The 144,179-nt window shown below is 43.1% G+C and overlaps 1 protein-coding gene, 1 non-coding gene and 1 pseudogene across 7 annotated transcripts; 2 read left to right on the top strand and 1 right to left on the bottom strand.

The window, feature by feature from the left end:
• Positions 1-2,757: 2,757 nt before the first annotated feature.
• OPTN (optineurin) lies at positions 2,758-54,212 on the bottom strand. Of its 6 annotated transcripts, XM_047754591.1 has the most exons (15): positions 54,003-54,198; positions 50,976-51,170; positions 45,314-45,490; positions 43,941-44,143; positions 38,653-38,835; positions 36,839-36,912; positions 32,728-32,862; positions 24,237-24,339; positions 22,402-22,517; positions 20,622-20,771; positions 20,160-20,253; positions 18,350-18,508; positions 11,640-11,770; positions 9,703-9,785; positions 2,758-2,942 (listed from the first exon to the last, which is right to left on the bottom strand). In XM_047754591.1, exons 3-15 carry the CDS (start codon positions 45,477-45,479, stop codon positions 2,815-2,817), a joined length of 1,725 nt encoding a protein of 574 aa, XP_047610547.1. In that variant the 5' UTR covers positions 45,480-45,490; positions 50,976-51,170; positions 54,003-54,198; the 3' UTR covers positions 2,758-2,814. The 6 variants fall into 6 exon arrangements, with proteins under 6 accessions (XP_047610547.1, XP_047610546.1, XP_047610549.1 ...); XM_047754590.1 differs by lacking the exon at positions 50,976-51,170 and having other exon boundaries at positions 54,003-54,212; XM_047754593.1 differs by lacking the exon at positions 50,976-51,170 and having other exon boundaries at positions 9,703-9,782; positions 54,003-54,199.
• On the top strand, positions 44,322-44,393 carry TRNAE-UUC (transfer RNA glutamic acid (anticodon UUC)). Its single transcript has one exon. It is a non-coding gene; the product is annotated as a tRNA-Glu (tRNA).
• Positions 52,829-105,347, top strand: LOC125112478 (striated muscle-specific serine/threonine-protein kinase-like; annotated as a pseudogene).
• The last annotated feature ends 38,832 nt before the right edge of the window (positions 105,348-144,179 follow it).

The raw sequence follows: 144,179 nt of genomic DNA on the forward strand, positions 1-144,179 counted from the left end.
AAAGTATTAGCTTTGAAATTTTCATTTACTTGTTCACATTCCTTCACAGTTCCCATCTTTCTGTGGCTCCCATTTAGCCAGACAAGAATACTGCACAGTGGGCCCTGGAAGAGAGGCCAAAATTCCAATGAAGTGTATAGTTAGCCAGTAACATGGAAAACTTTTGAAGACTGAATTCACTGCATGAGACTTGCACAGACTATACATGTTGTTTACCAAACTGTTTGATTCCCCAAAATCATTGGCCTTCATTTAAATTGACCATATGGACTTGCCTTCATCTGCAGTCCTTCTAATCACCAAGGATCACAGGCATAATAAGCACATTCACACTATTATTTCATGCCAGGATCAGCTTAGTATTTTTATGTGAGCAAAGTTCATGAATATTCCCAATAACTTTCATGTGGAACCATTTGGTTTGCTTTTCTTTTTTTTTTTCTTTTTGCCTTTTCTAGGGCCACTTCCCTCGGCATATGGAGGTTCCCAGGCTAGGGGTTGAATTCAAGCTGTAGTCACTGGCCTATGCTAGAGCCACAGCAACGTGGGATCCGAGCCGCGTCTGCAACCTACACCACAGCTCACCACAACGCTGGATCCTTGACCCACTGAGCAAGGCCAGGGATCGAGCCCGCAACCTCATGGTTCCTAATTGGATTCATTAACCACTGAGCCACGACAGGAACTTCTGCTTTTCTATTTAGAACAGCATAGAAATCTATCTTATCCAATATAAAAATCATAAGGAAAATAACTTAAACTAGAAACTATAGTAAGAAATTAAAAGTAAAATTTTCATAGTTATTTTAGAAATGTCTTTGACAAACATTCTCCCTATGGTGAGGTGGGGGGAATCTAAATTACTGCTGAATTTGTGCAGTGTGTTCTCTTGGCATAAAGCTATAATTAACTTTTCTTTGTAGGGCTGCACCTGTGGCATATGGAGGTTCCCAAGCTAGGGGTCCAATCAGAGCTTCAGCTGCTGGCCTATGCCACAGCTCATGACAACGCCGGATCCTTAACCCACTGAGAAGGCCTGGGATTGAAACTGGAACCTCATGGTTATTCAGGTTTATTACCGCTGAGCCACAATGAGAACTCGTATAATTAACTGTTTTGATTCCTATTTTAAAATACATTTATACAGACACACAAGTCAAGTTTGTCTAGGAGAGATTCTTATGACAAAACCAACGGTTTAAAATTTTTCTCTTAAATACTTTAGGATATAGATAAATAAGGACATTGCTAACTCTTATGGCTGGTCCAATATTAGCTAATCTTGGTAAACTCTGGGTTTACAAAATATGGAAAATCCCTTTCTACCTCCTTAGAACAGTTTCTAATTCAAACAACATTTACTGGTCTCTAGTGAAGGGATTTGCTCATATTCGTGGAATTAACAAAACAGTTCAAAATGAGTATTAAGCTTCTATGAAGCTGAATATCAGAAATACATCCTTTGAAATTAGCCAATCATAAAAAAACAATTTGAAAGATTCATAAGCAAAATTTTATTTTGCAACAACTATTTTTGTGATTATGAATATAGAGCCTCATCCAGGAAGAAAATTATTAATTTTCTACCTACTATATAGTAGATATATACTGCAGCATAACAAAAGAAAAAAGAGAGTTTTACACTGTGGATGGTTGCATGAAATCCCAATGAACCTCTTGTATCCACTTCCTGTAGGCTGGTATCTTTTTCATTTGTCCTGATGATCAGGTAAAAGCTCACAGGGCTCATCTGAAAGGAGCCACATCATAGCTTTGGTGCTGTGGCTGAAATAACAGCTCTAAGATATACACATATATACAACCCCAGAAAGATGTGTCTTAAATGAGCAAAGAAAAACAACGATATATATTTCAAATAGTTCAGAGACTGTTTTCTTTTTTCTTTTTTTTTAGGGTCATACCTGTGGCATATGAAAGTTCCTAGACGAGCGGTCAAATCAGAGCTGCAGTTGCCAACTTATGCCACAGCCAGCCATAGCAATGCAGGATCCAAGCCGAATCTGATCTACAGCACAGCTTGCAGGAATGCTGGATCCTTAACCCACTGAGCGAGGCCAAGGATTGAACCCACATCTTGATGAATACTGTTTGGGTTCTTTTTCTTTTTCTTTTTTTTTTTTTTGCTTTGTAGGGCCGCACCCGCGGCACATGGAGATTCCCAGGCTAGAGGTCGAATCAGAGCTGTAGCTGCTGACCTATGCCACAGCCATAGCAATGCCAGATCCTAGCCAAATCTTCAACCTATACCACAGCTCATGGCAACGCCAGATCCTTAAGCCACTAAGCAAGGCCTGGGATTGAACCTGTGTCCTCATGGATGCTATTCAGATTCATTTCCACTAAGCCATGTGGGAACTCCCTGGTTGGGTTCTTAACCCTATGAGCCACATTGGGAACTCCCAGAGACTCATTTCTTGATTAAATCTGTGACCACTTCATTTTTCCTGCTTCCTTGAAGGTTCTTCATCAGTGAGGCTTCTTCAATCTTATTACCATGTTTACTCTGTGATGTAACATGCTCATTACCTGCATGCACAGTTCAGTACTCCCATCAACTAAATATTTTTTTAACGTGAACCTATTATCAGAAGAGTGATATGTTTAGGATTCTGTTTTGTGAGTTTATGGAAATTCACCCCAAAATGTCCTATTTAGAACATAATGATTTTCTTTCTCCTACAATAAATACAATGAGCCAAGTATTTGAGTAAAACAAATAACACAAAAGTCCAAGTCTTGGGGGGAAAAAATCTGACATTTACCAACAGTTTGGGGGAAGTAAAACGTCAGCACTTAAATGATGCAGTCTGTAACGTGAATCAGTAGTGTATCTATGTCAGGCAGAACTTCTCCACATTTGGGGCAAGAATGAATTGGAATATTCTGTTGTTGCTGTTGCAGCCAGTTTCTATCCTCAGCTCCTGGGAATAAGCATTAAATGAAATGTTAAGCTTGTTTTTTACATGTTGTAAGCAGTTTTTCCATAACAGACGGTTAATTTTAACATTTTGTAATCAATACCTCCTGGGAAATGAATACAGGTTTTTCAACATACGGAAAAAAAAAAAATCTCCAAAAGTAGTACCTGCTCTCCTATCATATTAGGAGTTAGGCTCTATTCCAGATTCTGGCTACATGAAAATATGTAGTTTCAGTTCTAGGAATAGGTCTATACATTTTTTTTTAACTTTAGTTTTTTTACATTATAGTTGATTTACAATGTTCTGTCAATTTCTTCTGTACAGCAAAATAACACACACACACACACACTCTCTTTTTCTCATTATCTTCCATCGTGTTCTATCACAAGAGACTGGCTATACTTCCCTGTGCACAATCTTGTTGCTTATCCATTCTAAATAGTTTGCATCTACCAACCCCCAACTCCCAGTCCATCCCACTCCCTTCCCCTCCCCCTCAGCAACCTTAAGTCTGTTCCCTGTCTGGAAGTCTGTTTCTATTACATTTCTAATAAACGCTAGAATGTGAGAGAGGAGAGATGAGGAAGCAAAGTAAGGAGAAGGAGACCCCGTGGAGGAGACAGTGAGCAGGGCACAGAGAGGGACCCTCAAGAGCAGAACAATTACAGTCATCCAGCAGATGCATCTGAGCATCTGGAAGGTGGGAGAGAAGAATACAGACATGGTGGAGACATCAGGCAAGAAAAGTGACAGTGGCAGGGCATGAGGGAAGCACATGGCCAGGGCAGGCTCAAGGTGATTTTGTGGGAGGGCTGAGAGTGGAGCCGGGCTCGGACTGTTCTGTGTAGACAAGCCCCCTGGAAGAGACCAATTCCAGGTGAAAGGAGTCTTACAAATAAGTACCAGTTATCCAGGCAAAGTAAGTGAGGAGAAAGACTTGAAGGAGTCCTCTCATTTCCCCCAACTCTGGAGTTGGACTAAAGTTCAAGTTTAAATTAAAGACTGCTTGAAATAAGCCATGACTCAGCAGGTCCCACGTGTGCAACAAGTGCTCAATGCTGGAAATGACTTCCTGCTCCCAGAACACCTCCTTTTGTAAAATTTATTATTTTTTGTGTGTGTTTGTGTGTGTGTGTGTCTTTTTTAGGGCTGCACCTGCGGCATATGGAAATTCCCAGGCTAGCTATTGAATTGGAGCTGTAGCTGTCAGCCTACACTACAGCCACAGCAACACAGGATCCAAGTTGAGTCTGCAACCCACACCACAGCTCTTGACATCACCTGGTCCTTAACCCACTGAGCAGGGCCAGGGATCAAACCCAGGTCCTCATGGATACTAGCTGGGTTCATTACCTCTGAGCCACAGCAGTAACTCCCAGAACATCTCCTTGATCTGATCTTTTTTCACGAGTGCAAACCATTTTAGTATCTCCATTCAGGTCTCTAGACTTTTATTCAGCCCCCTAAGGTGTTTTTGCAGATGATGGTGGAGGTAACTTTTAACATGGTTCTTTGCTTCTGAGACTATTATTTGAATCAAATAACATGTAATATTCAATAATACGTGATATTCAATTACAGATAGTTTGTGTCCAGCAAACGTTAGAAGCACCCTTGAATAGAAATATTGATCACGGGAGTTCCCATCATGGCTCAGCGGAAACGAGTCTGCTAGTATCCATGAGGACGCAGGTTCAAACCCTGGCCTCACTCAGTGAGTTAAGGATCCGGTGTTGCTGTGAGCTGTGGCATAGTCTGAAGACTCAGCTTGGATCTGGTGTTGCTGTGGCTGTGGCACAGGCCAGCGGCTACAGCTCCAATTTGACCCCTAGCCTGGGAACCTCCATATGCCATGAGTGTAGCCCTAAAAAAACAAAAAACAAAAAAAAAAGAAAAGAAGTGCTGATCACAAGGCATGATTTCTGAATCAGGAAGCTTTCTACTTGTCTCATTATTTTAGATCAGGAGTCAGAAAACTTTTTCTATAAATATTTTCAGCTTTATAGGTCATAAGTTTCTCTTACCATATTCAACTCTGTCATTGTAGCATGAAAGTATTTAGGCAATATGTTAACAAGAGGGCAGGACTATGTTGCAATAAAATTTTACTTATACAAACAACTGACAGGCCACATTTGGCCTTGGGCTGCAGTGTGCCAAACCCTGTTCTGGATGACAACCAGCCACTTATCAGGGACTGTTAAATCTTCCCTTTAAACGTTATTGCATCCATCTGTGCCTTTCTTTTTATCCTGGTCTAGGTTTCAAGATGCAGACTTGGGTTGTCGTATCAGTCACCTGATGGATTCTATTTCCTAGCTCTTCACTCTAAAATGCACTTAGTCATTTTTCATTATTAACACATCACACTCATTTCTGCCACAGCTCTTTTACTCTCTATTCTCATGCTGTACTGGCTTCAAGCTCAAGCGCAAAGTCACATCTTTTCAAGGTCTTTCTCAATGGTCCCTAGCCCTTAGGGGTCATCCTTTCTTCTTATCTCTTATTTCTCTTCATTATTTGTTATCTTGTATTGTGAATGCATCTTTTTATGTGCACGTCCTGTCTCTCCAGCTAGATGACAGGCCTTCAGGGATCTGCCCATGCCTCATCCCCTGTTCCTTCATGCTCAGCCAAGTGCCCCAGACTTGTACACACTTGAATGGCTGCAGACAGCAGATGACAACCCATGATGAAATACACTGAGAGGGGCTGTTGTTTAAGGCAGCTTTCTTGGGAAACAAAAAAAATCTTAAGACAGTCTCTCTGTTCGGAATATTTTTTTAAAATAAGACAAAAGAGCTTATTAGGATAATTATGAATACATTTTCTCTTTGTGGCATTTTATTTCTCTTAATGATTTTTATTTTTTCCATTATAGTTGGTTTACAGTGTTAATTTATAGATTGTAAATATATAAGTCAGAGTGTTTGACCAGTTCTTTTTTTTTTTTTTTTTAAGCGTAAATAGATATTTGCCTTATGAGGAAGGAAAATCATCCCCTAGGAAATCCAGGTGCAAGAGACTGTCCTTTTATTTTTATTTATTTCATTTTTTGTCTTTTTGCCATTTCTTGGGCTGCTCCCTCGGCATATGGAGGTTCCCAGGCTAGGGGTCCAATTGGAGCTGTAGCTGCCAGCCTACGCCAGAGCCACAGCAACGCAGGATCCGAGCCGTGTCTGCAACCTACACCACAGCTCACAGCAACACCAGATCCTTAACCCACTGAGCAAGGGCAGGGATCGAACCCGCAACCTCATGGTTCCTAGTCGGATTCGTTAACCACTGCGCCATGACGGGAACTCCAAGACTGTCCTTTTTAAACCAAGATAAACTTGGAGGCACTTCTAGATGTGAGGTATATGGATATTTGTAGGACAGTTAAGTTCAGGTTAGAGAACATGCCTGGTGGTACACAAGTGGGTAGACACAGCTTTCAGAGAACACGGCTTTACCTGCTGATGCTAAAAAATGCCTGAGGCTAATATTTATGTCTGTTCCCGAGCTACTTCTCCATAAGCCCTGTGAAAACCATGTATATTTTCACATTACTAAAGCATGAGTCTTGGAGTTCCCGTCGTGGCGCAGTGGTGAATGAATCCGACTAGGAACCATGAGGTTGCGGGTTCGGTCCCTGCCCTTGCTCAGTGGGTTAAGGATCCGGCATTGCCGTGAGCTGTGGTGTAGGTTGCAGACGCGGCTCGGATCCCACGTTGCTGTGGCTCTGGCGTAGGCTGGCAGCTACAGCTCCGATTCAACCCCTAGCCTGGGAACCTCCATATGCCTCGGCAGTGGCCCAAAGAAATAGCAAAAAGACATTAAAAAAAAAAAAAAAAGCATGAGTCTTTAATTTAGCCTAAAATATAAATCAATATTTATAAATGTTCAATATGTGAGGAAATTTAAGAATTGTGCCACTACTTCTAGATATAAACCACATAAGCAAAATACCCCAACTTGGCTTATATTTGTAAGGTGAACAGCCTACAACAGTTCCTGGAACACTAGTTATTTATATAATAGTATATATTTTTTTAGACATGTGGTATTGCTTTTAAGATTTAAAGTTTTTGTTTGTTTGTTTTTGTCTTTTTGCCTTTTCTAGGGCCGCTCCCGAAGCACGTGAAGGTTCCCAGGCTAGGGGTCTAATCGGAGCTACAGCTGCCGGGCTACACCACAGCCACAGCAACACCAGATCCGAGATGTGTCTGTGACCTACACCACAGCTCATGGCAATACCGGATCCTTAACCCACTTAGTGAGGCCAGGGATCAAACCTACAACCTTATGGATTCATTTCCAATGCTCCACAATGGGAACTCCTTTGTTTTATTATTATTATCACTTGTTTCTTGTGCTAGTACTTTCTTCTTGCTTTTTGCTGTTATTAATATCTTCTTGCTGTTTCTTGACTTCTAGGGCCATATCACTTGTTTCTTGTGCTAGTTCTTTCTTCTGTGAAAGCCTCTTGCAACTTGCAGTTCAGTATTCTTAAGCTTCTCATTTTCAAGCTCAGTTTTCAGCTCTTTAATCTGTTCTGAATAATACTGTTCACTTGTTGCAATGGCAGCTAATTTTATCTCCACACCATGTACTTTTTTCTCTCTGGTTTGGAGAAGTCCAGTTAGTTCTTGTTCTGCTTGTTTTAGCTCTTCAGCAGTCTTCTCAAATTGTTTTTTCTTATCTAAAAGCTTTTGGTTTTCTGCCTGTGGGTTTTTGAGGGTCTCCTGGGGATGCAGGGGTTCGCTGTGGCTCACTGCAGAGGCACTGGAGACAGAGGGCCCAGGAAGTAATCATTGGCATGAGGTCCCCTAGAAGTCACCATTTTGGACCTGGCTCTTCCACCCGCCATGTGTATTTTTAACCAGAATTACTACTGCTAATATTTATTTAACCTAATTTTTCCTGTAAAAGAACTCTGGCAGGGGCACTGGGGGAAATTGGAGGTAGAAGGATAATCAGAGAATTTCCCCAAGATTTAACAGTTAACTATACACGCTAATATTGCTTCCTTGCTACTGATAACACTGAGATGTAGTTCCATTTCAGTAGTCATTTGGTATGTGGAAGGGTCTTGGGCTGATCTAATATTTAAAAAAAGTTAAAGAACAAGTTTTATGTGAAATTTGCATGACATCATAAACCCTGATCCTTTTTTTGTTTGTTTCTTTTGCTTTTTTTTAGGGCCGCACCTGTAGCACATGGAACTTCCCAGACTAAGGGTCTAATCAGAGCTACAGCTCCTGGCCTATGCCACAGCCACAGCAATGCCAGATCCGAGCTTCGTCTGTGACCTACACCATAGCTTATGGCAATGCCCAATCCTTAACCCACTGAGTAAGGCCAGGGATCGAATCTACAACCTGCAACCTCATACTATGCTGAGCCACAACAGGAACTCCAAACCCTGATTCTTTTTAGTGGCAGTGCTATTAACTTTTCATCTAGCCATGTCAGTTTTTGAGCCTTTGAATTGGTTGTTTTGTTTTGTTTTGTTTTTTGGCATATCTAGACTCAAGGATAATACTTGCCTTTCCAGTGATATAATTTACTATAAATGACAAGACATTATTACTAGAGTTTTAAAATCACGTAATAAACACAGCACCATACTCTGCATAAATATCATGATCAGTTTCACTCAGGGAATTAAAATCTGGATCTAGTACATAATCTATTACATGCCTTGTAGTATCGTGTAGTGGTAAAGACTCAGATAACCTTGGGTTCCATGTCAAGTTCTGCCTCTAACAAGCCTTGTGATCCTGGGTTATTTAACTGTGTCTTCCAGAAGATGATGATAATATGTACCTCATGGGACTTTGTGAGGATCATATGAAACAATGTGTACGAAGTGATCACAGCAGCAGCACATAGCATCTTAATAAATGGTAACATTACTATGTGTATAACACCAGGTAGCAGGTGAGGGTATGAGCTTATTTAATAGAGTACTTAAATGCATTTTTTTTTTTTTAAGAGCCGCACCTGCGGTATATGGAGGTTCCCAGGCTAGGGGTCAAATCGGAGCTACAGCTGCCGGCCTACACCACAGCCACAGCAACATGGGATTCCAGCTGTGTTTGTGACCTACACCACAGCTCATGGCAACATCAGATCCTTAACCCACTGAGCAAGGCCAGGGATTGAACCTGCATTTTCATGGACGCCAGTCAGGTTTGTTTCCACTGAGCCACAACATGAACCCCCTTAAATGGATATTTAGAACACATAAATAATAATAAAATAGCAGTAAGTACTGAAACAGGAATAAAGTGCTTTGAAAATTCAGGAGAGAGAGGTCATATTCTGTTGGATTAGTGGGAAAAGTATTTGAAATGGGTTTTAAAGACGGGGGAAGGGATCACTAAAATTGACTATAGTAAGAGAGAGATGAATGAGGGAAGGGCCTCCACGTGAAGGATACCACATAAACAAGTACATGTAGCTTTTAAGCTTATGACAAGTTCAAGGAATGCAGTGATTCCATTGGCTAATATCTATAGGGGAAGAGAATGAAAAAGGCTCAAAAGTTTGGCTATGCCAGGACTTAATTGCCTTTGGGAAGAGTCTGGTCTCGATTCAGTAGGGAGTGGATGGAGTTTGGGGTACAGTGGGAAGAAGACTGATAGGTGCTATATTTTTGGTAGCTTGATTTGAAATCTGTCATGTAGAATGTAGTGGAATTTACTTCAAGCATCTTCTTCACAGGATAGCTAATCCCTGGAACCCTGACAACCTAGAATCACAGGTGACTCACCTCTTTGAACAAGAAAAGCCTGCTGGTCAGCATCACTTGCTCTTGCCCCATGACGGCTCTGCATTTCCATCAAGGATTGCCTGCTGGGATTATGAAAAACACTGTAAGTGAAACTATGAAATATGATACAATTAAGCAGACATTCAAAAGAAGTTTGAGGGGAAGAAAGCTAAACTACAAATCCAAGGTTCATAAAAACCAGAACTTAAGAGTAATTTGAGGAGTTCCTGTCATGGCTCAGTGGTTAACAAAACTGACTAGCATCCATGAGGATGCAGGTCGATCCCTGACCTCACTCAGTGGGTTAAGGATCCGGCGTTGCTATGAGCTGTGGTGTTGGTAGCAGACGAGGCTTGGATCCTGTGTTGCTGTGGCTGTGGCAGAGACCAACAGCTATAGCTCTGATTTGACCCCTAGCCTGGGAACCTCCATGTGCCATGGGTGCAGCCCTAAAAAGCCAAAAAAAAAAAAAAAAAAGAGTAACTTGAGGATGGAGTTCTCTAATGGCACAGTGGGTTAAGGATCCAGCATTTTCACTGCAGGGGCTTATGTCACTGCTGTGGTGCTGGTTCGATGCCTGGCCCAGGAGTTTCCACATGCCATGGCCCACTGAAAAAAAGAGTAATTTGAGTTTTAAATATTACTGGCACTAGGACACAATGTAGTAAAAGTAAATAATTAAGATTTTTAAAAATCAGGAAATAGTCAATTGATAGAAGAGATAAGAAAAAAGTCACATGCTTCTAAAACAAGACATAGAGTAAAGAAAATTAATTAAATGTGTATTGATATACACTCAGAGCTCAATATCAGTTGTGTAAAGCAAGTTGCAAAATAACACCTGTTGTGACTATTTTGTAACCTACACACATTGCTTTAAGAAATTAGCATTGCCAGAGTTCCAGTGGTTAACAAATCTGACTAGGAACCATGAGGTTGTGGGTGCAATCCCTGGCCTTGCTCAGTGGGTTGAGGATCCGGCATTGCCGTGAGCTGTGGTGTGGGTCACAGACTCGGCTCGGATCCTGCGTTGCTGTGGTTCTGGTGTAGGCTGGTGGCTACAGCTCCATTTCAGCCCTTAGCCTGGGAACCTCCATATGCCATGGGTGCAGCCCCAAAAAGTGGAGTCCACTGCTGGCCTAGAGGTTAAGAATTTGGCATTGTCATCGGTTCAGTCCCTGGCCCAGGAACTTCCATATGCCTCAAGCATGGCAAAAATAAAATAAAATAAAATAAATATATATAACAAATAAACATTGGTAACTGTCCATTCTAGATGGGTACATATTGGTATGTGTTATTGTATTCTCTATATTTTTCTATTTCTATTCCTCTGTATTTCACATTTTTCTCAAAATGAAAGTTTTTAAGAGAAGAAGTAATTTTAATAGTTTTTTTTTGGAGTTCCCATCGTGGCTCAGTGGAAATGAACCTAACATCCATGAGGATGCAGGTTTGCTCCCTGGCCTCGCTCAGTGGGTTAAGGATCTGACATTGCCATGAGCTGTGGTGTAGGTCACAGATCTAGCATTGCTGTGGCTACAGCGCCAATTCGACCCCTAGCCTGGGAACTTCCATATGCTGTGAGTATGGCCTTAAAAAACAAACAAACAAACAAAAAACAAAAAAACCCCACAGTTATTAAGACAAATTATTTAAAGTGTTATGAATATTTCGTCCATGATAATGGTGGGATATGGCTTCAGAACACATAATGTCATGTTTTTGCAATTTACCTAAAAGCAAGGATTTCAAATCGGTTCCCACAAGATACTGTCAAGCCTTGTAGAGCAAACTAAGCATTAGGAATGAGCGCATTTGGCATTGTCAGGCAAAACGTGCTCAGAGCCATTCTTAAAATTCAAATCAGGAAATGCTGAGGGCCGCCTCTCCCACAGCCGGGGTAATATGTGTTCTTAGTCTTCCCCTCATCGTACCTGGCTCCGTCTTCAAAAGCATTGTCGTCTTTCAGCAAAACTGCCAGCTGCAATGCCAGTTGCTCCTTTTCTTCATGAATCTTCTCTCTTGCTGCTCTTTCAGCATGAAAGTCGGAACAGTATACCTCCATCTGTTAGAGGGAAGAGGAGACAGAAGTTACTACCTAGACGAATGTGGATTCTCTACCGTTCAGCTGTTGACAAGGTGAAGAGGTACTGCTATATCCTGTGATATGTCTTGCAGACAACAGGTAAGTGTTCCTGCTAGAAACCAGTATAATGACCATGACTTTCCACCTTCCTTCAAACAAAAGACACAAGTTACATTTGTGTGTGTGCTTTAAACAATCAGAGCCTAGCAACTACACTGACATAGGTGGTTTAAATACTCTATGTACCGTTAATTCAATAAAACTCTCTGGTCTCCTTTTAAAAAATAATTATTCAGGAGTTCCCGTCGTGGCGCAGTGGTTAACAAATCCGACTAGGAACCATGAGGTTGCGGGTTCGGTCCCTGCCCTTGCTCAGTGGGTTAAGGATCCGGCGTTGCCATGAGCTGTGGTGTAGGTCGCAGACGCGGCTCAGATCCCACGTTGCTGTGGCTCTGGCGTAGGCCGGTGGCTACAGCTCCGATTCGACCCCTGGCCTGGGAACCTCCATATGCCGCGGGAGCGGCCCAAGAAATAGCAACAACAACAACAACAAAGACAAAAGACAATAAATAAATAAATAAATAAATAAATAAATAAATAAATAAATAAAAATAATTATTCAGCATTAGCTTAATATAGTAAATAATTTATTTGCCCCGTCAGGTATATTTATGAAGGGTGGCTTTAAGCTAAATTTAAAATAACAACAAATAAAATAAGTAGATGCTATTTCTTGAATTCCAAACATGTTTGGGGTCCTATGTTGAGTGCCCTTACTGACCATTTTATTTCTCCTTATCAAAAATCCTGAGAAAGCAGAACAGTGATGCTCATTTTACATTTATACGTTTAATAGCTGTTAACCTTGGGGAAATTAGTTAAGTGCTCAAACCAGCATCTGAATCCAGAGTGAAGCCTATAAACCACAAACCCTGCCACATACCATGCTACTTCCCACAGTAGTAGCCAGCCTCCAAGACGGCCCCTGGGATCCTTACCTCTTGGTAATCATACCCACAATGAATGGGCCAACCTATGCAACTACTAGGATATTACAGAACTAATGGTGTGTGGCTTCTGAAACTAGGTCATAAATGAAACTGGCTTCTGCCTTGTTCTCTCCTGGATCACTTGATCTGGGGGAAGCTAGCTGCTGTGTCATGGGGGTATTCAAGCAGCCCTATGGAGAGGCGCACATGGTCAGGAACTGAGGCCCCCACTCGTAGCATGTGAGTGAGTCATCTTGGCTACAGATCTTACAGTCCTTTTTTTTTTTTTTTTTTGTCTTTTTAGGGCTGCACCCACAGCACGTGAAAGTTCTGAGGTTAGGGGTCCAATTGGAGCTGTAGCTGCTGGCCTATGCCACAGCCACAGCAATGGGGGATCCAAGCCACGCCTCTGACCTACACTACAGCTCATCCTGCAATGCCAGATCCTTAACCCACTACACTAGTGAAGCCAAGGATCGAACCTGCCTCCTCATGGTCACTAGCCAGATTCATTTCCATTGAGCCATGACAGGAACTCCTATACTTTTAGTGAGAGAAATTTGATTATGCATTTTTGGAAGACAACTTGGTTAATAGTTATTTAGCTTAAAAACAGGCATACCAATGACCCAACCATTCCATTTCTGTATCTTACTAGAGAGTCCACAAGTGCACAAAGACATACATACAAGAATGTTCAGGAGTTCCTGTCGTGGCGCAGTGGTTAACGAATCCGACTAGGAACCATGAGGTTGCGGGTTCGATCCCTGCCCTTGCTTAGTGGGTTAAGGATCCGGCATTGCCATGAGCTGTGGTGTAGGTTGCAGACATGGCTCGGATCCCTCGTTGCTGTGGCTCTGGCGTAGGCCGGTGGCTACAGATCCGATTTAACCCCTAGCCTGGGAAACTCCATATCCCGAAGGAGCATCCCAAGAAAATGGCAAAAAGACCCAAAAAAAATATGTATATATATTGGTACAACTACATGTCCATTAATAGAGGACTGGTTTAATCTATCATGGTAATGCAGACTTTGGAACACCATAGAGCTGTTTTAAAAAAAAGTACAACAGAGCTTCTTGCCTGCCCACTTGCATCTCTCACAAGCGTCCTATCTTTTTTTTTTTTTTTTGTCTTTTTAGGGCCACACCCAGAGCATATGGACGTTCCCAGGCTAGGGGTAAAATCGGAGCTATAGCTCTGGCCTATGCCACAGCCACAGCAATGCCAGATCCAAGCTGCATCTGCAACCTACATTACAGCTCACGGCAACGCTAGACCCTTCATCCACTGAGCAAGGCCAGGGATTGAACCTACGTCCTCATGGATAGTAGTTGGGTTCATTAACCACTGAGCCATGATGGAACTCCAAGCATCCTATCTTAATAAATCTATTTCCTGCCTGTCAAAAAAATTTTTAAAAATTTTTTTAGTAAAAGTAAAAAAGTACATATAGCTGTGAGTAATAACATGGAGAGATGTCCAATATATATCACGAGTGAAAAAGTAGTACAGAGGGTGTAACATCCCATTTTTAATTAGGCAAGCAAACAAAACAAAAGCAAACAAAAAAGGTTTTCCTTCAATTTTGGTAACTTTACATCTCAGGCAGTATGTACTCTCACTAATAAATTCTCCTCTAAGGACCTCACCAACCAGTAGGAAGAGTGGGCGAAAATGGTCACAACCAGCCAACTGTACATAAATTCTTCCAGAGAACAGTAAAAGAAGAAATGTGCCCAAACTTATTTTTCTGAGACAAGTAAAACCCTGATATCAAACCCAGCAAGGACATGAATAGAAGGAAAATTCTAGGCCAAACTTACTCAAGAATATAGATACAAAAATCCTAAACAAAATATGAACAAATCAAAATCCAAGAATAAACACAGAGGAAAATTCAAGAAATGCGGAGTTTGAGTTCTCATCGTGACTCAGGGGCTAATGAACCCAACTAGTAGCCAGGAGGCCGGGGGTTCAACCCCTGGCCTTGCTCAGTGGATTAAGGATCTGGCATTGCCATGAGCTGTGGTGTAGATCACAGATGCGGCTCAGATCCCACGTTGCTGCAGCTGTGGCAGAGGCCGGCAGTTATAGCTCTAATTCAACCCCTAGCCCGGGAACATCCATACAGCTGCAAGAGCGGCCCTAAAAAGACCAAAAAAAAATGCAGAGTTTGTTTAATATTTTAAAACTCAGGAGTTCCCTTATAGCTCAGTGGGTTAAGGATCTGGCATTGTCACTGCTGTGGCTCTTGTTGCAGTTATGGCATGGGTTTGATCCCTGGCCAGGGAACTTCTGCATGCATGGGTGTGGCCAAAAAAATGTTTTAAATTGTGACTTATCACATTAACAAATTAAAGGAAAAAGGCACATAATTATCTGATTATATCATTATATGAAGAAAAAAGATTTCCTAAATAAAATTCAACATTCGCTCAAAATAAACTTTTTTGGCAAAAAAGAGAAAGGAATCTCCTTAATCTGATAAGTGATACTTCTAAAAATCCTATAGCAAACACCATACACTTACAGAGAAATGTTGAAAATACTGCTTTTGTGACTGGGAGCAAGTCAAGGCTGCCTGCATTCTCTGTTTTTACACAGCATTGCACTGGTGTCCCAGACAGTGCAATAAGGCAAGAAAAAGAAATTAAAAAGTAGAATAAACTAGAAGGGAAAAAAATAAAACTGTCATTATTCAAATGATACAATTATTAATATACCAAGTCCAAAAGAATATTCAGAAATATTATTACAATTAAAATGTGAGTTGAGGAAGTTTACTCCATAAAAAATCAGTATATAAAAATTAATTGTAGGAGTTCCTGTTATGACTCAGTGGTTAAGGAACCCAACTAGTATCCAACGATTCCTGGCCTCTCTCAGTGGGTTAAGGATCCAGCGTTGCCATGACCTGTGGTATAGGTCGCAGACACAGCTCCAATCCTGCATTGCTGTGGCTGTGGTGCAGGCCAGCAGCTACAGCTCCGATTAGACCCCTACCCTGGAAATCTCCATATGCCACAGGTGTGGCCCTAAAAAGCCAAAAAAAAAAAATCAATTGTATTTCTACATAGCAACAACCATTAGAAAATGAAGTTTTTTTTTAATTTTGTAAACTATTTTATTTTTCTTTATTTAGCAATATAGCATGTATTAAAATAAACATCTTTCCTTCTGGTCTGCATAAATATTGATATCATAATGTTTCAGAATTGCTTAATATTATTAATGCTATGTTGACTTTAATACTGGGTTATATGAATACCATATTTTATTCAAGTAATTCTCCATTAGTAGACATATTTTTCTACTCTAAAAGTCTTCATTAATATCTTATACTTCCATCTTTGTACTATTTGTACTATTATTTCCTTGGGCTAAATTTTTTGAGGTAGACTTGGGTAAAAGACCATGTATATATTTAAGAATATTAATACATGCTGCTGAACTGCCCATAAGAAAGGTGACACCATTAAAACATTAAGACCAAAAAAGGAAGGTGATGCCACATTGCCAGTCCTGTTCATTATTGTCCACTATCTCCAAGTTCATCTCACCCACCTCCATAGAAAATGAAGTTTTTAAAAAGATTCTGTTTATAATAGTATCTTAAAAATAGAGAATATCTAGGAATAATCAAGTAAATAAGATCTTAACTAAGAAGACTAAAATATCACTGAGAAGATTTAAAGAAGATATGTTATGTTCATGGACTGCAAGAGTCAATGATGTAAAGTTACTAATTATGTCCAAATTGATTTATATAGTATTTAATATAATTATAATTAAAACCCCAGTGGATTTTTTTTTCTATGTGGAAAATATCAAGCTGATTCTGAAATCTATAAGAAAAGGAAAAAGGAAAACCCAAGGTCCTCTTGAAGACTCTCAGTGAGGTAGGAAGACATGCTCTATGCCATATCAAAGCCTTTGATTCTTTATAAGACAGTATGGTACCAGAACAAGGATATATAAATACCCAGTGGAACAGTATGGAATCCAGAAATAAACCCGTGGGCACAATATGTGACAAAGTGGGCAGTGCAGAGTCCCTAAGAAAAGATGGCCTTTTAAATAAATGGTGCCAAATAAGTAGGATATCCTTATAGAAAAAAATATGAATCTTTACCCTTACCTCACTCCATATAGAAAAGCAAATTCCAGGTGGTTTACAGATCTTAATGTAAAAGATAAAACAATAAAACTTTCAGAAGACAACATAAAAGAATATGGTCCTGGTCTTGACATAGTGAAATTTTAAAAACAGAACACAAAAATACTATAATCAAAAATGAAAAGACTGATAAACTGGACTACATTAAAATTGGGAATGTTGGGAGTTCCCGTCGTGGCTCAGTGGGTTACGAACCCGATTAGTATCCATGAGGATGTGGGTTCGATCCCTGGCTTCGCTCAGTGGGTTAAGGATCCAGTGTTGCCATGAGCTGCAGCATAGGTCACAGATGCAGCTCCGACCTGGTGCTGCTGTGACTGTGGCGTAGGCCAGCAGCTGCAGCTCTGATTTGACTCCTAGCCTGGGAACTTCCATATGCCACAAGTGAGGCCCTTGAAAAAAAAAAAAGGACAGAGAATTTTTGTTCTTCAAAAGATACCTTCATGGAGTTCCCACTGTGGTGCAATGGGTTAAGAACCCCTCTGTGATGACTTGGGTCACTGCAAAGGCGACACCCCCAGCCTGGCACAGTAGGTTAGAGGATCCAGTGTTACTGCAGCTCTGGCTTGGATTCAATCCCTGGTCCAGGAACATCCATATGCCATGGGGCAGCCATAACATTTAAAAAAAAAAAAGACACTTTTATGAGAGTGGACAGACAAATCATAGAGCGAAGAGATCTGCAAAATGTTTAACTGGCAAGGGCTTATATCTGGAGTATATAAAGAAATCTGATAAAATCAAGAAAGATCCAGCAAAACAGAAGAAAACTGGGCAAAAAAACTGACCAGGCACTGCACAAAGGAGATACTCAGAGGGCCAGTAAACATCTGAAGAAGTACTCAATCTCATTAGTCATCAGGGAAATGCAAATTAAATGAGACACCATTATAAACCCACTAAAATGCTTAAAAATAAAAGTAAAAATACTGATAGCACAAGTATGGGTAAGGAGGTAGAACAACAGGACTCTGTTGATGGGAGTGAAAACTGGTACAACCACTTTGGAAACCTCTTTGGCATCATCTATAAAAACTGAGTAATCTGCTTACACTGGGCACAAGCAGTTCCACCCCTAGGTGTGTATCCAACAGAAATGGATGCACAGGTGAGCAAAGAGATGTGCACAAGAATGTCAGAGCAACATTAATCACAAACCCCAAACTGGAAATAATCCAGCTCTCTATCAACTGTAGAATGGATGAATTCAGCGAGTAATGCACTTCAAAATTTGGTACTTTCCACATGTGATATACTTCCATAAGAAAGTTTAAAAATATATACTGGTGAAAATAATATAAAATCAAAACATATACTTTAAATACTTTCCCGTTAGAGAATATAATCAGGGTTGGCCTCCCTCAGCCCATGTTTGGGATCGCAGCTTACCTGAGCCCTGAGAACAGCCATGGTTTCCAGGTCCTTCTCTTGCTTGGCAATGGTCTGCTTCATCTCATCCATTTGGAGCTGCTTGGAAGCCAGGGCCTTCTCTGCCATTTCCAGCTTTCCATTCAGTTCCTGCAGCACCACCTTATCCACTTTTTCAGACTGAAAAAGACAAGCTTATTCTAGAAGTAGTTTTGAAATAATTCAACCTATTTGAATAAAATTAGATGAAGGTGTATTTTTCTTTTTAATGACTGGCTCTAAACTGTTTTATTAATCAGCAGTGATAACTTATTCAGGCACTTGCATGCACTTAACTTACAGCTTGCACATAATAACTTCCTTATTTAAAACAATGATTAATAAAAAGAAAAACGGGGATTTCCTGTTGTGGCTCAGTGGGTTAAGAACCCAACTAGTATCTGTGAGGATGCGGGTTCGATCCCTGGCCTCACTGAGTGGGTTAAGGATCCCGTGATTCTGCGGCTATGATACAGGCCAGTAGCTGCAGCTCCAATTTGACCCCTAGCCTGGGAATGTCCATATGCCACAGCTGCAGCCCTGAAAAGCAAAATAAAAAAAATTTTTTTGAAAAGAAGAAAGAAAGAGAATAGGAGTTCCCACTGTGGTGTGGTGGGTTAAGAATCCAGCTGCAGTAGCTCGAGTTGCTGGGAGGTGCAAGTTCAGTCTCTGGCCTGGGAACTTCCGTATGCTGTAGGTGCAGCCATGAAAGAAAGGAAGAAAGGAAGAAAGGAAGAAAGGAAGAGAGGAAGAGAGGAAGGAAGGAAGGAAGGAAGGAAGGAAGGAAGGAAGGAAGAAAGAACCCCACTAAAATAAGGAAGATAATAACAAACTCCTATCTCAGTGGGGTTGCAACTTGCTGATACTCTCCTATTCTTCCACTCACATTACTCTTACTTTATGGTGTCAGTGGAATGTTTAAGTTAAAAATGTACTCATAGGGAACTATATCCAATCTCTTGTGATAGAAGATGATGGAAGATAATATGAGACAAAGAATGTGTATATATATATGTATGACTGGGTCACTTTGCTGTACAGCAGAAATTGGCATGACATTGTAAATCAACTATACTTAATCAAATTTTTAAAAAAATAAAATAGGAATTTACTAAGTCCTAGAGAAGAACAATATTCTAGTAAAAATGAATGAAAACAAAAAGTATATTGCTAAGAATATAAACCCCCAAACCCCTTCTAAATTCAAAGCTTCCATAGTCTTTATTCCAACTTTACTAAGGTAAAATTGACAAATAAAACTGTAAAATATTTAAAGCGTACACCATGATGAGTAGATTCTATACTGTGAAGGAATGCCACCATTGGCTTAATTAACACATTTACCACCTCACATATCCATCCATGGTGTTTAAATTATCACACCATGTTGGGCATTATGACTAATTTTAAGTTGTAGCCCATTAAGTCCAGGGTCTCAATTTCGCTGACAGCAGGCAAGCTAGCCCTGTGATAGCTCCAGGCAGTCTCACTGTACATTAAGCCTGGAGGAGCCCACGCTCAGCTCTCCAACAAACCCACCCACCATTAGGAATGCTAAAAGTTTATTCCCTGTTCATAAGACATGAACACTGTCTTTATACACAAAGCACACTCTACATGGAACATCAGGAGTTGTAAACACTTAGGCACCAGAAATCAAATATAAGTGGAAAAACAACCTTTGAAACCAGACTTAGGTAAGGATTAACACGACTACTTTATATATTTTCATAAAGTGGTAAACAGTTCTGTTCACTACTAAGCTATGAAAGTAATTTTGTTTTCCACGTACCTCTCTTCTTTTCAGTTCCTCAATTGTTTTCAGTGCATTATTGTATTCTTGAAGAAGCCTGTTGTGGGTCAACTGTAGAGTAGTTAATTTGGACCTATTTAAAAAGAAATTGTAAAATGCAATCAGGGAAAATACCATAGAAACTTAATTTTGCCTCCCTTCTTCTGAACACTCAAGTAGCAAAATCTTCTCTCCCATCTTTTTCATCCCACCACCCCCTAGCCTGTTCTTTCTCTCAAAGAAAACAATTTTTTCCCTTAAAAAATCAAGATAGATTACAAATAATTCTCATAATTGTTTTAATACAATTTAAGTTTTATCTCCTCGGAAGGTCTTCTGGTAGTCCTTCAAATAAATAAAAGAGAAATTATTTAAATTTATTCTCACATCCTGATTCCAGTCTGCAGAAAAGAACCAGTCTTTCTTCTTTTAGCAAGTAGCCATTGATCATAGCATACTCACTTTTCGTCTTCTGTTTTGGCTTGCTCCATTTTGATTTCTGATCTCATGCTTTCCACTTGGAGCTCCAATTTTTTGTTATTATAAAGAAGCTCTTGCTTTTCATTCAGCTCTGATGGGGTTGCAGAATTTTTCCTTTCAAGTGCCTGACATCTAAGAAAAAGTTTCATGAGGACAAACAATGTTCTTTCATTTCTCAGTGGCTTTTAACCAAACCCCCAGATATGCAGCAAATACAAAGAATTTTAGGATTACATTTTCAAAAAAATAACAGTACAAAATTAAGTATTTTATCCCCCATGCTTCTTTACTAGAATTAGTAAGTAGTACTTCTGAACCTTCATGTCTGAATATAAAAAAATACAGATTTTGTAAAAAAATTTTACGTATTTCTGAATGTTTATGCCTAACATAAATAAACAAGTACAGATCTTAAAATCACACAAGCTACTGCCTACTTGGAGCAACTGTTTCAACAAGTCATACAAATATATTTTTGTTATTTGGACAAAGACCAAAATAGTAATCAGCTAGAGGTGCTTCTCATATGGTGAGCCATGTATATCTTTAATATTTTTAAAAGTTATAGGCTATTGGAGTTCCCGTCATGGCGCAGTGGTTAACGAATCCGACTAGGAACCATGAGGTTGCGGGTTCGGCCCCTGCCCTTGCTCAGTGGGTTAAGGATCTGGCGTTGCCGTGAGCTGTGGTGTAGGTCGCAGATGCGGCTCAGATCCCTCGATGCTGTGGCTCTGGTGTAGGCTGGCAGCTACAGCTCTGATTAGACCCCTACCCTGGGAACCTCCATATGCCACAGGAGCGGCCCTGGAAAAGGCAAAAAGACACACACGCACACAAAAAAAGTTATAGGCTCTGTTAAGCACAAAAAATACAATCGATCTCTGACAAAGATTCAGCAGGGGAGAAGGAAGTACTTTACGTCCTCTTAAAGGTCAGAGAGAGAATTTCAACATTATAAGAGCAAATATGAACCAATGATAGCTATCTGTAAGTCATTAATGCAAAGCATGTTAAACATTAGCTTACCGAATACATTACAAAATCAGAATTATGACACACAGTTTACAGATGATAGAACTGAGGCTTAGGTTAAAAAACTTGCCCAAGGCAATGCTACAAATAAGGGGCAAATCCATATCTCAACCTAAGTCTATTTACCCAAAGTCCTCAGCCATCAGCTGCTGTGCTGTACCAGATTGCCATAATAACACAAAGCCTTGGTCAGTGTAACTCCACAGAAGCATGCACTTGTATGTGGTACCAAAAATATCTGCCAGCTGATCCAAAGGACAACATCAACTTAGCTTTCCTAAATTTGGGGTAACTTCTAATGTCAAGAGAAACAAGCAAATGCAAATTTTTCACAATTTATATATTATCCTTCATAACTGATTGAAAATCAATTTTTTTTTTCCAAAATAAATCTCACTCAAGTTCTTCTTGTTCTTTGTAGCTTCGTTTTATGTTTGTTCACATCAATGCTGTTGGCTCACGCAAGTCACAGGAAGTCTGGCTCGCTGCTTTTTACAGGTCCTCATACATGTTTAACAAATGCCCCCCCTCCACAGCAGAATTGGAGTCCCCGGGCCCATTTCCCCCCATTACTGTAAGAATTTCATGTTTCTATATTAACCTGAACATTAGTGTCTTCTGAATTCATATTTTAATTAGGTCTCTTTTTCTTTTACTTAGAAACACAGTAACACAACTATGTTTTTGTGTGTGAACATACTTTGAAAAACTGTACATCTCTTATGCTTACTTTTCTTGAAGTCTCTTCTTCATGAGCTCAGCTTCACTGAGTTTCGTGTGAGCCTCCTGAAGCTCCTTAAACAGGGTTGTCACCTGAAGGTTTAACATTTCCACTTCACTTCCAACCTGTCATGCAAGAAATTGCAAACACCCATTCATCAGAGGCTAACTGAACCTCTTTGTGAGAACCCCTGTGTGTCCAGTTAAGACTGAATGGGGAATTGATTGCACTTTTGATAATTAATGCCCCAATATCTTGTGTGAAAAGAAACTCTTTGGATACAACTCTGTTTCCTCATAGCGCATAACTGATCAACTTGCATGCACTTGTAATAATGACTTTATCATAACTGAAATGAATAATCCTGATCATGGTTCAGAGGTACATAGATCACAGTGACGTCCAAGCACAACCTAACTTACCCAGCGGGCAATTCAGGCCTGTATTCCCTGGCTGACTATGTTTCTAGTTTACTCTGCTGTTTTCACTGTGCTGCCCTTTTCCTGGCAGCTCTAAAATATTTGTCAATAAGTTTTACGGTGCCATGGAAGCCTCAGTACTTTTCTAAAATTAGTTGTTGATTCGTTTTAGTCAGGAAGGTACTATTACTAATGGGCGCTCTCTTCATCTCAGTTTTTAAAATGTTCTCCATTCTCTTGAAAGTAGGGGACTTGGCCCAGAGCACGGCATACAGTAGGCATCTGCTGTATATTTGTTGAATAAATTAGCTAAAGGGGGTGTTTTATATAAATGCCTTTCTCATGGGTTTCTGTGGGTCTTACAACTTTCTGGTTTCATCAGCTTTCCCAGAGCTGAGGAGGTGTATTTGCAGGCTACAAGGCGTGTCTCTGAGTTGCTACAGAACAGACATGTATGTAAACATGAACCTTTTATCATTGAAACTATTTTTTTTTTGTCTTTTTCTAGGGCTGTACCTGCAGCATATGGAGGGTCCCAGGCTAGGGGTCTAATCGGAGCTGGAGCCACCAGCCTACGCCAGAGCCACAGCAGCATGGAATCTGAGCCGTGTCTGCGACCTACACCACAGCTCACGGCAACACCGGATCCTTAACCCGCTGAGCAAGGCCAGGGATGGAACCTGCAACCTCATGGTTCCTAGTTGGATTCATTAACCATTGCACCATGACGGGAACTCCTCATTCAAACTATTTTATTCAAACCAGTGGTGGGATAGAACTAAGATCTTTCAATTCTACCTTAAGTTTCTGGGTCATATCCTCAAAAATGATCTCATTACAAATTGTCCATTACAAATTGGACAAAATTCCTTTCTCAATTAGTGTTCACTTAGGAATTCTGGAGTGGAGATCCATCAAGAAGAGATCGAGGCATGATTTCCTAGAATCAATCACTAGGACAGGAACACTTCTTTTTTTTTTTTTTTTGTCTTTTTAGGGCTGCATCCACGGCACATGGAGGTTCCCAGGCTAGGGGTCTAATCGGAGCTGTAGCCACCGGCCTACGCCAGAGCCACAGCAATGTGGGATCTGAGCCGCGTCTACAACCTACAGTACAGCTCAGGGCAACACCGGATCCTTAACCTACTGAGCAAGGCCAGGGATCGAAGCCGCAACCTCATGGTTCCTAGTCGGATTCATTAACCACTGAGCCATGACAGGAACTCCAGGAACACTTCTCACTACAATTTACAATGAGTGAAATTTGGATCAGGACAAGGAAAACTGAGAGAAGTAGAAAATATTCAATGTGAAAATTGTTTCCCTGTTTCTAAAGCCAATAACACATCACAAGACTGCTTCAGCACCAGACTACTCTCCTGTCCAATGCAGGTGTGATAACAGTCTGAGACTCTTAGTACCCACAGTTTCTGGGCTTTTCTCCTCTTCTTTCTCTTGTTCTTTGTGCTCTTCTGTCTGGGTCTCAGTCTCAGAATGATCCTTGGCTTTCTTTTCAAAATCTAAAATTCTGAAAAATTATAGAATATAGAAAAGTTACTCTCTCTTTGGCGTCCAGAAGAATAACAACTGTGGAAGCAGTAAAAAGGACATTGTTCAATATCTGGATAAAGGATCAACGTTTTCAAAAGCTCTTCACAGTTACTGTATTAGTTCTGGTTTCACTTTCAACCTGAAACTGGCTAGAACTGACTTAAGGTATGACTGCACGCAGAGGTAGAAGATAGGTATAATTTATCTTGAACACCAAAAAACACTGCCTCTTTTCATGTCACTATGATGCAGAGAAATAGTGTTTAAATTGGTGTTTTATGTGTGTACACATGTGCATGCGTGTGTGCTACATGAGAGCGGGTGTCCCTTTTTAAGGATTCAACAGACAAATGGGTCTAAAGACCAAGTCTTTTCCTAATTTTATGAGTTTGTGAAAACAAACAAAGATAGCAGCATTCTTACAATGAATCATAATCATATGAAAGCCATCCTAATACAAATTAAATAAAAAGAAGCCTGGTTTAAAGATGGTAGATCAGGAGATCCCTATGGCCTAGTGGTTAAGGATCCAGCATTGCTATTGCTGTAGTACAAGTTCGACCCTGGCCCAGGGACTTCCACATGCCACAGGCAGAGCCAAAAAAAAAAAAAAAAGAGAGAGAGAGAAATATGGTAGATTAATTATATGCATGTAATTTTTCTCTCACCCCAAATGCCACTAAAATGACTTTAAAAAGCCATATACCTGCAAGAACAAAGAGAACGGGGGAGGAAATAATAGGAAGAACATTTGGGAAGTATAGGTGTAAGTGGGAACCGACTTGGCAGCCCAAGAAGCCTAGATCAGACCCAACATCAGGGAGAGCCAAGTTCAAACCCAGTTCACAGTGTGGGACCTCAAAGGCTCAGGAATAAATGACAAGAGGTACCTTTGGGGACAGAGTTGGGACCTATTTAGGAAGGACTACAAGATCATAAAGGGTGTCTGGACAGAGACATTAATCAGAGTTCAGGGGTTAGGTTTCCTACTAAAAAGAAGGGAACTTACACACAGAATACTGAGACCCTCCTATTCGTCTCAAGAATGCTGGCAACTAGAAAAGTATCCTTCAGACAGGAGACTGAAAGAGTATCCTCTGGAGAATTTGATCAGGATAATGAAAGATTTAAAGTTTCTGGAATAGGGCTTTCCCAAGGAATCCTTCTGGCCAGATCGCCTACACATGCACATGGCACTTCTATCAGGCTCTAACCCTCAACTGTTGCTTTTGTTTTTGTTTTTGTTTTTTGGCCGCTCCCTTGGCCTATGGAAGTTCCCAGGACAGGGAGAGAATCTGAGCCACAGCTGCAACGATGCCAGATCCTTAACCCACTGAGCTGGACCAGGGATCAAACCTGTGCTTCAGCAGTGATCTAAGCCACTGCAGAGACAACACCAGATCTATAATCCACTGCACCACAGCGAGAACTCCTAACCCCCCACTTTTAAATATGATCAAATAGACAAGATTACCAGACATTTCAGGAAAACCCTAAAATGAAACAGATAAAAGTAAATCAGAAAAAAAAAAAAAAACTTACTGAAATTAGAATATGCCAAGGCAAAAAAATTTCAAAAAAACTATCATTAGGAGTTCCCGTCCTGGCTCAGTGGTTAACGAATCCGACTAGGAAACATGAGGTTGCGGGTTCGATCCCTGGCCTTGCTCAGTGGGTTAAGGATCTGGCATTGCTGTGAGCTGCAGTGTAGGTTGCAGACGCGGTTCAGATGCCAAATTGCTGTGGCTCTGGCGTAGGCTTGGCAGCTACAGCTCCAATTAGACCCCTAGCCTGGGAACCTCCATGTGCCACGGGTGTGGCCCTAGAAAAGGCAAAAAGACAAACAAACAAACAAAAAACTATCATTAATATCCTTAGAGATGGAAGGAAACATTTTACCACCATAATAAAATGGAATCAAACTTTTTTTCTCTCTTTTGTCTTTTTGGATCCTTAACCCTCTAAACGAGGCCAGGGATCAAACCCACAACCTCATGGTTCCTAGTCGGATTCGTTTCCGCTGTGCCACAACAGGAACTCTGAATCAAACATTTTCGAATGGCACCTCCCCACCCCCCCAAAAAAGACGATGAAGTTGATTAAATGTGTCAGGAAGCAGAAGAGTGCAAGAGTGAAAGCGGGGAGGTTGGAGAGAAAAAGAGGGAAGTGAGAGAGAGAAGAATGGAAAACAAGTTAAGATAATTAGAGGACTGGTCCAGGAGGTCCAATTCAAAATAACAGTAGTGCTAGAATGAGAGCATAGAAAACTGAGGATAAGAGTTATCTTTAAATTAATTCAAGATCATTTTCAAGAACTGAAGAACATGAGTTTTCAGAATAAAAGAGGCCAAGAGTGTCCTAAACAAACGGGATGAAAACAAGCTAATACCAAAGCACATGTGAAATTTAAGAAATCTTGGGACAGGAGTTCACATTGTGGCTCAGCAGTAACAAACCCAACCAGTATCCATGAGGATGTGGGTTCAATCCCTGGCCTCGCTCAGTGGGTTAAAGGATCTGGTGCTGCCATGAGCTGTGGTGTAGGTCCCAGACTTGGCTCAGATCCCATATTGCTGTGACTGTGGTAGGCTGGCAGCTGTAGCTCCAATTCGACCCCAAGCCTGGGAACCTCTATATGCTATGGATGCAACCCTATTAAAAAAACAGAAAAAGAAAAAGAAATCTTGGGACAAAACAAACTTTGGGGGAGAGGAAAAACAAAAAGTTTTATTCCAAAGATTAAGAATGCTTTCAAGATCTGGAGGGAAAATTATATCCAATAGAGAATCTTATAGCTAGCAAACTATCCATTAAGTATTAAGGCAGCAAGAGAGATTTTCAGATATACACATCCCAGAAAATATTCCCCCCATATATTCTTTCTTAGAAGGTTACATTTAAAGAGACATTTAAAGATATTTAGAAAGTAAGAAAGGCACTGGATCCAGGAAACAGGTGATCCAGCAGAGAAGAGCTGAAGGAATTCCACAGGATGATGCTAAGGGGAGATCCCAAGATGACAGTAATACATACAGGAGGACCTAGACAGCAACCAGGCTGACTCCAGGAGAAAAGTCTTCAAACTACTAGACTACTACTATGTTTGGATATAACTGAGAAATGTCTTCACTGGGGAGGAGGGTGGGGAAACTAAGCCAATTTCTAAAAGGTAATCATGCATAGAAGTAAGGAAAAAAAAAGCTGTATAAAGAAGGAAAGGTGGGGAGGTCCTGCCATGGCTCATCGGTAAGGAACCCAACTAGTATCCATGAGGATTCGGGTTTGATCCCTGGCCTCACTCAGTGGGTTAAGGATCTGGTGTTGCCAAGAGCTGTGGTATAGATTGCAGATGTGACTTGGATCTGGTGTTGCTGTGGCTGGTGTGTAGGCCTCCAGCTGCAGCTCCGATTTGACCCCTAGCCTGGGAACTTCCATGTGCCACAGGTTTGGACTTAAAAAGAAAAAAAATAGCAATAATAAATAAAAATAAATAAAATAAAAAAGAACTTAGTGATAATAAAAAAAATAAAACAGCATCTGTACCTGTTGCAAATTGCCTAACCTATTTGGTACACAGGCATAGTTTCTAGCTAAGCAAATAAATGGGTTAAGAGCTAACTGGTGCAGGGTTGAGGATAAGCCCTATTGCACCACTCACATGTGACACGAGCTTCTGACATACATTTGAACTGCAACTTAGTTTCTTAGGGCAAATTTCCATGGTGGGCTAACTTTCCTCTCAGTCATCCTGGGTCACACTCCCTACACAATTTCCCTCTCCTTCCTGGCTATCAGTTTAAGTTTGTTCAGAAGACGCAAATTAAATATGAATCCTGACAAATGGTGAAAAGACAAGTCTACTGTTCCCTCTCCCCACAAATGACCTAAAGGTTTTAAGAGTAAATTTCAGACTATTACCCCTATTTCTCATGACTAATGAAAATGGCTGAAGATGAACACTTATGTATTTCAGAAAGACACCCTAGGTCTTGGGAGTGTGTTTTCCTCGTAGCCTACATAGGCAATCAAGCCAGGTTGTTCAGGTGAATTTATTTCCTGGTTTCAGTCTACCTTAGCCAGGAGGTTGTCCTGATATCCACAGAGAGCAAATTAGTCTTTCCACTGGCTCACTGACTTGCCAGGTGTTAAATATTTCAGAAGGCTGGCTCACAAGGTAGAAATTTCATGCTACTAAGAAAGGGACCCTCCACAGGGCCCTCAAGGTGAGAGAGGGAAACACCCATCTCAAAGGCAGGCGTGACTTCCCAGCTGCAATCTGAAAAGCTACCTCCAGACAGAGAGCTATCATTATTTTGAAAGCAGGAATAATATACTAGATCGTATGAAAGATCAAGATGTATATAATCAGCAAATTCCTAAGTTTACACTTTTATTATTAAAGCTACTCATGTTGTCTAAGAAAGGATGACTTACTGGCTAAACTCGACTTCTTAGAATGGTGTACAGAACTCAGGAGGGTAAATGTGTCAATGGAACAGAAACATGCTCATTACTCATGACTATAAAAGGTCTTTTTCAAAACATAACATTTTCTCCTTAAAAATTGGCTGTAATAATTAAGGTGTAAAAATAATGCTTTTATTTATTTTTCTGTGCATTATTACTGTGTTTTGGGGCAGGACAAAGACCTTACTCCATTAGAACACATGGTACTAGGAGTTCCCTTCATGACTCAGCGGTAAGAAACCCAACTAGTATCTATGAGGATGTGGGTTCAATCCCTGGCCTCACTCAGCGGGTTAAGGATCCGGTGTTGCCGTGAGCTGTGGTGTAGGTCGCAGACGCGGCTCGGATCTGGCATTGCTGTGGCTCTGGCATAGGCCAGCAGCAACAACTCGAATAAGACCTCTAGCCTGGGAACCTCCATATGCCATGGGTGTGGCCCTAAAAAGACAAAAAAGAAAAAGGAAAAAAAAAAGAAAATCCTAAGGAAGCCACTAAAAAAGATTATTGGCAGTAATACAGCAAGGCTGCAAGCTGTAAGATCAATATACAAAATCAGCTGTACTTCTCTGCACTAGCAAAGAATAATGCAGAAATGAAATAAAGGAGTTCCTGCTGTGGGACAGCAGGTTAAGGATCTGGTGTCATCTCTGTGGCAGCATGTGTTCAATCCTCAGCCCAGCACAGTGGGTTAAGGATCCAGCATTGCTGCAGTTGTGGCTTAAGTTGCAGCTGCGGCTCAGGTTTGATCCCTGGCCCAGGAACTTCTGTAAGCTGTGGATGCAACCAAAAGGGGAAAAAAGAGACAGAGAGAGAGGAAAAAAAAAATGAAATTAAGAAAACAAGTTCATGTATTATAGCGCCAAAAAGACCAGAATACAGAGGAATGACTTTGGGGGGAAAAAAGTGCAAGACTTGTATGCTGAAAATTTCAGCACATCATTGAAAGAAATGAAAGATGACTTAAGTAAATGGAAAGACACCCATGTTCATGGATCAGAAGACTTAATATTGTAAAGATGGAAATGCTCCCCAAATCGATCCCCCATAAAAATATCCCATCTGGCTTCTTCTCCAAAATTAACAACCTTATCCTGAGAATTATATAGACAAACAAGGGACCCAGAATAGCCCAAACAATTTTAAAAGAAGAACAACATTGGAGGACTCAGGTTCCCCAATTTCAAAATTTACTATAAAACTAAAGTAATTTAAGACAGGGTAGTATTGGCATATGGACAAACCTAAGATCAACTGAATAAAACTGAGCATTTAGGAATTAATCATTACATTTATGATCAACTGATTTACACCAAAGGTCTCAAGACAGTTCAGTAAGGAATCATCTTCAACAGATGATCCCTGGCCCAGGCACTTCCATATGCCGTGGGTACCGCCAAAAGCACAACTAGGTATTGACATGCAGAAGAGTGAAGCTGACCCTTACCTAACGCTCTGCTTGAAAGTGAACTCAAACTGGATCACAGACTAAATGTAAGAGCTAAAACTATAAAACTCTTAGGCACAAACACAGGGGTGAATCTATGTGACCTTGGGTTAGGCAACAGTTTCTTAGATACAACACCAAAAGCACAAGTGACAAACAAAACAAAACAAAAAAATAAAGATAAATTGTACTAGATTAAAATTTAAAAAAAAAAATGTGCTACAAATGAAACCATCAAAGAACTGAAAAGAAAATCCACAGGATGGGAGAAAATATTTGCAAATCATATACCTCATAAAGGACTGGTATCCAGAATACTAATGAATTTTTATCATTGGATAATTAAAAGACAATCCAATAACCTGAAAAGGAATGGATATATGCATATGTATAAATGATTTACTTTGCTGCATGCCTGCAATTAACACACCTTTGTTAAGTCAACTATATTCCAATAAAATTTTTATTTTTTTTCTTTTTCTTCTTTTTTTATTTTTTTGTCTTTTTAGGGCCACCCCCACAGCATATGGAAGTTCTCAGGCTAGGGGTTGAATCAGAGCTACAGCTGCCAGCCTATACCACAGCCATAGCAAATCGGGATCCAAGCCATGTCTGTGACGTACACCACAGCTCATGGAAATGCTTGGCCAGGGATCAAACACACATCCTTTTGGATACTAGTTGTGTTCATTACTGCTGAGCTATGATGGGAATTCCTCCAATAAAAATTTTAAAAGCCATTATAAAAAAACCAAATGAAATAAAAGAGTACTGATTCTTAAAAAAAAAAAAAAAAAAGGACAATCCAGAGTTCCCGTTGTGGATCATGGGGTTAAGAACCCAACATAGTGTTCGTGAGAATGCGGGTTTGATCCCTGGCCTTGCTCACTGGGTTAAGGATCCAGCATTGCTGCAAGCCGCGGCATAGGTCAAAGATGGGGCTTGGATCCGGCATTGCTGTGGCTGTGGCACAGGCCTCAGCTGCAGCTCCAATTCAACCCCTAGTCTGGTAACTTCCATATGCCACAGATGTGGCCCTAAAAAGAAAAAATAAAGAAAAATTTAAAAAGACAATCCAATTTTTTAAATGGGCAAAGAAGACATACAAATGGCCAACATAAAAAGATGCTCAACATTTTTAGTCACTGGGGAAATGAAATCAAAATCACAATGAGATACCACCTTACAGCCAAGAAGATGGCCCATAATCAAAAAGACTGACAATAACAAGTATTGGTGGAGTTCCCATCGTTGTGCAGCAGAAACAAATCCGACCAGGAACCATGAGGATGCGGGTTCGATCCCTGGCCTCGCTCATCGGATCAAGTATCCAGCATTGCCGTAATCTGTGGTGTAGGTTGCACAACTGGCTCAGATCTGGCACTGCTGTGGCTATGGAATAGGCCGGCAGCTGTAGCTCCAATTGGACCCCTAGCCTGAGAACCTCCATATGCCATAGGTGCGGCCCTAAAAAGAACAACAACAAAAAAAACAGAGTGTTGGTAAGGATGTGCAGAAAGTGCAAGCCTTACACATTTTTGGTAAGAATGTAAAATGGTGCAGCCACTGTGGAAAACAGCGTGCTAGTTCCTCAAAATATTAAACAGAGAGTTACCATGTAACCTAGCCGTTCAACTCCTAGGCATATACCCAGAGAATTAAAAAATATGTCCACACGGAAAAACGTGCATGAATATCCAGAGCAAACACTATTTGTAACAGGCAAAAAGTGGGAATAACCCAAAAGTTCATCAAGTGACGGACAGATACACAAAATATTGTCTATTCACATCATAGAATATTATTTGGCAACAAAAAGGAAGAACTGACACAAGCCATGTCATGGATGAACTGTAAAAACATTATGCTAGATAAAATAAGCCAATCACAAAAGACCACATGTTGCATGATTCCGTTTATATAAACTCTCCAGAAATGATAAGTCTATGTAGAAGAAAGCAGATTACTAGGAGGAATGGGGAATGAGTGCTAATGGGTATTGGGTTTCTTATTTGGGGGAAAAATATTCTAAATTATAATGTGGTGAAGGCTATAGTTTGTGAATATTCTTTAAAAATTAGAATGTATAGGGGAGTTCCCATCATGGCTCAGCGGTTAACAAACCTGACTGGCATCCATAAGGGCGCAGGTTCAATCCCTGGCCTTGCTCAGTGGGTTAAGGATCTGGCGTTGCCAAGAGCTGTGGTGTAGGTCGCAGATGTGGCTCGGATCCTGAGTTGCCATGGCCCTGGCATAGGCTGTTGGCTACAGCTCTGACTGGACCCCTAGCTTGGGAACCTCCATATGGCGAGGGTGTGGCCCTAAAAAAAGAGAAAGACCAAAAAAAATTAGAGTATATACTTAAAATAGATGAATTGCATGGTATCTTAATTATATCTCAGTAAAGCTGTTAAAAAAGCAGTGTATGTATATTTCAGGTTGCCTCTTTCATACCTTTCTTTGGCTTCCTTGAGGGCGATTTCAAGTCTCTCCACCTTCTGGTTTCCTTCCCTTAGACACAGCAGGAGCTGTCTCACAGTTAATTCCTCAAATTCCAAATAATTCCTGGTACCTTCTGCAGATTTGCTCCTAGAGCAAAACAGCATAAAGGTTAAGATGCCGTTTCAGGAATTCCCATTGTGGCTCAGTGATAACTAACCCGACTAGTATCCACGGGATTCGGGTTTGATCCCTGGCCTCGCTCAGTGGGTTAAGTATCTGGCGTTGCCATGAGCTATGGTTAAGTATCTGGCGTTGCCATGAGCTGTGGTGTAGGTTGCAGACAGGCTTGAATCCTGTGTTGCTGTGGCTATGGCTGGCAGCTGCAGCTCCTATTTGACCCCCAGCCTGGGAACCTCCATATGCTCCATGTGCAGCCCTGAAAAAAGCAAAGAAAAAAACAATGCTTTTTCATAAGAAAACAAAAATCCCAGAGTCTAAGAATATAACTGGAATCAGCTTAAAGGAACTGATTTCCAAGCCTTCCTGCTATGGCACAGAGGGTTATAAATCTGATATTGTCTCTGCAGTGGCTGAGGTCACTCCCTGGCCTGGTGCAGTGGGTTAAGGATTTGGCATTGCCGCAGCTGTGGCAAAGGTCAAAACTCTGTCTCAGATTCAATCCCTGGCCCAGGAATTCCTTATGCCTGGAAAATATGGGTGGCCAACGAAGAAGGTAATAATAACAATAAGTATCTCATTCTATTCACTGTTCCACCCCCTACCCCAATACATTAAAAAATAAAAATAAAAAAGATCTGGAGTTCCTGTCGTGGCGCAGTGGTTAACGAATCCGACTAAGAACCATGAGGTTGCGGGTTTGGTCCCTGCCCTTGCTCAGTGGGTTAAAGGATCTGGCGTTGCCGTGAGCTGTGGTGTAGGTTGCAGACGCAGCTCGGATCCCACGTTGCTGTGGCTCTGGCGTAGGCTGGTGGCTACAGCTCCGATTGGACCCCTAGCCTGGGAACCTCCATATGCCACAGGAACGGCCCAAGAAATGGCAAAAAGACAAAAAAAAAAAAAAAAAAGAATGACTGAATGTAAAAATAAAATACATGCATTAAAAAAAAAAAAAAAGATCTGCTTTCCAGAACATTCTCTAGTTAATTCTCATTTACAGACCAAGCTCAGCTGGCCTAATGACCACCAGGGCCTCCCTCCTCTGTGCTTTCCAGGAAAGGAGTGGGGACTGATGGGTAGGTTCACCTTATGCTGCACGTGTTCACTTTCTCCAAATAGTCACCGTGTTCACAGCCCCAGACCACAGGACCCAGGGAAACAGCTGTGCAGAGGTAGCCCTTGGTTTTGGTGACTGGTTTTCCTAGAGGACTAATCTCCAGGGACCATAGTCACACAAAGAGCACAAGCATGGGTGCTCCTGTGGTGACGTGCAGGCCACCAGCCTTTCTCCAACTTGACAGAAGTCATGACATTCTCAAGTCAGGAGAAGAAAATCATTTTTGTTTTGGTTTTAAACAATAGAGCAGCAAAATATCTTCACTGTTGGTACGTCAAATATTTTTCTCATTTTCAAAATTGGACTAAATCGAGAAACAGTTCAGTGACAAACGAAGAGAACCGTGACCACCACTGCACTAAGGAAACATTCTGGATAATTTCGCTGATGCTAATGGCAGCTATGCCCTCTGTAATCCACTTGTCTAAGAGCCAGGATTCAATCCCAGTTTCCAATTCCAAGGCTGAAACTCCAAACCTAGAAATTGCAGCTGTAGCTCTGATTCAACCCCTAGCCTGGGAACTTCCATATGCCTCAGATGCAGCCCTGAAAAGCAAAAAATAAAAAATTAATTAAAAAAAAAAATAGCTGGGTGGGAGTTCCCACTGTGGCACAGTGGGTTAAAAATCCAGTGCAGGAGTTCCCGTCATGGTGCAGTGGTTAACGAATCCGACTAGGAACCATGAGGTTGCAGGTTCGATCCCTGGCCTTGCTCAGTGAGTTAACAATCTGGCATTGCCGTGAGTGAGCTGTGGTGTAGGTCGCAGATGCGGCTTGGATACCGCATTGCTGTGGCTCTGGCGTAGGCTTGTGGCTACAGCTCCGATTAGACCCCTAGCCTGGGAACCTTCATGTGCCGAGGGAGCGGGCCCAAGAAATGGCAAAAAGAAAAAAAAAAAAATTCCAATGCAGCAGCTTGAGTTGCTGTGGAGGTACAGTTTGATTCCTTGGGCTTTCCTGGGCTGGTGCAGTGGGTTAAAGGATCCAGCGTTGCTGCAGCTGCAGCATAGGTCGAAGCTGTGGCTCAGATTTAATCCCTGGTCAAATGCCACAGGTGCGGACATTAAAAAAAAAAAAAAAAAAAGCTGTGTGGCTTAAAAGAGGAAGTGGTCTTTCTAGAGCTATAAATGAAAAGGAAGTGGCTTGGACATTTCAAACAGGGCTTTCTTCCTTCCCACCACTTCCAAGAAAGTCTTCTGATATTAAAAAAGCAATATAGGAGTTCCCTTCATGGGGCAGTGGTTAATGAATCTGACTAGGAACCATGAGGTTGCTGGTTTGATCCCTGGCCTTGCTCAGTGGGTTAAAGATCTGGCTTCACCGTGAGCTGTGGTGTAGGTTGCAGACACAGCTCAGATCCCGCATTGCTGTGGCTTTGGCGTAGGCCAGTGGCTACAGCTCTGATTAGACCCCTAGCCTGGGAACCTCCATATTCTGTGGGAGCGGCCCTAGAAAAGGCAAAAGCTAAAAAAAAAAAAAGCAATACAGGAAGAGGAGGGGATGCTGAGGAATTTCTAACTAAAAAAGGAAGTAACTTTCATTCCTGCTAACTGCGCTGTTTGATGAAAGAATATTATCTAGTCCTTATTTCCTTCCTTATACAAGGGCTTATGAGCATAACTGAAAAAAATAATGCATTTTTGTTTTATGAGTATATTTATCAAGTTACAGAAGAAAGGATATTAAAAACCTCTAAAGGGAGTTCCTGTTGTGGCGAACTGGAAACCAGTATGACTAGTATCCATAAGGATGAGGGTTCGATTCCTGGCCTCACTCAGTGGGTTAAGTATCCAGCATTGCTGTGAGCTGTGGTGTAGGTCACAGATGCGGCTGGATCCCAGATTGTTGTGGCCGTGGCTGTACCTGTGGCCAGAGCTGTAGCCCTGACTGGACTCCTAGCCTGGGAATGTCCATATGCCACAATTGTGGCCCTAAAAAGCAAAAAAAGCAAAAAAAAAAAAAAAAATCCTCTGAGAGAAGAGATCCTTAGGGAAATTTTCAGATAGATATCTCTTGTACATAGATTCATACTCATAATCTGCTTACAGAAGATAAGCTAACAGCCCATTATGGGTCAGAGCTACCTTCGAGAGTCTCAGGTGCTCAGTTACCCCTGTCATTTCTTCCTCGAGGTCCCCTGACCATTTAGGATGTCTGCTTCCTAATATCTACTCAGCACAAGTCTATTTGAGATTCCCCAGGTAAGATATCTGGGCACTTTCAAAAAACAGCCACCATCACTCAGAGTAACACTTGTCACTGTTGTGGAAGATCATCCAGCATTAGTCACCTTGGCTTGTACTTGGGAATGAACAGGAAAGAGAAAATGGAAACATCCCTCTTATCAGCTGGGCAGCCTGGTCTGGGTCAGACAGCAATGGTAAACAAATTAGGAAATATGGTTTTTTTAATAGAGAACAAGTTTGTTTTCACTTCCCATCGGATGGGGATGAGACACCCCTAAATAGAGTGGTGAGGGCTTAGTAAGCCTACAAAGCCACCGAACATTGTTTTTATTCTCTGCCAGTTTTGGCTGCAATGTTAAATAGCATTCAAATCAAACGTTCTTAATTTTCTAAATTTACTTTTTTGGTGGCACATGCGGAAGTTCCCAGCCAGGGATCAAACCCATGCCACAGCAATGACAATGCCAGATCCTTAACCCACTGAGCCTCCAGAGAACTCTCAAACTTGACCTTCTTGAAAGGTCCTGATATAAATTAGTAAGCGGCCTTTTAAGCCCACCATGTTTGACCTCCCAGGGGCGAGCTGAAAGTGACAAGAGTGCCCAACGGGTCTGCCTGACAGCCCTAGTCTGTCTTTACATACGTGTCAATGGAATCAGTTCTTATGGGCCCAGGACTTGTCTTGATTTCCTTCATTGCTGCATCTGCTTCTCCCTCCTGAGAAAGTAGAAATGAAAGAAATATAACGTAGTACATCTGCAAGACAAATTCTTTACCAAAAGAGAAAAAGACAAAAGATCAAGAATTTGGATGACATACAACCCCAGGAACCTATCAAACACTGCAATGTGAGATGTTTTAAATTTGGTCACTGAAATGGAGTGGAAATTTACCCTCCCCTCAGCCTGCAAGCTCTGTCAGGATTATAAATATCCAGGCGAAGACAAGGTCAGGCTCCTCTCATTCAGCACACTCAACCTGACCCCACACACAGAAAAGCTTATCTCCTTCTCTCTCTCCTTGGCAGCTCCCTTCTTCCCCGAGTTAAGGTCATATAGAACTTGTGACAATTCCCTGTATCTTTCCCATAGAGTCTTTTAAAATGCAAAATGTGGAGTTCGCATTGTGACTCAGCAGTAACGAACCCAACTAGTATCCATGAGCATTCAGGTTCCATCCCTGGCCTCACTCAGTGGGTTAAGGATCTGGCGTTGCCGTGAGCTGCAGTGTAGGTCAGTGACACAGCTTGGATCTGGCATTGCTATGACTGTGGTGTAGGCCGGCAGCTGCAGCTCCGATTGGAGCCCTAGCCTGGGAACTTCCATATGCTGTGGGTATGGCCCTAAAAAGCAAAATATTAAATAAATAAATAGATATATAAATAAAAAAATAAATAAAATGTAAAATGCTAGAACTTGCTGAAGAAATGTTGGAAAAAAAAGGCTGTTTTCTATGGTCAAGGCTCATAAAGCACAAGGCTGGCTACTATGAGAAATTCATATGCATCTTGGGCCACTTAAGGAACAGGAAGACTAAGACCACTTAAATGATTTGAAAGACACTTCAATTCCAAAGAGCTAGCAGAAAGATCTTCCCCAAAGACACAAAGATGGTTCTAGACAGTTTTGTGTGTGCACACTGTTCCTAAATCTTGGGCAGTGTTTTCCTGTTCACAGAAGTAAGGCAAGAAAAACATGTTTAGGAGTTCCCGTTGTGGCTCAGTGCTTAATGAATCTGACTAGCATCCACGAGGACGCAGGTTCCATCCCTGGCCTTGCTCAGTGGGTTAAGGATCCGGTGTTACCATGAGCTGTGGTATAGGTCATAGACACAGCTGTGGCTGTTGTGTAGGCCAGCAGCTACAGCTCTGATTCAACCCCTAACCTGGGAACCTCCATATGCTGTGGGTGCAGCCCTAAAAAGCAAAAAAAGAAAGAAGGAAAAACATGTTTACACTGAAATAACCATCACTCATCATTGTGGGAGAATATTAAGTTAACCATGTACCCTGAAGAAAGAAACCTCATTTGGAAACTTCTGATATGTCCTTGGGCTTCCTGAATTTTATCAGTTATCTGCAGAAGGTCAAACAAAGCTCTTTGATCAATATTGTGTTTTCATCATCTTTGGTCATTTGCAGAAAAAGTACTCTGACACAGAGTACTTTCTGATTAGTATTTTACTTCTCGATTTCAGCCACTGTTAATCTAAAATTTATGAGGGGCATGGGTGGAGGGCTATTAAGAGCCATTTTCCAACTCTATTCTTCTTTAGTGCAACAAAGGAATGAGGAAGTAAAGGCAAACGCTAATATTTCAGATGCATTCAGTAGTTAGGCTTTTTGAAAGATGCTCCTCACCCCACCCCGGTGTTTAAAGGAAATGGTACTATTTGCAGCAGTTGTCCAGGTGAGGTTTTGTAACTTGCCTAAAACAAAACCAAACCCAGTGCACTTACAGCCATCCTGATTTCAACAAAGGAGTCTTCAGAGGGGCCACCTGAGTTCAGCTTGAGCTGCAATTCAGACACGATGCCCAGCAGATCCGCCTTTTCAGCTTGAAGGCGTGCCACCTGGGTCTTCAGCTGTTCTACTTCCTGTTCTGCTTCCGCCTTGGGGACCCTGGGGTCCCCAGTGAGGTCCTGGAAAGGATGAGGAGCAATAACAGAAAATTAAAATAGTCTCATGACAAGAAAGGCTTCCTTAGCATGCTGAAATAACCTGATAGCATGAAAACAACCAGCCAGACTCTGGCAATGGTAGACTTGTACATCATGCCCTCTTATCCTCCCTACAAATGCATATCTAGCCCCACCCTTCCCATATTTTTCATGTCTACTTAGAAGCCAAAGCACCGAGGGCATGATGGTATAGTAATGGCAAAACATAATGAAAGGTCCAGAATTCTCCCAGGTATGTCGTCTGGTTACTACAGTACTCTATGCTGGTGTTTTGTTTTTGTTTGGGGATTTTTTTTTTTTTTTTTGCCATATCTGCAGCATATTATGTTGGTGTTTTAAGGTGCTAAAAATAAGTCTAGTGAGCAATAAGAAAACTGAAAATTCAGAGGCTGGCACCAAGGGCGGAAAAATTAAATTTTCGCCAATATTAACATCAATAAGAAACATTAATATTTCCCGAATGTTGAGTACATGTTGTGTTCATCCTGTTGCAGTTATTACATATGACACAGTCATAAGAGAAAGAGGCTGTTAAAGTGCGGTGTTTGTACTTGGGAGAAGGGAGCCCAGATTCTCGTCCACACTGTGCTAATCACTGCATGTGTCACCTTGAGCACAGTTACTTGATGCCTTCGCTTCAGTTTTTTTGGGTCAGAAAGAAAGACATGGTACCACATGGTCTCTGTGGTCTGTTCCAGCTGTGACCTTCTCAGCCTCTCTGATATTTTCCATCATTGCTCTTATGCAAACAGTGCCACCAGAAATATACACACTTGAGATTATTAGAGGATTGTAACGCATTAGAAAATACACATGTGCGTGCATGCACACAAAACTCTCTGTGACAGATTTCCTAAGGAATGATAAACAGGCCCAAAAGCTTATAGTATAACCAAAAAATTATCAGAAAGGCATGTGCACAGACCATAAGCAGCTAATCCATGAAGTTCTGAAAAGAGAGGGCTCTGAATTCCTTCGTGGCTCAACAGAAATGAATCTGACTAGTATCCATGAGGATGCAGGTTCAATCCTTGCCCTCAGTGGGTTAAGGATCCAGCGCTGCCATGAGCTGTGGTGAAGATCGCAGACAATGCTCAGATCCAGAGTTGCTGTGGCTGTGGAGTAGACCAGAGGCTACAGCTCCAATTCTGCCCCTAGCCTGGGAACCTCCATATGCTGCAAGTGAGGCCCTAAAAAGCAGAAAGAAAGAAAGAAAGAAAGAAAGAAAGAAAGAAAGAAAGGAAGGAAGGAAGGAAGGAAGGAAGGAAGGAAGGAAGGAAGGAAGGAAGGAAGGAAGGAAGGAAGGAAGGAAAGGGAAAAGAAGGGAAGGGAAGGGAAGGAAAAAAGAAAAGAGAGGGCTAGGTGATAACTTGCAGCATGGAAGTGCCCCTTGCACCGGTGGAATCATTCTCCATCTTCATCTGGACCATTCCCTAGCTAGGAAACTCCCACAGATTTTAGAAAAAAACAAAACAAAACAAAACAAAAAAAACCCGCTGTGAAATAGAAGACTTAGGTCTGCAAGGAAAGGTTCAAAGCCTGTGCAGTCTTTCCTGATAATGACTCAGACCAGAGGTCCCATCGTGGCTCAACAGAAACAAATCTGACTAGTATCCATGAGAATACAGGTTCAAGCCCTGGACTCGCTCCATGGGTTAAAGATCCAGCGTTGCCATGAGCTATGGTGTAGGTCACAGAACGGCTTGGATCTGGCACTGCTGTGGCTGTGGCAGGCTGGCAGCTACAGCTCCAATTTGATGCATAGCATGGGAACCTCCATATATGTGGGTGCAGCCCTAAAAAAAAAAAATAAGATAATCATTCAGACCAAAGAAATGTATATTTAAAGGCATGAAAACATAAAAGGAAAGATACTGCCTAGTTTGGAACCAGGAAGCGAGCAGGTAAGGGCAGACTATGCCCTGTTGGGAATCTTCACATCCACCCTCTTGACCTTCCTGGGGACATCATGTAGAACAGATTTTTTTTTTTGTCTTTTTGCCATTTCTTGGGCTGCTCCTGCGGCATATGGAGGTTCCCAGGCTAGGGATCTAATCTGAGCTGTAGCTGCCAGCCTACACCAGAGCCACAGCAACGCAGGCCACATCTGTGACCTACACCACAGCTCACAGCAACACGGGATCATTAACCCACCAAGCAAGGGCAGGGATTGAACCCACAACCTCATGGTTCCTAGTTGGATTCGTTAACCACTGCGCCACGATGGGAACTCCATAGAACAGATTTTTAAAAGCCACTTGGCATAAAGGAAGGAAATAGAGTTTTAAACAGGGATATAAGGCCAGGGCTCTAGAATCTCATATATCAGATTGATTTACTTTTTCACAATTGTGAGGATCTCTTAATTATTCCTGGGAAATTATGGAGCGACTTATTTGCCTATAAAGCACTTTGTGATGTGACACCTGAAATTTCTCTTCATTTCGCTGTTAAGGCTCCATCCATTGTCTTCCTAGACTGAACTCCCAGGATTTATATTCTGGGATCTCAAGCCCACCTCCGTTATTTGTTACGTCTTTCATCACTTTTGAGCATTTAGCATTGATTGACCTTCACGAAACAACCATTTCTCTGTCTTTTTGAGTGCTGTACTGACCTGGAAATGTGCCATTTTATAATCCCCAAACAAAAGTCTAGATAGTGACCTTTGCCTAGCAATCTGTAGTTAAAAGTTTAAAAAGTACTCTTTAGAGATCATTACGATAATAACTCAGTGAAATCGGACAGAACCTGTAATGCCTCACACTCACCCTGGGGATTAGAGGCAGGTCTCCAAAGGAAATTGCCTGCTCCCCGCCCTTGCATGGCACAGAACATAAGGGCCCCGCATGAGTGATGAAAATGTGAGGCCTGGAGAGCTATGGTAAATCAGGAAAATGTAGGCCTAAATTAAAAAAAAAAAAAACCTCAAGCAGTCTATGAAACAAAAATTAAAGGGGCAGGGAGGCAAGTGGCTGGCCTGGGTGGTACAGTCTGGAGGAGAAAGCTGATGACCAAGGGGTTTTAAGAGTCCTACATGTCTCTTTATCCCAAGGACTCATTTTTAGCCATGCTTGCAGCTTGCTTCAACTGATCCTCTGTCTTGAAAGAAGCTGTCCAGAGCTCCAGCTTCTGATCCCAACCTCTTTCGATACTAGGAGCTTTTCAGAAAACATACAGGCAGACTATTTCACACAAGCTGCTTCTGGAAGCTTCCTTTTTGGCTTCAATATGATAGGCCCCAGCAGGCTGAAGCCAATTGTCAACCCACATCCCAAAAGCCAAGGGAGGAAAACAAAGTGAGATATTTTCTTCCAGAGAGTAGAAAATTACTCATATATCCTAGGTGACCATTTCTTCAGAGTGGTCTACCTAAAAAATATTTAGATAATAAGAGGTTTTCCCCAAAGAAGTGACTTAATGCTCTGTAAGACAAATTGAAGCATCAAAACTGATAAATCTTATCAACAATCAAATATTTCCAGTACAAATACAAATATATTAAAGCTGCATGTTTAATATGCAGGAGTTATTGTCCTATGAGCAGAAGTTGATGACTAAGATCATTGAAATAAACTACGATTTTTTTTTTTTTTTTTTGGCTGAGCCTGTGGCATGTGGAAGTTCCTAGGCCAGGGATCAAACCTGTGCCATAGTGGAGACCAAAGACCAAGCCGCTGCAGTGACAACACCAGATCCTTGACCTGCTGTGCCACAAGAGAACTCCTAAACAATGATATTTTTCTAAACAACTTTTCGTTCTTTATAGATTATTCCATATCATCCTCTTTTCATTATTTTCTTTCCATTTTATTTCTTTGTATTCTTTACCCATTTAAGAAATTAGACATCAACAAAGTTCAAGGCAAAGGATCAAGAAAAATCACTGATGGGGGTAGGTACAAATTAGGAATATGGGGTTAACGAACTACTGTACATAAAATAGGTAAGCAACAAGGATTTACTGTTTAGCACAGGGAACTATACTCAATATCTTATAATAACCTATAATGGAAAGTAATCTGAAAAAAACAAATACATGTATAAAAATATGAAACTACACCTGAAACTAACACAATATTACAAATCATCTGAAAAAAGAAAAATCACTGATACCTAAGAATCAATCCAGTGCTCTCTAAAGTTGTTAAGTTCTAGGTTTGGAAGACAATGAACCATACCTGTTCATCTAAAATAACCCAGGAGTTCCTGTTGTGGCTCAGCAGTTAACGAACCTGACTAGTATCCATGATGATGCAGGTCTGATCTCTGGCCTCGCTCAGTGGGTTAAGGATCACAGATGTAGCTCACAGATGTGGCTCAGATCTGGTGTTGCTGTGGCTGTGATATAAGTCGGTGGCTATAGCTCCGATTGGACCTCTAGCCTGGGAACCTCCATATGCCATGGGAGCATCCATAAAAATAAATAAATAAATTAAATAAAAATAAAAATGAAATAATACCCAGTGAGCCTCTTAGCATATGAGCAAAGGCTTCAAATGTGTTCTGATTTGCCTTTTCGCTAACATTTTTGATACCCTTCTCAGATGTGGGCACATTTCTCAGGTTCTTTGGGTCAGTGGAAATGTGGCACTCCATAGCCTTATGTCACAATGTGACTTTTGTCAGGCCATTTTTCAAAAGGAAATGTAAAACATTAAGTGAGGAATCTATTTTAGACTGAAAGGACAAGATCAATAAGTGAAATTCTGAGTAATAGCTTTTTTAAATGTAATTCTATATCAAACACACAAAATAACTAACACTTGGACCATTCAAAGCAGAGGTCCTTCCATACCATCTATAATGAATACAAAATAATGAATTATAACCATGACACCCTTTTGACTATAATGAATACAGTCAAGCTTTACACATTTCTTTCCTTCACCAGAGATTATACATGACCCTTAAGACTGCAGCCAATCATCAAGATCTCTTCTTTCAAGATAATGCAAAGTGCACGTGTAGCCTGAACTGTGAAAGGTTTTGATCTAGAAGTTTAGACAATGAGATCCCACTACAAATATCAACAGCATAAAATCACAACTGAGCAGTCTGCTCACCTCAAATGACCTTTCAGTTTTCCCTTTTAGTTTTCCAAGTTCTTGCTTCAGTTTTTCATTTTCAAGACTCAGAGCTGTTAGGCGCTCTTTGGCTTCTTTGCTCTGGGTCTCAAAAAAAAGGCGTTCTTCCTTCTGCTTCTCTGTCCAGGCTGAAAGCTCCTCAAATCGCCCTTTCATAGCTTGATTATTTAGCTTCATGGCTTCTGCATAGGGTTCAGAGGGACAGTGTCATACACCAGGGAGCTAGGCTTGGTATCATGAATAGAACCTCCCCAAAGAAACCACCTCACCACATAGCTCTGAATCTCAAGATGCCAGGCTTGGCTTGGGCCCCAGCATCAGCTGGAAAGACTGTGTAGCAAGGTAAGTGCTTTCTGGAGTTCCCTGGTGGTCTAGTGGTTAAGATTTGGTACTTTCACTGCTGTATCCTGGGTTCAATCCCCAGTCTGGGAACTAAAATCCCATGTCAAGCCACAACATGCAGCGACCAAAATTTAAAAAATTTTTTTAATTTGAATTTTAGCTTTTTTAAATTCATATATGTTCCCAGTATTTCATGGGACACACACTAAAAATTTTTTTAAGATTTTTATTTTTTCTATTATAGTTGATTTACAATGTTCTGTCAATATATATATATATATAGACACACACACACATTCTTTTTCTCATATTATCCTCCATCATGTCCTATCACAAGTGACTAGATGTAGTTTCCTGTGCTATATAGCAGCAAAACAAAAAAATTTCTAAGTGTGTTCTGTTTCCAGAAAGGACTGGCAGGTCTAATGTCATTTCTAGCCCTCAAAAGTCTCAAGAAAATAAAAATGATTTTACTGGATTTATTGTATCAAAATGCCTATTAATAACTAGATAGACTGAGGTCTCTCCCTCCTGGATTCAAACACTGGTCCTGACAAAAGCCATGGCTGGAGATATTAGAATGATTTCTCGTAAGGTACTATTTAGAACTAACTGTAATAATAGCAGCCTTTTTTACTTTTTCTGCTTTTTTTTTTTCCTGCACCTAAGGCATGTGGAAGTTCTCAGACCATGGATCAAAACCATGCCACAGCAGCGACCCAGCCACTTCAGTGACAGTGCTGGATACTTACTTAACCCATTGCACCACATGGGAACTCCTCCTTTGTCCTTTCAAATGGGCTAAATGTCATTATGCCATTCCCCAGAGATACATAAAGTACTTTTTATTCTTCTCTGTATCTAATAGTAAACAACGGGAACTTACTAAAAGCTAATTCTATGCTCGCTCTTCTCCCAGGAAACCAGGTGCAGAGAAAGGGATTCATCTACAAGGGATGGCGTTCCCAAAGGCCCAGGTGAAGGGAGACACAAGGCCAGGTGTTACTCACCTTTCAGCTGATGGTTCTCGATTAGAAGCTCTCTCATCTGCTGCAGCAGTTCATGTGGGGTGAACGTGTCAAGGTTTGGGTGAGCCAGAGTGGGGGGTCCATTTCCTGTGGTTTCGGTGGGGCTGTCCCCCTTCTCAGTCAGGCAGCTAAGTGGTTGGTGGGACATGGCAGCAGTTCCTACAAAAAAGTCATGAACTGAAAATATAACCATCCATCTCTGCACAGGGTGCCCACGAGTCCCACAAACCCCTGTGCAAGTGCTAGTAAGTATTCTAGAAGGTGCCAACTTTCTCTCCCATTATATTTTGAACAATCTTGATTCTTCCTTTGAAACAAAAAAGGAATATCCTAGCTTCAGTCTGTAGGTGTATGTCTCTGTAGAAGGGTGAGGAGGTAGGAGATGGAGGAGGAGGAGGCGGGCATGACATCCTGATGATTAAGAATCCTAAAGTGAGACGTGGGCAAAAGTATCATTACACTGATTTTCCCAGGAAAATCTTTAAGCTCAAATCTCCACATTTTGGGTGAACTGCCTGGTTGGTGAATTACATCTCAATAATTAACTGTTAAAAAATGTTCATATTTTATTTTTTGTATTTTTGGCTACGAGGAAAGGGAGACCTGACATATTTTGGATGCTTACTATGTGCTCAGTCACGGCACCAGAATGTCCATTTCTAATCCTCACGAAAACTCAACCAGACAGCTATTTTCCGGGTGATGGAGCTGAACTGAGAGGTTTTATAGCTCATCCAAGGTTACTTAATAAAGCCTGCAACCGAGCATTAAGGATGGTTCTAAACTCAGCCCTGTCATACAATCAAGGTGCCACAGGATACTTAAGCTCCTATGTTCAATACTTGTGCAAAGCTCTCTACAATGTCTAAGAAAGTCATGCTTAGTTGTTGCACATTTGGAGAATATTTAAAGCATACCACTTTATGTTGTAGAGGGGTCTGGAATATGAGGAAAGAGAAGTGCTCTCTGGTGTCTCACTGTATCCTAACATCTGTGAGTGTTCTCCAGATGAACATGGAAGGCTGGTCCATTTAACTCACTCACAGTTCAGATTCCACTTCATCCCATCCATCCTGTACTGCCAGAAATCTTTAAAAAATAACCAAAGCTGCCAGAAGGATTTTCCTTCCTACTTCTTAGCAATAACAGTCACTAAATTGCTTGTAAAGTAGTTATGACTGGAGTTCCCACTGTGGCTCAGGAGGTTAAGAACCTGACTAGTATCCATGAGGATGTGGGTTTGATCCCTGCCCTCTATCAGTAGGTTAAGGATCCATCGTTGCCACAAGCTGCAGTGTACATTGCAATGTAGCTTGGATTCTGTGTTTCTGTGGCTGCAGCTGTGGTTGTGGCCAACAGCTGCAGCTGTGGTTGTGGCCAACAGCTGCAGCTCTGATTTGACCCCTGGCCTGGGAACTTCTATAAGCCACAGGTGCAGCCCTAAAAAAGAAAAAAAAAAAGTTACTACTAACTAAGATTTTCACTACATTCAAAGAACCTCATCCCTATAAGAAGTTCCCACATACACCAATGGAATCTGCCACTGTCAACAGGAAGGCAGAGTACAGATGACTGTTTCTCTGAAAGACTACAAAGGAAGCCTCAGTTACGGTTTTTGTTGTAAAATGCTTGTGCCTGGATTTTTTTTTTTTTTTTTCTTTTTAGGGCCACACCTATAGCATATGGAAGTTCCCAGGCTAGGGGTCAAATCAGAGCTACAGCTGCTGGCCTACACTACAGCCACAACAATTTGGGATCTGAGTCGAATCTGCAACCCACATCATAGCTCAGGCAATGCCGGATGCTTAACCCAATGAGCAAGGCCAGGGATCGAACCCGCATCCTCATGGATACTAGTCAGGTTTGTTACCGCTGAGCCACAACAAGAATTCCTTAAATTTTTATTTAAGTGTAGCTGATTTAGAATGTTCCTTCAATTTCCGCTGCACAGCAAAGTGACCCAGCCATATAGATATACACACATTCTTTTTTTCATACTGTCTTCCATCATGTTCCCAAAAGACTGTACACGGTTCCCTGTGCTATATGCCAGAACCCCAAAACCTACCCATTCTGAATGCAACAGTGCCCAACCACCAACCCCAAACTCCCCGTGCATCCCCTTCTCTCCCCCCTCTCCCCTGGCAAACCTAAGTCTGCTCTCCCTGTCATGATCTGTTTCCATTTGATAGATAGGATCATTTATGCCATATTTTAGATTCCACATATAAGTGACATCTTATGGTATTTGTCTTTCTCTTTCTGACTTACTTCACTTAGTATGAGAATCTCTAGTTCCATGTTGCTGCAAATGAGGTACCACCTCACACCAGTCAGAATGGCTATCAATAACAAGTCAACAAATAACAAATGCTGGAGAGGGTGTGGAGAAAAGGGAGCCCTCCTTCACTGTTAGTGGGAATGTAAATTGATACAACCGCTATGGAAAAGAGTATGGAGGTTTCGCAGAAAACTCAACATAAAACGACCATGTGATCCAGCAGTCCCACTCCTGGGCATATATCTGGACAAAACTTTCATTCAAAAAGATACATGCACCCCTGGAGTTCCCACTGTGGCTCAGCGGTAACGAATCTGACTGGCATCCATGAGGATGCAGGTTTGATCCCTGGCCCCGCTCAATGGGTTAAGGATCCAGCATTGCCATGAGGTGTGGTGTAGGCTGGCAGCTGTAGCTCTGATTCGACTCCTGGCCTGAGAACTCCATATGTTGTGGGTGCAGCCCCAAAAAGAAAAAAAAAAATACATGTATCCCTCTGTTCACTGCAGCACTATTCACAATAGCCAAGACATGGAAACAATCTAAATGCTCATCGATGACTGGATTAAGAAGATGTAGTATTGGAGTTCCCGTTGTGGCTCAATGGTTAATGAATCCGACTAGGAACCATGAGGTTGGGGGTTCAGTCCTTGGCCTCGCTCAGTCAGTTAAGGATCTGGTGTTGCCGTGAGCTGTGGTGTAGGTTGCAGACCCAGCTCGGATCCCGCATTGCTGTGGCTCTGGCGTAGGCCGGCAGCTACAGCTCCGATTAGACCCCCCTAGCCTGGGAACCTCCATGTACCTCGGGAGTGGCCCAAGAAAAGGCAAAAAGACAAAAAAAAAGACGATGTAATACATATGTACACTGGAATACTGCTCAGTCATAAAAAAGAACAAAATAATGGCCAGAATATCAATGCACCAAACCGGTGGAGAGCAGTGCTTCTTGCCCACTCCTGCAGGGACACTCCTAGGGCTCTCGAGGTCTCCTGCAACTGAGGGCCTGGCAGCCTACTTTTGGTCTGAAGAAACCTGTAAGAAATCAGAGACAGTGCTACTACTGAGAGGACAGCCGGCGCCGGCACTGCGGCCTGTGTGCTTTCTCCTCTATAGCAGCTGGCACATGAAAAGCATTCTCATGGAATTTTTAGCCAGGATGGCAATTTTATGAAGTGAAAACATGGATAAAGCACTGTGAGCCTTTTGAAGGCATCTGTGTTTTACATATCCTAATTCACTTAGAATTCTGAAGTGTGCTATCTCTTAGCATTGGATGACTAGAATAGACTGCTTTTGTTTTCCCCATTAAAATAATTTAGATAAAGCCAGTTTCTGGCTTTCCATAAAACTCATTTTTACACAGTAGGATGTGGCAGCTAACATTTCATAAAAATGGCTTTTCACTAAATAACAGCGTTCCTATCAATTTTAGGGCCCCACCTATACATATGGAGGTTCCCAGGCCAGGAGTCGAAATGGATCTGTAGCCACCAGCCTATGCCGCAGCCTCAGCAACGCCAGATCAGAGCCGCATCTGTGACCTACACCACAGCTCATGGCAATGCCAGATCCTTAAACCACTGAGTGAGGCCAGGGATTGAACCCTCATGGATACTAGATGGGTTTGTTACCTTTGAGCCACTATGGGAACTCTTCATTTACTTGTCAACATTAAATTTCCTTAGGTATTCAAGGATTAGACTATAGCTTGCAAAAGTACATAGAAACATTTAAGAGATTTTTCTTTTTAAAGTGCATCCAAGCAGGTATCAAGAGATGTGTTTGGTTTCATTTTTATGATAGGCACACAAGGGTTCTCCTTAACTTTTTTTCCAAGAGAGAGAGGAAGTGGGGGGGGGGAGAGAGGGGCAGAAGAGGAGGGGAGAGGAAGGGTGAGTGGACAGAGGGAAGAGGGAGGGGAGAGAAGAGAATGTCCCTTCAGGTATCTTTCCTCCTTTTTACAGGTGCTCAGATTTTATAAGGACATGAGAAAAAGAAAAAAAAAAAAAAAAGCAGGGTTATGCTAAAGGAAACAATAAAAAAATAAACTGGGTGCCACTAACCAGATGTGTGACCTTGAGAACTCACCTGACCTCTTGTGATGATTTACTGCCTAGTCTAGCAAACGATGATCATTATGGTTGCTTTCAGCTCAGAAGTCTGGTGAAAAATATTCCTAACCTTCTACCAAGATCAGAGCCCAAACCCCGCTGTTCAGGACACAGCCCAGCACCCACATGGCCACGCCTACCTCCCTCACTAACAGATAACGCCTGTCCCAATTACAGTGAACTCTTTGTTATGCGGCACCGTTAGGAAAAATTATTTGGTAATTCACATGTCATAGTAAATAGAAAGTCAGCACAACTTAACTTGCCAGACATAAGCACGTAAATCCTTATTACCAAAATTTTACTAAAAGCAATTGAATTCATTTTTGTTGGTTCAAGGTACATTTTTTGATTTTTGAATATTTAAGGGCCATCAGTACACACTATCAGAGTACAGGGCGTATGTGAGATGTCTACTGGTAGAATGCCAGTTAGAGAAAGCTGAGTTCTCTAAATTTTTAGCATCACCTTGAGCTACTTCCAGTTGAGAAAATGCAGAGATGCATCATAAATCCTTGCACACCTTCATTCAAAAGTCATGGAAACTGGAACTAAGCCATTTACTCCAAGGTTCTATCTAATAAGAGAATTTCTCAAAGTTCCCTGCAGCAGTTTGCGTCATTGTTGTGGTGCAGGTTCAGTCCCTGGCCCACGAACTTCCATATGCCCTGGATGCAGTCAAAAAACAAAAAAAATAATTTATCATAAAAATCCAACCAATCTGGATCTGAAATATCATTCTAAGCAAAGGTGTTTTTTAACTACAGAAGGGTGAATTAATTGAGCACAGGATTTATCAAGATTTCACCAATGAGAAAGAATGGGCACCACCTGGAAAGTAGAAGGTCAAAAGCAAGATCTCCTAGGATTTATTCCTGGATGTGCTATTTGAATTCCTGATTACCATCCTTAATTCCAGAGGACAAATAATTATAGCAGTGACGTGACTTCGTAGGCATGAGCTTAGATCTCATTCCTGAGTTGGCCTTAAAAAAGATCCACCCCAACTTCTTATTCGATGCAAGAATATCTTGTCTGCTGTCCATGGCAGATGGTCATATAGACCAGGCTTGAATGATTTCAGTGACAAAACATGGGCAATGACCTTAGCAGGCAACTGCTCATTCTATTCCAGGATGGCTCTCACCACCAGAGAGCCATTTTGTATCAAACAGAAATCTGCCTTGTACTGACTCCCACCCACTGGACACTGGACCAGCAAGAATAAAACAGAATAAACTCAGGCCCTTACCCTGGTGTGGCAGATTCTCCGAATTTGCTGATTAAGTATTCACAGGCTCAACTCCCACATGGATAAATTAGTTTTAAACAGTGAAAATCTATTTCTTGATCAGAGACGATAGCTGGCTATTGGCAAATTCTGGTTTGGGTTTTCAAGGGGATTGAGTAACATTCCAAGACAGCATCAACTAAACTCATCACCATCCTGGAAAAAAAACCAAAGTACATATCCTACTAAGGGGGTAAAAGAAGCCTTACCTTTTATTCCAGAAATGCTAGTTTGACTTTGTAACTGCTAACAGACAGGACATGGAAATAGATTTATTTCCATTGTCGCCCAAGGCAGGAACCTTGTAGTTATGCTGGACCCGTCCTACTCCTCTTCCCCCAAGTCTAATGGGTCGCCGAGTCCTGTCACTTCCACCTCCCCTCAATCCCTGCCAGCTTAGGTCAGGCCCTTCTTGTTCTGTCTGGACTATAGCAATGCTGCCTTCCCTCCAGAGTACAGGATTTTGTGCCCATTTTGCCCACTGCAGTGTCCCTCTCACCTAGACCATGACCTGACTTACATGAGGGTTCAACAAATAATTGCTGAATGAATTTTCATAGCTACCTTCATGATCTGACTCCTCTTTCCTTTGCAGCCCCTCTCCCTCCATGGTTTCCTTCCTAACACAGGGGCATCTCCCCCACTTAAAACCCTGCACATACAGAGAGCTCCAGCTTCCACGCAAGACAAACGTGGCCTTTCAGAGTCTGGCCCCCACTTATCCTCCAGTATCATTGTCTGTCACCAAGCCCTTCATACCTGAGGCCCATTAAAGAGCTCACAGTTCCCCGCCTTCTTTTGCTTTTCTCCCCTTCCCTGAGGCGCCTGGGCCTGCTTTTATCCTGGCAAACACCCAATGGACAGTTCACTGGCCAGCTCAAATCGATGTTCTGTGTTAAATGACCTATTCGTGTCTCTGAGCACCCAGTTGCACTCTGTGCATTCCACCTCCTTGGTCCTGTTCTGCAATGTACCTGTCTGTCTTCCTGGCAAACCTAAGTCAAGGCCTCTATTTTATCCTTCCTAGAGACTGGCACACTGAGAGCAGGCCCTTGGTAAATGTCTGTTAAAATGAAATGAAAACATAGTGTAGTAAGGTATTTTAAAGTCTTACTCTTGTAAAACACTTTCTGCTCTGTAGGTAACAAATCTGACATGCTAGTATTAGGAGTTTTTCTATAGTTCAATGGCACAGCTTTCCAGATCTTTTTTTTTTTTTAATGATTTTTATTTTTTTCCATTATAGCTGGTTTGCAGTGTTCCAGATTCTTGAACTCAATTTTTAACTTATTTTGAAAATCTGTACTTTTTTTTTTTTTTTTGTCTTCTTAGGGCCACACCCAAGACATACGGAAGTTCCCAGGCTAGGGGTCAAATCAGAGCTGTAGTCGCAGCCACAGCAATGTGGGATCTGAGCTGCATCTGAGACCTACACCACAGCTCACGGCAATGCTGGATCCTAGACCCACTGAGGAAGGCCAGGGATGGAACCTGCACCTTCATGGATACTAGACAGATTCGTTTCTACCGAGCCATGACAGGAACTCCCTGTACTATTTTAAAAATACTGCTACGAAGGTATCTGGATGTCATTTCATAACACGTGTTCCATTACTCAACCCACGTATACATGCCAAAATGAAAACGCAAACTTTTAACATAATTTTTTCTTTCTGAATGAAATATCTTTTATTTTCAAAACAGAGTTTAATTTCTTCCTTTGCATTTGGATTTATTGCACTACAGGGTCCAAAGAACTTATCAAACTGTCCAAGTCTATAAAATTCAGAAAAAGTGGGGTTTGGAGAATACCCATGTTCCCCTACCACCTAAGGTGAGGATTCCATGGGAAGGTAAAACAGTTCCTTTCAAGAATAAAGTCTGGTTTTGGTTTTTTTGGGAGGGTTTAGTTGGATTCGATAGCATAATATGTAACTTGAGGTCATTTACAAAAAAATAAAAAATATATAGATACTACTTTTATAATGCACACAATACATAAAGAACAACTAAAACTGGTCCAACAGAAAAACTGACCAGTCACCTAGAAGACTCTAAGCACCCTCCCCTCTCTACAGGCTACATTTAAACTCCACTTGTCCAGTCCAGTCCATTACTGGGCAGTCCCTGGACCTCTCCAGCCCACTCCAAGCTGTGCGTGGCCGGGTTGGGTGGAGGAGTGGCCAAGGCACCCAGCTTTTCTCTCCCTCCCGCAAAGAGCTAGGGGAGGAGGCTTTTGATGTTGTAAGTTTCGGTTTTCCATTTCATCTTAAACAATTCTGTAGCATAGGTTTCCATACAACAGTTTTCCTGGTGAAGCAAACAGGCTAGATGGAACCTGAGTTTCATTTTCTCCTAGTGATGTTTACTGCCTCCTGCTTGCACAACAGAAACAATTCCTTTGGGGTTTTCAGCCTCATCAAATATTCATACTCTCTATGTATGTATCTAGACATATATAGATATACACAAACACAGACATCCTCTCCTAGACACAACGGTTTATGAAGATTCCTTTCAGGTGTTCAGTACTCCCACCACTTTAGAAAGCGGCCCCCACCTTAGTGTCCTGGGCCATCTCAAAAAGCTAGAGAGCAGTTAAAGTCTTCCAAAGGTGTGTCCTTAACCCCTTCCCTTATAATAACGAACTGGCCGTATAATCATTCCCAACCTAGGGGAGGATGTCACCCTTAAACCACCTTCCTGACTCACAGAGGAAGTCACCTGCGACCAGCTAAGCGGGTAAAAGAGGGGGAAGGGAGCTTTGGGATGGACGGCCCCGCTGCCCTTTCGCACCAGGCCAGGATTCGCCGGGGCCCGGAAACCTTCCTAGCGTAGCCGCCTCACCGCAGGGGACGCCCCACCCTTCGCCACCCGCACTTCTACCGGCTCCTGGTGTCAGAGACAGGGGCTGCGGAAACAGCTCCAGCGCGAAGAGGGAGCCACTCGTCTCGCCGAGCCCCTGCTCACCCCTCTGCTCCCGCTCACCCGGCGCTCGGGATCCAACCTCCCTCGGGATCACTGCTTCCTCGGCATCTTGCCGGCTGGGAAAGGGCTCCGGACCCGGATGCAAACGCTGACCAGGGCACCGGCCGGGGGCGGTGGCGGGGGCTCGGAAGCCTGGGGCTGACGTGCGCCCTCGCGACCCCGCCCAGCGGTGCTCAGCTGACAGTCCCGCTGGCCTCCCCACCTCCGCGGGGGAATTTCCTGGGCCCCGCCTCCCTCAGGCCCCGCCCCAACTCCCCGCCCCCTCGCCAGGCCGCGCCCCTCCTCAGGTCTCTCTCCCAAACGCCCCGCCCCTCATAGGCCCCAGCCGATCGCACCACCCCTTCTCTCCCCTGAGCCAGCCTACAACTCTAGGCCCTGACCTGGTTAATGCCCGATTGGCCAAGGTGAATAAGCGTTGGTGGTATGATTAGCGTAGCTCCCTCCCAAGGTGTCAGTGTGACGACCGTGACATTCTTCCTTGATTAAAATAAATTACTAATTAAATGAAGTGTAAGGAGTCGGTCTTCGCTGCGGGGGGGTCCCTATATAAGTCCAGAGCCATTGGGGGCTGTGCCCCACGGAAAGAGAGGGACGATGGTCTCAGGCATCCTTGGGTCAAGGCCTAGATCTCTGTTAAAGGCCTTACATCTAGATATAGTTAACCTTGCACGCATGGCTTTCCACCGGGTTTTGTCCTTAAAATAGACTTTTAATTAAAAACACAAAGCCTCCAAGCGGTTTCTCAGATGCTGTCTCTCGGGCCTAAGTCCTAACTTCACCCAAATAAAACTTAACTCTAAAAAAATAAATAAATATAAATAAGCAAATAAAAACAGGAAGCCTGCAGGATGCTTCTCGGATTCTTGTTCCCGGGGAACAAGCCATCAGCTGACAACTGGATGCTCCAGGTGCTCAAGGCAGGTGAGATTGCTGGATTGACCTGGATTTTATCTGGAATGGACTAGACAGAGTGAAAAGAAAGAAAACAAGGGAGTTCCCCCATGTGGCTCAGCAATAACTCCGACTAGTATGCATGAGGATGCGGGTTGGATCTCTGGCCTTGCTCAGTGGGTTAAGGATCTGGCGTTGCCATGAGTTATGAAGTAGGTCCCAGATGCCGCTGGGATCCCGCGTTGCTGTGGCGTAATCAGGCAGTTACAGCTCTGCCCCTAGGCTGGGAACTTCCATATGCCGCGGGTGCGGCCTTGAAAAAAAAAAGAAAAAAGGGAGGGAGGGAAAGAAAGGAAGAAAACCAGACCAGGAAGGGAGAACCGCCTTAGTCTGCATTCTAAGCACCGCGAGAACGTAAAGGGATAAGCAAGGAAGCAGACGCAGGACACACAAGGCATCTGATCGCGAGGTCAAGGTCTCTGCCAAGCCAGTGTGGCAAGCTCTTCTGGTAACAAGCTCCTCGTGCAAGATAAGAAAACAGAAATTAGGGTGGGATCCTAGGAGGTGGGAGAGACGGTCTGGGAGCAGTTTTCTGCAGAAGACCAAGAAGGACAACACAGGAGGGAAGAGCTTGGTTTACAAATGAAGGGGCTGACACAGCCCCCATCAGCTGGATACCAAGCATGTAATTGAGCAAACAAGCTTCTCGCTAGTTAGATGGAAAAACGGATGGGGGAAGGGAAAGAAAAGAAATCCTCCTCCAAACGGGAAAAGGCGGACGCGCCCTCTCCTGGTCTCCTGAAGGATTGACTCCTCTCTTGAGACCTCCTGCTCCAGGCCAGCTCTTCGTGCCTGGCCCTCCACACCCCCCTGAAGTTAACCCCCTACGCAGAGCTGGGAGGGCTAAAAGTCAGTACCTGCCCCAGACCCAATTCCTGAACGTTCCTCCTGCGATTGTTAGGGGTGCCTGGGGTAAGTTGACGCTACAGGCTCGCCTCGGCTATTTTAAACCGCATTAAGGAGAGATAAAATGAGTACTACAGAAGCTCTAAGCAGGGAAGGAATGGGGTGAGGAGGGGAGGGCATACGCAGCCGCTGGCTGTGCGGTGAAAAGGTCTAGGGTGGGGTAGTTTCCGAAAGTGTGTCGAGGTGGTTTTCTCCTGACCCACTTGCTCCTGAAAGCTTGAGCCTTCTCACCACTTCTTAACTATGTGACCTTGGACGTTACCTATCTTGCGGTGCCTCATTCTCTTTATCTGTAAAGTGGAGTCTATTACGGTCCAAAATTCCAAGAGCCTGCGAATCTAAAGCCTTTCTTAGTTCATTTGGTGGCAAAACCTGACCCAAACCGATGTAAAGTAAGTTGTATACAGTGTTAATTTCCATCACTTGTGATTATTTGTTTCCCTGAAGGCACCTTAATTAGTTTGTACGAAATCTGTTTCATACAAACTAACATATACTTTCCCTTTTGGGGAAGTGTATAAATTACATGCACCTTAATATCTTCCTAAAATCCAAAAAATTCTGCGTTCTGAAACAGCTTGCTCCGAAGACTTTAAATAAAGGATTTGGATATACAGAGCTTACTTCTTAATGTCATTGTGAGGATTAAGGGATAACACATGGAAGCACTCAGAACAATGCCCGATACATCAGGTTAGTTGCTATTCTTACAGCAAGTGTTAAAGCCAGCTCCGCTTCTTAGCTTAAAGAGTTGGGGTGGGGAGGAGGGTGGTGCCCCGTCCTCTCTGATGCTTCCATGACTAGATAGAATCTCAGCGCAGCTAAGAACACTGAAATTATAACATGCTTCCCCGCTGTTCACTGATGTGGTTTTGCGGTAGGTGAATGCAAAGCAGTGTGGGAGGCTATTTAGTGAGATGCTCATTGGTTTCATGCTTTCGGTGCCCCCTCTTGACATACCCCCTTTATTTGGAGAAATGGCTGATCCCCTTGTGTTTCCTATCGCAAGTATATTTTGCAGGATTCTTGAAAGGCCAACCTTTCTTGTCTTTTGAGAAGGCTCATTCTCAGTAAATACATCATCTACCGCAGGTGTCCTGGCGGGAGAGGGCTGAGAGCCCAGGTGGGGTGAGAGATTTTCATAGCAGTTAGGAGGAAGGGTGCTTCCCCTCCCCCATCCACAAGTGGAAGAGGGATGGAAGCTGGTGTTCTCTCCAGCATCAAAGACTCAAGCCTCAGCCCCTGATGCTCTAGGAGTAACTCAGATATATGATGCATCTATTAGACCTTGGGAGCTTGGTCTCACAGCTTCGGGAGATTCTGGAATCCAGGCTTGTCATTAGCAATAACTAGAGCTGGAGTTCCCATCGTGGCACAGTGGTTAATGAATCCGACTAGGAACCATGAGATTGTGGGTTTGATCCCTGCCCTTGCTCAGTGGGTTAAGGATCCGGCGTTGCCGTGAGCTGTGGTGTAGGTCGCAGACACGGCTGGGATCACGTGTTGCTGTGGCTCTGGCGTAGGCCGGCAGCTCCGGCTCCGTTTCAACCCCTAGCCTGGGAACCTCCATATGCCGCAGGAGCGGCCCAAGAAACAGCAAAAAGACAAAAAAAAAAAAAAGAAAGAAAGAAATAACAGAGCAACATGCCTTCTCCTTAGAAGAACCTTTATGGTGGATGATGAGGGTTTCAGCATCAATGGGCTGATCAAGTTAAGGAGCTGAAGAAAAATGGCTCTAACTCCAGTGGACACTAAAAGCCCTCCTGGAATTTTCTCTGACCCCAGAGAAGGAGAGCCTCTATTCAAGGCCTCATTAATGCCCAAGAGTAGATTTCCTTTACTCCTTCCGGGCAAGGGCTGAGTGGAGAAAAAGTAAAGATACATAACATTTTTATGTACATCTGAGCTAACAGACAAATATTCATGCTTCCTTCGGGGCGAGGGCTGGGTGGAAAGTAAAGATGCATAACATTTTTATGCACATTTGAGCTAGTAAAAAATATTCACACTTGGGACGCCAGATGCAAAAACTGTCTATACTATTGTTGCCGAAACTCGGCCTCAGTGCACTGGTGTTGAATAGAATAGAAATGCATGGGCAGAGTTTGGGGCAAAGAAGAAAAAAAATAGCTTTATTGTTTTGCCAGGCAAAGGAGGCCACAACAGGCTAATGCCCTAAAGACTGTGCACTCCCTGGGAGAGATTAGGAAGTGGTTTTATAGTTTAGGAGTAGAAAATAGGGCACTCCCTGGGAGAGATTAGGAAGTGGTTTTATAGTTTAGGAGTAGAAAATAGGACCGCAGATAAGGATCAGGGTAGATGCAAGCTTTCATTCTCCTTCATAGTTGGTGTTTCGTGGCCTCAGGACCGGTTCTGGTCGTCCTCCTCTCCAGTTTCCATTTTTTTGGGGGGGGGTTAGTTCTGTAGAAGAACTCAAAGATTTTGTTACGTGTATTCCTTGAAGAGGAACCGAGACCCTGCCCCAAGGCTGCGCTGATGTTTCCTGATTGCTCCTCCCTGGACTCTGCATCCCCTCCCTTCCCTGATTAGCAACTGTTTGAATCTGCCTTTGGAGCCCAGGGGAGGTCATGGAGGCTGAAGCATATTCCCTAAAAACAAGAAATGGGGGACATAGAAAGGCTTGTGTGCAGGAGCCCGACAGGGTCCTTCTTGGTTTCACTATGATCTACCTATACTATGATTCCATGTATGTGAAATGTCCAGAAAGGAAAACATAGACAGGAAGCAGACTTGTGGTTGCCTGGGGCAGGGAGTGACTTTGAGAATGAGCTTGAAGGAGTTGATGAAAATAGTCTACAACTGGATGGTAATGAAGGTTGCACAACTCTATCAGCGTAATTACAATTATTGAATTTACCCTTACAATGGATGAATTTTACGGCAAGTAAATTATATCTCAATACAGCTGCAAAAACAGAGCCAAAAATAATACACCAGAAATAAATAATCATGCTGTTTGGTAAAAGAGTACGTCCCTTTTTCTCAGAGTTCCCGTCATGGCTCGGCGGAAACAATTCTGACTAGCAACCATGAGGACACAGGTTTGCTCCCTGGCCTCGCTCAGTGGATTAAGGATCCAGTGTTGCTGTGGCATAACTGCCAGCCGTAGCTCTGATTTCACCCTTATCCTGGGAACCTTCATATGCTGTGATGCAGCCCTAAAAAGACAAAAGCAAAAGAAAAACAAACAAACAAAAAAAACAAGAGTATGCCCCTTTTTCTGTTGGGCCAGGGTGGAGTGGCCGTGTCAGTCATCATATACTCTGTAGCTGAGCTGGGATCGTGCTTCATTTGAGCTTTAGTGAGATTCAGTTCCCCATTGGCTCCAAATATTCTGAGGATGGGTTTTCCTCAAAAAGTTCAACAGAATTACCATACAAACTAGCAATTCCACTCCTGGGTATACATCCCAAAGAATTGGATATAGGGACTCAGACAAGTGCATGTAAATGCCTTGAATAGATCAGTTCCCCCTTACTGGGATCTGGCATTGCAGCATCTGCCTAGATGAGGAGTCTGGCTTCCATCACAGAGAGGGTCTGGGATCAGGGGCTCATCTGCCACCAATTAGCAGCAGCCTCAGACAAGTATCTGAAGTCTCAGGAAATATGGCTCTGCTTTGTGAAAAGCCAGAGGACAGTGTGCATGCATGCGTGCATGCCTGCATGTGTGTGTTCTGCACGTCTTTCCTCTCCTTTGTCCTTCAGTTCTAAATGTTGAAACGGTAAACTCCTTGGGAAGAAGTTGGATGTTTATCTTTTAGGACATCCTCAGTCTTCTGTGGATATTGAATAAGATGATAATAGGAGTTCCTATGGTGGCACAGTGGATTAAGAATCCGACTGCAATGGTTCATGTTGCTGGTTCAATAACCATCTGGCATAGTGGGTTTAAGGAACCAACGTTGCTGCAGTTTGAATTCAAGTCCTGACCTAGGAATTTCCATTTGATGTTGGTGCAGCCATTAAGAAAAAGAAAAGAAAAAAAAAACCAAAGTTTTTTTTAAAAAAAGGTAATACTACTTATTGGAGTTCCCTCGCAGCTCAGTGGGTCAAGGAACTGGCATTACTGCTGTGGGTCAGGTTGCTGCTGTGGCTCAGATTTGATCCCTGGCCTGGGAACTTCCACATGCCTAGATCATGCCAAAAATTGTAAGAATAAGAATACTTTTTTTGGTTTGCTTTTGCCTTTAAGGGCTGCACCTGCGGCATATGGCGGTTTTCAGGCTAGGGTTCAAGTTGGAGCTATAGCTGCTGGCCTACTCCACAGCCACAACAACACAGGATCCGAGCCATGTCTACAACCTACACCACAGCTCACGGCAATGCCAGATCCTTAACCCACTGAGCAAGGTCAGGGATCAAACCTTGTGTCCTCATGTATGCTAGTCAGATTTGTTAACTCCTGAGCCACGATGGGAACTCCAAGAATACTTATTATTTCTTCCCATTGTGTAAACCCAGAAGCTGTCATTGTCCCTGCCACTTTTCCATTAAGTCAAAGCAGAGCGTGGAGGTACACTAAATTCTTGCTTCTTTGTTTTGCTATAAAACTTTTAAGAGTTCCTGGAGCAAAATTTTCTGCTAAAATATTAATTAGCCAGAGCCAGTGACTGGTGAAAATAATCAGTATAAGACATAACAGTTCTGGAGTTCCTGTAGTAGCTCAGTGGATAACAAACCCGACTAGCATCCATGAGGATTTGGGTTCGATCCCTGGCCTCTCTCAGTGGGTTAAGGATCCAGCGTTGATGAGATCAGTAGTGTAGGTCTCAGGCACAGCTCAGATCCTGCATTGCTGTTGGCTACGGTGTAGTGCAGGCCAGCAGCTACAGCTCCGATTTAACCCCTAGCCTAGAAACCTCCATATGCCACAGGTACGGCCCTAAAAAGAAAAAAAAAAAAAAGACACCACAATTCTTTGTCATGGTCTGAAAAGCACTGCCATTCTCTTCTTTGTGTGCCTGAGCAGTGAGAAATGGCCTTGGTGTCTCATTTTCTACATAGTTTCTTGCTTTTGATTAAATAATTCATCTGTCAGTGTTGAAAGGCATGATTTATCTTTTTCCCATCTCCCTTATCTTTTTTCTCAGAAGAAGTGCATATCCCTATGCACAGGCCTGGGTGCCAGCCTATATATTTTATATATATATTACATATATAGTTTTATTTTGACTTAGTTTGAAATATATGTATATAATACATGTTGTATATCTAGAGAGAGAGAGGTTGATTTATCATGAGGAATTGGCTGGTATGATTACGGAGGCTGAAAAGTTCCAAGATCTGCAGTTGGCCCGCCAGAGATGCAGGCTGGGGTGTGATGATGAGCTCGTGATGTGGTGCCAGTCCAAAAGCTGGCAGACTTGAGACTCATGAAGTCAATATTTCAGTTTAAACCTGAAGGCAGAGAAAAAAAACAAAAACCTGATATCCCAGCTCAAGACGGTCAAACAAACAGAATTCTCTCTTATTTGGGGGAAGAGTCATCCTCTAGTTCTAGTCATGCCTTCAACTGTTTGGATGAGGCCCACCTACACTAGGGAGGGCAGTTTACTTTATTCAGCCTTAGCAATTTCAATTTTAAACTGATCCAAAACCTCCTTTATAGAAATACCTAGAATAACAGTTTTCCAAAGGTCTGGATCCCCCATGGCCCATTCAAGTTGACACACAAAACGAGCCATTGCTTTTCTAAAGAGGCTGACTTAAAGCTTGGCTTGTTAAATTATCATAAATGATTTTGCAATTTGAAAGGTCACAGTTCCCCTGTTTTCATGAGAAAATATATTAATATATGGGCTTCAAATAGACTATTATAAACCTGGATACAAAGCCTTAGCTGGATTACCCATGACCTTTTGTCCCATAAAACCTCAGTATTTCCATTACCAGACTCAATAACCCTTTTCTGGTTTTGTGGACAGAGTTCCCCTTCCCCTTGTCACACACCAATAGACAGTTATTAGATTTACAGACATAATGCCCTGAAGAGCACTAATACAGCTTTCTTTCTCTGGGGAAGGTCTCCTCTGATCTTCACAATTGGAGGGCAGGCGCACACTTCTTTCTTTTCTAAGGTTCATGGTTCAATTCTCCAGCTGATACAGCTTTAAATTTTGCAACCCTTTACTCTCCTGTTAATCCTGACCTCGTCTATGTCTCCTTCTGGTTCCACTGGGAAGTAAGGGAGAAAGAGAGTTAGGAATGGAATACCCAGGAGTTATTCCAGGGTGGAATTCACGTAAAGCAATTCTCACCAAGTTAATTTGATCCAACCCCAGGGATCTGGAAAAAGTCCCAGCCAAAATACATTTCTGCACCATTGGATATTCACGGAATATTACGGTAATGGTGGCCAAGTTTTGAAGAACTGGCTATGGAAGCTCCAAGAGGAAGATTATTTGTGAACTTGGAAGTGCTCGGGAAGGATCTCCCCAATGCACTGATTTCGGAGCTCTCCCATAAATTTATAACTTTCCCATTCACTGGGTCTAATGTAATTCTGGGAAACTGCTCCATTCTGTTTATTGTAGAAACAGAAGAGTCTCCAAGTATCTTTTTTTTTAAAACGATTTTCTGTCTATTTCGGCTCCCAGCCTTGTGAATTTTTTTATTCACCTTCAGGGCAAAAGGTGAATTTTCTGGCTTGGTTGGTTCAAGCATACTTTCTTTGTACATTCATGAACCATCACCCCAGTGACTATCCTCTGCCTCCCCTGCTCTTCTCTCTCACCCTCCAATTTCACTCCATCACCCTCTGTTTGTCCCATTAACCTTTCCCACTGGAAGGCTATATGACACAGCAGTGACACTTTGGTGTGTTTGCAATGTAAGATGTTACTTTTCCAGAGCCTTTTGTGTTTAAGATGATTTCGAATGCAGTAATAACCTTGTCAGGAGTTCCCAAAGTGGATCAGCAGAAACGAACCTGACTAGGATCCATGAGGACTCGATCCCTGGCCTCTCTCAGTGGTTAAGGATCTGCCATTGCCGTGAGCTGTAGTGTACGTAGAAGACGTGGCTTGGATCCCACTCTGATTCGACCCCTGGCCTGGGAACCTCCATATGCCACGAATGTGACCCTAAAAAGCTAAAAAATAAATGAAAATAAAAACCTTGTCCTTCAGGGATCCATCAGCAGGGAGGGATTTTTTTTTTCTCTTTCTTTTTTTTTTTTTGGTCTTTTGTCTCTCTTTTTTTTGTTGTTGTTGTTGTTGTTGTTGTTGCTATTTCTTGGGCCGTTCCCGCGGCACATGGAGGTTCCCAGGCTAGGGGTTGAATCGGAGCTGTAGCCACTGGCCTACGCCAGAGCCACAGCAACTCGGGATCCGAGCTGCGTCTGCAACCTACACCACAGCTCACGGCAACGCCGGATCATTAACCCACTGAGCAAGGGCAGGGACTGAACCCGCCACCTCATGGTTCCTAGTCGGATTCGTTAACCACTGCGCCACTACGGGAACTCCTTTTTTTTTTTTTTTTTAAGGTTGGCCCTTCCTGTTAGATGTTAGATTGAAATCAGACATGTAGGGGACCTCCAACTCAGCTTCAAAAGAAGCCATATATTTGACTGTTCTAAAAAGGAGATGCATTCGGGAGCTTTTATACAGATGGAGTGGACAGAATTTCAGGATGATTAGCTGTGACAGGTGAGAAGAGAGTTGTTGAATATAATTAAGAATTTCTTGAAAAAAAAGGACTTCCCTGGTGGTGCAATGGGTTAAGGATCCCGCATTGTCACTGCAGGGGAGCAGGTTTCTGCTGTGGTGCATGTTGGATCCCTGGCCCAGGCACTTCCACATGTCATGGGCATGGCCAAAAAAAAAAAAAAAAAAAAGAATTTCTGCTTGGGTGACTGGACAGATGGTAGGCCCATAAGGTGAGATGAGAAGCACAGGATGGGCAGCAGCTTTGGTGGGAAGATCATTCATCCTGTCTGAGGAACTGGTGTAGCTGTTGGACAGATGAGTGAAATACCTGTGGGATAGGGGTGTGATGTCCACAACCATTTGGAAAAATGGGTCTGAACCTCAGGAGAGAGATTAAGCTTGGAAATACGGCCTTAGGAGTCAGCCTCAGAGATCTCATCCACAAAGACTCAATTCTGGAGAGTTCCTCCATTTAAAAGGTGTTCTAAGGAAACAGAAAGTTGAAGAGGAGAGCAAAGGGAAGAGCCAGAGGGGAAAATGGGGAACTGCTCTATGTCCCAGAAGTGAGGGGAGGAAAAATAAAGAGAAGGAGCCATTGAAACTGTCATAAGGGCAAGAGCAGAAAAGTAGATATGAGATTTGGAGACTTGGATCAATCAATTCCCATCAACTCCAAAAGAATAAAACAGTAACACTAAGATGTTTGTGATTTTTATGTGATTAAATATGTCCAAAGAGTTTCCATTGAGGCTCAGTGGGTTACGACTCTGACTGGTATCCATGAGGATTCGGATTCAATCCCTGGCCTCGCTCAGCGGGTTAAAAATCTGGCATTGCCATGAGCTGCGGTGTAGGTCGCAGACACAACTCAGATCTGATGTTGTTGTGGCTGTGGTGTAGGCCAGCAACTGCAGCTCCAATTTGACACCTAGCCTGGGGACATTCTTATGCTGCAGGTGGGTCCTAGAAAGCAAAAAAAAAAAAAAAGTCCAAAAGTAGGTATTCAATAATATACTCATTATGTGAAAATGACTTTCTAATGAGTTGGCCATTAGTTGGACTTTCTAATGTGTTACAAGACACAGTTCTATGTGATCAGCTATGTATTTCTTGTACCTGAAGCAGACCCTGGAGAATCTAAGGAGCAAATTTCTTCTAAATCTAATTCTACATACAGTTCAATATTCAGTTACTAAAAAATGCCTTTCCTCCTTCCCATTTTGTCTCCTTGATGCTGTTTAAAGCCTCATTGCCTTCTTTAACCTAATTTTCTGGAGATGAGGGCCGGCAGGTGAGAGGCGACCTGTCTGAATCATTGCATTCACTTGGTGGCTTCAGTTATTTGTAATTTATCATTTCTGGGAGCTCTGTGGCATAGTTTTCATTCCTGATTCCTTTTTGAGATCTTTCAATATCAAAGATCTATTTCTCAGTGCGATTCCTCCTACCTGGAGGTTTGTGCTAATTACAACTGATGCTGACTTTGCTGGCTTCTAGGGAATGTCATCTTATTATGTCCCTTTCTTTGTATTTATAAACACTGGTTTGCTCAGTTTCATTTATTTGAAGATATATATCTCTCCTAAGGAACTGGAATCTATCTTTGGAGCACATGTACATCCTTTGTATACTCCTCAACACTATTGCTTTCTTTTTTTTGGGAGGTGGGGGGGCATGCCCACAGCATGTGGAAGTTCCAGGGCCAAGGATCAAACCCATGCCACATCAGCAACCTAAGCCACTGCAATGTCAATACCTCACCACAAGGGAACTCCTCAGCGTGATTTCTCAATTGTTGAATATTTTTATAATCAAGAACCCATTTTAAAAAGCTAATAAAAAAAAATTTTTTTTGGTCTTTTTAGGGCCACACCTGCGGCATATATGGAGGATCCCAGGCTAGGGGTCAAATCAGAGTTGTAGCTGCTGACCTATACCACAGCAACGTGGAATCCAAGCTGGACCTATGACCACAGCTCATGACAATGCCAGATTCTTAACCCACTGACCTAGGCCAGGGGCCAAACCTGAGTCCTCATGGATACTAGTCAGGTTTGTTAACCACTGAGCTATGGGAAAAGTTGTGTTGCTGGCTCAAGGCAGAGCCCTGCTTTGATTGGAATCTACTAGTTGTTGAGTGATCAGGGCACTTTGCCTAGAAGTCCAAGGGCTCAGGGTGGGGTGGGGAGGGCTGCGGGGAGGGAGGATATTGGCACAGAAATCTTTCTCTTTGTTGTTCAGCCAGGGTCTTTGAGGGGGCTGAGAACATAGCCCTCTTCCTTTCAGCCTGGCTTGTGAACAAATTGAGAAACAAGACAAAAGAGAAAGGCAGACGGAAGATGAACATTTTCCTTTAAGGCTGATGAAGGCTGGGCTGGAGGGTGTGGCTTATCCCCGGGGAAACTAACATGGAGCGCTAGGATTTTACATACTATCCATCCAGGCAGGGCCCCTGCCTCCCTGGAGCCCTGAACCCTTGGACAAGCCAAGTGGAAGTCCTGCTCTCAGGGACAGCTCACGCCCAAGAGGAACGTGGTGGGGAATGCCCGTGCCAAGTCGATCCCTCCCAAATGTACCAGTCACACGAGTCACCCCACCACCCCAGGATGTGGTAAATGAATGGGCAGAGATGTAGGAGGGTGGTCCCAGGACGCTCTTCCCAAGGAAACACCATGAAGAGGGGAGACATTCCCCTTGAAAAGTATTAGCATGACTAGACCAAGGTCAGTGGCTGGGAAGGGATTCTGGGGATCCCTGGGTGGGGAGAGCTTGCCAGGCACAGCAGGTAACTAACTATACCCTGTCTGCTCCTGTCCCAGGCAACTCAGCACCATGGGATCCTTGAGCTGATGGCCTGTGTGTCTGTGTGTGTATATGTGTGTCTGTCTCTCTGTATGTTTGTGTGTGCATGTCTGTATGTGTCTGTGTGTGTCCATGTGTGCCTATAATTATTTCATGTATTTCCTCTGTAAAATGACTATACAGCATCTCTTAGTAGAAAGTCTTAATACTTCCCCCTCTTCTTAACGCTCCATGACTTTTTTTTTTTTTTTTGTCTTTTTGCTATTTCTTGGGCCGCTCCCGCGGCACATGGAGGTTCCCAGGCTAGGGGGGTCTAATCGGAGCTGTAGCCACCGGCCTACGCCAGAGCCACAGCAACGCGGGATCCGAGCCGCGTCTGTAACCTACACCACAGCTCACGGCAACGCCGGATCCTTAACCCACTGAGCAAGGGCAGGGACCGAACCCACAACCTCATGGTTCCTAGTCGGATTTGTTAACCACTGCGCCACGACGGGAACTCCATATAGAAGATATTCTTATTTTCATTTGCTCTAATAGTTGTTTTTCACATAAGACTCTAGTTAAATATTTTATATTTATGGCAATAAGATGGGTGTTTAGTTCTCAAAATAGACTGCTATAGCATTATTTGTTTCTTGACTGGCTGACTTGCATGTTTTTGTCTCTGAAGGGTCGTGGGCTCTCTAGATGCACACATTTATCTATATGACCCTTTTGTCCTGCCTTCTGGCTGCTGAAACTCTGATTTGAACCATGTTTTACAAGGAACTAATCTGAATGCTTATGTTCAAAATAAATATTGGTTGCCATTGGCAATTTCCAGCTTCTCTTTAGAATGTCAGTCCCTTCTAACTTGGCTTTCAGCACAGTCAGCTTATCGACTTATATTTTCTTTTTGTGTTCTCCCTTTAGCACCTGGTCATTTTTATTTTTTTTTAGTATTTTATTTTGTTTATTTTTTTATAATTTATTTTTTTCCCACTGTACAGCAAGGGGATCAAGTTACTCTTACATGTATACATCTTTTTTTTCCCCCACCCTTTGTTCTGTTGCAATATGAGTATCTAGACAGTTCTCAATGCTACTCAGCAGGATCTCCTTGTAAATCTATTCCAAGTTGTGTCTGATAAGCCCAAGCTCCTGATCCCTCCCACTCCCTCCCCCTCCCATCAGGCAGCCACAAGTCTATTTTCCAAGTCCATGATTTTCTTTTCTGTGGAGATGTTCATTTGTGCTAGATATTAGATTCCAGTTATAAGTGATATCATCTGGTATTTGTCTTTGTCTTTCTGGCTCATTTCACTTAGTATGAGATTCTCTAGTTCCATCCATGTTGCTGCAAATGGCATTATGTCATTCTTTTTTATGGCTGAGTAGTATTCCATTGTGTATATATACCATATCTTTTGAATCCAATCATCTGTTGATGGACATTTGGGTTGTTTCCATGTCCTGGCTATTGTGAATAGAGCTGCAATGAACATGTGGGTGCACGTGTCTCTTTTAAGTAGAGTTTTCTCCGGATAGATGCCCAAGAGTGGGATTGCGGGGTCATATGGAAGTTCTATGTATAGATTTCTAAGGTATCTCCAAACTGTTCTCCATGGTGGCTGTACCAGTTTACATTCCCACCAACAGTGTAGGAGGGTTCCCTTTTCTCCGCAGCCCCTCCAGCACTTGTTCTTTGTGGATTTATTAATGATGGCCATTCTGACTGGTGTAAGGTGGTATCTCATGGTAGTTTTGATTTGCATTTCTCTTATAATCAGCGATGTTGAGCATTTTTTCATGTGTTTGTTGGCCATCTGTATATCTTCTTTGGAGAAATATCTATTCAGGTCTTTTGCCCATTTTTCCATTGGTTGATTGGCTTTTTTGCTGTTGGGTTGTATAAGTTGCTTATATATTCTGGAGATTAAGCCCTTGTCCTTTGCATCATTTGACACTATTTTCTCCCATTCTGTAAGTTGTCTTTTTGTTTTCTTTTGGGTTTGCTGTGCAAAAGCTTTTCAGTTTGATTAGGTCCCATGGGTTTATTTTTGCTCTAATTTCGATTGCTTTGGGAGACTGACCTGAGAAAATATTCATGATGTTGATGTCAGAGAGTGTTTTGCCTATGTTCTCTTCTAGAAGTTTGATGGTGTCCTGTCTTATATTTAAGTCTTTCAGCCACTTGGAGTTTATTTTTGTGCATGGTGTGAGGGTGTGTTCTAATTTCATTGCTTTGCATGCAGCTGTCCAGGTTTCCCAGCACCTGGTCATTTTGACATGCAGGTTACAGTTCCAAGGCCAGATGTAAAAGGTCAAACAGAAATCTTGAAATGGTATTTAAATAAAATAAAGTTGGATCAGTGTAAGTCTCATTCTATGTTACAGACATTATCTTCATAAAGTGGTAATACATCCATTCTGTTTGTGGTCCTTACTCAATATGTCTTAAAAGATAGATTCCTTTAAATGTCTATTTTTCTCTCCATTTGTCTTTAAAGTCCATTCCTTAATTAGTGTGTATCCAGAGATTCTCTCATTTTGAGGCTTGACTTGAAAGAACGTTTTCTTTTGGTGTTGAGATGGATAATACTTGATGAATCTATGTATAAGTGTTTCTTCAGATGAATATAAAATATAAAAGAATACAAAAAACACCTGTGTATTGTGAGCACAGTACCTGATGATGTAATCGCTTTGAGGCCAAAAGAGGGAAAGCAACCTATAAAAACACATGGAAATATCAGGCCCCGCTTGAAGAATAAAAGTGGCCGTTAAAGGAGTTCCCATCATGGCTCAGCGGTTAAGGAATCTGACTAGCATCCTGAGAAACTGCTCGGAGGAGCCGGGGTGGGGGTGGGGGAGCCTATATATATATAGGAGGGTTTTTTTGTTTTGTTTTGTTTTGTTTTGTTTTGTCTTTTTGCTGTTTCTTGGGCCGCTCCCTCGGCATATGGAAGTTCCCAGGCTAGGGGTGGAATCGGAGCTGCAGCCACTGGCCTACGCCAGAGCCACAGCAACATGGGATCCGAGCCACGTCTGCAACCTACACCACAGCTCTCGGCAACGCTGGGTCCTTAACCCACTGAGCAAGGGCAGGGACCGAACACGCAAAATCATGGTTCCTAGTGGGATTCGTTAACCACTGGGCCACGACGGGAACTCCTGTACAGGAGTTTTTTACAACGAAGTTTAGGTAGGAGGTGTTGTAGAATTTCCAGAAATCGCCACATTGGACACTCGAGGAAGATGGAGAACAGCTTCATGACGCTGGCAGGTCCACGGGGAATCGCTTCCCAATCATGGACCCTGAACAAAAAGGGGGAGATGCCTTTATAGTGCTTACTTAACGTATCTAACATGCTGCATTAATCTTTAGTTACATGCAGGATACAAAAAGATGTATAGCTGTACAGAATGCCTTATATTGTTACTTTAATGATTAACCTCTAGCACATTGTAGCTATTTTTGAATTTCTTTAGAACAATGGGGACCTGGAGTTTCTCAAGTCCTAAAGACTGTTTTTCTCAATGCCCTCGTATGAGTCACCTTAAGTTCACCAAGATGGACGGTGGCAGCAAAATGGCTTCGCTCTTGTCAAGCTCCCTATTCCCTTTTCCACACCCCTACATAGGAAAAAAAGAAGCCTGAGCTCAAGCCTGAAATCATTCTGTTGACATGCATCTCAGCTATCAGGGCCAGTATCCTGTGTTTTCACAGCCTGAGTTTCCTGGGGCTCGCAGTTAGAAGTGGCTGCAGTCTGATGGCTGCTAGATGGCAGGTATTCTTTGTTTCCTTCCTGAGTTCCCTCAGGGCTCACCTGCTCACTCTTGGAGGTGGCAACATTTGCATATGACTGTGTGACATCCTTTGTTTTATCAACTCAACTACAGCCTGGGCTGTAGTCTACTTGAGATGCTGTCTCCTAAACCTAAGTCCTAAACCTAACTCTCAACTTTTAGGTTGTGCTTTTTTTTTTTTTTTTTTTTGTCAACAGCAACTAAGTGCAACTTGAGGGCTCAGAGACAGCAGTCTCCCTGAGAGACCAAATTTTGATTAGCTCAAGGAGCAGAAGAAATGCTTTAGAGTAGTTTATTTATTTATTTTTATTTTTTTTGTCTTTTTGCCTTTTCTAGGGCCGCTTCCCACAGCATATGGAGGTTCCCAGGCTAGGGGTCTAATCGGAGCTGTAGCCGCTGGCCTACACCAGAACCACAGCAACGCAGGATCTGAGCCATGTCTGCAAACTACACCACAGCTCACGGCAACACTGGATCCTTAACCCACTTAGCAAGGCCAGGGATTGAACCCGCAACCTCATGGTTCCTAGACAGATTCGCTAATCACTGAGCCACGACGGGAACTCCTAGAGTAGTTTAAGATTCGGACACATACAGCCACAGTGTTTGGTCCACAGTAAGCAACAAATGTAATTTGGCAGTGCTTGCTCTAAGAGGGCTTGCCGAGAATGGAAAACAATTTTTATGTTTCTTTCTCTCTTCCTTCCTCCCTTTCTTCCTTCCTTCCTTTCTTCTCCTCCTCCCTCCTCCCCCCTTTCTCCCCCTCCTCGCCCTCATTCCCACCTCTTCCTTCTCCTTTTTTAAAAATTTATGGCTGCATCTACAGCATGTGGAAGTTCCCAGGCCAGGGACTGAATCTGAGCTGCATCTTTAGAAACAATTAACGCAGTTTGGAGATAAGGGCAACTGCTGAGTTTAGAAATAAAGATAGAACTGTGGGGAGTTCCCATTGTGGCACAGCAGAAATGAATCCAACTAGGAACCATGAAGTTTCAGATTCCATCCCTGGCCTTGCTCAGTGGGTTAAGGATCTAGCGTTGCCATGAGCCCTGGCATAGATCTGTAGATGTGGCTCGGATCCCATGTTGCTGTGGCGTAGGCTGGCAGCTGCAGCTCTGATTGGACACCAAGCCTGGGAACTTCCATATGCCGCGGCCCATGGCCCTAAGAAGAAAAAAAAAAAAAAGAACTGTGGAGTTTGGGTCTCTTCAGATTCACTCATTGACTTGTGAAAAGCTGTTTAAAATTTACATCTGAATTATTTCTCAGGTGTAGGGTGTTCAGAATCTGGAAGTAGTAATTATGTAAATCATGAAATCATGTGGCTGTAGGAAAATCAGAGCAACCTGGTTTTGGCTTTTCAAATCTTTTATTGTCTTTCCTAGGACCACCATTAAAAAATAAGCAGAGAGAGACGACCAAGAAAAGCTTATTAGAGTACGCTGAATTTCCTAGTTAACCTCTGCAAAGATAAAAATCATTTCTATGAATTTGACTCTAAATGAACTACATAGAAAATGTAGGAGTTCCTGCTGTGGTGCAGGCTCTCGAATTGTTGCAGCTGCGCCTCTAAAACTCAGAGAGTAATCAAGGCAATTGATAGCGATGGTTCTAAGGATGCCACTGTGGGAACAGGATTTAAGCTGGAAAGCGGAATGAGCAGGCATGGTGGAACAGCCGGGTCCAGGAAGAGGGATGGGCCGCTGCGACCAGCGCTGACTTTCTAGAGGGGGGGCCAAGATCCCTAAACACCCCACCAAGTCTGGCCAAGAATCAAGCACCTTGCGTCTCTAGAGGCATCTTGGCCGCCCGCCTACGCCCCTCCCACCGTCCCGCCCCGCCCCGCCCCTTCGGCCGCGGTCCGGCTGCGGACGGCGGTTCCTGCGCCCCTTTTGAAGCACAGCGGGAGGAGGCCGGCTGGGTGAGCCTGGCTGTCGGGAGAGAAACACGCAAGCCCAGCGCCGGGAGTTGCGCTTTCCCGGAGGCACCTTGGGCCAGGCGCTCGGGGTTCCCCGAGGCCCGCACTCTGCCGGCGAGCCCCGGGCCTCCCCGCGTGGGCACAGACTTGCGCGCCCCGGCTGCACTGCGTCCCGCCGCCCAGCGCCACCCTAGCCGCTCGCTTGCTGAGCCTGCTGCTGCTCTGCCTTGGCCCTCCCGGCCCGCGCCCGCCGCGGCTTCCAGCTGCCCTGAGTGGAGACTGCTGAGCGAGGGCCGCCTCACGGAGCTGGCCCAGGTCATCCTGACGAGGTACTGGCGCTGCACCAAGAGGGGCACGGCCTTCACAGCTACCTGCTCGGGCAGAAGGGGGCCAGCGACGCGGGCCTCTCCTGCGCCGCCGAGATCCAGATGCCCAGCGACCAGGCTTGGGCGTCATGCTCCAGGTGCCCGGGGTTCCAGGCTCAACCTCAGCGGCCTGGGTTATTTCTCCTGCCACTACCACCGTGGTCCAGGATTACTCCTATCTCTTCTTCCTCAGGTGAGTCCGCTACTTCATGCCCATACCACCCCCCTATTGGCGTGACCAGGCTGGTCATCTTTATCCAGAGCAGGATCAGGAGCTCCTGCGGATACCCGGCCGTGAACTGTTAGAATATGCCTTGGGCTCCTTCCTTTACTTAGTATTCTTTGCTACATCTCCTGAAGTCGCTACAAAGTTCTGGCTATCTCTGGCTGAGAGTGTTGGTCAAACAGGGATGGACAGAAGAGTACTTCAGGCAAAAGCTCAAGGTTGTTTCCAACAACAAATAGCGGAGCTATTCCAAATAGCGAAGGTTTATGGGGGGGGAGGGGGGCTGGCTGCTGGGGGCAAGACCCTGGTCACCTGATCACAGTGCTTTGAGGAGAATAAAGATAAATCAGGCAGGAGGCCCTGAGTTCCATGAAAGTTGGTCTGTGCCCCAGATGAAATGCTTGTGGATGCGAATTCAGGCAATAGGTTAGACTGAAGTTTAAAATAAAGAATAGGAGGTGCAACCCTAATATAGGTGGAATTGTATATTTTCAACTGGATTCAGTGGGAAGTTTGGGATGGATGGTGGTCAAAACAAAACGAAAACATTTTGAAATCAGAATGTTGTTGGAATTCTGGCTCTTGTTCTTCCTGTGAGTTTGAGCAAGTTACCTTTTTAAGAAGCTGAATAGGAGTTCCCGTCGTGGCGCGGTGGTTAACGAATCCAACTAGGAACCATGAGGTTGTGGGTTCGGTCCCTGCCCTTGGTCAGTGGGTTAACGATTCGGCGTTGCCGTGAGCTGTGGTGTAGGTTGCAGACGTGGCTCGGATCCCGTGTTGCTGTGTCTCTGGTGTAGGCCAGTGGCTGCAGCTCCGATTCGACCCCTGGCCTGGGAACCTCCATATGCCCTGGGAGCGGCCCAAGAAATAGCAAAAAAAAAAAAAGAATCTGAATAGCCTCACCTTTGTAATGTGAAAAAAACAAGGTTGGTTGAGAGTAATTCATGCAGAACACCTGGTGCAGGTTAGCTGCTGAAGGCACTGTCACTCTCTTTTCACCTGTTTCAATGTCAGGATGGACCACGTGAAATGCAGCTCAGCTGCCCTCTTGTTTCACTCTCTTTAGTTCATATCACCTGCGTGCAGACCTCAGGGCCAGGCTTTTCCAATAGCAAAGATATATGGAGAAAGGGCCTTTGGGGGTCGTAGGGTCTGGGCTGGTAAGACCCTGGGACACGGGCTTTGAAGACTATGGAGGTGATTTAGGTCAGAGGCCCTCTTTGATTGGAGACTCCTGGCCTCTCATGCAGATCCATGAAAGTTGGCCTGTGGCCATGATGAAATGCCAGGGGATAAGAATCCTGGGAAAGGATTCAACTGAAGTTTGAAATAAAAAGCAGCAGGTGGAACCCTAAACACAATGGTTGTCTCCAGTCGAAGGGGGAGATTGATACAGATAAAGGAACCTCAGAATGGAATCTCACCTGTCAAGATAGTGAATGAATGAATCCACAGTTGTGATGAGTGATTAAGTCCAGTTGCCCTAGTCCATAAAGTAGCATTGAGGATATTTGGAATGACCATGACCTTGGTCTGCAGACCTGCTTTTAGTTCTTGAGATATTATGTCACTGAGAAAGAAAGTAGTAATTTCCACAGTGGGCTGTCGTAAGCTCATGGCAACATGTTTTCCTTACTGAACCCAGAATACCTAAGTTTTGAATACGTGGCGTGCTGCAGTTTTGAATACGTGGCGTGCTGCGTGTTGGCTTGGGTAGTTTAGATTAAGCTGAATTCTTTTTTTTTTTTTTGTCTTTTTGTCTTTTTGCTATTTCTTGGGCCGCTCCTGTGGCATATGGAGATTCCCAGGCTAGGGATCTAATCGGAGCTGTAGCCCCCGGCCTATGCCAGAGCCACAGCAGCTCGGGATCCGAGCCGCGTCTGCAACCTACACCACAGCTCATGGCAATGCCGGATCGTTAACCCACTGACCAAGGGCAGGGATCGAACCCGCAACCTCATGGTTCCTAGTCGGATTCGTTAACCACTGCGCCATGAAGGGAACTCCAGATTAAGCTGAATTTTAAAAAAATTGCTGAGAAGTACAGTTTGTAAATAAAGTCATTAAGGAGTGAGGCAGTACCCTCTTGATGAAGAAAAACTTAACTCGGATTTTTCATGCTTCTATTTAGAGAAAATACTGGGAACCCAGATATAAAACTACTCAATAATAAAACTTTATTTTCCAAAGAAAAAAGAGCCAGTTGACTGAAACAGAATTTTGTTGTATGTAATTTAAAAATATGTAAGAGAAAATGCCAGGAATAAGCAAAGGGCACTTCTCAATGTGTCTGTTTAGAAATGGTCTTCTGAGTTCCCATCATGGCTCAGCGGTAACAAACCATACTAGTATCTGTGAGAATGCAGGTTCAATCCCTGGCCTTGCTCAGAGGGTTAAGGATCTGGCGTTGTCGTGAGCTGTGGTGTAGGTCCCAGATGTAGGCTTGGATCTTGTGTTGCTGTGGCTGTGGTGTAGGCTGGCAGCTGTAGCTCCTATTCAACCCCTAGCCCGGGAGCTTTCATATGCCGCAAACGCAGCCCTAAAAAGCAAAAAAATAAAAAATTTTAAAAAGGGATATAAATGAATGATTTATGAATAGAAATAAGACTCACAGACACAGGAAACAAACTTATGGTTACCAAAAGGGAAATGGGAGGGATAAATTAGGAGTTTGGGTTAACACATACACACTACTATATATAAAATAAACAACAAGGGCCTACTATATAGCACAAGGGACTATATCCAGTATCTTATAACCTAAAATGGAAAAGAAGATGAAAAAGAATATATATGTATATATACATACACACTTGGCTATATACCTGAATCTTTCTTTGCTGTACACCTGAAACTGACACAACATTGTAAATGAATGACAATAACATCTTTTTAATTAAAAAGTGAAGTGCTATTGTCATCCTCTTTTTATTGATTATAATACTAAAGCTTAGAGAATTTAAGAAATGCGTTTCCTGGAATTGCTGTTGTAGTGCAGCGGAAATGAATCCAACTAGTATTCTTGAGGATGTTGGTTCAATCCCTGGCCTCGCTCTGTGGGTTGGGGATCCAGTGTTGCCATGAGCTGTGGTGTAGGTCACAGATGTGGCTCAATATGGTGTTGCTGTGGCATAGGCCAGTGGCTACTGTTCTGATTAGACCCCTAACCTGGGAACTTTGATATGCCGCAAATGCAGCCATTAAAAGCAAAAAAAAAAAAAATTATCTCTGAAGGTAGGATGTAGTAACAGTTTAAGGGCATGTATTTTTATTTTATTGTTTTGCTTCTTAGGGCCATATTTGCAGCATATGGAGGTTCCCAGGCTAGGGGTTGAATTGGAGCTATAGCTGCTGGCCTGTGCCAGAGCCACAGCAACGCAGGATCTGAGCCACATCTGCAACCTACACCACAGCTCATGGCAATGCCAGATCCTTAACCCACTGAGGAAGGCCAGGGATTGAACCCACAACCTCATGGTTCCTAGTCGGATTCATTTCTGCTGCACCATGGCAGGAAGTCCTAAGGGCATGTATTTGTGGACAAATTGGACTTTCAGTGTCTCCCTCAAAAGCAAAACAAACAAAATTGTTTTCTGTCCAACAGACAATAAGTAGTAATGGTAGGACTTGAACCTGGGTGAGTAGAAGTGGCCATCCTTTCACCAAGAAACAAGGAATACTCTGTAAGAAGGTAGGCCGCTTGGAAGATACACAAATAGACAAACACGGACAGATGCACATACTCACCTGTGACCCAATTCATCTTTTGGAAAACCTTAAGGATAGACTCAAGCAGTATGAGGCAGAGAAACAGTTAGAGATAATAAGAGCCAAGGGAGACAGTGTAGTGTAATTGGCAACACTGGCATAGTCTTTTACTGACTTTTGTTTCAAGATGGTACCCCCATGGGTGTCCAGTCAACAGCTCTGCTTTTATCCTCTTTCTCATTAGGATGGATGAAATTTATAACCTCTTGCCTCATGGAGTTAATTTCCAAGGTGCCATCTTCTGAGACACTCAAGAGAACAGAAGAAGGTTTTCTAGCTCGTTCCAGTTTTCAAATCATTCCCAAGGGCAGCAACTGGTGACTTTTTCCAGTGACTGGGAGATCCAAGAAGAAAATAGGTAAGACTTGGCTATACCCTGAGCCACAGCAAATAATAGAATAGGTACATCTTGTGTGAATTTTGTGACCAAGAACATCAAGTGCACTCTGCTGGAAGCCCAGACCTAAGAGTATTCCCTGCCTGCCTTCCAGCAGTTAACAAACACTGCTCATAAACTTTGGATTCCTGAGGCTTTAGGGTTCCTCACAAAGTGGGGAACAAGATGCAATGAAGGTTGGCATGCTGTGCCTCAGTTTCCTCTTCTCTAAAGTGGAAGCAATAGTAGCATCTACACCATAGGACTGATGCAATAGGATTTAACTGTGTCGGAAGTGTAAATGTGTAAAGCCCTCAGCATAGCGCTTGACAGAGCAAGAGTCAATAGGTGTGAGTTATCTTGACTGCTGTCATTACTAGGACTGCTACTACTGTTACTGATAGCATAGGGCTCTAAGGAATTTTCTAAGAGGAAAGAAAAAGTCCTCAAGGAAATAAAATGGAAAAAATGGTCATTGCTAACACTTCCATGATTCTTATCTACAGTTGTTAATATGTAGGTACTGGAAACCAAGCTAGTTGTAGAACATAGGCATCAAGATAATTTGGGCCATGAATGTATAAGAGAGATCTTTTAATCTGGGGCAGATGTCACAGTTACAGGGACATTTTAAAGACTGTCACTTTTACCAAGGCAGATGCATTGCCACAACTGAGCTAGGATGACTGTGGGACCAGTTCAGGTGAAGCAGTGGCCCACTGCATCCTGTCCCTCATCTGAGATGTTTTTAGGGCCTTGTGCCAGACTGCTGGAGAGAGTTCTGATGTGGGGATGTGGGTGTCTTCAGGGACAAGGACTTTTTTATGGATTAATGAACTATATTAGGAGCTTCCTTCTTTCCATTCATGTATGATGGCTTTGAGGGAGGTGTCTTTCTTTGGTCTGGTAGGTTGGCCTAGGGTAGCAGCCTTGTTCTTGCAAACCTCCTCATCTACCCGGGGCTCCCTGACACCAGGAGGCCATTAGCGTGTTCTTTGCAGAGAAACTGTTGCAGGATGTGCAGGAAAATCATTGATGCTGACTTCCCAGACATTACCAAGGGTTCCTTCTTTAGGCCCACCCTACCAACAGATATGGATGCATCTAACTCCTTCTCCATTGTTTGCCAGAACAATCTGAGTGCTTGTCCTTTGTGAGGTTCCCAGGCCAAGGGTCGATTTAGGGCTGTAGTTGCTGGCCTACACCACAGCCACAGCAACACGGGATCTGAGCTGCATCTGTGACCTACACCACAGCTCATAGCAATACTGGATCCTTAACCCACTGAGCAAAGCTAGGGATCAAACCTTCACCCTCATGGATATTAGTTGGGTTCATTAACTGCTGAGCCACAACGGGAACTCCTGCTCCCAACATGGTCCTAAGCACCTGTTTGGTTTTTCTTGTTTTCCACTCTTAATCTGTACTGGCACCCATTCCGTATTGAACTGGACCTACCAAGTGTAAGCCTGAGTATCCCTGGCCTAGGTCAGACCTTAGCATGTTCCAAATAAAATCTGTTTAGCATTGGTCCTTTGGGTCTCCATTTTGTAGGGGTTTGTGTGTATTACTAAATCCTTGGTAGCAACAGACTTGTATCAAGAGATCAGATGTGGGAGTTCCCGTCGTGGCGCAGTGGTTAACGAATCCGACTAGGAACCATGAGGTGGCGGGTTCGGTCCCTGCCCTTGCTCAGTGGGTTAACGATCTGGCAGTGCTGTGAGCTGTGGTGTAGGTTGCAGACGCGGCTCGGATCCTGCGTTGCTATGGCTCTGGCGTAGGCCGGTGGCTACAGCTCTGATGCAACCCCTAGCCTGGGAACCTCCATATGCCACGGGAGCGGCCCAAGAAATAGCAACAACAACAAAAAAAAAGACAAAAGACAAAAAAAAAAAGAGAGATCAGATGTGGTTCCAAAAATACCTTTGGCTTAGCCCCCAAACCCTTGAGCAATATAACTGCTTAGCCCTCTGGTCACATAATGAAGCTATTAACATTTCCCTGCAATTAGGTTTTCCATTGTTAAAAAAAATGGAAAAATAGGACCATGGAGAGTTGTTTCCTTTTCTTCTTTTTTTTTTGTCTTTTTGCCATCTCTAGGGCCACTCCCAAGGCATATGGATGTTCCCAGGCTAGGGGTCTAATAGGAGCTGTAGCTACCAGCCTATACCAGAGGCACAGCAACCATGGATCCGAGCTGTGGCTGCAACCTACACCACAGCTCACAGCAATCCCAGATCGTTAACCCACTGAGCAAGGCCAGGGATCAAACCTGCAACCTCATGGTTCCTAGTTGGATTCGTTAACCACTGCGCCATGACAAGAACTCACGAGAATTGTTTCAACGTGAAGGCAGCAGTTCTGTTTCTGGTGGTCAGATGTTGATCTGGAGGAGAATTCTTTTTCCCTTTCATCACCCTGGTCAAGACTTGGAGAAACACAGCACACCCACCTATTGTTATCTAAGAGTCAAAAGCTTTAGGGAGGAAAATTCATTCTTCCAGATTGCTGAGCTGCTGCATAGCTGCGTCTAGGTGTTGGTGCTGATGGACTTTGCACTTGTCAACACCTTGGTTCCTTCCATTTTTAATCCCTGACCACTTTGGAAGGTAGCATATCAGGATAATATGAGAAAAAGAATGTGTGTATGTATGTGTATATACATATATATATAGCTGGGTCACTTTGCTATACAGGAGAAATTGACAGAATATTGTAAATCAACTATAATTTTTTTTTAAAAAAAATGGTAGCATATCAGAGATAAGTTAAATTTGCTAGTTAGAGGATTTAAGTTTAAACTAAAACTAAATTGGCTTTTTGGTAAATTTTAGAGTTCTATTTTTGATGCTTCTTGAAGATATCAGAGTGAGGGAAACAGTTACTGACAATTACTTTTTTTTTTAAAAGAAGGCTTAAAATTCTCTGCCTTTTCTGTATAAAGGTGAGCATCCTATTTTCTCTCCTACCAGGGATAAATGCATCAGGTTACATCAAAAGCAGCCTGTTTTTCCTATGGTGGTGGGTGCTCAGTCTTAGGAGAGATCAGAGGAGCTGTTACAGGTCAACATTTTTTTAAATTTTATTTTATTCAAGTGTTGTTGATTTACAATGTTGTGTTAATTTCCCCTTTACAGCAAAGTGATTCAGTTATATATTTATTTTTCATCTTCTTTTCCACTATGGTTTATCACAGGATATTGAATATAGTTCCCTGTGCTAGACAGCAGGACCTTGTTGTTTATCCACCTTATATATACTAGTTGCATCTGCTAATCACAGAGTCCCATTCCATCCCTCTCCCAACTCCCTTCCCCTTGGCCATCACAAATCTGTTCTCTATATTTGTGAGTCTGTTTCATAGGTAAGTTCATTTGTGTGATAGATTCCACATGTAAGTGATATCACATGGTATTTGTCTTTGACTTAACTTCATTTAGTATAATAATCTTCAGGTCCATCCATGTTGTTGGACATGGCATCATTTCATTCTTATGGCTGCGTAGTATTTCATTATGTATATCCCACATATTCTTTATGTATTCATCTGTGGATGGACATTAAGGTTTTTCCATGTCTTGGCTATTGTGAATAGTGCTGCTGTGAACATAGAGGTATATAAGAAGTTATGTGTTTGTCTCAGTGTGCCCAGGAGTGGGATTTCTGGATCACATGGCAACTGTATCTTTAGTCTTTTAAGGAACCTCCATACTGCTTTCCATAGTTGCTCCTCCAATTACATTCTCTTTTCTCCACACCCTCTCCAACATTTATTTGTAGAAATTTCTTTTATTTTCTATTTGGCTGTGTCCATGGCATGGGAAAGTTTCCAGGCCAGGAATCAAACTGGGTCACAGCAGTAACCTGAGCCACAACAGTGAAAATTCTGAGTCCTTAACCACTAGGCTACCAGGGAACTCCTACCGATAGACTTTTTGATGATGGTCATTCTGACTGGAGTGAGGTGATACCTGATTTTCATTTTGATTTGCATTTCTCTAATACTTAAGCACTGTTCATATGACTGTTGATCTGTATTTCTTCTTTGAAGAAATGTCTATTTAGGTCTTCTGCCCACTTTTCGATTGGGTTGTTTGGTTTTTTTGGTATTGAATTGTATGAGCTGTTTTTATATCTTGGAAATTAATCCCTTGTTGGTTCCATCATTTGCAAATATTTTCTCCCAGTCCAGAGGTTGTCTTTTCATTTGCTTTAGGGTTGCCTTTACTGTGCAAAAACTTATAAATTTAATTAGGTCCCACATTTTTATTTTTGCTTTTATTTCTATTACCTTTGGAGACTGACCTAAGAAAACATTGGTACAATTTATGTCAGAGACTGTTTTGCTTATGTTTGCAGGGTGCTTTGTATTTCACTTCACTTCTCGTCTACTCATCACAAAAAATTTCAGTGGCCAGACCAAACACAGAAACTTCTTTCTCATTCTGGCTTTTCCCTTATTGCACCCTGCAGACAGCCTTACCCCTGCCACTTTGATTTCTTAGTTTGCTTTTGTATAGCATTTTTTATTTGACAAAGATCTTTCATATACATATTCATGCATGATGTGATCCCCAATTCTGTCAGACTGGCATCAGTATTTTCCTTTTATATATAATGAAACAGCCACAAGAGGTAATGGCCACCAGCTTAGGATAAAGTGGTGCTCGATTGCCTTGATGAGATCAGTCTTGAGACATGGTCTTTGGACCAGTGGAGAGGGGGTGAGGGTGTCACTGTGTGATCAGTGGCATTTGATGGACAGTGATGGAGAGGGTCCATGGCAGAGAGGGGCAGAGTGGGCTGCATGCCCCATTGGTCTAACTAGTACGTGGGTATCCTCTATCAGTGCCAGGACTGGGCTTCCCAGGGGAAACAACAGAGCCATCGAAGAGGGCCTTCATCTCACCTTGTGCTCATAGCTCTGTGTGTGTGTGTGTTAGTCCTTCGTCAGAGTCCTTTGCAGCTTGTGCACCGAAATTTTAGTGACCTTATGAAGAGGCCAAGGCAGGATGAGTATTTTTTCTTTTTCTTTTTTTCTTCCTTTCTTTTTTTTTTTTTTTTTTGCTTTTTAGAGTGGCGTATGTGGCATATGGAGGTTCCCAGGCTAGGGGTCAAATCGGAGCTGTAGCTGCTGCTGGCCTACACCACAGCCTCAGCAACGCCAGATCCGAACTGCATCTGTGACCTACACCACAGCTCCCCAACCCGATGAGCGAAGCCAGGGCTCCAACCCACATCCTCATGCATCCTAGTTGGATTTGTTTCTGCTGAGCTATGAGGTAAACTCCTAGTTGAGTATTTTTTCTAACATGACGGGCGCAGAGGTAATACCCAGAGCTGGGCAGGGCTTCTGTTTAGGCAACATTCTCCTGTTGCACTTCTGAGCAGGAGTCTGATGGGCCCAGGTAGCCTGGATCCTCACTGTATTGGTTGGAGAAACAGAACTAAGAGGATAAATCTAGAAAAACAGAAAAACTTCTCATGAGGGATTGGCTCACACAGCCTGCAAGCTGGTGGTCCAGGAAAGAGAGTGGGGTAGTTCCGGTCCAAGGCCAAAGGCCTAGAACTAGGGGCCCCGTGGTGCAAGTCCCTGTCTGAGTCCAAAGGCCCAAGAACCACAAAGCTGCTGTCTGGGGGCAGGAGAAGATGCTGTCCCGCTCAGGCAGCGAGAATTTGCCCTTCCCCCACCTCGTTGTTCTCCTCAGGCCCTCAAGGGATTGGCTGATGCCCTCCCCCACTGGGGAGGGTGATCTTCTACCAGTGCTGATCTTGTCCAGAAATGTCCTCAAAGTCACACCCGGAAATGCTCTCTGGGCATCCCTCAGCCTGCCTGGTCAAGTTAAAATATAAAATGAGGAGTTCCCGTCGTGACTCAGTGGTTAACGAATCCGACTAGGAACCATGCATGAGGTTGCGGGTTCGGTCCCTGCCCTTGCTCAGTGGGTTAAGGATCCGGCGTTGCCATGAGCTGTGGTGTAGGTCGCAGACGCGGCTGGGATCCCGGTTGCTGTGCCTCTGGCGTAGGCCGGTGGCTACAGCTCCGATTGGACCCCTAGCCTGGGAACCTCCATATGCCGAGGGTGCGGCCCTAGAAACGGCAAAAAAACGAAAACACGAGAAAAAATTAAAAATGTAAATATATATATATAAAATGAACATCACACACTCCTGCAGTTGAGGTCAACCAGGTGCCTACAAAGCTGGTCTTGCTTCCTTTGGGGCATGTGTCACAGAGGCTCCTTTACCAACTGCCCTGTGATACAGACCTGTCTGTCCCTTCACTTTTTTTTCTTTTTACAGTGGCACCTTCGGCATACAGCCGTTCCCAGGCTAGGGATTGAATCAGAGCTGCAGCTGACACCTATACCACAGCCATGGCAACATTGGATCCAAGCCACATCTGTGACATGTACTGCATTTTGGGGCAACTTGAAGTGAAAAAAGAATTAGTTACTTATGACTTGTCAGCATTCATCTCCTAAGCCCAAGGGGCCCTGTGAAGTTTTCCTCCATTTTAGTTACTTTTTTTTTTTTTGTCTTTTGTCCTTTTAGTCCCACACTTACGGCATATGGAGGTTCCCAGGCTAGGGGTCTAATCAGAGCTATGGCCGCTGGCCTACACCACAGCCACAGCCAAGCCAGATGCGAGCCATATCTGTGACCTACCTACACTTCAGCTCACGGCAACACCAGATCCTTAACCCACTGAGCAAGGCCAGGGATTGAACCCACCACCTCATGGTTCCTAAGCAGATTCATTTCTGCTGCACCACGACAGGAACTGCCATTTTGGTTACCTTTTAGAGCATGTAGTTTGAGATTGATAGAACCTATAGGTCTAGTTAATGTTTCTGAAGTACAGGTTGAATTTCACTTGAAATTGAAACCTCTGTGCTCCTTATGATTCTAATAGAGTCAGTGAGCTTCTTCTGGGGGTCAGATTGGCTTATAATAGATTAAGCGAATTCCTTTGGCAATGAGAAGCAATGTCTTTTAAGTGTTTTGGGAAAAAAGTGTACATTAGAGAATTCACTCTTAAACGTCTATATTATTGGTATTTATTTATGTGCTGGTAATCATCTTTAGAAGAGACTTTGTTTAACATTAAAAAAGAGCTCTTTTTGTCATTCATTTGCATAAATGACATAGTTTTTGTTAAGAAATAAATGGCTTGGGGAGTTCCCATCGTGGCGCAGTGGTTAACGAATCCGACTAGGAACCATGAGGTTGCGGGTTCGGTCCCTGCCCTTGCTCAGTGGGTTAAGGATCCGGCGTTGCTGTGAGCTGTGGTGTAGGTTGCAGACGCAGCTTGGATCCTGAGTGGCTGTGGCCTAGGCCGGCAGCTGTAGCTCCGATTCAACCCCTAGCCTGGGAACCTCCATATGCTGTGGGAGCAGGCCTTAGAAAAGGCAAAAAAAAAAAAAAAACACAATGGCTTATCAATGGGGTCCTACTGCACAGCACAGGGAACTATGTCCAGTCTCTTGGGGGTAAAACATGATAGAAGATGGTATGAGAAAAAGAATATGTATATATATATATATATATGTATGGGTCACAATGCTGTACAGCAGAAATTGACATAACACTGTGAATCAATTATAATAAAAAGATTTTTAAAAATAGAAAAGATAGAGATTATATTTAAAGACTATTGATTTTAGGAGTTCCTGTCGTGGTGCAGCGGAAACAGATCCGACTAGGAACCATGAGGTTGCAGGTTCGATCCTGGCCTTGCTCAGTGAGTTAAGGATCTGGCATTGCCATAAGCTGTGGTAGGTCACAGACATGGCTCAGATCTGGCATTGCTGTGGCATAGGCTGGCGGCAACAGCTCTGATTAGACCCCTAGAATGGGAACCTCCATATGCTGCGGGTGCCACCCTAAAAAGACAGAAAAGACAAAAACAAAAAAAATACTGTTTTATTAAAAATATTAGTGAACTGCAAATGCTTAAAATTAAAACTTTACATGCTAGAGAAAATTAGTCAGGAAATTCAATATGCCTAAGAAAATTTTCAGAAAAAAAATCAGTGGCTTTAAAAAAAAATAAATAAGATGTTGCCTGGTGATGCAGCAGCTTAAGGATCCAGCATTGCTCTGGTTCACTTGCTAGCCTAGGAACTTCCATATGCCACAGATGCAGCCAAAAAAAAAGGAAGAAAGGATGATGATTATCGCATAAGAGACTCAGGACATAAAACAACCAAATGCAACATAAGGACCTAATTTGGATCATGATTTGAACAAACTGTACACTCAAAAGAAAAACATCTGGGAAGCAGTTGTACTGGGTATTAGCTAATATAAAGGAATTATTATTTTAAGTGTCATAGGGACATGGTGATTTTTTTAAAAGTTCTTAGTTGCTATAGAATCTTACAAAAGTGTTTATAGGTTAGATGATATGATATCTGGGGTTTCCTTTTTTTTTTTTTTTTTTTAGGGCCACACCCATGGCATATGGAAGTTCCCAAGATAGAGGTCAAATCAGAGCTGCAACTGCCAGCCACAGCCACAGCCACGTGGGATCCAAGGCATCTGTGACCTACACCACAGCTCATAGCAACACTGGATCCCTGACCCACTCAGGGAGGTCAGGGATCCAACCCGTGTCCTCATGGCTACTAGTCGGATTTGTTTCTGCTGCGCCACAATGGAAACTTCCTGGGATTTATTTATTTATTTTTTAATTTTAATGTTAATTTTTTTCTAGGGCCGCTCCCTCGGCATATGGAGGTTCCCAGGCTAGGGGTCTAATCGGAGCTATAGATGCCTGCCTACAATACATATCACGGCAATGCCGGATCCTTAACCCACTGAATGAGGCCAGGGATTGAACCCGCAACCTCATGGTTCCTAGTCAGATTCGTTAACCACTGAGCCACAATGGGAACTCCCCTAGGATTTAAATAAATACATTATTTAAAAAAAATAGTTGGGGAAGGGCCACTGGGTAGATAGAACAAGACGGGCAGAATGCTGGGAATTGTTGAAAGTGGGTGGTGATGGGCATGTGCAAGTTTACTGTGCCCACCTCTAATGTGTGTTTGGAAATTTCAATAACAACAAGTTTATTTTAAAAAGATAATGGAGTTCCGGTCATGGCTCAGCAGCAACAAACTTGACTCGTATCCATGAGGATGCAGGTTTGATTCCTGGCCTCACTCAGTGGGTTAAGGATCCAGTGTTGCTGTGAGTTGTGGTGTAGGCTGGCAGCTACAGTTCCAGGTGGACCTCTAGCCTGGGAATTTCCATGTGCTGCATGCGGGTGTGGCCCTAAAAAGACCAAAAAAAAAATTATACATAAAATACCTTACATCAGTGATAGGAAGATCAGGAGGTTGGAGTGTCTGTGTTTGCTGCTAATACTGAAAGCTCCGTAAATCTTTAAATACTTGGTTTTCAAGAGATGGATATTGCTTGCGGGCAGTCACTATATGTTATCTTTCTAATGCCCACCAGTGCTAAATAAATGTTTCCATAGTACTTCCTGCACTTTTTGTTTTTAGGGGTAAAAGTATTTATGATTATAATGTCTTCATGGTGAATTGACCCTTGATGAAATGTCCTCTGTTATCTCAAGTAATATGTTCCATGTGCTGAAGTCTACTTTGCCTGATATCCATAGCCACATTAGCTTTCTTATGCTGCATGTTTCCATCATATATCTTCTCCATCCTTCTTACTTTCCAACTAGTTGTATCTGTGAATTTACAGTCCATTTCTTATAAATAGCATGTAATTGGGTCTTGCTTTTGTATCTAGTTTGATCTCTGTCCTTTTAGTTGGTGTTTAGTCCATTCATATTTAATGGTTGTTTGAATGTACCATCTTGCTATTTATCATTTTCTATTTGTCTTACCTGTTATTTGATCTTTGTTTCTACCTTAATAGAAAAACGGGATGCAGTGCAAAGAAAGTAAGCCCTCACCATGTAGGGCTTGCAGAATTTCAGGAGGCATCATTCATATTACAGTCTTTGTAAAGAGTGTTCCTGGGTCACAATTCTACTCCATCATGAATGAGGCACCTTAGAGCAGGACACTATGTCTACCCTGCCATCCTTTTGCTGGAGCTCGTTCTAAGTCCACCATTGACTGCCATCCTTAGGTTCCATTTAGCCACAGTTCTTGGCCTACATGAGAAATATATTAATGGCTTTAAGTACATGGCATTAGCATCTTATCCAGTGGAGCTTAGGGTTATCTCAGTTTCTTAGACTCAGAATTCGATGGTCACTACCAGTTACACAGCCCAGTGTATGAAGTAGAGACTAGTCTATTATCACCAAATAACAGCCTGTGGTCACACTGGGACTGTTTCCCAGTCCATACATGCATTGATGTTCTCGTATTGGGTTCTGCTCCTGACTATTCACCTGTTTCCACCCTAATCAGTGTGATAGACCTCACCCAGAACTGGGACACTGTCCAGTACTCCAGAGGCATCACTAGGTGTCCTGTTGTCCTTCTCTACTTCTACCCAGCCACTCTCTCGGGCACAGCGTCTCAGACACCCTACGGCACTTGCATATTCTCCTTCTTCAGCCTTGTAAGGCCTCCTCAGGCCTATCCCGCCCTAGTGAACCGACCTTATGGGAGTTCCAGCTCTTTCCCTCCCTCCTCCTCCTTGCCTCATACATAAGGTTTGGGCTTTAACCGTCCTACTCACACCACCCCTTAAGCACAGTGCTCAGATCTGGACACCACATTAGGATGGATGGATGGATTAGAGACTTTTCTTGAGATGTGGAGTTCAGAGCATGAGGGATCTTGAAAAATGTATTGTGAGAAATGGTCCAGGGAGCTGGCAGCGTTTACCCTGGGATGGCGAGGACTTTAAAAGGTATGATTCTGTGTAGTACAAACCTTTGGCATGCATACTACCTTGGAGAATATGAAATGGCTTTATTCTGTGCAACTCCACAAGCAAGGGTTGAAACCATTTATGTGTATAAATGGTTTATACATAAGGTACATAGGTATATTTACCTTTGGGATAGGTAGCTGTGCCAGAAAAAAGAAGTGAGGTGGGAGTTCCCATCATGGCTCAGTGGTTAACAAATCCGACTAGGAACCATAAGGTTGCAGGTTCCATCCTTGGCCTTACTCAGTGGGTTAAGGACCTGGTGTTGCCGTGAGCTGTGGTGTAGGTCGCAGACACGGCTCGGACCCTGCGTTGCTGTGGCTCTGGTATAAGCCAGCGGCTACAGCTCCGATTCGACCCCCAGCCTGGGCACCTCCATATGCCACAGGAGCGGCCCTAGAAAAGGCAAAAAGACAACAAAAAAGAAAAAAAAAGTGAGCTGGATGCCAGGAGTGATCGGACTGTCTTCCCCATAGGCCCTCCAGCCACGTGTCAGAGCACTGGCTGATAGGCTACATGTGGAACCTTGAAATACGTGATTCAACAGGTTTGAATTTTGAAATTATTAATTTTTTTTCAGTCTTTTTTCCATGGTGTGAAAAATATTTTGAGGTTTTGGTGGGGTTTTTTTGGCTGGAAATTATTCTTGATTAACAGGGGACCACCAAGGCAATCAAAGAGGCGAAAGGAGATCTGGATAATTTTTTGACCAGGATCAGTCCCTTGTTATTGAAGATAAGCCAAAGAGGCAAAGAGGACGCCCCGGTTTGGTAACCTTAAACAGCCCGCCCACTGGTGGGATTTCTCGGCACCTTGAGGCATCTCTGCAAGCCTTGCTGCTTATTCCCCCTTCTGGAATCTCCTTCCCACTGCCAGGCTTCCTGATGGAGACCCACTGCTCTGACCTATGTTTGTTTCTCCCCAGTTGGGCCCTCCCAGGATCCTGCCTCTCAAACCCACCTTCACCCCTGAACAGTATGAGTGGTGCCCTCTACTTCAGCACAGAGAAGCATTTAGAACTTCTGGCTTACTGCATCCTCTCCACCTGTGCTCCGTGTTACCCAAGGGCTGCTCACCACTGTCACATTGGGTTCCCACTTTGCAGACCTGTAAGTCTCCCTTGAAAATCTCTGGCTCCTCCCTCTATTCTCTCCCATTCTTCTCCATGGACCCTCAAACTCTGGAGACCCATGTTGGGTGAGTGAGTCTCACACATACACACATATACACACAGAGAATGTGATGGAGAGTTGCAGCCTGGATCCCCTAGTTTGAAAACCTGTGTCCCCACAATGGCAGTGGAAGGAATTGGGGCATTATAAAGACACATGGAGCGGCACAGTGGGTTAAGAGCAGGAAAATGGATGTTACCCTAGGGCCCCTATGGAGGTCACACCTGGCCGTCCCACTTAGCCTGTTCTCAGGATCATTAGGATTTAGATATTCTTAGGTTGAGTGAAACAGGACAGGTTGGCTTCCATAGCAACATAGTTACAAATGCTGTATTTGCAACGAATTTTCACTTCAGAAGGCATTCTAGGGTTTCTACCTCAACCTGCAGGCATAAGATTTCCGAAATCATAGCAGAAGAACCTTCAAGCTAGTTTCTGCTCTAAAGTCTTTGCAAAGTCACACTGTATAGCGAGGTAGTTTAAACACAGAATCAGAAATGCTCTTTGACTTCTATAAAGCCTTTTGGGAAGGGCTCTGACAACCTGGAAAGAGCTTCAGCTGGTAATGTGCATAGCCTAAGCTAATAACTCCAGATGCCTCACATAGTAATTAAGATGACAGTTCTGTAGTATCTGAAACCAGTCCCCTTCAAGGTACAAAACTGAGCCCAGGAGTGGAGTTCCCGTCGTGGATCAGTGGTTAACGAATCCGACTAAGAACCACGAGGTTGCAGGTTCAATCCCTGGCCTCGCTCAGTGGGTTAAGGACCCGGCATTGCCATGAGCTGTGGTATAGGTCGCAGACACGGCTCGGATCCCGAGTTGCTGTGGCGTAGGCCGGCGGCTACAGCTCCGATTACACCCCTAGCCTGGGAACCTCCATATGCCGCAGAAGCGGCCCAAGAAATGGCAAAAGACAAAAAAAAAAAACAAAAAAAAACTGAGCCCATATAAATGAATCACAGACCAGACCTACTGTGTCATAAATCTATCAAAGAGAGGAAATTCTACTTTCTCTTGGTCTCCTTGAAAAGTGCAGCCATTCTCTGGGGTTGTGCTCATTGCTGAGTTCAGGGTCCTTATCGATACTTGCAGAGATCGCTATGGCAGAGGTGTTATCCACAGACTGTGTGCTTAGAGTAGTGTCATCCACTTGTAAAGCTTAATAGACTAATGCTTACTGAGTAGCCAACAAGTTCCAGGCACGGAGCGAGGGTGCTAAGCGATGGAGACCAGCGGGCAGACGCAGATGTTGCCTTCAAAGGGCTTGTCATCAAGCAGAGAGGTGAAGACAAGTTTGTGCATGACCATGATGTATCCCTAAGGTGAACCCATGTGTGTCTTATACTAAGATATAGTGGGTTTTAATTCTTGCCTCTGTAAGATAAATGCAAAAAGGGAGGTTCTGAGCACCGGGGGAGGCCAAAGAGTTTGGATTACATGTAATCGAGGGCCCAGGGAAAGGCTTTGTGAAGGTGGCATCAGAGACTGGCCTTGGAGAAGGGGCCATTTAATCAGCTAAAGGTCAGGGGGCAGGGGAGGAACATGCCAGGTGGAGAAGCATCAGGAATAAAACTCTGAAGTGATAGTTGGTGCATGTTTAGGAAACAGTGAGACTAGTCAGGGTGCCTATAATTTAGCGCTTGTGAAAGAGAAATGATGTCAAATCAGGAAGGTAAATGAGGACCACCTCCAGGTGCGCTCTGGTTGCCTTCGAATACAGTTGTCCTGGCATGTATTTCCCAAGTCAGGGAACAAACAGATTGCTTTTTCTGCTAGGAGATTAGAGTTGCAGATGGGCCCATGGGGTGTCTGTAAAAGCTCATTCCTATCTAGTTTTTAAAAAAATTTTTTTTAATTAAAGTATTGGTTTTTTTTGTTTTGTTTTGTTTTGTTTTTTTGTCTTTTGTTGTTGTTGTTGTTGCTATTTCTTGGGCCGCTCCGCGGCATATGGAGGTTCCCAGGCTAGGGGTCGAATTGGAGCTGTAGCCACCGGCCTACGCCAGAGCCACAGCAACTTGGGATCCGAGCCACGTCTGCAACCTACACCACAGCTCACGGCAACGCTGGATCGTTAACCCACTGAGCGAGGGCAGGGACCGAACCCGCAACCTCATGGTTCCTAGTTGGATTCGTTAACCACTGCGCCACGACGGGAACTCCCTAATTAAAGTATTGTTGATTTAGTGTTGTCAATTTCTGCTACACCAGCATAGTGACCTGGTCATACATATGTGCACATTCTTTTTGTCACATTATCTTCCATCATGGCCTATCCCAAGAGATTGGATAGAGTTCCCTGTGCTGTACATCAGGACCTCATTGCTTATCCATTCTAAACATAATAGTTTGCCCAGTCTAGTTTTGTCTGCTGGGTTTCTTTCCTGTGTTTGAGGCTTTCAAAGCCTCCAGATGATCTCTTTCCCCCAGTGATTTTTAGAAATAAGTGGTTTATTCTTCCAGTCTATCAAGGGACTGTCTTTCTTGTCTTACAAAGAGGAAAAGGAAGGAAAATATGTCCTATGTTTGTATACCCAGCATTTGCCATGTGTCAGAATCAGAGTATGTTTTCTGAGCCCAGAGGCTCCGGGCTCCCTTTCTGGGCTGCAAATTGGCATTGGGGCCGTCATCTCTTTCTTCATATTTCACACTATGAGATGTGACATCTAAGTGGCCTTTTTTCTGCCAGACTCAGCCAAGGGAAGAGGTTAGAAACAGAAGCTCCTTGCGGTTCAGATGGTGAGAGCCAGCCTTTCACTTTCCAGCACTTGCTGGGATAACATGAACGTCCTGGGGTTCCACTTGGTCATGGTATAGGATATTTTTTATATGTTGTTGGATTCAGTTGACTAAAATTTTGTTGAGAATTTTTGCATCTATATTCATCAAAGATATTGGCCTGTAATTTCCTTCTTTGGTAGTATCTTTATCTGGTTTTGGTATCAGGGTGATAGTGGCTTCATGGAATATCTTTGGGATTATTCCTTCTTCAGCCTTTTGGAAGAGTTTAAGAAGGATGAGTCTAAGATCTTGAAATGTTTGGTGGAAATTGCCTATGAAGCCATCTGGTCCTAGACGTTTGTTTGTAGGGGTGTTTTTTATTATATATTCAATTTTATTTCTGGTGATCAGTCTGTTCACCGATCTGTTTCTTCTTGATTCCGTTTTGGTGGGTTTTGTGTCTCTAGAAGGTTGTATATTTCTTCTGGGTTGTCAAATTTGTTGGCATATAATTGTTCATATTATTCTCTCTCCCAACCTTTTTTTTGGTATTTCTGCAGCATCTGTTGAGATTTCTCCTTTTTTATTTCTTATTTTGCCTATTTGGGTTCTTCCTTTTTCTGGGTGAGTCTGGCCAGAGAAGCCTCAATTTTGTTTACCCTTTCAAAGAACCAGCTTTTGATTTTACTGATTTTTTTTTTTTTTTCCTTTTCTAGAGCCACTCCCGAGGCATATGGAGGTTCCCAGGCTAGGGGTCTAATCAGAGCTGTAGGCACCAGCCTACGCCAGAGCCACAGCAATGCGGGATCCAAGCCATGTCTGCAACCTACACCACAGCTCACGGCAACACCAGATACTGAACCCGTAACTTAATGGTTCGTAGTCGGATTCATTAACTACTGTGCCATGACGGGAATTCCCCTGATTTTTTTTTTTTTTCTATTGTTTTTGAATCTCTATTGATTTCCTCTGGGATCTTTATGATTTCCTTTCTTCTGCTGACTTTAGGGTTTTTCTTTCTTTCTTTTTTTTTTTAGGGCAGCTCCTGCAGCATGTGGAAGTGACTAGGCTAGGGGTCTAATTGCGGCTGCGGCTGCTGGCCTACAGCCACAGCAGTGTGGGATCTGAGCTGCGTCTGCCACCTATACCACAGCTCATGGCAATACTGGATCCTTAACTCAATGAGCAAGGCCAGGGATTGAACCCATGACCTCATGGATACTAGTCAGGTTCATTACTGCTGAGCCACGACAGGATCCCCCTGGTTTTGTTTGTTCTTTTTCTAATTCTTTTAGGTAATGGTAGGTTACGTTGTTGATTTGAGATTTTTCTTCCTTTTTGAGGAAGACCAGTATCACTATGAACTTCCCTTTAAGAAATGCTTTTGTGGCATCCCTTTTGTGGTTGTTTTCATTATCATTTGTCTTGAGGTATTCTTTAATTTATGTTTTGATTTCCTTGTTGACCCATTGGTTTTTTAGTAGCATGTTGTTTAGTGTCCACGTAGCCAGTTTTTTCTCATTTCTTCTCCTGTGGTTGATTTCTAGTTTCCTGCTATTATGGTTGGAGAAAATGCTTGAAATATTTTCAACACTCTTAAATTTGTTGAGTTTGGAGTTCCCGTCGTGGCACAACAGAAACGAATCCTACTAGGAACAATGAGGTTTGTTCCATCCCTGGCCTCGCTCAGTGGGTGTAGGTCACAGATGCGGCTCAGATCCTGAGTTGCTCTGGCTGTGGTATAGGCTGTCAGCTGTAGCTCTGATTAGACCTCTAGCCTGGGAACCTCCATATGCCGCGGGTGCAGCCCTGAAAAGACAAAAGACAAAAAAAAAATTTGTTGAGGATAGTTTTGTGCCCCAGTATGTAGTCAATCTTTGAGAATGTTCCATGTGCACTTGAAAAGAATGTATATTCTGATTTTTTTTTTTGGATGTAATGTCCTAAATATATCAATAAGTCTAACTGTTGTATTGCGTCATTTAGGGTCTCTGTTGCCTTATTGATTTTCTCTCTAGAGAATCTGTCCAATGATGTGAGTGGGATGTTAAAATCTCCTACTCTTATTGTATTCCCATCAATTTCTCCTTTCATGTCTGTTAGTGTTGTATGTATTTGGGTGCTCTTACATCAAGGGCATATATATTGATGAGTATAATAACCTCTTCTTAAACTGATCCTTTTATCATTACATAGTGTCTTTTTTTTTTTTTTTTTTGGTCTTTCTGCCATTTCTTGGGCTGTTCCCTCGGCATATGGAGGTTCCCAGGCTAGGGGTCGAATCAGAGCTGTAGCTGCCGGCCACAGCCACAGCCACAGCAATGTGGGATCCAAGCTGTGTCTGCAACCTACACCACAGCTCATGGCAATGCCAGATCCTTAACCCACTGAGCAAGGCCAGGGATCGAACCCACAACCTCATGGTTCCTAGTCAGATTCATTAACCACTGTGCCACGACGGGAACTCCAGTAGTGTCCTTCTTTATGGCCTTTGTTTTAAAGCCTTTTTGTCTGATATGAGTATTGAAACTCTTACCTTCTTGTCTTTTCCATTCACATGAAATATCTTTTTTCATCCCTTTTTTTTTTGGTCTCTTTTTAGGGCAACACCTGTGGCATATGGAATTTCCCAGCTAGGGGTCCTACATCAAGCCACAGCAATGCAGGATCTGAGCTGCGTCTGTGACCTACACCACTTCTCATGGCAATGCCAGATCCTTAACCCACTGAGTGAGGCCTGGATTCAAACCGGCATCCCTCATGGATGCTAGTCAGGTTAACCACTGAACCATGATAGGAACTCCTCCATCCCCTAACTTTCAATTTATATGTATCCTTTGCCCTGAGGTGAATCTCTTGTAGGCAGCATATTGTAGGATCTTATTTTTATATTCAGTCTGCCACTCTATGTCTTTTGATTGGAGCACTCAGTCCATTGACATTTAAGGTAATTATTGATAAATATGTATTTATTGCCATTTTAAACCTTGTTTTCCAGTTGACTCTGTGCTTCTCCTTTGTTCCTTTCTTTTTTGGAGGGGGGGGGGGTAGCTGGATGATTTCCTTTTATTTTAGGCTTGTGTCCTCTTCTTTTTAGTTTTTGTGAATGTATTGTTTGGTTTTGATTTGTGGTTGCCCTGTTTTTCAAATACGTTAACCCCTTCCTATATCTGCTTACCTTATCCTGACAGTTATATAGGCTCAAAATCATTGTTAAAAAAAAAAAAGTCTAAATTTTCTTAATTTCTTTCCCCACATTTTATGATTTTGATGGCTTTTTTTTTTTACGTCTTCATGTTTATTCTTTGGCTGTTCCTTGTGTTTATCATTGCTTTTACAAATATGGTTTTCTTCCCCTTTTAGATCTGGATACTGGTTTATTTAAGAGATTACTTGCCAGTTGTGGAGTTCCCGTCGTGGCGCAGTGGTTAACGAATCCGACTAAGAACCATGGGGTTGCGGGTTCGGTCCCCGCCCTTGCTCAGTGGGTTGACGATCCGGCGTTGCCGTGAGCTGTGGTGTAGGTTGCAGACGAGGCTCGGATCCTGCATTGCTGTGGCTCTGGCGTAGGCCGGTGGCTACAGCTCCGATTCAACCCCTAGCCTGGGAACCTCCATATGCCGCGGGAGCGGCACAAGAAATAGCAACAACAACAACAACAACAAAAAAAAAAAGACAAAAGACAAAAAAAAAAGAGATTACTTGCCAGTTGTGATTTCCTCATTCTATTTCTTATTTCTTTTTTTTTTATTTAGAGGAGATCTTTCAGTATTTCTTTTAGAATGGGTTTTGTATTGCTATATTCTTTTAGTTTTTGTTTGTTGGAGAAATTCTTTATTTCTCCTTCTATTTTAAATGATATTCTTGCTGGCTAGAGTATTCTAGACTGCAAATTTTAGTTTTTAGAACTTTGAATATATCTTGCTATTCTCTTCTGGCCTGTAGTGTTTCTGTAGAGAAATCAGCTGATAGTCTTACGGCGGTTCCCTTATAATTAGTGTTTTTGTTTTTCTCTTGCTGCCTTAGTTCCCTTCCTACTGTGTACTTTTTTCCCCCTAATGACTCTTAAATGCTGAATTTCCATGTATTTAATTCTTGGCCATCTTTTTCTTCCAGGTGTGAGGAAGAATCCTTTCCTTACTAACTTTTGCCATTTTTTTAATTGGTTAAATTATCTTTATCACGTCTCACATTCAAGTTCTTGGGAAAAAAAATTACACTCATTGCTCTACCCCTTATCTTTCAATTCAGGAGACCTAAAAATGACAACTCCCATTCCTACTACTTTCACTGAAACTGTTTCCACTAAGGTCTCTAATGATCTAAACGCCAAAGTCAATGGACCACTTATCCATTATCTTCATTGTAATGAGTCACTGTGCTATTTATCACAATTTACCACTTCATTCTTCTTGCAACTTTTCCCATTCCTTACTTCCTTCTTGTTAAGGCTATAGGTCCCTTCCTACTCTGTACTTTTTTTCCCCTAATGACTCTTAAATGCTGAATTTCCACGTATTTAATTCTTGGCCATCTTTTTCTTCCAGATGTGAGGTTTTTGTTTTTGTTTTTTTTTTTTTGAATACACCTCCCTGCTGACTTTCTTTATGCTCCAACCTTAACTATCACTGTGGATTCCCAATTTTCTCTTTCCAATATAGACCACATTTTAGACCACATATATGGCTGTTAATAGTTATCTCTTTTCACAGAATCTCACACTCTGTTATACTCAACACATCATCCTCTCTTACACATCTTGTGAATCTTGGGGAGTTCCATCAATGATTGCCTCTTCCTCACACCCCATGTACTGGTCATGAAGTCTTCTCAATACAGTTTAACTTTATCTTGAGAACTTTTGAGTTCTGCTGCTCCATCCTTATGACAGTTGTCCCAGGTCTTATTCTAGAGGGTACCTTATCTTGATCGTTGCAACAATGAAGCTTTGTTTTTTCAATTACAGTTTTAGGTACTTTATGAAAACTATTGAAACTGAGTATGTTTTCATCTATCTAGAATATATTTCTCTATTCCCTTTGTCCATAAACTCATACTCATCCTTCAAGACAGATGTCAAAAACCAAATCAAATCTGTTTTATTGCTTATAATATGATACCCTTCTTTGTGAACCAATAACCTCTAATCCATGCATACTTTGTCAATTAGAACACTGACTCTGAACTATTTCTCCAATGAGTTGAGAGTTTCTTGAAAAAAAGTTTTAAATTTTTATTTTTCCTGCACATACTTTGCACATACTTAGCATACTGTATGTGTCCAATAAGTGTAAAGAAGATGTACATGAGTCAAAAGGTAGTAATAGACTTTGCAAATTCTCAACTTTACTCAAAAATTAATTTTTATGTCACAGTCTTCTTGAAAATTCAAAGATGGTCATGGCTGAGTTATGACTGACTATACGTATGTTGGTCTATAAGAACCAGACAGGGAGTTAAAGTATTTGACTTAAGAATTTTATGATCTTTAGCCTCAGTTCCTTTTTCCCGTATACAAAAAATATTAATTTTAAAACCATTTGCTATGATGAAGTAATTTATGCAAAATATTAGCATTGTTTCTATCACATAGTATGTATTCAATACATTTTTACTCCCTTTTATAATTTCTTTTCCCAACACAGTACCCTGATTGCAAGCTCTTGTTCCTTGGTTTTGTTTTATTTTATCTTTTTGTCTTTTTGTCTTTCCTATGGCTGCACTTGTGGCACATGGAGGTTCCCAGGCTAGGGGTCTAATCGAAGCTGTAGCCACTGGCCTACAGCAGAGCCACAGCAACTTGGGATCCGAGCCATGTCTGCAACCTACACCACAGCTCACGGCAATGCCAGATCCTTAATCCACTGAGCAAGGCCAGGTATTGAATCCGCAACCTCCTGGTTCCTAGTCGGATTTGTTAACCACTGAGCCATGATGGGAACTCCTAATTTTTTTTTTAAGAGAAATATATAAATTTCATGAGAATTACCCTTTATTAAAAATACCATTAGTAAATTGAAATAACCTCTAGGAACCCTTTATCATAATATCTATTGTCAGAGAGGCTTTATTACCTATGGCTAGAATCACAGAACCCACTGTTAGGATTTGTATTGTAATTTCCTTTTGAATATATATGAGACCCATAGTAGCTTATAAACCAAGAGTAGAAAATTGATTATATTCTCATTAGAATAATAGCTGTGTGTGTGCATGTGCATGCGTGTGCTCTGTATATAAAAAATTGGGAGGTCACGAAGGACAATAATATGGTGAAAGAGTGGCCAATAAGGATATCATTGCTCTCCAACAGAAGCAAATGCAGTGTCTTTGGTGACAGAAATAATGAAAAAGGGCTGGAGCCAAAGTTTAAGGTGACAGAAAATTGGATAGGATTTATTGCATGAGGGAATGTGATATAAAAAGTTCACTTCTGGAATATATTGTTAAATCTTTTTTGATGTTATTCCATATGTAGTTTATTAAATGTTTACTTAATTGATTCCATATTTTATAAATAAATCTGCAGGACCCCTCATTTATTTGGGGGAGGGTTATGCTAACCTATTATGAATAATTGTTAAGAAATTTTCCAAAAAAAAATAAGTTCCCATCGTGGCGCAGTGGAAACAAATCCAACTAGGAACCATGAGGTTGCGGGTTCAATCCCTGGCCTTGCACAGTGGATTAAGGATCTGGCATTGCTGTGAGCTGTGGTGTAGGTCGAAGAAGCGGCTCAGATCCTATATTGTTGTGGTTTAGGCTGGCAGCTGTAGCTCTGATTAGACTCCGAGCCTGGGAACCTCCATATGCCACAGGTGTGGCCCTAAAAAGACAAAAAGATCAAAAAAGAAAGAAAGAAAGAAAGAAAAGCTGTGTGATAAGATTTGTCTTCTAATTTATTAAGTCCTGTTTTGTGACCCAAAATAATATCTGTCCTGGAGAATGTTTCCTGTGCATTTGAGAAGAAGCTATATTATGTTGCTTTTGGATGGAGTTCTGCAAATATTACATTTATTTGGTCTAACATATAATTTATGCCCAATGTTTTCTGATTTTTCTGTCTGTATAATCTACTCATTGTGGAAGGTGGGTACTAAATTCCCCTACATATACAACTACAGATGTGATAAATTCATTTGAGTAATAAAAAAAAATGGAAGGAAAAATAACTTTTCAGACAGAAAAGCAAAAACAAAAAAACAATCATTGTCTTCAAAATGATGTCTACAGACAGGTTCATAGAAATGATTGGGATAGAAAAAGCATAATACTTTTATTAGAAATAAAATAATAATTGGCATTAATTAAAAAAAAAAATTCCCCTACATTATTGTATTGATATCTGTTTATCCCTTTAGGTCTGTTAATCTTTTCTTTACATATGTAGATGCTACTATGTTGTATGCATAAATATTTACATATATAATATCCTCTTGATGAATGAATCCCTTTATCATTATATAATGACCTTTGCTCTTATTATAGGTCTTAAAAAAGAAGTACAGCTACTCCAGCTTGCTTTTGGTTTCCATTTATCCCTTTACTTCTGTTTACCCTTGAAGCTGCAGTGAGTCTCTTTTAGGCAGCATTTAGTTGGGTGTTATTTTATATCCATTCAGCCACTCTGTCTTTTGAGAATATAATCCATTTATATTAATGTAATTATAGATACCTGTACTTACTGCCTTTTAAAAATGTCCTTCTGGTTGTTTTGTAATTCCTCTGTTCCTTCTTCTCTTGTTCTTTACTATTTGATGACAGTGTAATAGTATGCTTAGAGTCCTTTATATCTTGTGTATCTACTGTAGGTTTTGCTTTGTTGTTACCATGAGGTTTATATAAAATATAACAGTCCACTTTAAGTTTAACTTATTTCCAATGCTTTTGACGTCACAATGTACATCTTTTTATCTTGTGTATCCATTAAATTATATATTTATTTTTATCTTTTAACCTTCATACTGGCTTTTTAAGTGATTAACCCACTGCCTTTATGACATTAGGTTATTCTGAATTTTACTATGTATTTACCTTTACCAGTAAGATTCATACTTTCATATGTTTTCTTGCTACTAATTAGCACCTTTTCAATTTGAATAACTCCCTTTAACATTTCTTGTAAGGCTGGTCTGAGGTTGGTGATGAACTGCTTTTGCTCATCTAGAAAACTCTCTCTCCAATTCTGAAGGACAGTTTTTGTGGGTAGAATATTCTTAGTTGACATTTTTTCTTCATTCAGCTCTTAATTTGTATATCGTGCCACTCCCTCTGGCCTGCAAAGTTTCTGCTGAACAATCTGCTGGTAGTCCTATAGGGTACCTTCCTACATGACAAGTTGCTTTTCTCTTGTTGCTTTTAAGATTCTCTCTTTGAATGTAACTTTCGATACTTGAATTACTTTATCTTGGTGTAAGTCTCTTTGGATTCACCCTATTTAATACTCTTGGGGCTTCCTGGACCTGGATATAGGATAAGGAAATTTTCAGACCTTATTTCTTCAACTAAGTTTTCTGTGCCCTTCTCCCTCTTTTGGAGCCTGTTTTGATTGCTATTGTGTCATAAGTCACTTAAGTTGTCTTCACTTTTCTTTCTTTCTTCTTTTCTTTTTTGCTGTTCTGATTGGATGAGTTCCACAGCCCTGTTTTTGATTTCAGTGATCCTTTTTCCTGCTTCATCCAGTCTGTTGTTGAACACCTCTGCTGTATTTTTCAGTCCAGTTATTGTATTCTTCAGCTCTGTCAGTTCTATTTGATGCTTAACATTTTGTATCTCTGTTAAATTCTCACTTAATTCATGCACTGTCCCCCTGACCTCACGGAGCATCTTTATCACCATTCTTTCGAGCTCTTTATCAGGTAATTTACCTACCTCCATTTCATTAAGTCTTTTTTCTGAGGTTTTATCTTTTATTTTCCCTTTGGAACATATTCCTCTGTTCTTCATGTTCCCTGATTCTCTGTGTTGGTTTATATGCAATAGATGAAATAACTACCTCCCCTAGTCTTGAAGGAGTGGCTTTGTATAACATTTGAATCTTGTCATCCCACTCTGCTCTAGCTCTTGGTTGTCTCTCAAACCTTTGCGATTGTCCAAGAAGACTACTTTTTTCTGGCTACTAGTAGTTTAGTGTGTGCTAAGACCTGTCAGGGGGAAGGTTTAAGTCAGCACATAGATACAGGCTGATTGGAAGCCAGACTGTCAGGCGAGCAGCTTTTACAATTTGCAAATATATCTCTTTCAGGAGAAGACTGGGAGATAGGCATTTCTCTCTGCTCTCTCTTCACTGAACCTTGTGCTGATCCAGTTAAGAACTATTTGTTTGCAACCATCCTGAAGAACCCCTGACCACAAGCCCCCACTGGCCACCAAAGCCACAGTATTAAGAGGTGTATTCTCTAGGTGGCAGACACAAAAGATCGGATGTCAGATGTGTACAGAAACCCCCTTTTTTAGGGACACCACGACCTGGGGTGAGGCAAAGGGGAAGCATGACAGTGACTCCCGCTGGCCATCGTCTTTTTTTTTTTTTTTTGTCTCTTTGCCTTTTCTAGGGCCCCTCCCACGGCATATGGAGGTTCCCAGGCTAGGGGGCTAATCGGAGCTGGAGCCACCGGCCTACACCAGAGCCACAACAACGCAGGATCCGAGCCACGTCTACGACCTACACCACAGCTCACGGCCCTGCCGGATCGTTAACCCACTGAGCAAGGGCAGGGATCGAACCCGCAACCTCATGGTTCCTAGTCGGATTCGTTAACCACTGTGCCATGATGGGAACTCCTGGCCATCGTCTTTGGAGAGCATTTCAGTTGGCCTCTAGTCGTGTGTTCAACTAGAAGCCTGCCTCTCAGGCCAAAGCTTTAATTTCTTTTTTCTTTTTAGGGCCGCACTTTTGGAATATAGAAGTTCCCAGGCTAAGGGCTGAATCAGAGCTAGAGCTGCCAACCTGCGCCACAGACAGTGCTGGATCCAAACCACGTTTACGACCTACATCACAGCTCACAGACAATGCCAGATCCTTAACCCACTAAGTGGGGCCAGGGATGGAATGAGCATCCTCATGGATACTAGTCAGGTTCATTACCACTGGGCCATGATGGGAACTCTCAGGGCCAGAGCTTTAAGATAAGCAAACTAGGGGCTTTTCAGTTGGCTGCCTCTGCACTGGACCCTGGTGGTGGTGGGTGGCCAGGCGGGTCTGTGTGAACCCTTTAAGGAGTTTTCTTTGTTAACTCATACCCTGTGGATCTCATGGAGGCAACCCTGGTGGCTTTCACACTTGGAAGTTTCATGGGCTCATCTCTCAGATGCATGTCTTAAAAGTTGGGTCGCCTGATGTGGGGTTCAATCTGTTTGTTCATCAGGGAGAATCTCAGAGTTGTCAGTTCCCTCTTGATTGTGGGTTGCTTCATCAGGTTTATCATGAATTTGTCTCAGCCTCTTCTCCTTGTTTCTTGATTTTATCACAGAGTAAAATCAAAATTTGATTTTGTGAAAGAAGCCATTCATTGTGGATCTACTTTGCATTTATCTTATTAAAAGGAGGTAATTTTCCTACATTTATGAGATACTTAGTTTCCTGTGAACGATCCATGTTCTCTGCATTTTTCTGTTTCAGGTTTTGGTCTTTTATTTATTGGGTCACTGGAGCTCTGTCATATTTAGAATACCTTTTTTTTTTTTTTTTTCCCTGTAAGAAACAAAAACTCAAGTTTTCAAAAGGGACACTCACTTCCAGCCCATCCCACGATGGACTATAAAGGTTTCCAGAATGGGGGTATTTGTGCCTCAGTGCAGGCAAAAACCCTTGCATGGAAATATGCCGAAATCTCTCTACAGATTCAGTTTTCCTTCCAGCTGAGTGATTTGCAAGCTTTGGCTTTACTGGAAAATGTTTTAGACTCAGATGAGAATTGAACAGGCAGAACTCCTGAATGAGAGCCAAAAGCGAAGTATCGCCTGCCCCAACAGGGAATCAAAGGAATGCAAAGGGATAAGCACATAAGAAGACAAACCAGGGAGTATCTTTTTAAAACAAAATTACCTAGGGTACCCAAGTACGGAAAGCCAAAGAGGAGCTCTGCATTCGGGGTCAATGTGGAGTCCACGGAGTGAAACCAAGAAGGGGAGCCCTTGGCCCAAGGAAGAGCTGTCCTTGTCCTGGGGTTGGGGGCCATTGGCGATGGTGAGGTCTGTGTTGTTGGGCTGGGCAGCATCAGGTAGCTTCTCCAGGGAGGTTTTCTGACACTCACCTTCCCTCCTGGCGTTTTTTCCCTAGCACATGTGCTCCTTGGTGCAGAAGGCCCTGTTTGAGGAGGAGGACCACATCCAGAAGTTGCAGCAGAAGGTGGCCACTCTGGAGAAGGGGAACAAGCAGGTGTGAGATCCAGTGAAGAAGGTCAAGGAGGTCCCAAGTGCACAAGAACGTCTGCCGCCTGGAGCTGCTAAACTGAAAGAGAAGCTGCCACGTGGACTCCTGCCCATCAATACACAGGGGTGGGAGCCGGGGGATGACCCTACCTGTGGGGATAGTGAGGGGCCTCTCACATGGAGCGAAAGGGGTTGTGGGTGGATTTGGAGATGATAGTTTATTATTATGCATTGGGTAGCGTCTCGTTGGTGGGCAGGGCTAGTCTTGCTATCTTCTTGGCTGCCAGACTCCTACCCTCCCTGACCTGGTCCCAGATTCAATGCTCAGATGCTCACAGTGTCATGTGCTTGCCTGGGGCCTGTCACCAGCTTCCAAGAACAGCTTGGAAAGTGCACTTATTAGGGGAAAAAAAATTTTTTTTCAAATCTCTAGAGGTACAAAAACTCAGGGAGTTCCACTTTTATTGTTTCAGAAGAGAGGTAGAGTGGTCTCAGCACTGAGCTGCAGGACAAGTATGAGTTTGGAGGCGTAATCAGAAGCAAGTCGTGGAAGCTTCTGGTGTCAGTACACGTGAATGAGCTCATCACTGGTCAGGGAATGGAGCTGGGAGTGGGGCAGTAGGTAACTAAACATGGAGCTCACCTCCTCCAACAGATACATCAAAAGTACATCTAGATGTGGAACAATTCTCACAGAATACCTACTGCGTGCTGGCAGGTAAAAGGGCCAAATTTGTAGGACAGAGCCCCATGTACCCAGGTAAGTATGAAAGAATAAAAGAAAAGGAATTGGGACAGAATCGGCACCCCTGGGAGGGTGTCGTGAAAGAGAAAGGGTTCCTTGACCCTGGGAACCCCCTTCACCAGCTGGAAAGTCAACTAGGACAGAAAGGAAGCTTCAAAGGCTCTGAAGAGAGGGCAGCAATAGAACTGTGACAGGCAGCACGAGAGCTTAGCACGGATGGTTTAGGCCACCTCCTTGCACTCCCCGGCCTGAGATGTGTGTGTGCTGGTGCATGCAGGGGGCTGGATGTTGAAACTTGGGCTTCAGTGGACAGACCTGAGGAGAGGGATGGGTACGGCTGCACAGAGACCTCCGGAAGGGGCTGGACTGTAACCTGAGCTACACCCAAGGGTGTGCACAGGGCGGAGCATGGGTCTGCCATAGAAACCCCATGGTTAAGGCACGTGTGAAGGAAGGGCAGGGCCCCACCATGGCAGCCTCATTCTCAGCATGTTCGGCTCTGCCTCTACCAGCCCTGGGAGCCAGTGCACAAATGCCAGCAGGTTGTACACAGGCAGATGCAGGGCTGAAATCTGAGCAGTGTTCCAGTGGCTATGCCATCTGAATTTACACCACCCCTGGCAGCTTCGTAAGCTCAGCACCTACAGGACTTCTGAGCAGATTATATGTTCCTGTGGCTGGGGTGAGTCCAGCATTAATTAGCAGGTGCAAGCTTTGCCAGTGCACAGAGGTGAGACCAGGGTCTGGGCTGATTCTGAAGCTTCCACGGTGGGTTCAAGTACCTGAATGCACCAGATCTATGCCAATAGATCTGCACTGGTGGCTTGATGAACACAGCACTTGAGGGCCACCCAGGCCAATTGCCTGCATGCCCACACATGAGGGAGGTCCATGGGCATTGCCAACAGTGTACTTTGAGTTTGCACAACAGGTGACATGTGACACCACTGAGTGTACCTCTTTGTGGACAGCTCCTGAGGAGGAATACTCAAGTTTTGCTCTTCTCCCAGAAGTGCTCCAGTCCCACCTACCTCACACCACAGCTCAGAAATGGCTTCTCCTCCAATAACTGGGGAACAAACAGACTCTGACAACCACAGAGCAAAGAGGCCCTGCACAACACCCAGAGCAGGCTCTGGTTACCACAACACCAGGCACACACTATCAAAGGGATAACAGCCAGCTAGACTGAGGAAAGATGTGGGATGCATCCATACTAAAAACAGGCATCACACCAAAAATATTAGACTCGTGTAGGCTCTACAGGGATGCTCCCATATATAAACATCCCTCCAAAACCACAAAATAGCTCTTTGTCCTAAACTCATAGAGTCAGAGAAATAGAAGTAAAAAGCAGAAGAACCACTCCCAATGAAAAGATCAAGAGAAAACCCCTGAAAGAACAAACAGTGAAAAAGACCTCTCCAGTCTACACGACCCTGAGTTCAGAAAGGAGGTAATAAAAGCACTAAATGGATTAGGAAAGACTGTTGATAGAAATACAGGTTATTGAAAAAAGGAACCAGAAACTGTAAGGAGGAGCCAATTAGAAAACTCATTTGCTGAAATAGAAGCTGAGCTAAGTGCAATGCCTATAGCAAAGTGAATAATGCAGAAGCACAAATAAGTGATCTGGAATTTAGAATAATGAAAATCACCCAATTGGAACAGTAGAAAGACAAAAAAAAAAAAGAGAAAGCAATATACCAGACCTATGGAATAATATAAAATGTACCAATCTATGCATAATTGGGATCCCAGAGGAGAGGAAAGAAAAAAAGAGGATTGAAAATATATTTGAAGAAATTAGGGCTTAAAATTTCCCAACCTAATAAAGGAAACAGTTATCTAGGTACAGGAACCATAGAGATTCCTAAGCACTATGAACTCAGACATAACTAAAATAGCAGCAGTTACAGGCAACAAGAGAAAAAGTTAATTTCAAGGGAACCCCTCTAAGGCTATCAGCTGATTTCTCTACAGGAACAGTGCAGGCCAGAAAGGACATGCAAGGTATGTTCAAAGTTCTGAAAGGGAAAAACCTGCTACTGAAGATACTCTACCTAGCAAGAAAATCATTTAGAATAGAAGGAGAGAGAAAGAATTTCTCAGACAGGAAAGAACAAAACCAATACAGCAATACCAAACCTATCCCAAAGGAAATATTTCAAGTTCTCTAAATAGAAAAGAAGCTAGACATTAGAGGAAGGAGAAACTCACAGTTGGGAAGTAAACCACTTAAATAAGCCAGAGGTAAAAAAATTCTGTGTGTGAAAGTGATAATAACTACAATGAACAAAAAAATTAAAATGGGGAGGGAGTAAGAAAATGCAGTGTTTTTTTTAGAATGTACTTGAGCCTGTATAACTACCAGTCTAAAGCAAGTAGATATAAAATGGGTTAATATACTTGAAAAACATGGTAACCACACATCAAAAACACGCAATAGAGTCATGAAAACTAAGAGAATATAAGCATAATATGAAAGAAAACCATCAAACCACAAAAGGAAACAGAACTAAGGAGAAATACAAAATCAACTGGAAAACAAGGTTTACAATGGCAGTGATTACATATATCAATAATCATGTTAGATATACATGCACTAAATGCTCCAATCAAAAGACACTCAGTGCCAGACTGGATAATAAAACACAAGCCCACAGGATGCTGCCTACAAGAGAACCACTTTAGGGCAAAGGACATACATAGACTGAAAGTGGACGGGATAGAAAAAGATTTCATGCAAACAAATGATGAAGCGGGGGATGCAAAATAGACTTTTAAACAAAGGCCCATGGACTATGCACGCTGTGGTACACGGAATAACTGGCCAACAGGAGCTGTTCTACCAGCACAGGGAGCTCTATCCAATATTCTGTGATCTACATAAAAAGTGAAAAAGAATGGATGTGTGTATATGAATAAGTGAATCATTTTGTTGTGCAGCAGAAATTATAACATTGTAAATCATGAAGAAAGATAAAGGACACTATATAAAGTGAAGAATACAAGAAAAGGATATTACATCCATTTATATATGCACCCAATATAAGAGCACCTAAATATATAAAATTAACAAAAGGAATGAATTGATGGCAATACAATAATAAGCTTTAAAACCCCACTCACGTCAATGGACAGATCTTCTAGAGAGAAAATCAGTAAGACAACAAAGATCCTAAATGATACATTAGATGAGTTACCTAATTGATAGTTTCAGGACATTGTACCAGAAAAAATTAACTGGAATACACATTCTTTTCAAGTGCACATCAAACATTCTCTAGGACTGACCACATACTAAGACACAAAACTGACCTCAGCAAGTTTAAGAGGAGAGAAATTATTTCAGGCATCTTTTCTGACGACAACAGTATGGAATTATAAATTAACCACAAGAAAAGAGAAAAAAATTGCATGGAGATTTAAACAATACACTACTGAAAGTAAATAGGTCAATGACGAAGTCAAACAGTAAATTTTAAAAATGCCTTGGGACAAGTGACAATGAAAATATAACCATGCAAACTCTGTAGGATGCAGAAAAAGCAGTCCTTAGAGGGAAGTTCCTAATGATACAGGCCTTCTTTAAAAAGTAAGAAAAATCTCAAACAACCTAACTTACCATCTAATAGAGTTAGGAAAAGAAAAACAACACCTGAAGTCAGCAGAAAGAAGGAAAGCATGAAGATGAGAGAGGAAATAAGATTTTTTAAAACTTGGGGAATGCCAAAAGCTTATGGGCGTTCCTGTTGTGGTGCAGTGGAAATGAATCTGACTAGTATTCTTGAGGATATGGGTTCGATTCCTCCCTCACTCAGTGGGTCAGGGATCTGGTATTGCTTTGAGCTACAGGGCATGGATTATATGTTGCTGTGGCTGTGGTGTAGGCCAGGAGCTATGGCTCCAATCCAAACCCTAGCCTGGGAACTTCCATATGCTGTGGGTGTGGCCCTAAAAAGAAAAAAAAAAAAAAAGAATAGTTAATCTGAACAAATCTACCACTAGAAGTGAAATAGAATCTAATTTTAAACTCCCTGCAAACAAAAGTCCAGGACCAGAAAGCTTCTTTGGGGAATTCTACCAAGTATACAAAGAACTTCTATCTATTGATCCTTCTCAAACTCTTCCAAAAACTGAAGAAAAAGGAACACTCCCAAAGTCATTCTATGAAGCCACCATCACCCTGATACCAAAACCAAAGACACTGCCAAAAAAGAAAATTATAGGCTAGTATCTGATGAATATAGATACAAGAAAATCTCAACAAAATATTAGCCAACTGCATCCACCAACATATACAAAAGGTTATACCAAGACTAAGTTGGATTCATCCCAGGGTCACAAAGATAGTTCAACAAATGCAAATCAATCCGTATGTTACACCGCATCAATAAATGAAAAGACGAAGCAAATAATCATCTCAATAGATGCAGAAAAAGCCTATGATACAATTCAACATCCATTCATGATAAAACCTCTTACCAAAGTGGACATAGAACATTTCAACATAATAAAAACTATTTATGGAGCTCCTGTCATGGCTCTCAGAAAAATACCAAAAAGGGAAAGTACAAAATAATATCTTTAAAATTTGCATTAGGAGTTCCCGTCGTGGCTCGGTGGTTAACGAATCTGACTAGGAACCATGAGGTTGCAGGTTCAATCCCTGGCCTTGCTTAGTGGGTTAAGGATCCGGTGTTGCCATGAGCTGTGGTGTAGATTGCAGATGCGGCTCGGATCCCGAGTTGCTGTGGCTCTGGCGTAGGCCAGCGGCTCCAGCTCCGATTCAACCCCTAGCCTGGGAACCTCCATATGCCGCGGGAATGGCCCAAGAAAATGGCAAAAAAAGACCAATAAATAAATAAATAAAATGAAATTTGCATTAAAAAATACTTAGGAATAAACCTGACCAAGGAGGTGAAACTTATATCCTGAGAACTATAAAACATTAATAAAGGGAACTGAAGATGATTCAAAGAAATGGAAAGACATCTTGCTCTTGAATTGATAGAGTTAATACTGTTTAAATGACCATACTGGGGAGTTCCCATGGTGGCTCATTGTTAAGGAACCTAATATCTATGATGATGTGAGTTTGATCCCTGGCCTCATGCAGTGAGTTAAGGATCTGGCGTTGCTGTGGCTGTGGCATAGGCTGGCGGCTACAGCTCCAATTTGACCCCCTAGCCTGGGAACTTCCATATGCTGTAGGTGCAGCCCTAAAAAGACAGACATAAGGACTTTACTGGGATTTCCCACCATGGTGCAGTGGGTTGAGAATCTGCAGCAGCTCAGTCACTATGGAGGTGTGGGTTCCATCCCTACTTGGCGCAGTGGGTTAAAGGATCAGGTTTTGTTGCAGCTATGGCTTAGATTCAGTCCTGGCCTGGAAACTTCCATGTCCCACAGGTGTGACCCCCCCCCCTCCCCGCCACAAAAAAGGCCATGCCACCCAAAGCAATCTCCGGATTTAATGTGATCCCCATCAAATTACCCATGACATTTTTTATAGAACTAAAAAAAAAACATAAAATTTATGCAGAACCATAAAAAACCAAGAATGGCCAAAGCAATCTTTAGGAAAAAGAACAAAGCAAGTGGCATACCCCTCTCTGACTTAACTACAAAGCTACAATAGTTAAAACAGTATGATACTGGCACACTGGAGTTCCTGTCATGGCGCAGTGGTTAACGAATCCAAGTAGGAACCATGAGGTTGTGGGTTTGACCCCTGCCCTTGCTCAGTGGGTTAAGGATCTGGCGTTGCCATAACTGTGGTGTAGGTCACAGACACAGCTCGGATCTGGCGTTGCTGTGGCTCTGGCGTAGGCTGGCAGCTACAGCTCCTATTAGACCCCTAGCCTGGGAACTTCCATATGCTGTGGGAGCGGCCCAAGAAATGGCAAAGCGACCAAAAAAAAAAAAAAATACTGTCACAAAAACAGACACATGGATCAATGGGAACAGAATAGAGAACCCAGAAATAATCCCACACACCTATGGACAATTAATCTTCAACAAAGAAAATAAGAATATACAACAGGGAAAAGACAGTCTCTTCAGCAGGTGGTATTAGGAAAGTTGAACAACCATATATAACACGCCCTCACAATATATACAAAAATAACCTCAAAATGGCTTAAAGATTTAAATGCAAGATACATGACATTACACCTACAGTCAATATGAGGCAAGAATATACAATGGGAAAAAGACAAGTCTCTTCAGCAAGTGGTGCTGGGAAACCTGGACAATTGCCTATAAATCAATGAAACTACAACACACACACCATGCACAAAAATAAACTCAAAATGGCTTAAAGACTTACATATAAGACATGCTACCATAAAATTCCTAGAAGAAAACATAGGCAAAACATTCTCTGACAACAACCATACAAATATTTTAAGTCAGTCTCCCAAGGCAATAAAAATACAAACAAAAATAAACAAATGAGACCTAATCAAATATACAAGCTTTTGCACAGCAAAGGAAACCATAAACAAAATGAACAGACAACCCACAGAATGGAAGAAAATATTTACAAATGATGCAACTGACAAGGGATTAATCTCCGAAATATACAAACAACTTAAACACCTCCACAACAACAAAACAACCCAATTGAAAAATAGGCAGAAGAGCTAAATAGACATTTCTCTAAAGAAGACATGGATGGCCAGTAGGCACCTGAAAAAATGCACATCACCACTATGAGAGAAATGCAAATCAAAACTGCAGTGAAGTACCATTTCACACCAGTCAGGGTGGCCATCATTAATAAGTCTGCAAATAACAAATGCTGGAGAGGGTGTGGAGAAAAGGGAACCCTCCTACACTGTTGTTGGGAATGTAAATTGGTACAACCACTTTGGAAAAGAGTATGGAGGTTCCTCAGAAAACGGGATATAAAACTACCATATGAATCAGCAATCACACTCCTGGGCATATAGCCAGAAAAAAAAAAAATACAATTCAAAAACCTACATGCACTCTTATGTTCATAGCAGCACTATTCACAATAGCCAAGACATGGAAGAAACCAAAATGTCCATTGACAGATGAATGGATTAGGATGTGGTGTGTGTATACACACACACACACAATGGAATACTACTCAGCCATAAAGAATGAAATAATGTCATTCATAGCAACATGGATGCAACTAGAGATTATCATACTAAGTGAATTCAGAAAGAGACAAATACTATATGATATCACTTCTAGTGAAATCTAAAATATGGCACAAATGAATCTATCTACAAAAGACACAGACATATAGAACAGACTGTTGATTGCCAAGGACAAGTGGGAGGGAGTGGGGTGGACTGGCAGTGTGGCATTAGTCTATGTCAACCATTACAGTCAGAAGGATTAGCAACGAGGTCCTGCTGTACAGCACAAGGAACTACATCCAGTCTCTGGGGATTGACCATGATGGAAGATAATATAAGAAAGGGAATGTGTGTGTTGTATGACTAGGTCAATTTGCTATAGAGCAGAAATTAGTACATTGTAAATCAACTGCACTTCGGAGTTCTGTGGTGGCTCAGCAGTAACGAACCTGACTAGTATCCTTGAGGACTCAGGTTCGATCCCTAGCCTCACTCAGTGGATTAAGGATCCAGTGTTGCTGCGAGCTGTGGTTGTAGGCTGGCAGCTGCAGCTCTGATTTGACCCCTATCCTGGGAACTTCCATATGCCGCAGGTGTGACCCTAAACAGACAAAAAAAAAAAAGAAAAGAAAAGAAAAGAAAGAAAAAAGAAATCATAAATCAACTGCGCTTTAATTTAAAAAAAGACATGACACCATAAAACTCTTCAAAGAGGACATAAGCAAAACATTGTGACATAAATCACAGCAATGTTCTCTTAGGCCAGTTTCCCAAGGCAATAGAAATAAAAATAAATGAATGGGACTTAAATTTATTAGCTTTTGCACATAAAGAAAATCATAAAAAGACCCCCTTGGACTGGGAGAAAATATTTGCCAATGATGCAATTGACGAGGGATTAATTTCCAAAATATATAAACATCTTATACGACTAAAAAAAAATAAGAAATGGGCAGTAGAACTAATTAGACGCTTCTCCAAAGACTGATAGCCAACAGGCACATGAAAAGATGCTCAACATTGTTAATTATTAAAGAAATGCAAATCAAATAGAAAATGAGGTACCACATCACACTGGTCAGAAAAGCCATCGTTAATAAGTGTACAAATTACAGGAGTTCCCGTCGTGGCTCAGTGGTTAATGAATCCGACTAGGAACCACGAGGTTGTGAGTTTGATCCCTGGCCTTGCTCAGTAGGTTAAAGATCCGGCGTTGCCCTGAACTGTGGTGTGGGTTGCAGATGAACTGTTGCTTTGGCTCTGACCCCTAGCCTGGGAACCTCCATATGCCGTGGGTGCGGCCCTAGAATAAGGCAAAAAGACCAAAAAAAAAAAAAAAAGTGTACAAATTACAAATGCTGGAGAAGGTATGTAGAAAAGGGAACCTCCCTACACTACTGGTGGGAATGGCAAAATGGTGCAACCACAATGGAAAACTATGGAGGTTCCTCAAAAAACTAAAAATGCCGTATGATCCAGCAATGCTACTCCTGGGCATGCATCTGAACAAAAAATTCAAAAATATACATGCACCCCAATGTTTACAGCAGCACTCTTTATAATAGCCAAGACGTAGAAACAACCTGAAGTCCATCAACAGATGAATGCGTAAAAAAGATATATATATATATGTATGCTATGGAATATTACTTGTCATAAAAAAGAATGAAAAAATGCCATTTGCAACAACATGGATGAACCCAGAGATTATTATACTAAGCGAAGTAAGTGGTAAAAAGAAACAAACACTAGGAGTTTGGCACAGCTGGTTGAGGATCCTGTGTTGTCACTGCAGTGGCTAGGGTTGCTGCTGTGGTGTGGGTTCAATCCCTGACCCAGGACCTTACACATGCCATGGGCACAGACCAAAAAAAAAAGAAAGAAAAATACCATATGATATCACCTATGTGGAATCTAAAATATAACACAAATGAACTTATCTATGAAACAAAGTCACAGACGTGGAGAACAGACTTGGGGTTGCCAACAGGGAAAGGGATGGGGGAGGGAAGGACTGGGACTTTGGGATCAGCAGATGTGAAGCATCATATACAGAATACGGATAAGCAACAAGGCCCTGCCGTATAGCACAGGGAACTATAGTCACTGTCCTGTAATGACAAAGAATATCGAAAAGCATATATATGTATATGTAACTGAACCACTTTGCTCTGCATCAGAAATCAACAACCCTGTAAATTAACTACAATAAAATAAATTTTAAAAAATATATCTCAGCGTTCCCATCGTGGCACAGCGGAAACGAATCCAACTAGGAACCATGAGGTTACAAGTTCAATCCCTGGCCTCACTCAGTGGGTTAAGGATCTGGCGTTGCCCTGAGCTGTGGTGTAGGTCGCAGATGCGGCTCAGATCTGGTGTGGCTGTGGCTGAGGTGTAGGCCGGCAGCTGTAGCTCCGACTGGACCCCTAGCCTGGGAAACTCCATATGCCACGTGTGCAGCCCTAAAAAGCAATAAACAAAACAAAAAATTTATATCTAAGAATAAGTTCATTAATGCACTAAAGTATTTGCATATTAAAGATCTCCTAAGTTTAACCAGAAGAGTAGCTCTGAAAGTAGGAATTTTAGACCTAATAACAGGTTAAGGGCATGTATTTGTAGACAAGTTGGACTTGCAAGGGACCACATAGGGAAGTACTACAGGTTGGGACACACCCATTTGTCATTTTCATAGAACATCGGTCAACTCAGTGAGAAGAAAGCATCACCCTTTTCCATCTCTTTGCATCCTGCGGCTGCTGACCCTTGTGACATCGCCCTGTAGAAAGTTGCTTATTGAGCAAGGCGCTCTCTTTCCATCAGGGGCTTTCTCACTGATGACTCAGAGATGACTCACAAGGCACCAAGAGAATATGAAGAAAATAAACCCTAGCATTCGATCCCTGAAGTAGAAACATATTTGAATTTGGACAGAAAATACTGCGAGTTCCCATCATGGCTCAGCAATAATGAACCTGACTAGTATCCATGAGGATGAGGGTTTGATCCCTGGCTTCATTCAGTGGGTTAAGGATCTGGCATTATTGTGAGCTGTGGCTGGCCTGGGATTTCCATATGGGTGCAGCCCTAAAAAAACCAAAAAAAAAAAGTTTTTCTGGCCTCCTCTGAAATCACCCCTTGTTATGAAAGGTGAGGCGATGAGCTGAGGTGAGCGTGGAGGCCATGCAGTATGGATGGGGATCACGCAGAGTGACCATTTATTGTCCAAACTGGGACACTTCTGAGGGTGACGAGGGACACACTGGCGTAATTATGGTGGGAAAATAATTCTCCGCTAGGACTGTCCCTGGCCAGCCAAAACCGAGGGCGTCCCGCCTCCTCCATGTCATAACTAAAGCACTAGGGGCCTGGATGACACAGGACACCATCCTTACCCCCTGTGTTAGCAACTCCAGGGCCCGTTTTAGCAACTGGAAGGGGGATGGCATGTCAGGTTCAGAATCACCCGCTTGGTGGTTAAAGCAGTGTCAACCACTGAAAAGTTTCTGCATGTTTCCATGCTCTAGTTTTCTCTTAAAGACTATACTTTTTTTGTTCTTGTAGGGTTTTTTGTGGGGGTTCTTTTGGCTGCCCTGCAAAATATGGACTTCCTGGGCCTGGGATAAGATCTGAGCTGCAGCTGGACCTCCACCACAGCTGCTGCAATGCCGGATCCTTTAGCCCACGCTGCCAGCTCCGGGGATCAAATCTGCATCCTGGCACTACAGAGACACCATCAATAGCGCTGTGCCACAGCAGCAACTCCCAGAGCACACTCTGTGTAGCACTGAAGGCTACTTGTGTGATAGACCTGAGGGTCCTTACCATGCAAAGGAGGGTCCACATCTCTTTTTAGTAGCGATTGTAACCGGAAGAGGCACAAGAGTTGAGCTGATCCCAGGGCTCTTAGAAGCAAAGTGACTATAATGAGGCAGATAGGTTGCTTTCAGAATGATAGAAGGATAGGTAAGAACAAAGTCACAGGAGCCAAAAAATGAGACAATTTATAGTGGTCACGCCAGTCAAGTGAGACAAGGAATTGGCCTGCAAGGAAGGTATGTTAATATCCACAGTGTACAGGACAGAAAAGCTATGAACTGGGAGCACCAGTGCTGAGTGGAGGCAGGGCGTGTGGATGCTCCCCTCTCCACAAGCCCATCACTGCCCGAAGAGGACTGCCCACCCCCGCATATGACTGTTCACTTCCTGAAATGACACCCTTCAAGATGTGTGTCTTCAGGAGTTCCCATCGTGCCACAGCGGAAATGAATCTGACCAGGAACCATGAGGTTGCAGGTTCCATCCCTGGCCTTGCTTGGTGGATTAAGGATCCGGCGTTGATGTGAGCTGCGGTGTAGCTCGCAGACACAGCTCAGATCTGGTGTGGCTGTGGCTGTGGTGTAGGCTGGTAGCCATAGCTCCAATTGGACCTCTGGCCTGGGAACCTCCGTATGCCGCAGGTGTGGCCCTAAAAAGCAAAAAAATAAAAGATTTGTGTCTTCCACTCTCCAATTTTTCCATAATGTGGTTTTATTCTATTTAGGAGCAGATCTACAACTTGAACAGCTTTAAGTCATCCAGAGACATTTTTCAATGGAAATAAAATGATCATGCCCCCCCACCCTTGGGAATTTCCCAAAATTGGAAAATTCTGGGAAGAATCAGTGAGTCGACATCTGTTTTTCTGAGAATTCCCGGAGAAAGGTCATGGTCCTTGAGTCACTCACACCTTCTGCTTTGCTTTGGTGCCCAGGGCGGCTCAGCTGCGCTCTTGCAGACAGTTCCAGCTCCTTGTGGTTCCTGTCACCCCACACTCTCCATCCAGAGCCTGCTCCTTTGTCACACAGGTGGGGTGTGGGCAGGACTGAGCTCTGTGCCTCCTTTGCTTACTCCCTCCTCTGTGTGACCCTCTGCACATCTCCTCCTGTCCCCTAGGGTCCTTGAGCACAATAACACCCAGCACTACGCTAGTGAAGGAACCCACCTTGGTAGCTGAGAGGGGCTTGTAACTGAGGGGTCTCATGATGAAGGGCCAGTCACTGCCCTTCTAAGATGGAACCAGGCGTGGACGGCCCAGGCTTGGACACAAGCATAGAGGCAGACTGGGTCCAGGATCAGAAAGCTTACAGGTTTAAGGGAAGGAGAACAAGTGAGAGACCAGGAGAAAATGGTTTCTGGGCAGCCATCCAAGAGGACACTATGCATATAGAAGGCCACCTAAAGGGGGCAGTGCTGGGAAGCCTTGCACCGTTCTCTGAGCTCCCTGTGTGCCCACCCTCGGCCCATCCTCTTCCTGGTGGGGATTCAGCTGCCAGATGACAACACCCAGCTCAGATTCTGGTGAACTTTAAACAACTTTTTGCCCTTCCACCCACTCACTTTACAAGAGGGACACCTGAAGCCACAAGAAGGAACACGAGGGGCAGGAGCCACCCCAGGTGTTCCCGCATTCCATCTGTCCTCTTGCCCCTTCCTGTTGGCAACAGTATCAGGGCATCAGATAAGGCCCTGGGGACAAGAGAGGCTGCTCAGAAGAGAAGCAGAGAGGAAGCCATGACAGATGTGGCAACTGTAATAGGACCCAGCCTCCCTGGTGTGCTTTTCAGAGCAATCAGAGTTGAGACACAGTCCCTGATGGGTCACAGTGACCTTTATCATCCTTATCTATGAGCTTGTGCAGTCGGGTTTGCAAAATGTGCGGTGTTTGCTCTCTGTACTCAACACCAGGGCTTCTCAGCTTTGGTGGTACCCTGAAGCTCCCTAAGTGACCCTAATGCTGAGAACCCATTTCTATGCCATCTCTTGTGGGTGTGCTGTCCCCATTCTCTAGTCTCTCATTCCGCCCGAATAACTTCATTTTCCTAGACCAAAACCGATAGAGTAGAAAAATTGAAACTAGAATTCTGATGACTCGCCATGCAGCCAAAGGACAGAAGTCAGAGAACATGCTAAGTATAACCCATCAGAAGGGTCCTTAGGTTTTCCATGGTTCCTACTTTACAGAGCTCTGGGGGCTCTGAAAGAACTTACTTGAGCTACTTCTGAGGACCTGATATCCTAGAGGGCTAGCAGAACCCTAAAGGGAGATAAGCACAGATAAAGAAAGGGAAGAAGAAAACTTACAGGGGAAGGTGAGACCAGAGCTACCTCTACAGGCAGGATGAAGCCCCTTTCCTGGTGATCTCTGAATGTTGTCACCAGGCAGCCTGGCTGAGGAACTTTGAAAGGCTATTACTTGACTCCCAACAGAACATCCCCACTTCTTCCTTCCATTACTAGAACCCCTCACATTTTCGCTTCTCCACCAAAAGACTACAATGCCCAGCCTTCCTTGCAACAAGATGTGACCATTGCCTCTAAGTTCTACCCAATGGGATGAGTGCAAGCAATGTGTGCAATTCTGGGCAGGCGCTTACTTGGGAGCTGTGTGCCCTTCACTCCTTCCCCCTTTCTCATTGGCTAAGGGTGGTGGTGGTGAGCTCTTCCTGACTATGCAGGTAGATAGAGCGTTAGAGGGATGGTGAAACAACAGACTAGCCTCAGTGCTCTGATAAAAGATACCCCAGAGAGGTCTCTCACCTACCCCTTCTACTGTGTGAAGATGCAGTGAGAAGACAGATGTCTATCAAGTGGGTTTTCACCAGATACTGAATCTGCCAGGACCTTGATCTTGGACTTCTCAGCCTCCAGAACCGCAAGAAAGAAAAGTCTGTTGTTTAAGCCCCTCAGTCTATGAGAGTTTGTTACGGCAGCTCAAGTGGACTCAGACATTATGTCTTTTTATTATAGGATGCTAGTTTGCTTCCTTCGTTCCCTTTACCATTTGCCTTCACTGGGACCTAGCAGGTGTGGAAGGAGTATTCAAGACATGGCATCCTGCAGTGCACTGTACTGGGTTATAGGAAGTTTCAAACATACAAGAGAAGGGAATACAATGGCTAAAAAGAGTGGGCCCAGGACATTTACAAGTATTTGAGGCTGGAGAGGAGAGTGCAGGACCCCATACCAACCCATGCAGAATCTCCCCTCTCTTCTTCCTGCCCCCACAAGCCTCAGAGAAATGGAAAGAATCCCTCTATGCCGTCTTTATTTTTCTATTTTTTATTTCTTTGTCTTTTTGCCTTCTTCTAGGGCTGCACCCACGGCACATGGAGTTTCCCAGGCTAGGTGTCTAATCAGAGCTGTAGCTGCCAGCCTACGCCACAGCCACAGCAACACGGGATCCAAGCCGTGTCTGCGACCTACACCACAGCGCACAGCAATGCCAGATCCTTAACCCACTGAGCGAGGCCAGGGATCGAACCCGCAACCTCATGGTTCCTAGTCGGATTCGTTAACCACTGCGCCACGACGGGAACTCCTATGCCGTCTTTAAATTATAGCTCAGTTTGAAAAGAAAGAAAGTGACTCCTCTGAGGGTTAAAGGAGGTCAAACAATCATGAGCAGATCACAGTAAACAAAGTCTGTACTAAGGTGTTCATGTCAACCATGAACAAGATTTTTTTTGTTGTTAATGGCGTAGCAACTGTGCTAATAAACTTTAGGACAAGATTTAAAAAGAAATAGAGGGAAGTTTATAGCCTTAGATGCTCATATTAGAATATTCAGGATATATAAAGAAATCTGAAGGTAACAAAAGGACAGTAAAAAAAAAAATTGGCAAAGCCAACGGAAGTACTTCACGAAGAAAAAAATTCAAATGGGCCAAATTACGTAAGGAAAGGTGCTCAACTGCAGTAGTAATCAGGAAAATGAAACCACAATGACGTATAAGCATACACTCACTCATCTGGCAAAACTTTTAAAGTCTGGAAATACCAAGGGATGACAATAATATTGAGTAACAGCAATTAAACAGAGCTGCTGGGGTTCTCCATAAACAAATCATTGGGAAAGTTATTTGACATTATCAACTATAACTGAACATGGGCAGACCCCATAACCTAACCGTTTCCCTCCTGAGGGATATTCTCTCCTTCAGAAACGTAGGTAGGTACGTAACCACTACCCACGTGAGAGACTATTCATCAGCAAACACTGGAAGCAAACCAAATGCCCACTTATCGCAGGATGGATAAATGCATTATAATATATCCAGGGGCCTGCTGTTAAATGTTTAACAACAGTAGGGGGAAGCGCTGGTTTGTAGCATTTGCCAGCTTCCATTGATACAAATACTCCCACTGTGATCAGTCCCAGGCTCCCAACATGGTATCAACCAGCTTGCAGAATTCCTGAACATTCAACAGTCAGCTCTTGGGAGCCTGTGCAAGCCGGTTCCGGGACATCATTGAGTAGATTCATACTTTGGAATATTAGACAGCAGTAAAAATGACTGTATCCTCATTATATGCGCCAATGTGGATAAATCACACAAATACAGGATTGAGCAAAATAAATGACAAAAGAATAGAGTATGATTCCATTTACATAAAGGCCAAATCAGAATTTTTAAGGACATATACTTGGGCAGTAAAAATATAAAGAATAGCATGGGGGAGAGTTCCTACGGTGGCTCAGTGGAAACAAATCTGACTAGTATCCATGAGGACACAGGTTCAATCCCTGGCCTCGATCCATGGGTTAAGGATCCACCATAGCCATGAGCTGTGGTGAAGGTCGCAGACATGGCTTGGATCTGGCCTTGCTGTGGCTGTGGTGTAGGCTGGCAGTTGTAGCTCCAATTTGACCCCTAGCCTGGGAACCTCCATGTGCCTTGCATGCAGCCCTAAAAAGACAAAAAAATAAAAATAAATAAATAAACCTAAACATGACAAGATCCCTGTGATGAAAAACGGCTTGAGAGTTAAAGACAATGAACTGAGAAAACTATAAAGTGTTTTCTTGTTTGATTTTAGGGCCACAGGGGCTGCATTTGGAAGTTCCCAGGCTAGGGGTCCAATTGAAGCTGCAGCAGCTGGCTTAAGCCACAGCCACAACAATGCAGGATCCCAGCAAAGTCTGCAACCTACACCACAGCAATGCGGATCCTTAACCCTCTGAGCGAGGCCAGGAATTGAACCCACATCCTCATTGACACTAGTCAGGTTCATTTTTCCACTGAGCCACAAGGGGAACTCTGAGAGAACTATAAAGTCTTTGAGAATTATTTGATATGTAATAAAAATCAGTGGAGTGGGGGTCTGAGCCCACCCTCCCAGGCATAGTGTAGGGGATGCTGGTGGCGCCTGCTGCAGTGGTCCTGCCCCAGTGTCCAGCAGAGGTGGTCACAGCACCAATGTCCCAAGGTGTGGCAGGGACAACCGCAGATTCTACTGCTCTTCAACCCACTTGGGCTCGTGCTCACTGAGGCCAAGGTGAAGGTCACCACATAGAATTTAAGCCTTTTCTCAGGAGTGTATGGTAGAGCTAAAGAAGATGATAACCAACTAAGGGTCATCTAAAATTGTCATTGGCTAATAATCCATGACAAGGTTAGAGATCACGAGTCAAGCATGAGACCACTACAGAGATGTTTGATATAAAGGCTTGGGTTGAGTGGAGCTCCTGTAGTGGCTCAGCAGAAACAAATCTGACTAGCATCCATGAGGACGCAGGTTCAATCCCTGACCTGTGTCCTCCCTCACAACAGCTATTTTGGCCCTGACTCCCTTGTTTCTAGCAAGTGCTGTACTGTCCTGGCAGTTGGTCAAGATGACTAAGGCCAGAGAATAGAAGCGAAAGAAGAAACAAAAAATGTCAAGAAAAATACTGCAAAAGAATCAAGGGAATGGACAGGCTTTGCAACCAGAGGAAAATCGTTAGAAAATTATGCAGTTTTGGAAGGATCCACTGAGGTTTCTTTTCTGGATCTTTTGAGAGTATTATTTAGCAAAAGAAGACTGCGTATGTGGAAGATTCATGTTAGTTCTCACCTACATGGCAGCAAATTTTAGGTTTCGGTGTAGAAGTCTGTTGACAGTTATTGTAAATTGGCATTGATTATGCCACAGATTCTTTATAACTGATTTAGTTATTGGCCTTTTTTGCAGCTTACATATTAAAACGAAAACGTCCTGTGGAGAAAAATGACTTTAGAGTATGAATTCTGTTCAAATAATGGCTTAAAATGGGCTCCTGTTCTGGACAAAGGAAGTTAAGAATGTAAAAATCAGGGCTATCCTAAGGTGGAAAGTGTGCTTTGGGTTAAAAGAGACACAGTATGGTAAATACATATTTGATTATGATGGCTCATTTTCTGGAATAGAATCATTTCTGGATTTCTCAAAGCAAAATAATGTTATTCAAGGAGTACTTCTATTTTCTGCATTTTTCTCATTTTAGCTTTCAAGATATTCGTAATTATCAGACATTCTGCATTTTTAAAATCAAATTTTAGGGAACCCATCTGCTCTGTTGGCGGGAATGTAAATTGGTACAACCACTATGGAAAACAGTATGGAGGGGCCTCAGAAAACAAAATATAGAACTACCATATGACCCAGCAATCCCACTCTTGGGCATATATCCTGGCAAAACTTTCCTTGAAAAAGACGCATGCACCCATATGTTCATTGGAGCTCTATTCACAATAGCCCAGACATGGAAACAAACCTAAATGTCCATCAACAGATGACTGCATTAAGAAGATGTGGTGTATATATACACAGTGGAATACTACTCAGCCATAAAAAAGAACAAAATGCCATTTGCAGCAACATGGATGGAACTAGAGACTCTCGTACTGAATGATGTAAGTCAGAAAGAGAAAAACAAATACCATATGATATCACTTATATATGGAATCTAATATACGGCACAAATGAACCTTCCCACAGAAAAGAAAATCATGGACATGGAAAACAGACTTGTGGTTGCCAAGGGGGAGGGAGTGGGATGGACTGGGAGTTTGGGGTTAATAGATGCAGACTATTGCTTTTGGAATAGATGAGCAATGAGATCCTGCTGGGTAGCCCTGGGAACTATGTCTAGTCACTTATGATGGAGCCTGATAATGTGAGAAAAAAGAATGTAGACATGTATGAGTGACTGGGTCACCTTGCTGTACAGTAGAAAACTGAAAGAACACTGTAAACCAGCTATAAAGGAAAAAATAAAAATCATTATAAATGAAAAAAATAAAATATAATTTTAGGAAGAACTCTATTACCTTAACTATGTCGAATACCACTTACTGGATATAACAGTTTTTGTACTTATGAACATAACCATTGTTCCTGAGAAACTTGTCGATGGAGTTACTGTCGTGGCACAGCAGAAACGAATTCGACTAGGATCCACGAGGATGAGGGTTCAATCCCTGGCCTTACTCAGTGGGTCAGGGATCCAGCATTGCTGTGAGCTGTGGTGTTGGTCACAGACGCAGCTTGGATCTGGCATTGCTGTGGCTGTGGTGTAGGCTGGCAGCTACAGCTCTGATTCAACCCCTAGTCTGGGAACTTCCATATGCCACGGCTGTGGCCCTCAAGAAAAAAATAGAGAAACTTGTTGAGTAGACTAACACTCTGATTTAAAGCTTGCAGTAAAAATGCCAAACCTGGAGTTCTCATCGTGGCTCAGTGGTTAACAAACCCAACTAGTATCCATAAGGACATGGGTTCGATCCCTGGCCTCGCTCAGTGGGTTAAGGATCCCGTATTGCCGTGAGCTGTGGTGTAGGTTGCGGATGCAGCTCTGGTATTGCTGTGGCTGTAGTGCAGACTGGCAGCTACAGCTCCAATTCGACCCCTGGCCTGGGAACCTCCGTATGCTGCAGGTGCAGCCCTAAAAAGACCAAAAAAAAAAAAAAAAGCCAAACCTTGCAGTACCTTGGAACCAGTTTATTCTCGTGTGCTAAGTAGAAATGTGAAACAGTTAAAATGTCTGATGAGATAATTTGCTGATTATATAGATACCACTTAGTTCTTTAGTCCATTATATGTTCTAATTCATGTGGTAGAGATGTCCTATATTTTGTTTAAGTTTTGTTGAATTATAGTTAACTTACAAGGTTGTGATCATTCCTGCTGTACAATAAAGTGACCCAGTCATACATATACACATATCCATTCTCTCTCTGATTTTTTTCCCCACAGAGATTATCACAGAATACTTGGTAGAGTTCTCTGTGCTCTACAGCAGGGCCCCATTGGCCAATCATTCCATATACAATAAATAGTGTGCATGTGCCAATCCCAGACCCCCAGTCCCTCCCTCCCCACTCCCACCTGGTGATGCCCTATGCTTTTTGATCAAACAGGCTCACAGTGGAAATTAAAATTTCAAATTTCTTCTAAGGCACTTTTAAAAGAATAACAGTTAAGGAGTTCCCGTCATGGCTCGGTGGAAACGAATATGACTAGTATCCACAAGGATGCAGGTTCAATCCCTGGCCTCACTCAGTGGGTTAAGGATCTGGCATTTCTTTGAGCTGTGGTGCAGGTCGAAGATGAGGCCTCGGATCCTGCATTGCTGTGGCTGTGGTGTAGGCCAGCAGCCACGCGCCGATTCGAACTTTAGCCTGGGAACTTCTATATGCTGTGGGTGCAGCCCTAAAAAGACCCCAAAAAAAGTCATTTTCATAAGTGATAAAGAAAGACTTATTTAACATTTGGAAAAATTCTGTTCAGCATAGTAGAAACTGGGTGAAAACTGTGTTATGTCAAATGAGAATTAGAAATAAAGAGCTAAAAGATATTTTAGTTAAGTAGTATAACTGGAACTTTTTACACTTTAATATAGCTTTTACAAATGCATGGTTAATAATTTTACTTACTGACAGTAATTAATAGCTCATTAATGTTTTCCTCACCTCTGATAATGAATTTTATTTTATTTTTTTGTCTTTTTTTCCTTTTTTTTTTTTTTAGGGCTGCACCCACAGCATATGGAGGTTCCCAGGCTAGGGGTCTAATCGGAGCTGTAGCCGCCAGCCTATGCCACAGCCACAGCAACACCAGATCCGAGCCACGTCTGCAACCTACACCACAGTTCATGGCAATGCCGAATCCTTAACCCACTGAGTGAAGCCAGGGATCGAACCCACAACCTCATGGTTCCTAGTCAGATTCGTTTCCGCTGCGCCATGACAGGAACTCCTGATAATTTTAAATTACAAAAAAATTATCCAACAGCTTTAATTTAAAAGTGAAACTAAATATTGAAATAAATGTGATACTTTTTTATTAAATAAATAATAATCACCACACTGGTGGTAAAATTAAGGACCCTATCTAAGGATCCATCATCTTTCCTTACAAAAAGTGTAATTCTTTTGGAGTTCCCGTCGTGGCGCAGTGGTTAACGAATCCGACTAGGAACCATGAGGTTGCAGGTTCTGTCCCTGGCCTCGCTCAGTGGGTTAAGGATCCGGCGTTGCCGTGAGCTATGGTGTAGGTTGCAGATGCGGCTCAGATCCCGCGTTGTTGTGGCTCTGGCGTAGGCCGGCAGCTAACAGTTCCAATTCGACCCCTAGCCTGGGAACCTCCATATGCCTCGGGAGCGGCCCAAGAAATAGCAAAAAGACCAAAAAAAAAAAGATGTTATTCTGTTGTGTGTGTGTGTGTCTTTTTAGGGTGGCACCCAAGGCATATGGAGGTTCCCAGGCTAGGGGTCAAATCAGAGCTGTGGCCGTGGCAATGCCAGATCCGAGCCGAGTCTTTGAGATACACTACAGCTCACAGCAACACCAGATCCTTAACCTACTGGGTGAGGCCAGGAATCGAACCTACATCCTCAGGGATACTAGTTGGATTCGTTTTTGCTGTGCCACAATGGGAACTCCCTCAGAACTATTTTCAGTTTAAGGTTTTTAGGGAAGAAGAGAGCAGTTTATCAGAATTACTGATGGAGTTCTTCAAAAACCAAAATGTACATTTCAGTCCAACCCAACATCCCCATCTCCTCGATCAGAATTTCATGAAGCATGAGATGGGCAATTTTTTTTCTTTTTTTTTTTTTGTCATTTGTCTTTTTAGGGCCGCACCTGCGGCATATGGAGGTTCCCAGGCTAGGGGTCTAGACGGAGCTGTAGCCGCCGGCCTACGCCAGAGCCACAGCAACGCCAGATCCGAGCTGCCTCTGTGACCTACACCACAGCTCATGGCAAAGCCGGATCCTTAACCCACTGATCAAGGCCAGGGATCAAACCTGCAACCTCATGGTCCCTATCGGATTTGTTTCTGCTGCACCATGACACGGGAACTCCGAGATGGGCAATTATGTTTTAAATTGTTGATATACATTTATTTTTTTATTTTTTTATTTTTTTTTAAATTTTTTGTCTTTTTAGCTATTTCTTGGGCCGGTCCCGCGGCATATGGAGGTTCCCAGGCTAGGGGTTGAATCGGAGCTGTAGCCACCGGCCTACGCCAGAGCCACAGCAACACGGGATCCGAGCCGCGTCTGCGACCTACACCACAGCTCACGGCAACGCCAGATCCTTAACCCACTGAGCAAGGGCAGGGACCGAACCCGCAACCTCATGGTTCCTAGTCGGATTCATTAACCACTGCGGGAACTCCTAAATTGTTGATATACATTTAAATACGAATAGAGGAGTTCCCATCGTGGCGCAGTGGTTAATGAATCCGACTAGGAACCATGAGGTTGCAGGTTTGATCCCTGGCTTTGCTCAGTGGGTTAAGGACCCGGTGTTGCCATGAGCTGTGGTGTAGGTCGCAGACGCGGCTTGGATCCCACGTTGCTGTGGCTCTGGCGTAGGCTGGCGTCAACAGCTCCGATTAGACCTCTAGCCTGGGAACCTCCATATGCCGTGGGAGCGGCCCAACAAATGGCAAAAGACAAAAAATAAATAAATAAATAAATAAATAAATAAATAAATAAATACCAATAGAGAGGTATGTTACATACAAATGCTGGTTTACAGGAACTGGGAACAAGAGCATAAAGGAGCCTTCTTCCCCATCTTTCTAGTAAGATAATACGTCCAACAGAGCCCCATACTGGACCAGATGACAGAAGAGAAGAGTCCCTGCCTTCAAGACACTTATGCTCTAGCAGGGCAGCTGAGAACTCAAAACACGTGTCCCATGAACAGAAAGGTCACAAGACAAAGCAGAATGGGGGCAACTCCTACAGCTCTCCTGCTTCCTCCGGGCCCTAATTAACCAGCACGCACAGGGCCAGAGAATTTTCAGGGGTCACCCTGGTGGGGTTACCAGGGCACCGTGCAGCAAGAGTGTTGTGGATGAGCCATTCAGGCATCAGAAGTGGGTGTCTTCAACCATACCAGTTGCAGAGGTTTCCACTTTCACAGCCAGAGGAGCACACAGAGCTGGAGGGATGCCCCCAGCCAGGACAGCCCTGGCCCTCTAGCCCCACCCCGAGTGACACAGGAAAGACCCCAGTCTCTTCTACATGCAGGAGCCCCTCCTGGACAGCAGAGAGCTAGCAAGTTGTGTGTGCCATCCTGCTGGAACAACTGAGCAACCATGCAGTGTGTTTAGAGACCCTTAGGGAGTCACTCACTGTTTCCGACTTCAACGCCATCCTAGTTTGGATCCACCCTCCATTAGGCAGCATCTGCGCACACTTGGGACGAGCAAGTAGCGCACTTCCTCTTTGCATGGAGTAGATGGACACCTGCTCAAAATCCTTTTCCCTGGCAAGCTACCCATATCCTGGTCACTGTAATGCTGATCAGTCCCTGTGATCTGGGGAGGGAGTGATTACCCTCCAGCACCAGAGTGGGCACGGGAGAAACACAACAGTAGACCCACTACTCAACTTCCTTGGTTGTTGGGTAGTGGTTTAGGGGTAGATGCTAGCTCAAGCTAGAAACATCAGCCTTGCTTGTTTCTAGAGCACTGAGAGACTTTCTCTTTCACTGGGATCATAAGCTGTTATGACTGTGGGAGCCCAGAGCCCCCAAGGGCCTTCTTTCCCTCTATTTAGAAAGACCTGGATGGAGAAAAAGGAGCTAAGAACTATGGAGAGAGAGTCCCCTGGATACATCTAAATACAGCCCAAATACATGGACTTTTCAGTTACATAAAATTCTCCTCCCCTTTTTTGGCTTGAATTAGTTTGAGTCAGGTTTTTGTCATCTGTAACAAAAATAATTGATTTATCTATTAGAGTCTCCCGATTTTTCATAAAAATACAGGATACCCAGTTCAATGTGAATAATTTCTTAGTCTAAGTATATCCCAAATATTGCATAGGATATACTTTTATACTAAAAAATTTCATTGTTTTCTGAAATTCAAATTTAACTGGGCATTTGGTATCTTATCTGATATATAATGTGTATCAAAAGTGTTTTCTGGTCTTTTTTTTTTTTTTTTCTTTTTAGGGCCACACCCAGGGCATATGGAAGTTCCTAGGCTAGAGGTCAAATCAGAGCTATAGCTGCAGGCCTATGCCTCAGCCACATCAGTGCCAGATCTGAACTGTGTCTGTGACCTACACTGCAGCTCACAGGATTCTTAGCCCACAGAGCAAGGCCAGAGATCAAACCTGTGTCCTCATGGATACTAGTTGGGTTTGTTACCACTGAGCCATAACGAGAACTCCCAAAAGTGTTACTCAAAAGGAAAGAGATTGGCCACCTGGTGGATGCATCATTAAAGACTACAGCAAAAAGATGAAGAAGGTTCCAATCTTTCTTCGCCAAATCACCCCTTCTTTGTACAAACCAGATGAGGGCAGTGAGGAGTTCCAGCATCAGGCTATCTAATCATCAGATCTAAAACTGCTTCAGCTGGGCCAGTGAGGTCCCCTTTTGCCAACACTCGAATCATCCATGGGAGCTTTAAACATTCCCACTGCAGCGGTCACACCCCAGACCAATTACACCAGAACCAGTAAGACTCAACATGGGTGAATTCAATGTGCATCCATGTCTAGAACCACTGAGCCAGGTCCTTAACAAATTCAGCCAAATTGCAGGAGTTCAGACAAGTGACAGAAGTCATCCTGAAGTGCCCCCCCCAACCCCCAGTGGCCAGGAGTGAGCAAGTCACCCGGGTGGGAACTGGCCAACCAGGGCAGTCTAAAGGCTTAGACATCATCAGAGTGGGGGTGGAGGCTGTCACAAGGCCTTAGTTCCAGGCTTGCCCAAGCCTAGCCATGTGGCCTGCAGGTGTTTGGGCCACAAGGAAGCAAATAGGAAGGCCTAACTTTGCTCACAGTGGGCTCCAGAATAAACAAAGCATCTGACATAGACTGTGAGTTTCACGTCTATACACAGCTTAGTGCCTGTTGCTTAGGACAAGGGTTAAGGGGGTAGGGAGCTGGCAAGGTGGGGTGGGGGAAGGTGCAATGGATGAATTTCTATGATCACCAGCAACAGCCTCCCTTTCCTGCTCTTAAAATGGAGCAGGTCCTTCCTCACCATGTCCTCCCCCAGCTTTTTGTCTGTAGAAGAAATTTAGTAAAGGAATAAGTTTAATCAGAGAAGTGAGAAAATGCAGAAGCAAAGGAAAATAGGTAAGAGAAAATAACAACAGATTGTCACTACGCATGGCCAAGGACCTTTAGTTCCTCCTCATGGGCTATGGATAGTATTCTGAGCCATATCCTGTGAGCTGTCGTGTAGATACTGAAACCCCTATCAGGTGGAAGAGGTTAACTATATGACCAGACTGTAGCCCGACATAAGCTGCCACAATTCTAACAACTGACCTCAAAAATGGGAACAAACCGACCCTGGAAGTGAGGACTACCTGTACTTAAAACAATCAATTTATTCAACATAGTAATGGAAGCCTTAGCCACATCAATCAGACAAACGAAAGAAATAACAGGCATCCAAATTGGAAGAGAAGAGGTAAAATTGTCACTACATGCAGATGACAAGATACTATTTATAGAAAATCCTAAAGACTTCACACAAAAACTACTCGAACTGGTTAACTAATTCAGCAAAGTAGCAGGATACAAGATTAACAGTTAAGGAGTTCCCATCGTGGCACAGCAGAAATGAATCTGACTAGGAACCATGAGGTTGCAGTTTCAATTCCTGGCCTCGATCAGTGGGTTGACCATTCTGCATTGCCGTGAGCTGTGGTGCAGGCTGGCAGCTGTAGCTCCAAATAGACCCCTAGTCTAGGAACCTCCATATGCCACTGGTGCGGCCCTAAAAAGACAAAAAAAAAAAAAAAAAAAAGACTAGCAATTAGAAATTGGTTGCATTTCAGTATACTAACATTGAAATATTAGGAAAAGAATATAAAAATACACTATTTTTTTAAATCATAACCCCCAAAATTAAGTGCCTAGGAATAAACCTCACCAAGGAGGTTAAATACTTAAATGCTGGGAACTATAAAACATTAATCAAGGAAATTAAAGAGGATTCCAAAAATAGAAAGATACTCCATGCTCCTGGATTGGAAGAGTTAATATTGCTAAAATGGCCATCCTATCCAAAGCAATCTACAGATTCAATGCAATCCCTATCAAATTATCCATGACATTTTTCAAAGAACTAGAACAAACAATCCAAAAATTTATATGGAACCACAAAAGACCCAGAATTGCCAAAGCAATCCTCAGGGAGGAAAAACTCAAGCAGGAAGCATAATTCTTCCAGACTTCAGAAAATATTACAAAGCTGTAATAATCAAGAGCTTACAAAAACAGACATACAGAACAATGGAATAGAATAGAGAGCCCAGAAATAAACCCAGACACCTATAGTCAATTCATCTTTGACAAAGGAGGCAAGAATATAAAATGGGAAAAAGACAGTCTCTTTATCAGTGGTGCTGGGAAAATTGGACAGCTGCATGTAAACCAATGAAACTGGAACACACTCTCACACCATGCACAAAAATAAACTCAAAATGGCTTAAGGACAAACATAAGACAAGGTACCATCAAACTCCTAGAAGAGAACATAGGCAAAACATTTTCTGACATCAACCTTATCTATGTTTCCTGGGTCAGTCTCCCAAGACAATAGAAAGAAAAACAAAAATAAACCAATGGAATCTAATCAAACTTAGAAGCTTTTGCACAGCAATGGAAATCATAAAATATGAAAGGACATCCTACGGAATGGGAGAAAATAATTGCAAATGATGCAAACGACAAGGGCATAATCTCCAAAATATACAAACAACCCATACACCGCAACAGCAAAGTAATAACCCAATTGAAAAATGGGCCAAAGACCTAAACAGACATTTCTCCAAAGAAGACATGCGGATGGCCAACAAGCACATGAAAAAATGCTCTAGTTGTTTGAGAAATGCAAATCAAAACTACAATGAGGTATCACCTCACAGCTCCCAGAATGGCCATCATTAATAAGTCCACAAATAACAAATGCTGGAGAGGGTGTGGAGAAAAGGGGACCTTTCTGCACTGCTGGTGAGAATGTAAACTGGAACAACCACTATGGAAAACAGCATGGAGATTCCTCAGAAAACTAAGTTTCAAACTACCATATGACCCAGAATTTCCACCCTGGGCATATATCTGGACAAAACTACAATTCAAAACAATACATGCACCCCTATGTTCATAGCAGGCCTAGTGACAATAGCCAAGACTTGGAAACAACCTAAATGCCCATCGACAGGTGAATGGTATAAGAAGATATGGTACATGGACCTAGAGACTCTCATACAAAGTGAAGTAAGTCAGAAGGAGAAAGACAAGTACCATATGCTATCACTTATATCTGGAATCCAATATATGGCATAAATGAACCTATCTACAGAAAAGAAACAAACTCATGGACATGGAGAACAAACTTGTGGTTGCCAAGAGGGAGGGGGAGGGAAAGGGACTGGGAGTTTGGGGTTAGCAGATGGCAAACTATTGCATTTGGAATGGATAAGCAATGTGATTCTGCTATATAGCACAGGGAACTGTATCTGATCACTTGTGATGGAACATGATGGAGGATAAGGTGAAAAACAGAATGTATATGGATGTATATAGCTGGGTCACTTTGCTTTGCAGCAGAAATTGACAGGACATTGTAAATCAACCATAATTTGAAAAATTTAAAAAGATGTGGTACATATAACAATGGAATACTACTTAACCATAAAAAGAACAAAATTATGCCATTTGTAGCAACATGGATGTAACTAGAGATTCTCCTGCTAAGTGGAGTAAGTTAGAAAGAGAAATACCACATGATGTCACTTATTTGTGGAATATAAAATATGGCACATGGAGTTCCCATCGTGGCTCAGTGGTTAACGAATCCAACTAGGAACCATGAGGTTGCAGGTTTGATCCCTGGCCTTGCTCAGTGGGTTAAGGATCTGGCGTTGCTGTGAGCTGTGGTGTAGGTCACAAATGCGGCTCGGATCCACATTGCTGCTGTGGCTGTGGCTGTGGCGTAGGCCAGCGGCTACAGCTCCAACTAGACCCCCAGCCTGGGAACCTCCATATGCTGCAGGAGCGGCCCTGGAAAAAGCAAAAAGACCAAAAAATAAATTAATTAATTATTATTTTTTCATTTTTTCTTTTTTTTTTGTCTTTTTGCTATTTCTTGGGCCGCTCCCGCGGCATATGGAGGTTCCCAGGCTGGGGGTCGAATCGGAGCTGTAGCCACCGGCCTACGCCAGAGCCACAGCAACGCGGGATCCGAGCCGCGTCTGCAACCTACACCACAGCTCATGGCAACGCCGGATCGTTAACCCACTGAGCAAGGGCAGGGACCGAACCCGCCACCTCATGGTTCCTAGTCGGATTCGTTAACCACTGCGCCACGACGGGAACTCCAAATTAATTAATTAAATAAATTATGGCACAAATGAACTTATCTACAGAAGAGAAACAGTCTCACAGACATGGAGAATAGACTTGTGGTTGCCAAGGGGAAGGGGAGGGAGTAGGATGGACTGGGAGTTTGAGGCTAGTAAATGCAAACTATTACATTTAGGATGGATAAGCAATGAGGTCCTACACAGGGAACTAGAACACGATAGAAGATAATATGAGAAAAAAAGAATGTATATTTATGTATGACTGGGTCACTTGCTGTACAGCAGAATTTCAGCAAACATTGTAAATCAACTATAATAAAAAGTCTTTTAAAAATAGACCCCCAAAAAACCCAGTCAAGCTTACACTGTTCAGACCACTGCACCAATATCAAGATAGATGACTGTCAGAGCTGACTGTGCTGTCTCTGCATGCAGCCCAGTCCCTCTGCCTATACACCCCTGAAACTCCCTTTTAGAAGCTCTTGCCCCCTGACTGTCAGTGGAGGGTGTCCATCCTTCCCATACACACATACCCTACAAGCCAACACCCCCAGCCCCTGGGTTGCCAGCCTCCAAAATAAAGCAAACTTTCCTTTTCACTAATCCTGTCTCTTTGTTGGGTTTAGAGCGGTGTGCAGCCAGACCCCACTTTCAGTAACACTCTCGAGCGGTGAACAGACACGCCACCCCTCACGTCTGTATCTGCAGTGGCCCAACCCCACTGGCTCCAGGTCCCCATTCGTGACTTTCTATTCCTGTACCTCATTCTCAGAGGAGCAGACCCCCCTCACAGCCTCAAAACCATGAAGAAGGCACCTGGGGAGGGGGCTCCTCAGGCACCCCCAAATCTGCCTCAACTATTCTTCAGCTGCCACACAATCTCTGGCCTCATACCCCTCGCTGAGAGAGGATACCATGCCTATTCTTTTTTTAAGGCTTTTTTTGGGGCGGGGGTGGCTGCACCCATGGCATACAGAAATTCCCAGGCCAGGGATCAAACCAGTGCCAGAGCAGTGACTCAAACCACTGTCATGACAATGCTGGATCCTTAGCCCGCTACACCACAGAAGAACTCCTTAAGGCTATTTTGTAGAGCTCTTTTAAAGTTCATAGCAAGATTGAGGTGAACACACAGAGATTTCCCATATAGCCCTTGCCCTCACACAAGCATAAGGCTATCAACATCCGCCACCATCAACATCCCCCGCCAGATGGGACATTCATCACAACAGACGGACCTGCACTGACATATCATCAGCCAAAGTCAATAGTTTACATTAGGGTTCACTCTTGGTGTTTGAACAAATAATGGTGTGTATCCATCATTAGAGTATCATACAGAGTATTTTCACTTCCCTAGAAATTCTGTATGCTCCACCTGTTCATCCTTCGCTCCTGGCTAACCCCTGGCAACCACTGCCTAACCATGCCCATTCATGATTAGGTCCGCAAAGCTCCTGTCCTTCTCCTAGACATCCTGAATGCATCGGATACACACAATGGGCCAAGTGAAAGGAAACATCTGGAACTGTCTGATTAAACTGGGAGAACTACCCTTCCAGCTGTTAGGAATACCACTTGAGGGCCAGATGTGGTTAAAAACAGGTTGCCCAAAATTACCAGGCAGGGAGTGGGGCTGGGGGGGAAGGTTGCGGCACTTACTTAGCTTCAACCAAGTCTAACAGCTTCTCTGGCCGCTGAGGAGGGGAGACCCTGGCAGAGAGCACATCAATCTTTTATTTCCTCTCTTTTCAAGCAGTTTCTAGGCATTCATAGCAGCGTGGGGGGCCAGGGTATCACCTCGGAATCACAGAGGGTAGCTTCCTTCAGAAAAGCAGAGGATGGGGAAACACCACAGGGGTCCCCACAGAAAGAGATGGCAGCCCTCTGGGGCTCCTTGTCTTACCTTCGAGGTGCGGGTGCTGGAACCAGTCCTGCCTCGCCCTCCAGAGCTGACATGTTCCTACTGGAGCTGTGTCATCGGTGGCTTAGGTCACGGGGGACTTTGTAAAGAGCTGCCCTGGAAGGGAAGGGTTTTGTGCTAACAGCCTGAGCAGAGATGCCGCCGCACCTCATCTGCAGACAGGGATGCTTCAGCTGCTCAGCTGCTTCTCTTGCCTTTTTAAAGAGCGCCCCGCCTCCCGCTAGACTCTCCTCCTGCCAGTAGGGGCGCTGTGGAGCCCTTCCGCAGGGCTCCTCCTGGGCTCCACTGCTGCATCCGCTCCTTAGAGGGGATGCAAATTGGATTTACAGAAGTTTAACCCAAAGGTGCCATCTGGCTTGGCTGGAAGTAACACTTAAGAAAGGTAAGCAGTTTGGGTAGTCAACCTGCCAATAATTAGCTACTACCTTCGTTAGTTACTACCTGTAGCTTCTGTGCCTTCTGTGTAGCTTACGATTGCCGCCTCTATGGGAGTCCACACTTGTTCCCTGCTGCCGGCTAATTGAGACAGGCTTAGGAAAGACCCGACTCCCCTGCTGAAAACATAGATGGTAGGGTCTGGTTCCGCTGGGTGTGGTCTTGGACCAGCAGCACCTGCGTCTCTTGGGAACTTGTTAGAAATTTAGAATTTCAGGCCCCATCCCAGGCCTACTGAATCGTAACCTGTGGTTTAACAAGATGCCCGGGTGTTTCAAATGACCATTTAAGTTTGAGAACCACTGCATGCGGGCACAGCCTAGCATCGCCATCACACAGCTGATGCCTCTGTCAATGAAAGCATTTTATCTATAACCCTTGCCATTTTCTCTCTTCATTGTACATTTTTTGCTCCACAAGTGCCACTCAGCACACTGTTTGGAACTAGGAAAGGAGTTAAAATTTCATAAGGCCTGCTTTACCAAAAGCCCTTTGGTGAGTGGGAGGTTTGTAACAGGCTTGGGTTTTCAAGACAATCACCAAGAGGTTGGGGTACTTCGTCCCAAGCACTTTCCCTTCACTAGGGGGAGTGTTTTCACGGGGCTTGGCTGCGGTCAAGGACTGCACATCCGCGGCAAGGTTGCCTAGTTCCTTGCCTACAGACTGACAGAATATGTCTCCTACGCGGATTTACTATTGCGCAGCAGATGTTGATGCCACTTGCAGTAATAAAACACAAATGCAGTTTTTACAGCTTTATTGAGGTATCATTGGTTTACAAAGACCTGCACATATTTAATGTGCACAAGTTGACGAGGTTGGATGTGTGCAAACATCCATGATTTGGTAACCACAGTCAAAGTCATGGAGATAGCCAGTACCTCCCAGGGTATCCTTTTGGTTTTGTTTGATTTTGGTTTTGGTAAGAACACTTAACCAAACATGAGATCTACCCTCTTAAATTGTGACACATGATTTAATTAACTGTGGGCATGCGATGGTACAGCAGGTGTCTAGGACACGTTCATGGAGCAAAACAAACTTTACAACTGCTTGGTAATAACTCTCAGCAAACAACACAAAACGGGAGTTCCCGTTGCAGCAGCTCAGGGGAAATGAATCCGACTAGTATATACGAGGACGAGGGTTTGATCCTTGGCCTCACTCAGTGGGTTGAGGATCTACACCAGCCTGTGGTGCAGGCTGGCAGCTGATTCAACCCCTAGCCTAGGAACTTCCATATGCTGCAGGTGTGGCCCTAAAAAGCAAAATAAATTTTTAAAAAACCAAATAAATAACAACTCTCCATTTCTCTGACTCTCGAGACCCAGGCAAGCACTACTGACTCAGCTTCCGTGAGTCTGACTATTTTAGGGACCTCACAGTACCGGGTTCATACAGTATTTGTCCTTCTGTGACTGGCTTATTTCACTGAGCATAAGGTCCTTCTGTCCATGTTGTCACAAGTGGCAGGATTTCTTTCTTTTTTAAGGCCAAATAATATTCCATTGAACGTAAATACCACATTTTCTTCACAAATTCTTTTTTTTTTTTTTTTTTTTTGCCATGCCCATAGCATACAGAATTTCCTGGGCCAGGGACTGAACCCAAGCCACAGCAGTGACAAAGCAGGGTCCTTAAGTGCTAGGCCACCAGGAAGCTCCCACAGATTCTTTCTTTTTTTTTTTTCTTTTGTCTTTTTGCCATTTCTTGGGCCGCTCCTGAGGCATATGGAGGTTCCCAGGCTAGGGGTCAAATCAGAGCTGTAGCCACCAGCCTACACCACAGCCACAGCAACGCAGGATCCGAGCTGCGTCTGCAACCTACACCACAGCTCACAGCAACGCCGGATCCTTAACCCACTGAGCAAGGCCAGGGATCGAACCCACAACCTTATGGTTCCTAGTCGGATTCACTAACCACCGAGCCACGACAGGAACTTCGCACAGATTCTTTTTTAAAAGTTATTTAGGAGTTGTTACTGTGGTTCGGTGGTTAACGAACCCGACTAGTATCCATGAGGACACGGGTTCAATCCCTGGCCTTGCTCAGTGGGTTAAGAATCCAGCATTTCCATGAGTTCTGATGTAAGTCGCAGACATGGCTTGGATCCTGAGTTGCCATGGCTGTGGTGTAGGCTAGCAGCCTCAGCTCCCAACCCCTAGCCTGGGAACCTCCATAATGCCATGGGTGCAGCCCTAAAAAGACAAAAAGACAAAAAAAAAAAAAGGTTATTTGCGCCATATCTTTCCTTAGTCAATCTACTTGTTGGTGTGCTGAGTCCCAGGAAAGGGAGCCACCTTTTTTACGGGTTTGGGAACCACTTCTCTAGTGCTCAGAAGCTCCTAGCTCCCTGGAGTGTCTTAATCAGGAGAAAGACCTTAGTACATATTTGTGTTCAGCTGTGAGTTTTCAAAAAATATGTTTATTAAGAGTTAAATATAATCATTGACGTATTGTTTTACAGAAAATTGGGGTCTTTGGGGAACTGCTTATACCTGGATTATAGTTAAATATTTGTGTAACAGGATTTAGTGAGGTACAGGGGCTTTGGCAGTAAGGACAGAAGAAGGAGGTCGGGAGAAAGTCCACCCTGTGATGACACTACACTGCCTTCAATCTTGTAAGTTTCCCATTTGGATTTGGTCAGGTCCCCAATTATAAGCACTCCAACAATAGACTTCTTCCATTTGGAGCTACATATTTTTGCCCTGCAACTTTTTCAGTTACAGCAGTGTTTAGAGGCCAAGAATTTAGACAAATTAGACTTGAAATCAGACTTTCAAATTGTTGTACCACAAAATTAAGGGAGTTCCCTTAGCGGCTCAGCAGTTAACAAAACCAAAGGGGCAGCTGGAAGAGAAAAGAGAAATCTGAGATACTTTCTTGAAAATAAATCGACCACTGTGAAGGTGCTCTGCAGGACAGCAGATGACAGGGACATCTCATGTCAAGGATGAAACTCCATGTGTGAGAATAGAACTTTCCAGAGATATGAATCAGAGCCAGAGGATAGACTGACTTCAAACACAAAACAAAACCCCAGCGGTGTTAACGTTATTGTCGGCATCTCTGATTCTGGATCAAATCCAGCTTGTGACATGTCTCCTGAGACATGGACCAGCCCAACAAAAAGAAAACACCTGGGCTGGTTATCCAGCAATGCCTACTTCTCTCGGCTGTTCCTCATTTATTCAACCTGGCTGCTGGGATACAGTAAAACAGAGCTGCATTCCTGCAGCTAGATACTGGTAAAATCTAACTGCATCACGGTGGCTGGGAAGTAAGAAAACATAACGAATCAGAATTCGTTTTTTTCCCCCAAGTTGCAGTTGCGACCTATGGTGCCAGGCCATTTCACCTACTGTGCCTGCTGTGGATCAAACCTATCTCCTGGAGCTGCTGAGGCACTGCCACAGAGGAAACTACCCACAGAGGAAACTACCCACTGTCATGTATTTTTTTTTTTCAGTCACTTTTGATGGAGTGTTACATAACCCTCTCCCAATCTGTTTTTATGGAACAACTCACTGCCCTCTGCAGCTCGGTCCCGATGTAGACACTCAGCCCTCTCTCGGTCCGTTATGATGGAGCAATAACCAGCCGTCTGGTCTGTTTTGATGGATTGACCCATATCAAGCTCCTGGCTGGCCTGAATGCAGTGAAACACTGCCCTCTGCCGACGAGGATAGTGCAATACACAGCTCTCTCCAAGCCAGGTGGGTTTGTTGTTGTTGTTGTTTGTTTTTGTCTTTTCTAGGGCCGCACCTGCTGCATACGGCAGTTCCCAGATCAGGGGTTAAATCCGAGCTGCAGCTGCCAGCCTACACCACAGCCACAGCAACACCAGATCCAAGCCACGTCTGCGACCTACACCACAGCCCCAACTCACTGAGCAGGGCCAGCGATGGAACCGCGCGTCCTTACGGATACTAGCCCGGGTTCGTTACCACAGAGCCACAAACGGTAACTCATCCAGGGCAGTTTTGATGGAGACACAGATCTTTACCGCCAGCCGGGATGGAGCCACACACTGCCCTCTGCTGGCGAATCTGGACGACCCAAAGAACAGTCGCCTCTCGAAGAGCCAGGATGGAGCATCAGGCAGCAGTCCTCTCCCGACCTGTTTTAATGGAGCAACACACCGCCCTCTGCTGGCCAAACTGGATGGCGCAACAGTTCTCTTGAAGCGGACTTTCTCCCATAAGTCCCATATTTTATATAAAATATTAAATTTTCTCTTGTTAAACTTTTATAAAAATTCCAAATATACCCCAAAATAGAGTATGACAACCCCCCAGATACCAATTATTCAGCTTCAATATTTTGCCATACTTGTTTCATCAATAGTTTTGTTTTTGTCTTTTTGCCTTTTCTAGGGCCGCACCCGAGGCATATGGAGATTCCCAGGCTAGGAGTCGAATGGGAGCTGTAGCTGCCAAGCCTATGCCAGAGCCATAGCAATGCTGGATCCAAGCCGTGTCTGCAACCTACACCACAGCTCACCTCAATGCCGGATCCTTAACCCACTGAGCAAGGCCAGGGATCCAACACGCAACCTCATGATTCTTAGTCGGATTCGTTAACCACTGAGCCACGACAGGAACTCCAATAGTTTTGTTGTTTTTTTTTTTAAGTGAGAATATATATATATATTTTTTTTTTTGTCTTTTTGCTATTTCCTGGGCTGCTCCCGCGGCATATGGAGGTTCACAGGCTAGGGTTCGAATCGGAGCTGTAGCCACCGGCCTACGCCAGAGCCACAGCAACGCGGGATCCGAGCCGCGTCTGCAACCTACACCACAGCTCATGGCAACGCCGGATCCTTAACCCACTGAGCAAGGGCAGGGACCGAACCCGCAACCTCATGGTTCCTAGTCAGATTCGTTAACCACTGCGCCACGACGGGAACTCCTAAGTGAGGATATATTAAAGCAAATCCAAGTTTTAAGTCATGATGTCACTGAGTACTTCATTAGGCACCTAAAAAGAAGAAATTATTCTAGCACATAACCATAATGCCATTAACATACCCAACAAAATTATGAAATCCAACTTCATAAAATTTCTTCAAATACCTAAAACAATCTTTCTTACTATAGGTTTATTTGAAACACTGTATAAAGTTTTTACCTGACTTAGATCTGTTTCGTATTTCTTTCACACTAGAATATTCCCCACCCTCTTCCCTTTTTTCTTCCCATGCCATTGGGTAGTCAGGAAAAATCGAGTCTGGAGTCCTGAAGAATTTGCCACACTCCGAATTTGGCTGCAAAGCCATTTCTTAAGCTGTGAACCCAATGGCCAGGATTTCCAGAGGAGCAACCTTTGATCTAGTGGAGCACCCTGGGCTGCCTCACTGGTGCAACGGGCAGGCTTGTAACTGTCCACACTCCTCTACTCCTCCCTGGGATCCAGGAGAAGAAAGTAACCAGCCACTTAGAAGCCCAAGAAATAGATTTTCTCCAGGGGAAATACCTTTTCTCTCTAACGGATTTCCAAAGAGAGCTGGAAAGGAGAGCAGTCCTGCCATAATCCAGGTAGAGAAAGCGTAGCCTGGGGCTGTGTAGGAGCTCTGCTGGGAGAGAACAAAAGTTGATTGTCTACAGAAAAAAAAAAAAATTGTGTCCCACAAGAGGAAGCTCCCATCACAGACAAAGGACTTGCTGAGGCTTAGCTGTAGAGGCTTCAGTCTCTTGTTGGAAAGCTCATAGCAAGAAACAGCCTGGGTGCTCAGATGTGCTTGCTTATCTACGAGCCCTGCTCCTTTCTTTGTGCTCACAGACACGGAGCCCAAATCTGCAGATGAGAAACAAGAATGTGGATGATGTTCACAGCAGCTTGGAGCACTTGGCAACCAGAACCTTCTCAGGATAGAGAGCTTCTGGGAGGGAGGAATTTATGGGCTGGCCAGGTGGCCTCTTGTGGACACTTCCCAAGCAGCCCTGCTGGCTCATTTGGGCCACATCTTGCACACCTGCTTCAAGGAAACCCCTCCTGCATTCCCACTTGCCCTAGACTACTGTGAGGGTCCAGTTTCCTCACCATAATCCAGGGGAGCCTGATCAGGAAGCTCTGGAGTAATTAGAAATAAATCTCCAAGATATACTTTTTTTTTTTTTGGCTGCACCAGTAGCATGCAGAAGTTCCTGGGCCAGGGATCAAACCCGCACCACAGCAGTGAAAATATTGGATCCTTAACCCACTGCTCCATAGGATAACTCCTAAGATATACTTTTTGACAAACTACAAGAGGAGCTCAAGTGCAAAAATGCATATGCTCCATTAGGATGGACACATACTAGCTGACTGCCAGCTTCATGCCTGGCTTGATGCTCAGCACTGAGACAGAGAATATTCCAGACCATTCCAGACCTGGCCTCCCAGAGCTGTCAGTCTGGGCACTGGTGTGTTCTATCCATCCCTGCTCTTTTTTTTTTTTTTTTTGGTCTTTTTGCCATTTCTTGGGCTGCACCCACAGCATATGGAGGTTCCCAGGCTAGGGGTCCAATCAGAGCTATAGCTGATGGCCTATGCTACAGCCATAGCAACGCCAGATCCTTAATCCACTGAGTGAGACCAGGGATCAAACCTGCAACCTCACAGTTCCTAGTCGGATTCGTTAACCACTGAGCCACGATGGGAACTCCTGATCTGTCTTTTTTTAACAAGTAATTTCAAAATGGATTCCAGTTTAAATTTTCATTCTATAGTTTACACTCCTGTTGCTTCTATCCTATCTTTTGCATAGGACTTTAAAGCACTGCACAAACACTAGTCTTGAAGAGTAAATTAACTCATCTTCTAATTCCTACTTTAAAGATGGATCGTAGCAGGAGGATGTTTAAAGTCAAAAGATATCAAAGGAAAACCTGAACAAGGAGGTGAAAGGCTTATCTGCTGAGAGCTATAAACTTAATACAGGAAATTAAAGAGGACTCAAAGAAATGGAAAGATGTCCCATGCTCCTGGATTGGGAGAATTGATACCTTTAAAATGGCTGTATTTTAATTAATATCTTTGAAATGGCAATACTTCAGACTTAATGTGATCCCTATCAAATTACCCATGATATTTTCCACAGAAGTAGAATAATCCAAAAATTTATATGGAACCATAAAAGAGTGCCAAAGCAATCCTGAAGGGGAAAAAAAATGCAGGAATCATAACTCTCCTAGACTGCAGACAATACTAAAAAGCTACAGTAATCAAAACAGTGTGATACTGGTACAAAAACAGACATACATTTCAATGGAATAGAAAGCAGAGCTCAGAAATAAACCATGACACCTACAGTCAATTAATCTTCAATAAAAGAGGTAAGAATATAAAATGGGGAAAAGACAGTCTCTTCTGTAAGTAGTGCCGGGAAAACTGGACAGCAGCATGTAAATGAATAAACCTAGAACACACCCTCACCCCAGGCACAAAAATAAACTCAAAATTGCTTAAAAACAGACTTACACATAAGACATGACACCATAAAACCCCTAGAAGAGAACACAGGCAAAACATTCTCTGATGTAAATTGTACAAGTATTTTCTTAGGTTAACCTCCTAAGGCAATAGAAATGAAGACAAAACTAAACAAATGGGACCTAATCAAACAAGCTTTTTCATAGTAAAGGAAACAGTCAACAAAATGAAAAAACAACCTACAAGTGGGGAAAATAGTTGCAAACAATTCAACTGACAAGGGCAAAATCTCCAAAAAACACAAACTCATACAACTCAACAAAAAAAACCAAGCAACCCAATTGAAATATACGCAGAAGAGCTAAATAAACATTCCTCTAAAGAAGACATAAGGATGGCCAGTAGGCACACGAAAAGAATGTTCAACATCACTAATTAGAGAAATGCAAATCAAAAGTACAATGAGGTGCCACTTCATGCCAGTCAGAATGGCCATCATTCATAAGTCTACAAATAACAAATGCAGGAGAGGGTGTGGAGAAAAGGGAACCCTACTACACGCTTGGGGAGAATTAAATTGGCACAACTATGGAAAACAGTAAGGAGGTTACTCAGAAAACTAAAAATAGCATTACCACATGATCCAGCAATCCCACCCTTGGCACATATTGGGGGGAAAAACTGCAATTCAAAAAGATATGTTCAGGAGTTCCCATAATGGTGCAGTAGTTAACGAATTCTACTAGGAACCATGAGGTTGTGGGTTCGATCCCTGGCCTTACTCAGTGGGTTAAGGATCCAGCGTTGCCATAAGCTGTGGTGTGGGTTGCAGACGCGGCTCAGATCCCACATTGCTGTGGCTCTGGCGTAGGCCAACGGCTCCAGCTCTGATTAGATCCCTAGCTGCAGAAGTGGCTAAAGAAAAGGCAAAAAGACACACACACACACACAAAAAAGACAAAAAGATATGTTCACCCATGTGTTCATAGCAGTACTATTCACAATAGCCAAGAGATGGAAGCAACCTAAATGTCCATTGACAGACAAATGGATTAAAGAGATGTAGTACATATATACAGTGGAATATTACTCAACCATAAAAAAGAACAAAATAATGCCATTCACAGCAACATGGATTCTCATACCAAGCAACTAGAAATTCTCATAGTAAGTGAAGTAAGTCAGAAAAGACAAATACTATATGATATCGCTTCTACGTGAAATCTAAAATATGGCACAAATGGACGTATCTACCAACTAGGAACAGACTCATAGAGAAGAAACCTGTGGTTGCCAAGGGGATGAATTGGGAATTTGGGGTTAATAGATGCAAACTATTACATTTTAAAAGGCTAAATAACAAAAGTCCTACTGTATATCCAATCTCTTGGGATAGACCATGAAGGAAAATATTAAAAAAAGAATGTGTGTGTGTGTGTGTGTGTATGACTGGTTCACGTTGCTGTAGAGCAGAAATTGGTACATTATAAATCAACTGTATTTTAGTAATTAATTTTTTAAAAAAAGAAATAATAGGGAGTTCCCGTCATGGCGCAGTGGTTAACGAATCCGACTAGGAACCATGAGGTTGCGGGTTCGGTCCCTGGCCTTGCTCAGTGGGTTAACGATCCGGCGTTGCCGTGAGCTGTGGTGTAGGTTGCAGACGAGGCTGGGATCCAGCGTTGCTGTGGCTCTGGCGTAGGCCGGTGGCTGCAGCTCCGATTGGACCCCTAGCCTGGGAACCTCCATATGCCACGGGAATGGCCCAAAGAAATAGCAAAAAAAAAAAAAAAAAAGAAATAATAATTTCCAGCCCCACTTCTTTAAACCTCTTATTCGCAGCAGCCACCTAATCAGATGCAGACTCTATCTTTTAATGGGGGAGATTTTAAAATCTTAACAAAGAAGAAGTAAACCCAGTAGGTCTACTATTCCAACTCGATGTTGTGTTTTTCTTTCCTCCTTTTCCTTTCCTTTTCCAGAGTAGGGAGTTTCCTCTTTCAGGACCTACAGCCTTGACTGCAGCTCCTGCAGCAGGTGCTGTGTGCTGTATGGAATGATCCTGGTCTGTATGGGCACAAATTCAGGGTCCCTCGAAATGAAGCATTACAGTTCCATTGAATTGGTCCCAGATGACTTGTATTTTTTTCTTTACTCATACGATATTCATTTGAAATTCAAGTCACCTATTATTTGAAATGCAAGAAAGAGAGGAATAGGATCCTTTCCATGGAGTTCCTGTTTTTTATTTATCTTTTTGTCTTTTTAGGCCACACCTGTGGCATATGGAGGTTCCCAGGCTAGGGGTCAATCAGAGCTGCAGCCACAGACCTACACCACAGCCACAGCAACACCAGGTTCTAGCCGTGTCTGCAACCTACACAGCTCACGGCAATGCCAGATCCTTAACCCACTGATGGAGTCCAGGGATCAAGTCCAGGGATCAAAACTTTGTGCTCGTGTTTGCTAGTCAGATTCATTACCACTAAACTATGACAGGCTGGAATTCCTGTATTAATACTTTTATCTAAGTTCCTCAGTCTCTTGCTTCCTTGAGCTTGCTCTTCTCTTTTTCTCTCTTTCAAATTTTTAATTCCCTCTTTTTGGTTTTTCTGCAATATTTTATCTTACCTTTTTATTGAAGTATTCTTCATCACTTCCATTGTTTTGCTGACTCTGTACACACACGTATGCACACGCACACACACCACACACACACACACACACACACACAACTGCCCCACACCAGCTCTGTGTTGTTTAGATGCTATTTTACTGGGCTGTCTCTGTGTTTCACTTACATTTTCATTATCCCACAATGTTACCACATTCCAGGAGACGCAACCATTTTCCTGCCTGCTTCTCGTTTTGATCCACATGTCACATTAAAATGGAGCAAAAGAAAGGGTCGCAGATGGACCATTCGAGTGTTTTTTGTTTTTGTTTTTTTTAGGGCGGCAGCTGAGGCATATGGTGGTTCCCAGG

This window comes from Phacochoerus africanus, chromosome 12, assembly GCF_016906955.1.
Source record: "Phacochoerus africanus isolate WHEZ1 chromosome 12, ROS_Pafr_v1, whole genome shotgun sequence".
Classification (NCBI taxonomy): domain Eukaryota; kingdom Metazoa; phylum Chordata; class Mammalia; order Artiodactyla; family Suidae; genus Phacochoerus; species Phacochoerus africanus.

Bases quoted from the DNA above. Each gene is read 5' to 3' on its own strand.
- OPTN (XM_047754590.1), bottom strand. From the start codon at position 45,479: ATGTCCCACCAACCACTTAGCTGCCTGACTGAGAAGGGGGACAGCCCC. The intron at 44,144-45,313 runs GTGAGTAACACC...AACCCTATGCAG, and splicing joins CGAGAACCATCAGCTGAAAG to AAGCCATGAAGCTAAATAAT. The intron at 11,771-18,349 runs GTAAGCTGCGAT...TCCCTCTAACAG, and splicing joins TGGCTGTTCTCAGGGCTCAG to ATGGAGGTATACTGTTCCGA.